Here is a 144,179-nt window from a genome sequence, read left to right as displayed (position 1 = left end):
AGGCATGTGCCTATATTTTGTGAATCATAAGTAAATATTTGGTTGCTTGCTTGCCAGTTCATTTTCTGCAGCTTAGACTAACCCGCACAGACTGAACTGATTCAACCTCAGGCTTTTTTGACTGTCTGTACTTAGCCCCTAGGTACCAGTGTCATGAGCAATTGGAACCAGATGTTACATTATTCAGAGTTTCATGAGATGTAAATCTGACCTCTGTCAGACCTCTCATCTCTGATGAGTGATTTCTGAATAACACTCAGGCTTTTGGATCCTTTGCAGCTACCTAGGTAGGCTGAGGTCTGGCCAGGAACTTGGAAGCCCTGAGAGTGCCAGCTCACCCAGTTCCTTCCTTCTGTTAACTGTCCGGGAAACAGCTAGGTTATGGTAGACAGTGAGGCTAGTCTCTCAGTCAAGGAATCATCATCTATAATGTGACCCCAACAGGGAAAGACAGAGCATGAAAACTGCATATGCAAAGGGGATTATCATTTACCAGTCCCTTCCTCACTCCAAAGCCAAAAGAAGATTAGTGCCCTAACAACCTGTCTTCCCCTCAGTGGGGCACCTGAACTGACGCTATTGTTTGCACTTCATCCCTAGTTAGTTATAAACAGGCCCCAGAACAAGGATAGTTTTGATCAGCCAATGTACATCCAAGTGAAGGTTCATTGGGAGATAAAGCTCATTCGCAGTGGCATAACAAGCAGGGTTTGTGCCCTGGGCAAACCCTGTGGAAGAGCAGGGAGGGGGCACGGTTCCAAGGGGGAAGGGAATGAAGGGGTCTTACCCAAAGTAGTCCATAGCTGCTACTGCCACTGCATGCTCTACTTGCCGTGGCTCTTGCCCTTAAAGCATCAGTAACCTGACGTCTATGCACTGGCCGCTTCTGGAAGAGAAATACAGTAGAACTGCCCTTGCTGCTGGGGCACAGACTTCCCTGGGTGGGGGATGATTTTGTTGCCCTTTCTAAGTGAGTGCCCAGGACTGGTGTCCCTCTTGCCCATCTCATTGGCACTACATTGCAGACAGTGAAGGTCAGTCCTTATTTTATTGTAGAGATTTATCTTTAGCGAGTCTTCCCTATGGTGCTCTGAAAAAAGAGTGCTCTGTGCTGAAACAAAGGGTGCCTCATGGTGCTCTGTGCATGCTAAACTTTAAGTGCTGCAGATGGATTCTGGGGCTGTAGCCATGTGCTTCTATTCTCTGTGAGATTTAAGTACATTGGTTTTATAGGGGATGCTTTCATATGAGGGAGAACCTGGTCATGCATTTAGCTAGTTTCCTTGTTTCTAACCACTTCCAATTTTATCCTAACTCTGATCCTTATCCCTTATTTTAAATTAGTTAAACCCTTTCCCCCTTATTTTCCCATTAAGTTTCTTCCTTTTTAAACTTGGTTAGTCCTTTCCTTTCCTTTCTTAATGTCCAAGGTCATAGGCACTTACTTTTCCACTAGGTGGGAGCACAGTGCTCTGAAAATCAGCTGCAGCAACAAAGAAGCTCAAGGCTTAACCTGATACCCGCTCTGCCCAAAGTTCCTGAAAGGGCCCATTGATTTAAGGAATCACTAAAGAAGGAAGAACAATGGGACTTATACAGACTTGGGGATCAGAAGGTTTTCAAGAGGAGTCTACAAATGTCATGTATTCTCTCATACTAAATTCTTGAAGGACTACAGCAATGTTCATCCTCTTCTTATATATGGCCATTTATCACTGAACTGGTGAAAAATACCACAGTATGTACTCCCTCTTGGCCTTCACACATGTTGTTTTTGCAGTCTCCACTGGTACAACGTATGTATAGGTAATGCACAGTTCCAGCACCTTCTTCCTCACTTTTGGTTCTACCAGTGAGTTGTATCTATTCTGTTCACATTCACTGGCCTGCTTCAGTGGGCTTAGGCACAGAGTAAGACACTTCTCTGAGTTATAACCGTGCAGATTCATATCATAATAGGATTCATAGAATCATAGAAGTAGGGTTGGAAGGGACCTTGTAGATCTTCAAGTCCGAACCCCTGCCCTGGGCAGGAGAGAAAACTGGGCTCAAATGAGTCCAGCCAGGTAGGCATCAAGCCTCCTCTTAAAGACCCCCAGGGTAGGAGTCAGCACCACTTCCCTCGGAAGTTGGTTCCAGCTCCTAGCTGCCTGAAGTAGTTCTTGCGGATGTCTAATCTAAATCTGCTCTCTAATAACTTGTGTCCATTATTCCTTGTTATGCCAGGGGGCGCTAGGGGAAACTGTCTCCCCTAAACCCTTCTGGTCCCCCCTAGTGAGTTTATAGACAGTCACCAGGTCCCCCCTCAGCCTTCTCTTGTGAAGGCTGAACAGGTTTAGGTCCTGCAGTCTTTCAATGTAGGGTCTGCCCTGTAGTCCCCGGATCATTGCGGGTGGCCCTCCTCTGGACCCTTTCAATGTTGTCCACATCCCTCCTGAAATGGGGCGCCCAGAACTGGACACAGTACTCCAGCTGTGGCCTGACCAGTGCCGCGTAGAGGGGGAGGATCACCTCCTTGGCCCTGCTTGAGATGCACCTGTGGATGCACGATAAGGTCCGGTTACCCCGGCCAACCATGACCTCTCATTGTCAGCCCATGTTCATCTTGGAGTCAATAATGTCTCCAAGATCCCTTTCTGCCTCCATGCTCTCAAGAAGGGAGTTTCCCATTCTAGAAGTGCGCTGCTGGTTTCTACTGCCTAAGTGCAGCACCCTGCACTTGTCAGTATTGAAACACATCCTGTTTTTGTTAGCCCACCCCTGTAACCTATCCAGATCTTACTGCAGTCTTTCCCTCCCTACTAGCGTGCTCACCTCACCCCAAATTTTGGTATTATCAGTGAATTTAAATAGGTTGCTTTTCACCCCGTCGTCCAAATCGCTGATGAAGAAATTGAACAGTGCAGGCCCCAGGAACGAGCCCTGGGGGACTCGGCTGCCCACTTCTCCCCAGGTCGAATATGACCCTTCCACCACCACCCTCTGAGTGTGACCCTTCAGCCAGTCTGCAATCCGTCTGACTGTGATTGAAGGAGCCTCAAGAGTCATCTAGCCCAGGGGTTCCTAAAACAGTGATACAAATAACTCTGGGAGTACACAAGTCATCTCTGCAGGGGTTTGTGGGAGAAATTGTGTAATGGCAGATTTAATTTTCATTATAATAACAACTGGCATTTAAGAGGTTAAAATATAAAACGTATGCTGGTAGGGGTATGTGGGCAGCTGGTAAATCTGGAAGGGAGTAATAAGAAAAAGTCTAGGAACCTCTGATATAGCTCAACTCCCTGCCAGATACATGATTTCTTATTTTTAAGTCATCCAAGACAAATGCTTATCCAGCCTCTTCTTAAAAGCCTCTAATGAAGGAGATTCCACAACTTCCCCAGGCAGCTTGTTCTATCTCTCCCTTGCTCTCACAGTGAAGAAGTTTATTCTGAGGTTTAATCTAGATCTGCTTTGCTGCATTTTTAAACCACTGCTACATGTTCTGCTCTCCATGGCAAGGAAGAACCAGGTTTTCCCTATCTTTTTTATGGACACCTTTCATATATTTGAAAACTGCCATCACCTCTTTACATTTTTCTTAATATATGGTGCCTAAAACTAGACACAGTGCCCAGCTGAGGCCTAAACAACACTGAATAGAATATATTATCACGTCCTAGTTTTTGCACATAATATAATGCAACCCCAAATTATGTTTTTCTGTGATAACATTGCATTTCTGATTCTTGTTGAGTGTGTGACTGTTCACAAACCTCAGATGCTTCTTAGCAGCACTACTGCCAGCGTAGCTATTTTTCTGTTATAGCTGCAGCAATTTACATGTCTCTTTACTGAATTTCATTCTGTTGTCTATTGTCCAGTTTTCCAATGTATCCTTTGAGTTTTAATCCTATCCCCAAATTGTGTAAGCTCTCCTGGTTTGGTGTAATTGTCATATTTTTTCAGTTAACTCAGTTCCCTGTGTCAGATCACTAACAAACTTGTTTGGATCCATGACACACCCCTGTGACACCCCATTTGAGACCTCCCATTTGAGACCTCTCATATCAATCCATTTATAGTTACTCTTTGCTTGCAGATATTTAATTATACCACCCAATGGTAACTCTATGGGTAGCCCACATTTATCCAGCTGTCTTATGAGAACAGCCTGCTAGACTGTGTCAAAAGCCTTATAAAAGCCCAGGTGTACCATGCCCATCAAGTCCCGCTTATCCACCAAACTGGTTGGCCGGTACCTTAATTCTATGAGAGGTATTGAGATAGGTTCAGCCATGTGTTATGATGGCCTCTGTCAACTGTGGGACCCTCTGTAGCAGAAAGTATTCTGGGGGGAGGGGGTGTGAATATTGGCAGAGCTCTTTTCCTTCAGAGGTACCTGAATAAGGCCCAGACAGGTGATAAACTGGGCACTACAGTCCAGGAAAAGGGTGAAGTGAGATGTGTTGATTCAGCAGACAGACTTCTCTAGTGGTGCCCTGACCTCAGTTTAAAGCTGACATCTCTCAATCATGAGAAAACACTGTCCACTGCTTTTTGGGTCTAGATCTGTCCTTGGGCTGGTCTGTGAGGAGAAGGCTCTCCTCCCAGGTTGAAGGATGTGTAACTTGCTGTGAGCTTAATAAATTAACCAGGATGGTCTTTCTTGTTTCACTTCATCTAAGTTCTTGTCCTTGCTTACTCCCAGTGTTATGAACATTCAAATGAATGGAGCAGTCTGACATCTCGTTTAAACTGGGTGGCCGTATTAGTGCTGCTTTGATGACTGTGCTACATGCAGTCATAAGCACAACAGAGTTGAAGTTGCTTTAGGCTGTGCTTGGCCAGCTCACCTTTGAAGTCTTACTTTGTGCTGCTGTGTTGCTTTTATTCCCATTGCAGCTGGAGAGACATACAAAGATAAAAGGATTCCAGATTATACAGAGATGGTAAAGAGTGGCACTTGGTGGATTGTGAAAAATATCCAAGCAAAGCAGGTCATAAAATTATGCAGTCCCCTTAGGGGACAAGGTGGATGGTTTCTATTATTCACTAGGTGACCCAGTTTGCAAGAGTTTTAAATATAATAGTGTCACTTTTTTCTGCAGGATGGGTGGAGGGATAAGTGTATTAATTCAAGTTGTTCTTTCAAGATGACAACAGGTCCCTGAAATATTGTTTTGCTTCATATTTTTGAAGAAGTGAACTTATTTATTTTTTATAGATTAGGTGTTAGTTCTTTCTTCAAAGCATTTTCCTCATCATCCTCACTAGGAATTACTGCTGAGCATAAAGAGGAAAGATCCCCCTGTTGTTTCTCTTTGATCACTAAGTCCTTCACACCAGTTAAAACTAATTTTTTCTAAGTGTAAATTTCCCTTTCAAGTTTCCCAATAAGCATCTTAAAAAGCAAAGTAATAAAATGTGGCATAAGACAGAACAACAGAATAAGCATAACCTGCTCGATTAACTTTATGCATGTGTGAAGAGGGGAGCACCTTTTTACTTATCTTTTACTACAGTCTGTGTTGGAAATAAACCGTCTATGTCCAGACAGGATGTGAGCATCCTCCAGTCTCACCAGGCAAGGGACAGACAACATGGTATTAGGTTACTGGAGACAGTTCTATTACGTGACTCCATATGTAAAGAATTATATTTTTTATAGACTTCCAAATAATTTGTGACTCTTCTGCTCATTTTGTATATTAAACTGAAGACAAATGATGACTCATATGAGTGGGTAACAATTTTCTAAATCCTAAAGCCATTTCATATGACCAAAATTATGCTGCTGGGTGATAATAAATTCACCTATTTTTAAGGCATTAAGAAAATGTTTTAGAATGTTCTTATTAAACATACCATGTTTTGAATGGTAAGATTAATATTTGCACACATTCATTACTAGTACATTTAGTTGTTTCAGTTCTAGGCTGCTGCAGTGATTTGATTTTTGTTTACCCAGTCTTCCCAAAATGCAGATGCATACCCTATGCATATAGTAATGATAAAAAAACATTCTAAAAGGCATACAGGCTCTATGACTTACAACATATAGCCTAACATCTCTAATGGATTACACATATCTAATATGTTTTATAATGGAAAACACATCTCTAGTGGTTTACATTAAAGATCATATGATCGACTGGCCTATTTACAAAATTTAAAGCAAAGTGTGACAACTCCCAATCAATCCAAACTTTCTGGAATTTCTTTGTAAGATCTATTTCCGTATTTTAGCTACAGCACAGGTATCTTGCAAGCAAATTCTGTATACTGCTTGAAGTCATTAGCTACTAACAATCTGAAGGTAGCTATTTTAGCAAGTACTCTAGGAACTGTTAAGACAAAGCTATTCATAGAGGACTACAGTTAGATTATCTTCATGCATAACGTTTTTTAAAGAGTGCATTGTATTTTGAACATCAAAATTACTGTCTCATCAGCTTGTGGCAAAGGTGAATTCAGAAAGGGGAAATTGATCACAAAGGCAGGAGAAAGAGGAAAGAAAAAGTAAGAAGTAAATCAATGGTAGGCTAGTGAGGCCATGCCTTATAGCTCTTTGCTTAGGAGGGCACCTCTGGTAATAGATACATACGCTGAATAGAAGAACTGTGTCAGCTTTAATGGGAGCATGATTGAGGCCACAGGCTGAAAGTCATAACTACAAAAATCAAGCATGGCAATAGCATCATTCTCCTAGCTGCACAAACTGTACTATAGGAATTTCTAGAATCCATTTTAAGGGGATCAAAAGTTGTCAGCGTGACTATGTGGCAGCTGATATTTTTCTGCCTCCCTACTCATCCCCAAGTTGACACTTGGGGCAGATGCCCCACACTAATTATGCTGCTGGAAAACCTAACCAACCAAATAACCTTTTCTTAGTTGTGGTACAAACAGCAACATTTTTCTAGCTTCACTTGAAGTTCAAATGTGTGTGAATGTGCATGTGTATATTTGTATGCAACAACTCTGTCTGCAAGACCTGGTTAACAATCTGTTCAGTCTCTTCTAATGGACTTTCACCAAGCTGCTGTGTTTAGACCTAAAGACTGAGCTTATATGCTATTTAAGCTCTCCTTGGTCACTGGCTAGGCTTCCACCATTATCTTTTGAACTGGCCTCGCTTAACATATACTTTGAACACAGGCTTTATCTGGTATCACTTTTCAGAAGTGGTACCCTAATGTCCATCTCTTAGGGCCCCAGTATCAATGCTGACTCCCTAAAACACCCTAGTACTTTCAACACCTTGATTGCAGAGCTCAGCTTTGTGGGTACTCTGGTTTATAATTTAGCCTTTCAGGGATGTGTGATTCTCAAAGCAATGGGGAAAAGGTGTGCAAAAGTATTTCTAAAAACAACTACTCTTTCCTTTTGAAAGCTCAAAATATGCAGCTAAATACATAAGGAACACCTGCTGGCCATTCTCTGTCTCATTTGCCTCACTGCTCTTGAATGTTTTTTGGGATGTGACCATAGTTCCCTCTCCTAGGCTTCCCTTCCCCTAGCACATACTCCTTTTCCTGTTCTAGATGGTCAGAGACAGCTGTGTCAAACAGATCTGGTGCTTTTATAACTTCCCATCACCTTATTAGGTGAGACCTTCCACTCAGCTTCAACCCTATTGTCAGGTGCCCAGTTGCTGATCTACCCACTCATCCAAGCAGAGGGTTTATTTGGATGTGTGTGTAGCTTATTGACCTGGGTGCTGGTGTTTAAACAGAAGATCATCAAGGTTTATTATCAACCTAGTGCCACCCCTGCATTGAACACAGAGGTAAAAAGACAACAAAGGCAGCCCAGGGCAGCCTTAGAATCAAAATGTAGTTTGATATTGATACCTATAGAGGATTCACCCTATTGAATAGAATTTGTAATTCTGCACAGGCTGGTTGATTTTGTTGTCATAGCCCTGAGAAAAAGGGTTACTGTGGATTAGAAGGAGCAGGGAGGGGGCAATTAAACAGAAACAGAACATCTGGAGGAGGAGCATTCACAAGCCTGAAGCATTACTTGCTGTTCTGTTCCTGGGAGTGAAACTACTTGTTTTTATTTTTTTTCACTCTCCTATTCTAGTGACAAATAAAGGCAGAGCATATGAACATGTGAAAATCAAACCAAAGCTATCCCAGTTTCCCCAGTGCTGCTGCTGGATGTGTAGGTGGTGACAGCAGAGGAGATGTGAATAATTGATTTTACAGCCTGTTCCCTAGAGTCAGTCATTTCCATCAGTCAGCAGGTGAGTGAGTGTTTGCTACTTCAAACTGGGTCCAGCACAGAGCATATGACATCTTTGCTCAAGAAGGCTTGCAATGCTCTGAGTCTGTTAATTACAAACAGTCATACAAGGAATTTCTTTTGTGTAGTTCACCTAAGACCAAAACATCTGTGCAGATTGAGCTCTAGTTCACAGTTTGTTTCTAACTGGATTACTATGCTGAAATTCTCCATAGATTTTGCTTCTGCAAACACATTTTCAAATCTGTACCCTTCTGGGTGACGAGCACTATAGATATAACAATTATTACAACAGGCACAATCACTATAGCCCAACAATCTCTCTTGGTTTCATATGTGACAGACCAAACATTCTGGTATCTGTGAATATTGAAATCTGAATTATCCCTGGGTATTAGGTTTATTAAAGGGCCTGCAGAACAAAAAAAAAAAAAAAAAAAAAATCCTACCTTGCATTTGAAATACACTTTCAATTTGTAAAGCACAATGTGAACAATAATACAATCTAATAATTAATAATGAATAGAAGAACTTTGTGATATATAGTAGAGAAGCAAAAGAAAAAAATCAACAACTTCTTGACCCATATGCTCCTTAAGCTTTTTGTAAAACTATCACAGTTTAAATGGAAACTAAATTTTGCTGGACTACAGGGCCTGGTAAAAAAGCATTTCAATCTGGAGATCTGTAAGTTACTACTCTGGGTCCTAGTCTAGTAAAGCATTTGAGTATTTGGACTTGGAGTACTCGTGGCTAATATTAAGTAGGCACTTAACTATTTTCTGGGAAAGGCCAAAGGGACAAATGATCAACTGATGTAAAGCAGCATATCTTTACAGACTTTAACAGAGCTACAGCGATTTGGAGCAGCTAAGGGCCTGTCCTATAGAATTTTAGATTAGTGTCCCTGAGGTGGAAGAGACTATTAAAGTACCATTATTGTTTGTACATTATGGTATAAAGTAACATTACAGGATATGTAATGTTACTTCTGTTTTGAAAAAGGAATCTTAGACACTTTGCAATTTTTTAAAAAAGAGGGTAGAGGCTGCTTTGTCTTAGATTTCTCATCCACAGAGATTAAAGGTTAGTGGCTTTGAAAGGGTTAGTTCCTTTATAGGAGTGTCCCATATAAAAAGCAGAACAGGAAATAAAATATTCTTTACTTCCGAAAATACTGTTGCATTCTATCCTTTCTATTAAATTTGAGGTTCAAAAAGTAACCTTTCTATGGAACTTAGTTGCATTTCTATAGATTCCTAATTATTCCCCCAAACTCTGTGAAATGTATTATTTGTAATATGGAGTAATCCTGTTATTACTCATGTTGTTAAAGGGAAGCATAGACATCCATGTTCAAGCTCTCACAGAAGGATCTTTTCTACCAAGCTAAGGCATCATTCTTGCTATCCTGCTCAGTGAAAATTTAAGTATTTCATTCAATGTGGGACAGCTTCAAGAGGGGTAGGCCCAGTATTTTAGCAATGCCCTTTTAGTAAATGTTTACTAAATATTTATTTATGCAAAATGGAACAGGAAAAACTGAGAAACCCAGTGTTTAGTCTAGAACAGCCTCTACACTGTCCTTTAGGGCACTCTTCTAAGAGATGGGGTCACATCTCCTTAGGTAGAGGTAAGGATTTACTGAAAGATGGTAGGGCTGGGGGTGAGCCATGGCTAGAGCCCCTGGATTGGTGGGGGACACCAGACCTAGCACGGAGCAGGTGCACAAAAGGAGGGGGACGGACGGACCCTTCTGCTACTGCTGCTGCTGTCCCTGAGTGGCCTCTGGGCAGGGGGATCCCCAGAGCTGCTACTGTCCTGCTGCAGTGGCTGGGTGGTGTGCTGGGTTTGACTGGGTTCAGCAGTGGGAGTGAGCAGGTCCTTCCTTCTAGTGTCTGCTCCTTGCTTATCTCTTTCCCACCCTCAGGGATCCTCTACTGACAAGGAGTGAGTGCCAGAAAAAGAGATCTGCATGCTGCTGCCATGGTCCCTGCAGCCTATGCTTGGAGTGGGCAGGAGAAGCTCTGAGGCTCACCCCATGCCTGTGTCAGCTGGGTACAGTGGCAGTGGTGGGTAGGTTTCTCCTTCCAGCACCTGTTCCTGGCCAGTAGGGGACACTTGGAGGGGGTGGGCAGGGAGCAGGTACAAGAATAGGAAAGCTGCCAAGCCTAGTACTTTGCAAAGCCTCAACCTGTGGCTGAAGTGGGGCAGAAGCAGGTCTGAGGCTTCCCTTGTGTTCAGGTCCGTTGGGGACAGAGGCAGTGGCAGCAGATGGGGGGCTGCGACTTCAATATTGTGTCCACTCTAAATCTGTCCCTCTGATAAGGAGAGAACTGAGCTTGGTTCTCCCACATCATGATGAATAATTCCTTCCCCAAGTGTTGGGGAAAGGGGAGATGCCTACTCCGACAGTTTTGTGAATCTAGCTCTTCATTTTCTTTGCTTTTTCTTTAATAGCCTGATGTGAACTATTTCAAACTGAATGTTTCACATCAAACAAATCTGATTTTTGTTTCAGTGAGAAAGCGCAAACGTTTTCAAACTCAGTTATAGCAAAAGGAAATTTTCCATAATCCCTCCCCCATCAATATTTTGGTTTGGCTGCTGAACTGAAAAATCAATTATTTGCAGAGCCTGAGGTGCAAAACTCATAGTTGTACACTTGGGACTCTCAAGTTGCTTTGTAATCACTTCTTTAGAGACCTCTATCTAAAGAATGCTGTTGGGACAGTTATTTTTATATACTCTCTTTAATAAAGACCGATGCAAAAGCTAATTTAACTTAATCATTATAATGTTATCTATTATTCCCCACTCCTGGCTGATTTGCAGGTTCCACACCCAAAGTGTAGGATATTTTTGTTTTCCCAGCTGCTCCAGAAGATATAATCAATTTATTCAGTGTCTGCTTAGTTCTTCTTTAAATGGTGAAATACCATATTTACCTGAATCCAAGAGGATCCTGAATTTAAGATGACCCTCCATCTATACATGGAAAATTTACAGATTTGTTACAGTTTTCCCAACTGCTCTTTGCTGCTTTGATTTCCAATTCACAACTTCCCTGACAGGCTGGAGGAGAAAATTAGCAAAGTAGCAATGAAATTCAGCAGAGTCGCAGATTTAAACATCCCTGAACTTTGGGAAAGTTCAGATCCCAGGTCTGTTCCTGGGGAGAACATTACTAGGAAGTACTGGGTAGCCTTTCTACATTTAAAAAAAATATTCATCACTGGCATTAATAAAGATTTCTATCTGATTTTTCAGGCAAGAAAATATTTTTCCTTCCTTACAATGTGGTGTGCATCTCTGTGTTTTTATCATTGTGTCTTGAAATAATGGAGTCTGGAACTGAAACCAGTGTTCAAAATTCAGACATGTTTTGACAATCTTAAGATGAATAGAGGTAGCATTTATTGAACTGGATTGAGGTGAGTGATTTATTAAGCAGAATGACTATTTACACAAGGTGTGAGAGCAGACTTAAACACATTAGTTCTGTATGTGACCTGTTGGAAGAACTAAGCCATTTCCCTGCTATTTTAGGATTCTTACATGACAGTATATTCTTAAATGTTTCTCCCAGTGCGCTTAAAATGACCGATGTCACAGGACTGTCAGCGTTTATTAGATCTAACTGGTAGAACAATTTTCTTGTATTTAGCTTAAATTTTCCTTTATAACTTGGAAGATGTACCATCTGAAGCTACCCTAAAAAGGTCTCTCCTCTCTTGGTTTTTGTCATGTTTAAATCCCTTCAGAAGCCCAACCAGTGGAGGCCATCCTTGTGATGTGGTGAAACTATATCCTCCCTGCTTGCCTTAGTCATACTTCCAATTAACTGCCATCACTTTTTAGAGCTGTGGTGGTAGGTAGGGTCATCTTAGCTGAAAGAGCATTGTGTAAGCTTGGCACTATGAAGAGATTTGTCAGTACCATAGAGGTTGGCTGGATCAAATATGCATGCTTTAAACATGACAATTTGTGAGCAAATTGAAACCCATTGTAAATTAATAAGCCTTGTGATTTGTGGTCTCATCTGATCAGACGAGCCATCCAATTTGTGCAATTGCAAATGCTTTTACTGCTTAATTCCCAGGCTTCTCCAGTTTGTCAGGTACTTTGATCTTCTGAATCACTGATCAGAGTGTATCATGTTCCTTTCAATCACTAGTTAAATCCATCTTGTTATGGATTTTAGAGTTTAGCTTTTGGAAGCAATTCTGATTAGAGACGGTTAGAAATTTTCCAATGAAACAGGTTTTGTTTTGGAAAATGTCAGTTAGTCAAATGTCAGATCATCATTCATCATTGTGATGACCCACAGGCAGATTTCTGTTTCTGAGACCTGCTCTGTGTACCACAGCAGGGGATTTGGAAAACCTGAGGATCCTGGCTTGACTTGTGTTTATTAGGGTTAGACACTTGCTATTCTGTGTCAGAAGACTTTAGAGGTGGTTTAGGGCTCCCAGAGGTGCCCTCAAGGAGGCAGAGAAGCCCAAGAAGTCTTTTAGGGCATGTCCTGATGAGCATGCACATGTGGTTTGCAATGCCTCAAACCACACATGACACATGTGCACACATTCACCATACTGCTAATTTGCAGCGCAGCAGTTTTTTTATGACACTGGAAGATCCTGGTATAAAAAAAATGGTGCCACCAAAAATGCAGCATGGTACACACGGCAGCAGTCCGTGATGCCAGAAACAGAGCCTGGCCAGCCAGAGTCACACTCTGGCTACTGACCAGGCTCTGAGCAGCTGGCTCAGTGCCAGTACTGCCCTGGAAAGCCCACAGGACTCCAGGTTAGGTAAGACTGCTGGGACCAGCACAGGTGCTTACCCCAGCCTCCCATACTCCATTCAGACCAATTTGCCATGTGCCAGAGCGCACATGCAGGGGCATGCCCAGGGACAAATAACAGTGGCACAGATATATGCCACTGCTGTAAGTCCTGCAGGAAATGCACACCTTCACATAGGTTTTCCCCTTAGAGTCAAGGTAGCTGGCTCTTCCCAGAAATGTAATGGAAATATTTAGATTTTTCCTAAATGAAAAAGATATTTCCATTTTAATGCTTTTTGTAAATGCTAGTTTTCATTCCAAATTGGAAAAAAGAAAATCATTTTGAAACGATGAATAGAGTGAAGAGTGTGCAGTCCATGTTCTGACCCCTTCTGTTCCTGATAGCTGCATATAAATTCTAAATAAGTTGAAGTTTAATCTTAGTTATTAATTTCTGTAGTTAAGGAATTCCTATACTAGAGATTCAAATTAATCTGGGCATACTTTTCTTCTTCAAAATGTTTTAAAAATACAGCCCTTTTGATTTTGGGGATGTAAAGACCTGTAGACTCAAGTCCTTCATTTATCCAGAAACCAGGTACAGAATGGCTAGGTAATTTAGACAGTGCCAATGACTACTCAAGCCATGTGCCTCAACCCTGTTCAGAGGGACTATCTCCAGGGATAAATATGCATTCTTTCACTACATCTATTAAATCTTTGACCTTTCTTGTTATTTGTGACTTGAGCTGGTGGAGCAGGAAGTGGGAATATTTTAATAGATTTAAAATTCTGTCTTCATGAATTATTTTCATCTGAGTGCATGTAATACAGCACTATATAGACACATTATGTTCTCATGGTCTACCTCATTTAAAGAAACATTCATACCAAACACTGTCACAGATTTTAAGTGGCTTATTATTTTTTCTTGTTATTCTGCCTCTGCAGGAACTACATTGAAGAAAATCAGTGGATCAGCAGAATGCTGTTGCTATTGCAGAGCCTTTGTCTGGATCTGTATGGCAGTATAAATATGAACAGTATTTCTCAGAATCCCATCTCTCATTATTTTGGGCCATTTCCTCAGCAGGTTATCACACAATACCATGGACAAGTTGGGTTCACTATTACTTGAATGAAACTGAGAATAAAAGAATATATTCTTCTTTGTGGAAAGAAAACCTGCTGAATCGCAAACAGAGGGAAATCGCCACAAATGTGCCTTGCATCTGCTCATCTAAACAGACCTATTCACTGCTGTATAATATGCTTTCAAGTCCTCTTTTCCCCCCTTTTCTTTTTACGTAAACCATCATAATAAACACATCATTGCTAGATTTTGTTGACCCTCTTCATAACAAATATTTTATAAATATTCATTAACTACACTAGTGAGGTTTCTCAGCTCTTCCATTCCAATATAAATCTTAGTAATTTTAAACAATATTCCTAACTTAACATCCCATGGCCTCATAGAAGTACAATAAAAAGTATAATTCTATTGTACTGCACCCTGAAAAACAGGATGTTATTATTTCACATATGGAAGACGCATCTACCTCCTGCTTTAGGGGGAAGCCAGAAGAGTATCTTTCCCAACTCACGTACCTGAAATTCTCAAAGAGTGGATCAATCTTCACTGGATGATTTGCAACCCTTTGGTCAAAGCAAGGTTACATATTTCATTTTTCTTTTCAGTTAAAGGAATAATAAAGATACAGAAATATGCCTTGGAGGTTGAAGCTGGGGAAGAGAGCTCACAGTCACACATCTTGTACTAATGACCCTCTTTCCCTATTACTCGTTAGTCTTGGCTTTATGCACAAAATGTGTCCATGAGGTATGGTGGTAATTTAGAACATTGTGTAATGGCTCTGTGACTAGAACAAACAAGATATGGAAACAATGACCATATTACTGTAAATGGCTAGAGCTGAGAATGGCATTTCCGTTATATCCTTGAAAATGTTCTCCCTGAAAATGGAGAGTTCTAGTTTTTTTATGTTTTTTTGTCTCAGACCAACACGGCTACCAAGTACACCTCTGAAACATGGAAGATGCTGAATTTTAGCCAATTTTGGATTTTAAACTTCATTGCAGAACAACAAGAAAGGTTTTTTTTACGTCCCTGCCTGCCATCTGACACCTCCAGGGAAGGAATTCTACCTGATCAACACATCAAAGAGCTACTCAACACAGCTCACAAAGACGCCGTCATGGACCCAGAGGGACAGACGTCCATCTTCAGCTCCCTCTGTGCAAAAATGAAGTTTATTTCCTACCTATGGGGACTTTTTACCATCTTGTACCATCTACACTTTTCCCAGAGCCTGACAAAGGGACTTTGATCCCAAAAGCTTGCAGAAAACAACAGTTTTCTTGCCATTTTCCAGTTGGTTTAATAAAAGGTATCATTTTGAAACCAAGAGGTCTAGTTTTTGTATGTCTCCCTGAAAATGGTATTTTAATTAGAACTTGTGAAAAAATATAGTTTTGAAATTTTTAAGTGTCAGTTTCTTCTAATTAAATTTTCTGGGAAAAAATTGTATCATTTGAAATGATCCATTTTAGTTTTTTTTTAATAGAAAATGATTTTGTTAAGCAAATGCAAAATATTCTACTTACTCACTTTGATTGGAAAATCCTTGATATTTTCATTCTGGCTCTAGTTTTAATGTTCCTGCAGTCTGAACGTTGCTGCTTTCCAGAAAAAAAATGAAAGCACCTTAGCCTTTCCAAGTGTATAGTCAGGATTTTAGAAATACTTCAAAAGACAGTGCTTAGTCTTATGTCACATTTTTGTTAATTTTAAATTAGTTACTGGCTGCTTTTATTATTTCTTCAGTTATTTCATTCCCATAAGTTGTTTTCTGTCAAACACACATGTTAAACCTTGGAGGTTTTAAAATTTTTTAAATTAACGGTTTTAATAAATTTATTTACAGAATATATACTCAATTCATTCAGTGTCTGCTTAGTTCTTCTTTAAATGGTGAAATACCATATTTACCTGAATCCAAGAGGACCCTGAATTTAAGATGACCCTCCCATAATTAGATTCTATACATGGAAAATTTATAAATACGTTACAATTTTCCATGTATAGAATCTAATTATTGGAGGGTCATCTTAAATTCATGCCCCCTTTTCAGTACTGCAGCAGGGAAATCAGTGGCAGGGGGTCAAGTGCTGGGGAAGGCAATAGGAAAGAGGGCAGTAGAGGGCCAGAGGTGGAGAGGCAGTGCAGGGCAGGCAGTGGTGCTTGACCTCCTTCCCCTTGCTCCTGATTCCTGCCTCCCTTGAGCCTGCCCCTCTTGTGCCTGTCTCTCCTGCTGCCTCTATCCCCCTTCTCATCTCTCCCCCCGCCCCCATACTGCTCACCCTTACTTTTGGCTGTAGCTGCAGCTGAGGCTCTGGCAGGCTTGGGCCATGTTAAATGGCAGGGGGAAAACCTTGTCTTGGATTTGTGTAAATACAGTAATTGTTACCTTGAAATTAAACCTACTCTTAAGAGGAATGAAAAAATCCTTCTAACCAAACAAATGATATTTGAGTGATCAGACTATAGTAAAAGAAAATAATAATCCAGCACCATAAAATAATAATCCAGTAAAACACACATTTTTTTGCTTATAATCATAGGCATCCTTCCTCATTCAATGAGCTTTAGTTCAAGCACCCCCCTGTCATTTTTGAAGTGTGGGGACTCTGGTACACGAGATACTGCAGTGCTTTAATTAGAATGGCTCTCGGAGCCTCTCTAATTAAAGTGCTGCTCCCTTCACCCTGGAGCACATATAAAGGTGCCCAAAGAAACTTACTGTGCTCACTCCACCTTAATCAAAAGCTCCTTCAGGGGAGGACTAAAAATAAGCCTTCCTTATAAACCAGGAGCTGCAAAACCTGAGACAAGCATTTAAGAGGGAGGACAGCGGTCGTTGCTGGTCCAGGCACAAAAATTCTCTGAATTACTAAGTCTTCTTACAGATGGCACAGGACAAATGCAAATGCTAATATATATTATAAAATCTAGATTGTTTTGTATTCATACACAGTTATACAACTGGTACACTTGTTCCTTTAAGAGAGGTATAGGAAGTGACTTAAAGGTACTGTTTTTTTGTTTTTTGTTTAGGCTGAGCTGAATTTCTGCAAATATAGGAACTCATGTGAAAAACCTTATTAGTAAAAGCCTGTTTCATTTACTCTGTCCTGTGTGGATCTACACTGCTGTGAGAAGTCTAACTTAAGATGATACATAGATTACATGCTTTAGATTCAAGGGCCCATTACATCTTGCCTATATTTTCACTTTCAACCATGGATGCAATTCATTTAGTAGTTGTTGAGTAGAATGTTCCTAGAGTTAGTTGAATATTTATTTTTTCTTATGAAAATGTTTGATGAATGCAAGAACAAGGAAAACAGCCACACATTTGCTTTATCAAAAGGGAACTTAGAAATTTTGAGTTTAAAACTAAAAAAAAGATTTTTGTTGCTGCTAAAAATCTACAGTGAAAGTATTATTGTTGTTATTATTTTTGCAAAATCTTCTGTTTAATCAAAAAGCCATTTTCTTTTGGAAAACTGTTTCAATATAAACGCTTCAACCAGTTCCTGGTGTTACTAAACCCAGGTCTCCTGTGTAGGAGCACATTGTGTTATTGGCAAACTACTCTATTAGCTGCATGCAGCATATTTAGTATCATCTGCTCCAGTTTCCTTTGTAACAGTATGGGCTGGCTGCCTTATAACCAGTGCATTCTTGGATTAGTGGTTATATTTATGAGTATTTTCTTTTTTTTTAACAACTCTACCAAAGAATTTAGCTTTTTGTGGCTTGATCCTAGGTTGTCCACAAATATGAATGCATCTTGGTCTGGTTACATTAGAAAGTTTTGTAATGGTTGTATTTGTAAATACTGAGAGTAATAGTGCTGCTTCCATTTCTTGTCAGTAGCCAAAAAATCCCCTCAGATGAGACAAAAACAATATCTGATGAAATAATATTTCTCACTGATAAATCAGCTTGTGAATGTTATCTAATTATTTCTCAAGATAACCCTTTAAGAGGGAGAAAAAAATGTAATACCAACTCTGTTGCATAGGCAGCTGAAAACTAAGGTACAAAATTAAAGCTAGATTGTGAGTTAGATGATACACCGGTACAGTGCAGCCAGCAGGGATGTTGTCATAATTTCTGTTCGAAAATGATCAGCAGAAAACTGCTGCTCCACCCCAGAAATATGTGTGTAAGTGTGTAAGTGGTATGGCCACGAGGCAGTTGTCTCTCTCAGGTCTGCTTCTCATATGGTACAATTTATGTCCCCTTACCCCCAGGTAAACTAGCTAGGAGTCCTATATATTAGTTGGAGGAGACTGGCTGAAAGGCCACAATGAGTCATTGCCACAGCAAAACTTAGTATGCAAACAACTACAACCCTTATTCTTGTGTTAAAACCCCTTGGTCCTTTATCAATAATTTTCAGTGATTTTCTGTTGAGGTTGGGCTGTTTACAGCCAAGAATGCAAGCTTCTTGGAGCTGAGAGTTGATCAAGCCAGTGATAGCATGATGGTATTCTAGTGGTTAGGGCTCTTTTCTGGATAGGTGGAGTGTTAAGTCCTGATGCTTGCTCCTTGGTCGTCTTAAGTATTGTATATGAACCAGTCACTGGATAAAGAGGTACTGCAGCCCCATTTCAGTGGAGGGGTAGAAAAAGTATCCTTTTAGCTCAGCATATAGCTTGGTGGTTAGAGAATTTTTGTGGGAGTTGGGAGATGAGGTGGAATTCCTTCAGGCTATGAAGATCCCAGAATGCAGGCCACTTATTTCTTGGGTAAATTCTATGACCATGTGGCTACTACATAAACGGTTGGCAACAGATCTTCCTCCTGCTCAGCTCTTTGAAAGAATATTGCTGGTATCTACCTTCAGGAAAATGTCAGGCTCTAGTTACCAAATGGACGGAGGCAGTTTCTTTGTTGCCTTGACTCCAATGCCTTAGCTCTGAGGCAGTGGGTATTCAGACATCCCTGCATGTGTTTCTTATTGGTTAACTCTAGGAGTTCCCTGCTCAGCATGTGATGTTTTTCAATTGCCCTACTTAACTCTTCTTTGCACTGTCTAGGTAACCGAGACATCTAACTTTGGGTTTTAGATTTCACTTTTGGGACTAGAGACTAAAGTGTGCCGCCTCCAGCAGCCAGGAACCACTGGCTCGGCCCCTGCTGTGAGTCCCTCATCACTCAGCCCTCCTGCCTGGGCTCAGCTGCTGCTCACCCCAGCTTCATGTGGGAGTCGAGCTGGAGCTGCCTGCAGTGGGGTCAGGACTACATGTCAGCCCTGCTGGCCCAGGACACTGGCTGCTGGAAGGAGAGCTGCCTGTGCCAGGGGACCACTGGCCACCATCACCCCTGGGTGAGCCCCCTGCCCGCCAGGCTCACCATGGTGTACACACCTGTTGGAGAACCCAGATGCCAGGGTGCTAGCACCTGTCCCTGAGCTCTGCCCCCCTAGGCACCCTCACACCTTGGCTCCTGGTCCCAGGGCAGCAGACACAAAGCACATTTTGTAAATAGTTTGCACAGGAAAGTGGCTGTTTTATTGCTAGTGGGTGGGGTGGGTGGTGGAGGGGCTCTGGTTGTTGGGGAGGGAGTGGGGAGAAGGGCTCTGTTTGATGTGAGGGGAATAAAAACTTCTTGTGAGATGTATCTGCAGTGAGTGTGGTGCTGGGAGTGGGTGCGAGGCAGGGAGGAGGTTAGTGGGTGGTGGTCCAGGCTGGCTACAGCAGGGAGTGCAGAAGAAAGAGGGCAGCTAGTGCCTCTCACACCCAGTGCCCTTGTCCCCACTAGTGTGTGTGCAGCTCTCCTGGGGCACTGGTGCCGTTGCTGCCTCTACAGGTGGTGCCCTCACTGCTAGGCAGCTACCGTGTGCCATGCCTCCACAACCCAGACCTCATAGAAGTGCTCCCTCTTGGCCTCACAGATGTTATGCAGCATGAAGGCTGCGGTGATGACCCAGGGGAGGTCATCAGCGAATTCAAGGTGGGCTGTGAGGCTGTGCCAGTGTCCCTGCAGGTGCCCAAAGGTGCACTCCACCAAGGCACTGGTTTAGCCCAGGCACTGGTTAAAGTGGGCCTGGCATGTGTCCAGGTGGCCAGTATAGGGCTGCATGAGGCAGGGCAGGAGCAGGCAGGTGAGGTCCCCAGTGAGGAGGGCAGGACCACTGTGGCACCTGACTCTAGGTCTAGCATCCCTGGCATGAATCAGCCACTTTGCATCAGGGCTGGCAGGGTGGAGTTTCAGAAGATGCAGGTGTTGTGGGCACTGCCTGCCTGGCTGGCAGTCGTGTGTGAAGACTCTGAGATGGTCCATGACAGCCCGAAGCATGATGGAGTGAAAGCTCTTCCAGCTGTAGTAGGGGTGGTTGCCATGGGGGGACAGGTGGTGAGGATGTGGGTCCTGTCCAGGGCCCTAGTGCACTAGGGGAATCCCAGGGTACTTTGCTATCACTGCCACTGGGGGCTGGGTGGCAGCCACTGGTGGTGGCTGTGCAGGCAGTCATTGCATGTGGGGGACCTGGGTGGGCCTAGCTGGCATTGGTCCAGCCAGTGGTTGGGGTGGTGGGCCAGCATGGTGACCAGCAGGAGCCCAGGATATTGGTGTCACTGCTAGGTGCAGAGGCTGGAGTAGCCATTGCACGAGGAGGCAGAGGCAGCAAGGAGTGAGCTGCTGTGTGCTGCCCCTGTGCTGTGCACACTACTTCTGGCCAAGGAAGTGTCTGGCCAGAAAGCAGAGAGTGGGGCTGGTTATTCAAGAGAGTGGGGCTGGTTTTTCAAGAGAGTGGGGCTGGTTTTTCAGCTGAAGTCAGAGCCTGAGAATTCCCCCAGTGGTGGCAAGGGCCCATTGCAGGGCCACAGGAAGTGGCAGCAGTTTGATGCTAAGATCACTATATCTGCTGCCAAGTCCCTGCGTATGTAGATGCTTGTCTGGGAGCGTTTACTTGCAAGTAGTTTACTTGCAAGTAAACTGATCTCAGATCAAATGCATGTGTAAATACACCCTGTGACCAGTTAAGCAGGCAATTCAAGTGGCTGTTGGAGTAACCTATACTCCTCATTATTTAGTACCCCATCAATCCTTGCGTCAGCTGCAGATTTTACCAGCAAAAATTTTATATCTTATTATTGAACCTATATTTAAAAGTTCTACTCTGTAAAACCAAGTGGAGATCACATTTTATATATGACAATCTGGGCCCCATAATGGTATCTTTTTAAAGGCAGCTATAAAACTTTAAAAAGGCCTTATAACTCTATTACAGTTGATAGCAAAAAGTATACGTGGCAAATCATTTTCATTAGACTTGTACCAATAAACCTGGAAATGGTTTAATCTGTAATATTAAATGTTACTGAAATTTATGACTGGAATCAAATACCCTGATTTATTGAACTAGAAGCCAAGTTATCAATGACAAGGCATGCTCTTCGGTGGACATGTCTACACGTGTGCCCGACTGTGCAGTTGTTACTGTGGAAACGGCTAAAGCCAGCTACTGTGGAGCCAGCACTACTGCTATAGGGCTGGGCTGGAGCACATGCTAAAAAAGCACTAAATGACTGCACAGTAACCACCATTAGTGCACAGTCCTGGCTGCGCATGGGACATTTCCAACTCTCTGGGTCAGTAGCAATGAGCTACTGCACAGTAGTGTCAAAGTCATAGTTTGTGCCGACTGATGCTATGTCGCCAGAGTGATGAGCTATGTTGCTATAGCTCATCACTCTCGCGACACAGCATGTAGTGTTGATGTGCCCAGTATCAGCATAATCTCTGAGCATTTGTATGAGGCACTGTTAGGGACTAACAATAATATGTTGGAACAGGAGCACTTCATAATAAGGCATTTTTAAGCCTTTTAAAAACTTGTCTATTTTCTCTTGTTCTTTTATGAATGTCTTTACTTCTGTAGTTTTTACTTCCTGTTTTAGGTCATTATTTTCTGTAGGCAAATGAGCTCTTTCCTATGGAATCAATGGACATTCACCTACTACCATATAATCCTACAGTTAAGATTTTTATGGGCTAAATATGTCCTAACATGTGTGAACAGACACATTTTGCCTGTTCATTGTAAATCTCTGGTGTACAAACTGGGGGAGCTCTGATACATGAGAAAGAGCTTTCATACCATTGTCACAGGCCAGCTGGGCACTGTGAGTGTATCAATTTTATCACAGGCCAACTGGGCTGTTTGATTCAGTTTTGGATCAAGGAGGCAAAGTTGGGAGAGAAATAAAGGCAAGTTTATTATAGCTTACACACACACAACAGTTAACAGAAAGATAAATGCAATAAGCAGATAATGCAGTATTAAAGAGCTAATAGTAAACAATAACAAAAGATAATACCAACAGATAGATAGATCAATTCTGTCGCAGGCCAACTGGGCACTGCGAGGGTATTAGCCACTAGGCTATTCAAAACAACAGCTAGACAGACATGGGTTAGCAACTTATTGATAGTCCCTCAATGCCAGGTACATGTTAAGTGATTCCAGCGAAGTCAGACATCCCTTGATCAATGCTGTCAGAGGGTTACTGGGGAAGGTCCCTTGATCAGGATCTGATCCTCACTCACACCAGGAGTCTGGGGTCTGGGTGTGGGACAGAAATGACTGTTCTTTTCCCTCCTTCCTGCTGGTTACCTGATGCATGTGCTTTTTATACCTAGTCTTCTGTTGGCCACAAAGCCACTCATAATGTTGCCCTATAGCTATTACCCTTTGGGATTGAAAGGTGTTCTAATTATCATAAAATTATCATAAAATTATCATACCGTACCCAGACTAGGGTTTATCCAATAAGCAAATTATGATTGAGAACCTTTAGGTTTGAAATTGACATTGCTTTGCCTAAGTTCCAACCCCTTTTAGGCTTCATTTGAATATGTTTTCTTGGGATTTGTTTTCTTCGAATGTGTTGGATGTGCCAGGGAGTTAGAACCAGTTTTATCATCAAGGCTGAACCCTGAGCAAAAAACTGTTACGTCTTCTAATCTTACGGCTACAGCTTTGCCTATGGGGCCTAGTCAGTTCCATGAACAGTTAATTCTATCATTTTGGTTAAACTTATGACAGACAAGTTACATTTGCAGTTTACAAACTTACAAACTTAATAATAATAACTAATATTACCTGTTTAGGCAAAATACCAAATGCCTCCAAGAAATACATATTTATTGCTTATTAATTCCTCTGGTTCTGGCTGTTACATACCATAGTAGCTCATTCCTTACCACCCCCCATTTAATATGGGGGAAAAAAGCCCCTTGCTTTACAATTGAGTACAAGGTGGTGGGAGGAGACAGCTGCCGTCGCTTCGGCTCCAGCTTCAGAGTTGGGGTTGGAGCTGGAGCCGCAGCTTGTGCCTACTTCCCATTGCCTCTGCACCTCCTACCAATTCTCCCCCGCAGTTTGAAGGCCCTATTTCCCCTAGTCTTCCCCTTGCACCATGTCTCCCCTTCTCTCCCCTTCTGCTGTATTGCTCCTTACCTTTGCTCCATACCAGCAGGTTCCATCCTCACTGCGGCCTGGAGCATGGAGCACAAAGCATGTGCTCCAGTCCAGCCCTGTAGCAACAGTGCTGGCTCCATGCTGCTGCTATGGGGCAGGCTGGAGTTATGCTCAATGCCTTAGGCTACAGCAGGAACGAGGCCTGCTGGCACGGAGCAAAGATTAAGTGGTGTATGGAAAGGCAGGCATGGGGTAGAGACTTTGGGGTGGAGGGAAGACAGGAGGAAGCAAGAACAGGGATTTGAGTCTGCAGAGGGCAGAAGTGGCATAAAGGGGGTAGAGGGGAGAACAGGGAAAGGGGCACTAGAGGCTGAGGCGGTGGGTGGAAAGCACAATGGGGTGGTAAGTGGAGGGATAGGGGTAGGTGGCAAGGTGTAAGCTTCCTGCCTCTTTTACTGCCTGATCCTACCATCTGCCCCTCCACTGTCTGCCCCTTACTGTCCCCCCACCTCCTTACCATGTGCCCTCCTACTGCTTTCCCCACTGTCTGTCGCCCCCACACTACCATTACTGCCCCTCTTGTCACCTGTTCCCCACACAGGCTGAAGTAGCCATGGAGATGAAATTAAGATGACTTTCCAATAATTAGATTCCATACTTGGACAAATGTAATAATTTAGTCAATTTTTCCATGTATAGAATGTAATTATTGTAGGGGACGGTCATCTTAAATTCAGGGTCACTTTGTATTTATGTAAGTATGATATATTAAAACAGAGGAAAGGAATGGCTTTGTGAGGTTTTATGAAAAATTAAATGTAACCAGTAACCCCTAAAATAACATTTCCAGATGGACTGGAGATGTTAGGATATGGTTCGGCCCAGGATTCGAGGGCAAGTTTGTGAGGAGAGGAAGGTTTAAAAAGCCTAAGACCAATCAAAGTGTTTCTTAGAATTTTCTTTTTATGTGCCAATTCTTTCTAATTTTAGGATAAATATACAGATACATAACTGTTTGTTTATACCTAAGCCTTCTCCGGCAATATTTGAAACAAGCTGCAAACTGATTATAAACAAAAGGGTCTATTATCAGGCTTCAAACTGAGGGAAATGTAAACATTAAATAATTGGATATGTGAAGCTGAACAAATTAAACTGTTAAAGAAAAAATGAGTATTCGAAAGCTTTGCCTGATCTGTGGCAGATAACCACAGGCCAGGACTGGGGACACCTACAGCCTCAAGCAGAAGAGGGGAGGGAATTATTTTGGTGCATTGATTGACCTTTGAGTTAATGTAATCGCTGTGCCCAACTTCTTCAGCCCAGGGTCTGTGGCCCTGACCTCTTCCTTTGCAGAAAGATAGCAGAGGCTTAAGGCACAGCCTAGCTCTTAAAACTTATTTATATTGTGTGTAAAGGCTTTTTTTTTATTTAAAGGCCTAGAAGTTTTAACCTGACAAGTGTTAAACACCTGAAAATAGTGGTGTTAGCCCTGTTAGTCTGAAGTCAGGCAGGAGGGAGGGCAAGAGATTAGAGACTAACTGGTTCAGAGAGGCCTTTGTAGACAACAACCCGCTTCCCCAGATCCTAAGGGTGAACTGCCAGTACCTAGTATTTGCACCACATGTTTGACCCTGCTGCCCAGGTTCCCACGTGCAGTGTGGTTGACTGGGAATAGCCTTCAGTGAATTTCTGGAGTAAAGCTTGAACTTACAATTCAGGGTTTGCAGTGAATGTAACTACAACCTACTAAGTCTAGAGCTAGTCTAAATGTTTTAATGAAACCATTCTGCCTCAGAAATTTTGTCAAAATTGTCACTTAAAAGTTATTGAAACATTGAGGTTGAAAAGCTTTATCCTGTTGTTCATTTTGACTGTAACACAATCTTAAAAACATAGCATTGAAGTACTTTGATAAGGCCATTTTTATTTCAGGTTTTGAAATTTCCACATTTTGTTCTAATTTGGGACAAAAGGAAAAAACTGGCATGGCAATTTCCTATGGAACAGAAATTCTGAATTTTAACCAGCTCTATATGAATCCCAAAAAGTGTTGCAAAAAAACATACAAGCAAATGATCAAATCCCCTGCCCCCTGCCTAAAAAAAAGAAGAAAAAAAAGGATGGGAGAGAAGAGGAGGAAAAAAAGATGCTAACATGGATGTAGTCAACTGTAACCCAGAACCAGTAGAAAAGTGGACTATCTGTTCAAATATATTTCACTCCAGTCTGTAATCTCTTTTGCCACTTATGCCAATTTCTCTCATACTGGGGCCCATTTTCCATCTGTTGTACTTGAGTAACTCGTGTTGTTGTAAGTGGAAGTTATTTGTGTGTATCAAATAGCAGAAAAGACCTTATGTTGTAGTTTTGGCTATTTTTTTCATACTTTCTTCATTGTGTGTGATTATCTGTAGAACTCAAAAACTTTCTCTTTTTTATATTCTCTCTCTCTTTCTCTCTCTCGCTCTCTCTCTCCTTTTAAATTAAATCAGGTTGCAGTGGGTGTAAAACAGAAGCCTGTTCTGGCATACTGTCGGATCTGGGTACTTTTTGATTTTCTTACATTTTGATACATTTCATTTTGTCCTGTTCCTGGCAAAGAGTCCCATATATCCCTGTTTGAATAATGGCTTTTGAACTAATATAAGGCCAGAAGAAACCACGGAAATCTACTGAGCTAAATATCTGCAAATCTCAAACCTTGAAATATTTATTCTTGAATATTTATCCTACCAAAATTAGGCCCCCCAAAATATCAGCTTTTGGCAGTGTATGAGGGAAGTTTTCCTGATTGTATGGACCTTGAATGGCTAAGATTCATGTTATCAGTATAGGAATGGCTAGGCTAATGACTTAAGTTCTGGAAAGATCATTCCCAGAGTGAACCAGATGCCTGTTGATAGCTGAACAGATTGACACTAATTAGATCTAGGACTGCTAATTTTGGCCAAAGATTGAATATGGAGTGTGGCATTTATGGAATAGCTAAATATTTAGGGCTAGATTGTACCTATTCTTAATTTAACTGCTCAGGGGAGCAACAAGGGGCAAGACTTCTCCCTCTTTCCTTTGCAGGATTATATGTGGATTCTCTTGCACAGGTGACTGGAGGAAGTAAGAATAGGCTTTCTCTGGGATCAGGTGGATAAAAGTTAGTAGAGAATAATTAATTCCCTGGCCTAAGCCTTCTTATCTCTTATATGCCAGACAGAAGACAGTGGTTTGTGGTCTTCCTGCTCTATAGAGGGAGAATCTAAACCTTCCTTAATATACTTATTGTTCTATTCAGCATCACTTAGTTGGTAAAAAGGTGCTGTTCAATGTTAGGACACTTTAATCTAACCTGTATTTGGCTTTCCCTGGTTCTAGACCCAGCTGAAACAAATACATATGAAAATTAGGTACACAGTTGTGTTCTCACCCTGTTTGAAAATACAGGCCTTAAAGTTTCACAGCTAGGCTTTGTTGCAAACCTCCCTCAAGATGAAAGAAGGCATTCTGTATTTTTGTTTGAAATGTCTCAGGCAGTTCCTGGTCTTTACTTGGTCTGAATGTTGTCTGCAGCTGCAAACCCTACACACTTTTTTCTTTACAGGAAATAAGGAAATGTTCATTTATGGAAAATGTTGCAGAATCTGATTTGTGTTCAAGGTCAGGTAAATACTTTAAACAAACCTAGTATCCATATGAGTAAGGAAACACAGAACCTACACAGAACACAATGAACCTGCTTAAAGCTTTGTGTGTTTCCCATACTGAAACAGGACATGTCCTTGGCATGGGTCCAGACATGTTTAACCATTTTTTTTCCAACTGATTCACATACCTCTGCATTTCTCAATTTCTTCTAAAGCCTGAAGCAGAGATGCCTAAAACTGTTCAAGATGATGCCTCTTTTGTCTTGCCAGACTAAATTAAGCCATATTTGTTTGTGAAAACAGCTAGGATTTCTCATATAGTTTTCCCAAAAAACAAAGACAAATTTGAATTTATTTATTTACTTATTTATTTTGCTTTCAACAGCTCTTTTTATTTGGCAGAAAAGGTATCAGAAAACTTTCTTGTTTTAAGAAACAAGGTCCACATTTTTGACAGATGTCTCAACTTTTCCATCTAACAAGTAGCTAGTCTATAGATTGACAAGACCCATTACACATTAAACATGTATCAATAATAAACCAAGCACTTTACTTCCTTTGACCTTTTGTATAGTTTTGCTAAGCTTAACAGGTGCCCCACCTCCTGTAATGAAGTGCCCAAAAAGATGTGCATGCAGGTTCGGGAATGACTTTCTCATGTCTTTGTACAGCAGTTTCATATGTTGAAAAGGGCTAACTGAGTGCAACCTAGCTCAGCCTCTAGAGAAGTAATTGCTGGAAGAGCCCATTACTTGCTCCACCACAGTTCAGGTTGCCAATCAGCCAGAGTTAAAGTTATTGAAAGGACAAGACCCTTACTGTTGAGACAAAGCCAGGAGAGGGGAAGGCTTATGGAAGGGGGATTGTGAGTCTCTGTTTGCTAAGGATATGTGTTGAATCAGAGTCTGGAAGTCTGTAGTTCTGTACACAAGACTTGAATGCCAAGTTATGCCAACTGTGAAATTACTATTTTGGAAGGTAATGTTTTGTTTTAAAGCAGGATTTAGAAAAAAAGCAACAACTGAAGTTTTCTAATAAATCAGAATGCTTGGAAGAATATTTTTTTGGTTGTATGCCAATGGTTCAGTTTTAAGAAGCGTTAATCTCCATGTCACAGAGATGTACATTGCTTTTGTAACAAATTGTATCTTGTTTTCAACTTAGTTGAAAAGGCACTGCCTGTGTTTTAGAGGAACAGAATCATGGTTGAGTTGCTGAAGATTGATGTGCTTCTCTAAAATACATGCTTGCAAAATTAATTCTGAGATTAGTTTTACATTTTTTAAAATGAATGCGTCAGTGCTCTTTTAAGGATTAATTTAGTGTTTGTACGTGGGCCAGGTTGAAAGCCCTGGAAACTGAAATCCCAATTTATCCACAAAATTGGTACAGGAAGGAAAACCTTATCCATTTGCCTCCCTAACCTGTCTCTGGAGTATTCCAGTATTCATCTGTGTTTTGGCTTCAATACCAAACAAACAAGCAAACAAAAAACGAGGGCCAAGCAATGATGACTATAAAAGTTTTCATAATATATTTGGCAGTTAGGAACTAAGGCCACCATCTTGGCTGAGGCCCTGATTCAGCAAAACGTCTGTGTAACCTGAAATATGTGCGCTATCCTATGAAGCAGAACGAGAGCCTTTACATGTTTAAGTTCACTGGGTGTGTCAAGGCCATGAATTTAAAGAAAGTCAAGAGCGTCAATTTAAAGCAAAGAGCATAAATTAAAAACAAAAAGACCCAAAAAAATCTCTTTAGATGCTCTAACTTATTCAACTGAAATCAGCAATGTTTTTAAAATATGTCACTTATGGGAGTGAAAAACAACAAAAATCTAACAGCAGAGGGGATGTTACTTGAAAAGCATGCAAGACATTTTGAAGTCTATTGCATTTCAGGGGAAGGGAGCATAGAGAGGGATATCTTATTGCTTTCTTTACACAACTAGAACAAATTAAAATGACCCTGCCATATTTCTGATGGGGAGAGACAAGGACCTGGCTATGAATTTTACCAAGAACAATGTATAAGCTACGTGTATGGAGCTTCTTTATCCTCAACTTAAAGACTCTTGGCTTGGGTTATGGTAGATTCACATTTTTTAAGCAAAAAAGAAACCATTTTAACAAATAAGTGGTGGTTGTATAGCAGGGATGGGCAATTATTTCATCTGAAGGGCCACATAATGAGTTTTGGTGAGCTGTCGTGGGCCACATGGGTAGCTCCAACTCTGGACAGTAGCTCTGCCATGTGGTTGCCATATTAGGACCAGAAGTCCCGTCCCCTAACCCCTGACTTTGCCACCAGAAGTCCTTCCCCTTGCCCCCCCATAAATACTCCTTTTGGAGAGGGGGAGAATGGCCATCTTAGAACCAGGAAAAAAAACATACACTAGAAGCCAAATACCTACTGAAACTTACTTTAATTTTATTACAGAAAATATTTGTCATGATTTGTGTTTTTGTACTGTATACAGCAGAGATTGCATAATAACTCAAAAATAAAGTCTCACTCTTTTATGTTGTGTGTGGGGAGTGTGGCTTGTGGCTGGGGGTTGGGTGTGGCTGATGCTGCTTGGTCCTGCCGCCAGCTGTCCCTGGGTTCTGCCAGGGGAAGATAAATATAAATTTTATAATTTTTTAGGACCCCTGTGGGCCACATAGAATAACTTGGTGGGCCAGATCCAGCTCATGGGCTGGATGTGTTCAAGTCAGTGGGTCCAGATGCTCTCCACCCCAGGGTGTTGAGGGAGCTAGCTGGGGTTATTGCAGGGCCCTTGGCACGGCTTTACGAGCGCTCGTGGTGCTGGGGCCAGGTGCCAGATGACTGGAAGATAGCTAACGTGGTCCCCATCTTCAAAAAAGGGAAGAGAGAGGACCCGGGCAACTATAGGCCCGTCAATCTTACCTCTGTCCTTGGGAAACTCTTTGAGAAGATCCTCAAGGAGCACATCTGTGATGGGCCAGCTTCAGGGATGATGCTCAAGGGCAACCAGCACGGTTTCATTAGGTCATGTCAGACCAACCTGATTGCCTTTTATGATCAGGTCACAAAGGCAATGGATGCAGAAGTTGCCATGGATGTAGTCTTTCTAGACTTCAGCAGGGCCTTTGACACTGTCTCCCACCCCATCCTCATTAAAAAATTAGGCGACTGTGGCATTGATGTCTACACAGTCAGATGGATTGCAGATTGGCTCAAAGGTCGTACTTAGAGGGTGGTGGTGGATGGGTCATATTCGACCTGGGAGGAAGTGGGCAATGGAGTCCCTCAGGGCTCGGTTCTGGGGCCTGCGCTGTTCAATTTCTTCATCAGCAATTTGGATGACGGGGTGAAATGCAACCTGTTTAAATTCGCTGATGATACCAAAATTTGGGGTGAGGTGAGCACGCTAGTAGGGAGAGAAAGACTGCAACAAGACCTGGATAGGTTACAGGAGTGCTCTGACATAAACAGGATGTGTTTCAATACTGACAAGTGCAGGGTGCTGCACTTAGGCAGTAGAAACCAGCAGCACACTTATAGAATGGGAAACTCTGTTCTTGAGAGCACAGAGGCAGAAAGGGATCTTGGAGACGTTATTGTCTCCAAGATGAACATGGGCCGACAATGCGAGGTCACGGTTGGCAGGGCTAACCGGACCTTGTTGTGCATCCACAGGTGCATCTCAAGTAAAGCCAGGGTGGTGATCCTCCCCCTCTATGCGATGCTGGTCAGGCCACAGCTGGAATACTGCATCCAGTTCTGTGCGCCCCACTTCAGGAGGGAAGTGGACAACATTGAAAGGGTCCAGAGGAGGGCCACCCACATGATCCGGGGACTACAGGGCAGACCCTACATTGAAAGACTGCAGGACCCAAACCTGTTCAGCCTTCACAAGAGAAGGCTGAGGGGGGACCTGGTGACTGTCTAATAAACTCACTAGGGGGGACCAGAAGGGTTTAGGGGAGACACTGTTTCCCCTAGTGCCCCCTGGCATGACAAGGAATAATGGACACAAGTTATTAGAGAGCAGATTTAGATTAGACATCCGCAAGAACTACTTCAGGCAGCTAGGAGCTGGAACCAACTTCCTAGGGAAGTGGTGCTGGCTCCTACCCTGGGGATCTTTAAGAAGAGGCTTGATGACTACCTGGCTGGACTCATTCTCCCGCCCAGGCGGGGGTTCGGACTTGAAGATCTACAAGGTCCCTTCCAACCCTACTTCTATGATTCTATGATTCTATGACATGATTCTATGATTTTGCCCACCCCTGTTGTATAGCATATCCTGCCTGCTACAATTGTTTCTCATGACATTTGTTCTTGACCTTGGTTAGCATAAAAGGTGCTCCATTTTCAGCACCTTGGTCAGCGTAACAAGTGCTGTGAAGAAAGGGATCAGGACTCATAGCAGAGCTGATATCTTTTATTAAACCAACAAGATTTTTGCAAAAAAAAATTATTTAATTGCAAACTTTCGGGCGCAAACACCCTTCATCAGACATTGGAGAAAAGATTGTAAAAGTTCTCCTGGGTAGCAATGAAAGTACATATTTCATAGGATTTCAAAGAGGAGTCAAAATATGTTTAGTCTGAAGTCAGACAGGAGCTAGAGATGTATCATATAGGTTCATAGACCTTAAATAAATAAATGCATTGTATTAATATAGATACTAAAATACCAGAGAAGGGAGGGCCAACCTTTTTCTTAGGCACACCACAGGGTAAGCTCTGCAACCTTCCCAAGTGCCACTCCAGTCCCCTGTCCAAGCTCTGCTTTCTGCTCCTTGCAAGATATGTGCTATTAATCTCCTTCCTATTTTCTGCTCTGTGCTCCCTGCCATATTTATTGCTTTGCTTCTTGATCTCTCTGCTGCTGTGTTTCTTGCTGTCTTCCAGATCTTTCATGTGCCACACATGGAGATTATCTATGAAAATTGTGGCACATGTGTTATGGTTGGCCACCCCTGCACTAGATGGAATATACCACATTTACCCAAATACAAGACAACCCTGAATATAAGATCCCTCCCCCACAATAATGAGATTAAATACATGAAAAACTGATAAATTTATTATAATTTTTCATGTATGGATTCTAATTATTGGAAGATCTTAAATCCCGCCCCCCTCACTACTGCAGGCAGTGAGCAAACAAGTGATGAGGGGGGCAGTAATGGGGCATGTGGGGGGAACATAGAGGGGGAATCAGTAGGGGGCACTGGTTGGGCAGTTGGTGAGAGGGAGTAAGGGGGCAGGCAGTGGAGGGAGCAGTGGGGGACAGGTGATAGGGGGCAGGGAGTGTGGTGGGGGGTACGTAATGAGAGGCAGGCAGCTTACTCCCTGCCACCTCCCCCCCACCCACTTACCACCCCATTGTGCTTGGCTCCCTCATCCTCTGGCCACCAATCCCCCTCTTCCTGTCCTCCCACTTCCTCTTTCCACACTGCTTCTGCCTCTTGCAGCCTCAAGTCCCTGCCCCCACTTCCTCCCATCTCTGCCTCCAAATGTCACTACCCCACGCCTACCCTTCCACCCCACTATATCTTTGCTCCATGCTAGCAGGCTCTGTCCCTGCTGCAGCCTGGGGCACTGAACATGAATCCAGTCTACCCCACAGCAGCTGCATGATGTCAGCACTGCTGCTACTGGGTTGGGCTGGAGCACATGCTCTGTGCTCCATGCTCCAGGTTTCCATGAGGATGGAGCTTGCTGGCACACAGCAAAGATAAGGAGCAGTGCAGTGGAGGGGGAAGAGGGGGAGAAATGGTGCAGGTGGGAGACTGGGGCAGTTACTGCTTGAGGATGGGGGGAAGGAGTGGTTGAGGATGTGGGGAAGGAGTGGTGGTGCAGAGCCAGCAGCTGTGGTTTTGGTTCTGACCCCAACCTCAGGTTGGGGCTGGAGCCAATGCCACAGTAGCTGCCTTCCCACTGCTGCCTCATACTTGATTGTAAGGTGAGGGGTTTTTCCCTACCTATATTAGATGGGGGGTGGGACTTGTTTTCTAATCAGCTATATACAGTAAACGGAGGGTGTGAGTCTGGGATGGTTTCAGACTAACATGGTGAAAAGCAAATTATTGTGGTGTTGGTTATGACACTGGCATGACAAATTATTTGTCACTGGTCAGGAGAAAAAGAGGCATTCAGTCTGGTTCAACCCTGTGTCTTATTACAGACTTCCTGTTGGCACCTTGGACAAATCATTAAGGAAGCAGGCACAGAAACAATTGTCTATTGGGTAAAATGGTTCTTTAATGAGTGCCCAGTTGTAACTACCAGGGTGAACTCTCTTCATAGAAAATGAAATTTAAACTACGGTAGCTTACCTCTCTTTGGGCCCTTGTTACACCTTGTGAGCCACATAAATGTTGATGGGTGTTAGGGCTAGCTCAAGTTTAGAGCAGTCATACTTCAGACCAGCAGGGGACTGGAGGACTGAAAGGCGATAATTACTTCTCCCATTTGGGGTACCCTCGCTGCCTTCCAAGGCTCCTTCCCTGCCCCCTGGTCCCCCCACTTCTTTTTTCACTGGGGCTTCCCTTACTCTCCCCCAACTTACTTGTGGCTACCTGCACTGTCTGTCCCAGGGAAGCAGGCAGGGGAGGGTTAATTTTTATTTTTCTCTGCTAGGTGGGATTCCTGGCACAGCTCAGGAGGTGGGTATAACCTCAATGTCAGGCCCCTGCTTAGGTGGTGGGACAGGGGCCTCCTACATATTAAAGGGCCCAAACTGTACCTGGACCTTGTGCTTACTGTTGCTTTGGGTTGCTGCCTGTATGGGGCCAGCACCCACCCAGCCTTGGGCTGGCCCCAGGATGGTTTGGCTTGGGGTGATGGGAATGGTGTATGGCTAGGGGGAGGTAGTGGTGGTTGTGGTAGTGGGGGCAGGTGTGCCCCTTTCACCACCCTCCCCTGCCTGTACCCTTGCACCCTGGGACCCTGCTGGTGACTATGATGTGGGGTCCCCAGATCTTGTGTGGGAGTTCTGGGGCTCCTTGGTTGGGGCTTGTTGTACCCTCTATTGCTCCAGAGTGTCTCGAGGCTTCCATGATCTTTGGGGCCCCCACTACTATCTTTGGAGCACTTGCAAGGGGGGGTGGGGTGCTTCCCCAGGACTGATGGCATGGAGGTGGCCCCAGTTGCTGGATATAGCGTGGGTGGAGAGCCCAGGATCTGAGGCTGCAGGTTTCCCTGTAGCCACTTGGGCATAGCTCTGGCTGCTGAGTTGAGCACCTGGGTTTGCAGAGCTGTGGGAGGGCTGAGTGGGCAGGAAACTGCTAATGTGATCCCCTGGTCCATGCAGGTATGAATTGTTTTTGCTGACAGGCCCTTTACTTTCCCCACTCCCTCTGGAGGAGGAATACAAGGAGCCCTTGCCTTTGCCCCTGCCCTGCTTAGGTTTGGTGTACCCTGGGTCCCTATCAGAGGGATGACTGGCCAGGGAAAGCCCCCTGGACCTGCAGTCTCCCCCATTCTCATTAGATGCCCCCCTGGTTGGAAGCTGCTGGGGTGGTGGAGAGGGGAGAGGAGCTGTGCACTCCCCTTCTGCTTGGGTGAAAGAGGGTGGATTGTTGTGAGGGGATTCAGGTTGTTTCCTCCAGCTGCACTGTGTTGGGGGGTGTGTGTGTGAGGGGTTGGGGTTGGGGGGCTAAAACACAAAGACACACATGAACACGCACAGGAAGGAGGGGGAAGGCAGTCTGTGGCTTACTCGGCTGTGCACAAAATCCTGGGAGAAGGGGAGTGTGGACCACAGGACTCACCGCAGGAGGGTAAACACAGAGCAGCTAGCAGTGCAGTCTGTTGGTTGAGGTCTCTAGTGCAGAGGTATTGTCTGCTCATAGCAGAGGCAGATTAAGATTCATTGGGACCCTGGGCAAACAGAAAATTGGAGGCCCCCCACAGCCCATTATATACATGGAAGTATCAAAAAGCATTAATAAACAGACCTGTTAAATGTTTGCACAGTGCATTAATAAATAAAGCACAACATGCAATGTCAAAATGATCTACTTAATTTTGCACACACAAAATTGAATAAAACAATGACTGTAGAAAAATTACTCAGATGCCTGGGATCACCGTAAATGTATAACATGAAAGATACGAAGTTTTAGTTTAGTGGTCATGTAAACTCTTGTTTGACAATTTTTTTTCCCTGACAAAGATTGTGCGTCTCTGAGAGCTTGCAAATATCAACTATTTCTACAATTATTTAGTTGCTCTAATAAAAGATAGTGCCTCTACCCAATGACTCCAGCTATAGGAGAACATCCCGCCCCCCCGCCACTTGTTTCTCACCTATTGTCTGTCATAATTTGCATTTTCACTGACTGGCATATTGCATATCAGCTTCTGGGATAAGCCATCCTCAAACTGGCCAGGGGGCATACTCCATAGTCCTTGTAAGCTCAGTACCTAGCAAATACAGTCAGACTGGTAAAACCACCACTATAAGCTATATTTTATTAGACCAACTAAAATTGTTGTAAAAGTTTGGTTTTTTGTGCACGCTTTCAGATACAAACTCCCTTGTTCAGGAAAGGAAGCATCTGCAGGTGTTTTGTGCTCTTCCAAAAGAATTTTTCCAACTATTTTAGTTGGTCTAATAAAAGACCACGTACAGTGGTGGTTTTACCATGCTGACAGCATTTGTGTAACCCTTCTGCTGAGCATCTGTCAGCAGCAACAAGGGCCGGGTTCAATTTTGAGCATACTAAATATATTTTACTGTGACTTGAGCTCCCACCCAGTCTACCTGGGAAACACTAAATTGATTACTAGGGTGTTCAATAAAACCAACACCCCTTTTCTTGCAAGTAGTTTTCATAAGCATATCTCACCCCAAAGTTTTTAGTCATCATCCCAGTTCTGTTGGGGTAGGAAACTGCAAGAAAACTCAGAGGAAAGCCAGTCAAACAGCAAAAAAGCCTGACCAGCAACCAGCGCCAACTGTGCCGCATTGGTCAGGATGCAGAGCTGTGAAAGCAACATGTGCCAGGCCCAAAACGTGCCTGGCCCAGACATACAGCAAAAAAATGTACAGCAGGGCTCAGCAACACAGCTGTGCAAGACACTACCACTGTAAAACAATAAAAGGGGGTCTCAGGCTTGTCCTGCACCTTGTCCTGAACATACAACAAAAGAACGCCAGGACTACTTGGCCCTGGCCTGGATATATAGTCTCAGCCACACTGCTAGCCTGAGACCCAACAGCTATGAAACAGTGAAAGGGGGGCTAGGTCTATTTGACTTGGGCCTGCACTAGAACTAGTCCTCGACCACAGTGCTTGGTTGTGGCATAAGCTGCAAAATTAAAAAGGAAGGGTCGGGCCTATTTCACTGGGCCTGGACTGGACAGCAAAAAGCCAACCAGATCTATACACCACTGAGGTCTGTATAAACAACAAGAAGTGTCAGAGCTTCGCCCCGGCCCATAGCTGCCAGCTAACATATGGCTGGGGTTCAGCCCCACACCAGTGGGCTGAAATGCAGCAACTGTAAAAAAGAAAAAAGGGCCCAGGCATATGGCTGCAGCCTGGACATGTAGTCTCAGCTATACCACCCCACTGAGACACTACAGTCCCCAACATAGTGACTGCCAGTTTCCCGTTCCTGGGCAGTCTGCACTAGGGAAGGATACGCTCATGGCAGCCTGCCACTCAAGGCCTCTGTGGCCAAAACAACCAGCAGGACACACAGCTGGGGTTCACTTACACAGCTACGCTGAGCCCAAAAGAAGTTGCAACAGCAATTAAAACATATCAGGCTCTCAGCCCTGGCCCGGAGTGCACCAGCAAAACTATCAGGCTCTAACCTTGTTGAGTTTGCTGCAGGGATTGATGCCCCCTCCTGCAGGGCATCGTCCCACTCAAAACCCAGAAAACAAAAGGGGAAAGGAGAGGGAGAGAATAGAGGTCTCAAGCCCTGAGACAGACTTTCTCTCCTTGTACCTGAGGCTTTCCCTTCACATAGCTTCAGTTTGCTTCATCAGTGAAGAGTAGGGGAGAGAAGCAGGCTTTTTTGGTTCCCAAATCAGCATTCAGCATTCAGGCCATGCAGGCCTTGAGTGGGATGATGCCATGAGTGTGTCCTCCCTTGGTGCAGACTGCTTTACCTCGTTTTCCTTTTTTTACCTATTTATATTTTCACTACACCCTCTCCTCTCACACTTTTAGGCAGCAGGCAGACAGACTCAAGCAAACAGCAGGCAGCCTGCCTGTCCCATGCACAAATCAGGGGGCACATACCCCATCCCATGGCTCCCCTGGTCCGGGGTTCACGGAACATGGACAGGAAGCCTGCCTGCACCCCTGCTCTGCTCTGCTCCCTGCACCACCGTGGCTGGGGCTGGGCAGCGTGGTGGCCCCAGCCTCTGCAGTCCCAGCCCCTCCCTCACCATGAGGGCTTCAATTTGCCCCCACCCCCAAGTCCCCTCTTCCCTTCTACAAACTTACTGCCGTGCAGTAAGTGGGCTGTGCAGTGCTGCTCCCTGCTTTATGCCAGCTGAATGCCTGTGGGTAGCTTGCATATACATATATGCATGCCTAGGGTTACCATAATTCCAGGTCCAAAAACGAGGACACCTGTGGGGGAAGGGGACAGTGACATGCCAGTGCCCTGCCTCTTCCCATTCTGTTGCCCATCACTGACAAGCCACACTCCCTCCCCCAGCCCTGCTGCTGCCCCTCACTGCCAAACAGCAGTACCCTGCCCCCCATCCCTTGTTGGTGTCCCTCACTCCTGACCCACAGCCCTCTGGCGCTGCCAGTGCCCTGCATACCCAACCCATAGTCACCTGTCCTGTCCCTTACTCCAGACCCAGAGCCCCCAGTTCCCCAGCCCTGCCAGTGCCCCTCAGCCTGACCCGCAGGCCCCTGTTTAAATTTGCTGATGATACCAAGATTTGGGATGAGGTGGGCACACTAGTAGGGAAGGACAGATTACAACAGGACCTGGACAGGTTACAGGGGTAGGCTAATGAAAATAGGACTGGATTCAATACTGACAAGTGCAGGGTGCTGCACTTGGGCAGTAGGAATCAGCAGCATACCTATAGGCTGGGGAACTCCCTCCTTGAAAGCACAGTGGCAGAAAGAGATCGTGGAGTCATTGTTGACTCCAAGAGGAACATGGGCCAACAATATGAGGTCATCATCTGTAGGGCTAACCGTACCTTGCCGTGCATCCACAGATGCATCTCAAGCAGGGGCAAGGAGGTGATCCTCCCCCTCTACGCAACACTGGTCAGGCCACGGCTGGAGTACTGTGTCCAGTTCTGGGTGCTGCACTTCAGGAGGGATGTGGACAGCATTGAGAGGGTCCAGAGGAGGGCCACCCGCATGATCCGGGGGCATCAGGGCAGGCCCTAGGAAGAGAGGCTACGGGACCTGAACCAGTTCAGCCTTCACAAGTGAAGGCTGAGGGGGGACCTGGTGACTGTCTATAAACTCATTAGAGGGGATCAGAAGGGTTTGGGAGAGACCTTGTTTCCCCGAGCACCCCCTGGCATAACAAGGAATAACGGCCACAAGTTGTTGGAGAGTAGGTTTAGATTAGACATCTGTAAGAACTACTTCACAGTCAGGGCGGCTAGGATCTGGAACCAACTTCCAAGGGAAGTGGTGCTGGATCCTACCCTGGGGGTCTTTAAGAGGAGGCTGCCTACCTGGCTGGACTCATTTGAGTCCAATTTTTCTCCCGCCCAGGCAGGGGGTCGGACTTGAAGATCTACAAGGTCCCTTCCAACCCTACTTCTATGATTCTATGACCCAGTAAATGGCAGTTCTTATGTTCTTTTACTACACTGGCACCATGCTGCTATTAAGGCTGCCCCCCAAAATAAGGCCTGTTCCCACTCTGCATTCTCCAAACCTGGAACTGAGGTGTTGAAGATATTCTGGTGGGTGACCCATGCCCCAGCAACCAGTATCTAAATAGGATAGCCTAAGAAGTTCTTGAGAGCATATGTGGTGGTTTATCTAGGGCCTTCGTGCCACCTCAGTTCCAGGTTTGGACCATGTGGTGTGGCTTATTGGCAATAGCAAGATGGTGTGAAGCCAATGTGGACATGTTGTTTCTTATCTGCAAAGGAGGGCTAATAGCAATCCTGTACTTCAAAGGTGTGTTGTAAGGGTATACACATGCTCAGAGGCTATTGCAGTAGAAGGCTTATAATTATTGTAGATTGGTTCTGCCTGCTAAATCTTATCTAAATAAATAAATAAATATCACTTTTACTTGTGAATTTAATATTATTTCTACATATTATTATTGCTTGATGATTAACATTGGAACTGGAAAGCAAAATGCAGTATTTTCCTTATGAATGACATGGTTCACTTATTTAAACTGTTTATATTTCAGTTATTAGCCTGAAGTAATCTGGACCAAAGGTTGGTAGGATTAAAATCATCCTGTTAAATCATTTCTTTGCTTTTTCAAAATAATAATTTATGTTCATTTGTACAAATATAAGAAAGTGAACACTAACTGGAAAATTCAGGCCTACTTTTGAATCTTCCTAGACTTTCGAAGAGTTCAAATCTGATATTGGTTTCAATATATTTTTATTAAAGTATAGACTAAAAAATCAGTATAAAGTACTATACCCACTGAAAATGGCCTACAGTAAAAATAAGAATAATAAAAAAGGTACCTATCTAGAGACTGATTACATCCAAATTTGATCTCAAATCTGTCTACTGAATTAAACAATTCACTTATAAACGAAGGTTAATACCTAATAATTTTACAAGAATTTATGAAAGTAGAACTATTTAAAAAGTAGTGAAGTTTTAGTAATAGATGATGCAGAAGAGGCTGAAGTATTCAATGCTTTCTTTTTACCTTAGTCTTCACAGGCAAGGTCAGCTACCAGACTACTGCACCTGGCACCACAGTTTGAGGAGTTGGTGAGCAGCCAACAGTAGCGAAAGGGCAGGTTAGGGACTACTTACAAAAGCTGGATGTGTACAAATCCATGGGGCTGGAAACAGTGCATGCACGAGTGCTGAGGGAGCTGGCCAATGTGACTGCAGAGCCTCTAGCCATTATCTTTGAACACTCATTGTGATCAAGAGAGGTCCCAGATGATTATAGTGCCCCTCTTTAAGAAAGGGAAGAAGAAGGATCTGGGGAACTATAGGCCAGTCAGCCCCACCTCAGTCCCTGGAAAAATCATGGAGCAGGTCCTCAAGGAATCCATTTTAAACACTTGGAACAGAAGATGATTAGGAACAATCAGCATGGATTCACAAAGCACAAGCCTAACAAACCTGATTGCCTCCTGTGATGACTGGCTCTGTAGAAGAGGGAAGAGCAGTGTGTATGATGTACCTTGACTTTAGTAAGTCTTTTGATACAGTTTCTCACTATCATGAGTGAAACTATAGTTTCTCACTATCGTGAGCAAGCTAAGGAAGTATGGTTGGATGAATGAACTGTAAGGTGGATAGAAAACTGGCTGGATTATCAGGCTCAAAGGGTAGTAATCAATGACTCAATGTCTAGTTTGCAGCCAGTATCAAGTGGAGTGCCCCAGGGGTCAGTCTTGTGGCTGGTTTCATTTAATATCATTATCAGCAACCTAGAAGATGGGATGCAGTGCACCCTCAGAAAGTTTGCAGATGGCACCAAGCTGAGGGGAGTAGCAGATATGCTGGAGGGCAAGACTAGAATTCAGAGTGATGTAGACCTGTGGTGCTCAATATTTTTGGCCTGCAGGCTGGGTGGGCAGTGCCTGATCCCTCCATGGGCTGGATCCCATGGGAGCCCCATCCAGTTGCACAGAGGCGGGAGTGGGCATGGCCTGACCTCAGTCCAACCCTGAGTGTGTGAGGGGGTATGGCTTGGCTCTGATTCAGCCCCATGGTGGGGGGAAGGGGCATAGTCCAACCTCGCAGCTAGATGTGGGTAGAGTTCAGCCCCAACCCAGCTGACTGGAGGGAACAGGATATGGCCTGGCTCTGATTTGGTCATATGGGGAAAGTGTTGTGGTCCAACTCCACCCTGCCCCATAGGGGTAGGGGTTTTAGCAATGAGAAGGAGGGGAAGTAGTAACTACCACTGCTTCACAATTGCTAGACTTCCCAACCCCTGGGGAACTCCATGGGCCAGAGGACTACAGGCTCTGTAGTCTGTATTTGAGTTGCAGACTGGAGGTTGAGAACCTCTGACCTTGAGGACTGGATCAAAAGAAACCTCACAAAGTTCAGTAAGGACAGGTGCAAAGTCCCGCACTTAGGATGGAACAATCCCATGCACCAGGACAGGCTGGGGACTGACTGTCTAAGCAGCAACTCTGCAGAAAAGGACCTGGGGGTTACAATGGACAAGCTGAATAGGAACCAACTGTGTGCCCTTGTTGCCAAAAAGGCTAATGGCAAACTGGGCTGCATTAGTAGAAGTGTTGTGATTTATTCCCTTTTATTTATTCCCTTTTATTCAGCACTAGTGAGGCCACATCTGGAGTCCTGTGTCCAGTTTTGGGCCCCCCACTACAGAAAAGACGTGGACAAATTTGAGAGAGTCCATCAGAGGACATCGAAAATGTTGAGGGGGCTGGGGCACGTGACTTCTGAGGAGAGGCTGAGGGAACTGGGTTTCTTTGACCTGGAGAAGAGAAGACTGAGCAGGGTGGATTCAATAGCAGCCTTCAACTACCTGAATTGTGGTTCCAAAGAGGATGGAGCTAGACTGTTCTCAGTGGTAGCAGATGACAAAACAAGGAGCAATGCTCTCAAGACGCACCAGGGGAAGTTCAAGTTAGAGATTAGGAAGAATTTTCTCACTAGCAGGGTAGTAAAATACTGGAACAGGTTACCCAGAGTGGTTGTGGACTCTCCATCCTTCGAGGGTTTTAAGACAGAACCTTAGATAGGATGATCTAGTTGCAGAAGGTCCTGCTTTGAGCAGGGGGTTGGACTACATGACCTCCTGAGGTCCCTTCCAACTCTAAATATCTATGATTTTATGATTTTAAAATTGCAGACCTTATGTTTAAGATTTGAATAAATTGTTATTCACACAGTTTTGTTTTTAAATATTTGAGTTGAAACTGACAGGTTCAGTTAATGATGGCCAACATTTTCCATTACAAAAACCTGTTTTCAGGTATTTACAACTTTCCAAACATTGCCTACAGAGGCTGAAATTTTCTATGCTGAATGTCTGTCTCAGCCTTCCCGCCTGCCTCCCTTACTTCCTTAAATTTTAGCATAAAGGGTACATCTGTTTCCAAGACCAGGATTAGGGAAAAAATGTGAAAAACTCCTGGCAGTCTTTTCTTTAAGAAACTTCATTTCTCCCATGCTTTGGAGTAGGGAGTTGAAATTTGGCAGGATCATATTCTCTGTGCCTTTTTCTGTTCCTGAGAAAATCTGGCCAAATTTGGCTAAATTATAGGCCTTCAAAAATATCATTTTGCATATATGTAATTGAGACTGAAGAGAACTTGGCAGCTAATTCTTTGCAAATTTGTTTTTTTTTTAATGCATCCTTCAGTCCCTAGGCACAGGAGCTTAGCCAGTATCCCCTTCCACTGCTGCATCAGAGATGAATTGGGGGGCATGTAATGAAGAAGGCTGGCATTTGTAGGACACTTGCCTATTGGCTGCAGCTGAAATGTGGGTAGTGAATGAGGCAGGAGATAGCAGGAAAATAAAGGACTATCTTGGTCTCACATGAAGGCAGTGAATGGTGTTTTGGAGAGTTAGTCTTTCTTCCTGATTTTGTCATGGAGTTTCTAAGGGCTGCAGGCAAATCATTTTAAACAAACTTTCCCTAGCTAGCCAATACATTACGTATGAGTATCCTTCATTTTTTGAGGATTTGAGATCTTCGAGACCTGATTTGTAGAAGCTCTGAGCACTGTCGACTGCAATTGAAGCAAATTGGAGTTGTGTTTTGAACTCAAAGTGCTTTATAATGCTAAATATTTTGAAGAATCAGGTCTCTGGGTACCCCACATTAGTGGAAAATTTTGGCCTTACTATTCCTATGCCACATTGCCCTGTATATAAAATGGCAAAAAGCAAACAAACAAACAAACAAAAAACACCTTGCCTCATGAGGGCATTATGAAGTATAAATCCAAAATATAAATTTATGAAACACTCAATGGCAGTGGCTTCAATATAGATTTGGAAGCAGTAGACCTGGCAATGCTCACTGCCTGGTTAGATATCGTGGGATGAAGAATGGTGGATAAAAGCTTTGGACTGCATAACCTTAGAAACAGGTAATGGCCCAAACGGCCCAAAGGTCAAAGACCAGCAGTGACTGAAAGTCATTACTGTCTGACAGCTGCTCATTGGCTTATATAAAATGAGTTGATAACTGTTTTCAGTCCTCTTTCTAGCAGACAGGTGTCCAAGTTATAATTAACTCCAGTTGGCAATGTTGTTGGCTGTATCAACAGGAAGGCTAGGGAATGGAGGAGCCTATCAATTGTGGAGGCTCTGTGCTTTTCCTTTGTGTTCTATCTGTGCTGTAGATAAAACTTTATTTTCCAGGATTTTCAAAACAAATAATTCCTTTCACAAATCATCAGAGTCACTTAAACACTTCTATAAATGAACAACTATGGTATGCTTAAAATGGAATTGAAGCACCAACAGATGGATTGGAGAACACTGGAATTTACAACTAATCTTGAACATTTCTTAAAGTTTTGATGTGACTGAATTAGAAAATAAATTCTGATCTGGGAAGGGAATTGGTATTTAAAAATTTTAAAAATACAGAGAGACCTAGGGACAATTGACAGGTCCTTGTTTCTTAAATAGCATCTTCTTTCCTATCACCCACACAGCTGCTTTTAGTGTCTTAGGTGCTTTCCTAATCTCTAGTTGTTATAACAATACTTCTCACATATGCTAGCTGTGCTAATTATCTTTGCCAGAAGTCCTTGCTTTGAGATGTGAATCCAAGGTAGAGGCAGAAAGCACAAAATAAGGTTTTTTTGTGGTTGTAGCCTAATTGGGTCACAATATGAATAATAAGTACTAATTAATAAACATATCAAAACATATGGCACTGAAGCAAGAATCAAAATGTACAAGTGTAGGGTCTCAGAACAAACAAGGGAAAGGCAACTGGCTTGGAAGAAATTGAGAAAGGTAGAGGAAAGGAAGATATAGGGATCATATACAAGGAGAGGACCATTCCTAGGTTGTGAACAGCAGGGGAAAATTCAGCACGTATGGGATTTGGCCTTGTTTGCTACTATCTGGGAACAGGGAGGGGGGAATTATTGATCCTTATATATCATTGTGTTCTCCTCAATAATTTATCAGCATGGAGCCAAGTGCATTATGGATAATGGACATGCTTTCAATACAGAATCATCAAATAACTGGCAATACTGAACTTCTTTTCAGTTTTAGCTTGCAGAATTTGTTCGCTCCTTTGTTGCTTATCTTCCTACCCCGACTGGAGCTTTCTGATGAGATGACACGGTGCTAATGGGCTTTAAAGTCATCCATAAGATACATAATCATTACATGTAAAGGCAATATTAAGTCATACCTTACATTAGGATATCCCAAAACTCTGGGTAAGTTTGGCTCTTTTCCCAAACTTCATACTAAAGGCTTATATCTACTCAAGCATAAGAAAATCAAACTGGTGAGCCAAGGGCTAATAATAAAGTACGGTGTGGGGAGGAATATTGTATAAAGTGCTGTGGCTTGATCGTCTCTGCAATGTAACTATACTTATTTCCTGAGGGAAAACTAATAATTTTTGTTGCTTTTCTTTAAATAAAACAACAATGGAAAAAGATAAAAAAAAAAGAGCAGGTGATTTATGGAGGGTGGCTTTTCTTGAGAATAATTCCCTTGCTCCCCTTGTTGAAGTGGCTGTAGGTATTACCCCGTTAGGATAATTGTAGCATTTTATCATGTTGGCAGATCCTTTGTAATCATTTTTGTTTCCATTAAGCAACAATAGATGTGCAATGAAACCTTGGCTCAGGACACCTGTTGGCAGCTTCACAGCTGCTACTAAATTGGAATGCAGTGGCACTCATCATTCCAGACAGCATGTCACCTAGAGGGTATTTGGCATTTAAAGTGCTGCTAGCTGCTTGCAAATTCCATGACCAACTAAGGGACTTGACTCTTACAGCACAGCCCTATCTTCATGTTAAGGTGCTTCCTTCACCTGTTGCAATCACAAGCATCAGGTGATTTATGGGACTTTGGCAACACAAAAGACAGAGTCAAAAGCTCAATTTCTGGGGCCTTCAATCTTCCTTTCTTTGAGCAGGAAATAAGAAATAGGGCTAATGCTTTTCGACCTTAAGAACATATTTGGCTTTTATTTATAGCTGTTTTTAATGCCAGACATTATCAATATTTTAAGGTAAGTGGCGACATACCTATTAATTACTGTATTTACTCGAACAGCAATGGTATAAAAGTATTTTCTTAATAAGAGCAAAGAAATCCTCAACTAACTGCCTACTCTATAGGATCTGCATGCTGTTCCTATTGCTGCTTCTTTATAGATTGCTTTCTGTCCCACAGGGGTAAAACTTCAAATTGAATCACTGCAGGTTCACACACATCACATCATTTGTAAATTTATACTGTGCATAAAACTATTTTTTACTAACAGCCCAGAGTGACACTTTTCAGTAGGAGAATGCTGATTAAAATGACATGAATTTATTTTATGTGAAACACCAGAGCAGCTCTGAACTTAGAGTCAAAGCAAAAAGGAAATTAAAGAAACTAAATATGTTTTTATATCCAAGATTGTGTTGTTAATACTACAATGCAATAATTATTGCTTATAAGAGATGAGACTGTAATAATATTTGAGCTGTTAAAATACAATACCTTTTCCCATGGCAGTCTTATGAATATAAACTAGCATTATGTATTCCCTTTTCACGCTTAAATCATATGAGTGCCTCTTAATTGGCTATAAAGACCAGGATGATAGGGCTCCATGGACTAGATCTGGCCATGGGCCATAAAAGTTTTTTCCTAGATGTTTAACATCTTCTAGCGAACAGGAGACTTCCCAAGCAAAAAAAAAACCCAACAGAAACCACCACACTCCAAGGTTAAAATAAACATAGGGCACAGCCAAATAAGCATACACATGCCTATTGTGGTGTCACAGCAAGAAGCACACTAAGAAAGCAAAAATGTTCCCTGCTCTGCATGTTTACAGTGAAGACCCTAAATCCAATAGTGGGGAAATTCCAATATCAAAAAAAAAAAAAAAGTGCAAGAAAAGCAGTACAGGACATGCTCCTAGAGCATTCTCTGAGGCAACCAGAGGCTGAGTCCTCCAGACAGATGCCCTGGTATTTAGCCAGAGCATCTCTATGGTGCCCCTGCTGCCCCAGCATGCTGCCTCAGCTTTCTGAGGAAAATAGGGATGTGGCAAAGGCTGTAATGTGACTCAGACCCAGGTGGTATTCCAGGTAAGTAGGAATGTGGAGGTGCAGGGGCAGTGTGGTTTCTGGAGGGTATGTGAGGGTATGTGGGGAGTGGCAGGGGTATGGGAGGGATATGGGGTTTGTGGGGAGGGTTTGAGGGTGGAGGCTGCCTACCCCCCACCCCTTGCAGGGCACACCCACTGGCACTGGCAGCAACTCTAGCCATGCCACTGGGGCCATGGCCCACTGTAGGCACAGCCCTGTGGTGGTGCAGCGCTGCCTGACCTGGGGTCTGAACATGGCAAATGGGCTGTTCCTCCATTTGGGGTGGTCCTGGGTGAAAGCCTCCCACAAATTGATGTTGATATTGCATTTTTTTTCAAGTCAGCTTTGAAGACATCCTTGAAGCGCTTTCTTTGCACTCCTCTTGAGGCTATGCTTTGACTGAGCTGGGAGAATAAAACAGGAGTAGGACTTCTGGATGGTGTGGCTGGCTGGCCTAATGAAGTTGATGTGAGATGATTATCACCGTGATGCTCATGGTGTTTGCTTGCAAGAAGACACTAACATTGGTACATTTGTCTTCCCACTGGATTTGAAGAACCTTTTGTGGGCAGCATTGATGGTACTTCACCAACAACTTGAGGTGTTTCATGTATGCTCTCCATATCTTGGCTTTGTACAGTAAGGTAGGGAGCATGACTGCTTGATAAACCATGAGCTTGGTTTTAGATCTGATGTTCCGATCTTTGAAGAAATCCAACATAGACTAGGAAGTGCAGCCTTCAGATGCCTGAGGAAATGGATGTTCAATGTCAGCCTTCCATGAGGGATGACTTGTGAAGTATCATAGATTTCATAGACATTAGGGCTGGAAGGGACCTCGGGAGATCATCGAGTCCAGCCCCCTGCCCAAAGGGCAGGAAGTCAGCTGGGGTCATAGGATCCCAGCAAGATAAGCATCCAGTTTACTCTTGAAGGTGTTCAATGTAGGTGCTTGAACCACCTCTGCTGGCAGACTGTTCCAGACCTTGGGGGCTTGGACAGTAAAGAAATTCTTCCTTATGTCCAGCCTGAAACGGTCTTGCAGGAGTTTGTGACCGTTCGACCTCGTCATCCCTTGGGGCGCTCTGGTGAACAGACGTTCCCCCAGATCCTGGTGGTCACCCCTGATAAACTTGTAGGTGGCCATCAGATCACCCCTGAGCCTGCGCTTTTCCAGGCTAAAGAGTCCCATGGCTCTCAGCCTGTCATCGTAAGATCTGTTTTCCTGACCTCTGATCATGCGCGTGGCTCTCCTCTGGACTCGCTCAAGCTTCTCCACATCCTTTTTGAATTGTGGAGCCCAAAACTGGACGCAGTACTCCAGCTGCGGCCTCACTAAGGCTGAGTACAAGGGGAGAATGATGTCCCGGGATTTGCTCGAGAAGCATCTATGGATGCATGCCAGCATTTTGGTCGCTTTACTAGCCGCAGCATCGCATTGCAGGCTCATGTTCATCTTGTGGTCAATGATGACCCCCAAGTCTTTTTCTTCTGTAGTGCTAACCAACGTAGCACTGCCGAGCCTATAAGGGTGCTGCAGGTTTTTCCTCCCAAGGTGGAGAACCTTGCATTTTTCGGTGTTAAACACCATGAGGTTCTCGTCCACCCATTTGCTGAGCTTGTCCAGGTCAGCCTGGATCACCCGCCTATCTTCTGGCATGGATGCTTTGCCCCAAAGTTTGGTGTCATCGGCGAACTTGGCCAGTCCACTCCTGACTCCAATGTCCACATCGTTAATGAAGATGTTGAACAGTATGGGTCCCAGGACAGAGCCTTGAGGGACCCCACTGCACGAGAGTACGAGAAATATTCAACACTCTTAGTCTCACTGTGAATCTGAATTACTGGAGCTGGGAACAGCTCATTAAGAGCTTGTTGATGAAGGATCTTAGTCTTCTGAATGTTGTGTCAGTCCCATTTTCTTGTATGCCTCGGTAAAGACTGATTGCCTGAAAGTCTGCTTCCAAATGAGCACAGACTACAGCATCATTAGAGTACTGGAGCTTGATGACTGAGGTCAGGATGGTCTTGGTTTTGGCTCTGAGTCAGCTGAGATTAAACTGTTTACCATCCATTCGGTAGTTTAGTTTCACTCTGATTAGAAGCTTGTTGGTAGTCAGACGTTGAGATTCCTCGTTGTGGTGAGGAATATTGAGAAAAGTATCGGAATATGATGCAGCCTTGCTTAACTCCTGTCTTAACCTCAAAAGTATCTGAAGGAAACCTCTACAGCTAAGATGGATTAACTCCAAAATCTTTTGCTGTTAAGGATTTTAAGAAAGTCAGCTGCCTGTAGTTTAGGACATCTTAAATCCTGCATAATTTTGGAATTTGGCTTTGTACTTTGAAAAATCTGGGGCAGGGGGCTAACAGCTAAGCTTCCCACAAGTTAAATAACTACTTAGAAATGATACATTTGTACTTACATCAGTAATTTCTGTTGATGCTGACATCTCCCATTGGCCTTGGCTGTCCTATTGCATTTGACAGTGGTGCCACACTTTCAGACAATGTAATGTGAATTCTCAGGGCTTTTAAGAATGCCTATATCTCTTATCTGTCCATTATGTATTTCTAGAGGGGTATGTTAGTGTTATGTAGTACTAATATTGTTGTGGCACAAGAAGGTTGAATCAGTTGAGGACATCATACATTAAAACAGAAAATTATATTGTGAAACTTTGCAGCTTTTCTTGTCCAAGGATGCAGACATTTAAGTGTTACTGGCTCTGACACAGTTGTTATGGAGCTCACAGGCTGAGAGTGCAAGCATTTTAATGTCTATATAAGCTGATACTTGCTGGAGAAAGACCATGGAGGAATCCCATAGCTAAGGCTATAGAGATTCCAATTCATGCATACTAGGGAAGTCCACAGAAACCTCGTAATTTGTGGCTGTTAACACACTAAGATACACATGTACAGTAGCTTTGACATGAGCTTATTGTATGCTCACTCCTAAAATGACATAGCTCTCATTTTTTCAGTGCTAAAAGTCCTATTTTAGGGATCAGGCTCCTGTTGTGTAGGTCTACAATGATGTCATGCTGCAGGTGTTCTGATCTCTACCTGGAATCACACAGGCTTAAAAATTTGGTACTAATATGTTCTAAGGTTATGAAAAATTAAATCACTGATTTTTCTATATGTGATCAGCTGTTTTATTTTTTGCCAAGGCTAGTGTTTTAGTGCAGTGGTGCCCAATCCATCCAGCCCCACAGGCAGGATGAATAGTACAGAGCTGGTTTGCAGGCTGGATCTGGATCCTCACACCACAGGGATGGAATATGATGCTGTGATTTCAGAGCTGTGGCAGCCCCAGTCTTCCTGCTGCGAAATTTCTATCCTTGTGGGCAGCCCCATGGGTCAAGTGATGTGGCTGCATACTCTGGCATACTCAGCCAGCAGGGCACCCCATGGGTCTGGAAGTTTGGTAGCAAAATGAGTTGAGGCAGTTTTATTTAACTACGTTGCCAAGTTTCTGGTCCCTTGGGGAGTCCCAAGGACCAGATATCAGGACTCTGTCACCACTGGTTTAATGATTTCAGTCACCCCTGGTTTAATGCAAATCCATTTTTCCTAATAAGCAAAACCAAAGGAAAAACCAGGGAAAAGTTTCATACATGAAAAACACTTAAATCCTAATTTCTCCTAAATTCTTTGTTCTGCAAGCATACCAGAAAATGCCCCTCCCTCCTATCATCACATAGTACATATGAAATATCTGGTAGGTTTGAATTCTTCTTGGCTAGAGTTGTGAAAGGACTTAAAAGAGGGCTTGAAAGCTGTAACTCTGGAGAGACTAGTCATTGGAACAGCTAAGTGGAGTGATATACCAAATAGGAGTTGGGCTCCTGCAGCATCTCACATGGCATTAGATGAGCATGACTTCTGAAATCCAAGGGAGTTATTAATATTTACAAAGTTGGGGGAGGGGAGAGAGAAAAAAATTAAGTCAGAGTCCAAACCATTCTGAAGAAATACATAAAAAAAAATTTATTGAATATTTTGCTGCTTTAATTTGTTCCTTGTTAGGGGTCTACTTTTCTTTTGCTTTTAGCTGCTTTTGTTAATGGGCACTTACAACTTATGTTGTTAAATACTATAAAAAAAAAATCAATAAAGTTTTTATATAAAAAAGTTTTCTTTCCTTTTGGGCTCAGAATTGCAAAGTACTTACCTCCCCTGATTGCTTTTTAAGTAAGCAGAGTCTGAGGGTGATCAATACCTGTCAAGGTCAAGTCCTCTAAAAAGGAGGCTTTCAAAGAAACAGCATTTGTGGAGAATCTTGGTTGCCTACAGTATTTGTCATATTTAAAGATGAGCAGTGCCAAATAAATGAAAATATCCTTTGATGCAGAAATACCACTAACCTTTGGCTAGACTCAAACAACTAATTTCATGGCCAGACTTAAGACTTCCACAAAGACTTGAATAGCCAACATCCAACTTAACTGTCTGGTAGCCAACTTGTCAGAACAATAAAATAAGCTTTCTGTAAAACATGTACTGGCAAACTGAACTGTGTATTTAATTTTCTAGTTAGATTGTTTTGGTATAACTTACTTTGGCTACCATAGTCTGATAATGTTATATTATATGACTTCATTTTGATGCCAATAACTTTGGCTACCAGTAGTCTGATAATGTTATATTATATGACTAAATTCTGATGCCAATATTTCAAATAATGAAAACAAGTCTTCCATGAACAAGCTATCTTTTGTGTTAAAATAGTCCTTACTGGTGTTAAAAAGATTTAGGTGGGCAATATCCATCATCAGATAAGCCTTTTCATCTGATCAGGTATAAAACAGCAGCTGAAAGCTAAGAGGATTACATTTTCAAAAGCACCAAAGCTTCATGTTGAATAGTCACTTAAATGCTTAGGAGTAGGCTTCTAAGTAACTAAGGATAAGTTTTGAGACAGGAATAGGGCAGATGCAACTAGATCACATTTTCAAAAGTGATCTAAATTTTCAAAATAGCCACAAAAAGGTAAACATTGCAACACTTAATGGTGTGGTACCTGAGGCCTGGGGATTCCTCTAACTGGCAGTCACATACTCCACACACATCCTTGTCATGAATAGGAAGGAAATTAAGCTAGCAAACAGGACATACTGGGTTTGTGCATTTGAAATGCCACCTCTTTCTAGGATCAAGGCACCTCCCTTCAGCCCAGAACAGGGTTCCTTGTTTCAGCTGGGGTTCACAATCCTGAATTCTCTCCTGAAATTGAGTGATTTATATTTGTCATTTTTGAAAGAAGGTTAATGGAAGCAGGGAGTGTCCCCTGTTTGGTCAATAGCTAAACAGTTAGAGCGCTCAGACAGAGCATGGGGGAGAAGGCTTTAATTTCTTTCTCTGCCTAAAGTGATTTAAACCTAATCTCACTCAGCTCCCTGTTGGATGGTCTAACTACTTTAGACTTTAGGTATTATGGGAGGTGGTCTCAATAGGCATCTATACTTGTACTCTGGGGTGAAGTGTGGGGGGGTGCTTTAATAAGAGTGGCTCTAAGAGCTGCTCTAATTAAAGCACCCTCAGCATCATGTGTATTCAGCATCCTGCACTTCAAAATGGCAGTGGGGTGCTTTAACTAAAGCTTGTTTGATGAGCGTTAGTTAAAGATCCCCCCCTGCCATTTTGAAGTGTGGGGATGCTGAATACACATAACATGGAGGCTGCTGGAGCCTGCTCCTGGTATGTTTGTGCTCCTGAGACAGAGATGCCTCCGTTGGTTAGGACATGTAAACTCTATGAGCAATGGCTGATTTCCCCAAGGATATATTCTGTGGTGAGCTGACCAATGACAAATGTCCACTTGGATGATCCAAACTCCATTTTGTTGTTGTCTGGAAGAAAAACCTTCATGAGCTACGCATCCATGACCAATGCTGGGAACTGACTACATTGGACCACTGTGAGTAGAAAGCCACATGAAGCAGGGCATAAATTACATTGAGATGGAGAAGGTCAATGATGAGCTAGAGAAGACACATCAGAGCAAGACAAAATGGTACTTTCCATACCAGTGCAAGCTCAACCAAGGTTGTATGTGCAACCTACTGGAGGGTCTACCTGTCATGCACTGGACTCCTCAGCCAGGCAAGAAGCTCTAGTGGTTTCTGGTAACCTACCAAGGCTGCAACCCCCATCGGTTTCAGACTGCCAATGATGAGCAGACTCTCCAATGACTGCCAATGAATGAGCAGACTTGATTAATTGAATCTGGTCTGATCCATGCTAATTAATATGTGTTGGAGCAGAGGTCCATCATGTGTATAGGTACCCAAATTCTCTTGTTGAGTGGGTTTCACTTTGCATAGAATTCATAAAATACTTATTGTCTAATTTGAGAGACAGAGGGTGTGTCTACATAGTAATTAATGTGCTTTAGGTAATGCACATTAAATCTAATACCTCCATTGTGAGCTACTAGAAAAAGGCACATTAGCTTAATTTAATATGCATTAGCTAAAGAGCACATTTTCTGTGATGCTTTAATGCACATTAAAATAGGCTAATGTGCATTAAAGTATACATGTAGATATGCCCAGAGAAGTCAAAAGTCTTCTCCTGGGCATGTCCAGGATGGTCCCAGTCAGGATGGTGCTGAGCAGTTTGACCATTCATATCTAAACCTGGTTAGATCAACCAAGTAGATAGTCTTCTACCTATTTCCCAGGAAGGCATTCCCAGGATACACCTACCAGATCAGGCTCTGGACAAAATATAGTCAGTGGAGGGTAGGATAGTAGTGACTATGCCTCCATGTTCTCATTTAGTAGTTCAGGTGTTACAGAGAAGGAGCAAGCGGGAGTAATTATGACTTCAGTGGCTCCAATGGGCTGCAGTGTGTGGTAGGGGGCTGGGACTGGCAAACAGCTGATGTCAGTCCCAATCCTCCCACCACATAGTTGATTGTCTTGAACAAGCTACTGTTTGCCAGTCACAGCTTTGGCACTGCACTGGAGTTTCCAGATTGCATCAGCTCTGTGGAACTGCTGGAGTTAACTCAACACATTAGGTAATATGATCTGGAGATGCTCCTTTCTGCTACAATAGCATTTAGCACATTTATTACTGCTTGAATGCCCAGACACTAGGGTTTTAAGTGAAGTTAACATGTGCTAAATATAACATGTGATAAGGCCCTCAGTCTCAGCTTCTCTGATCAAGTGATCTGTCATTTGATGGCCATTGCCATAGAATCTGAACTCAGACAACTGGCTTGCCCTGGGTTGCAGCCAGCTCTTTGTCCAATAGAGCTTCTATTTGAATAGAAGACATTCAGTTTTAATGATTCTCCATTAGTAGCCCTCTGCCAGATGCATGAATTTCCTGGCATATCCTGTGAATTTTAGCTCAAGGATCTAAAGATTAGAGACCAAGAGCAATATTTTAATCAAAATGATGATCAGGAAATGAAATGACTGTTGCAGTTTGCTAAAGTTTCATGCAGAACATTAGTGACATTAAATGTTTCCTCCCCATGCACTTTGCTTTCCTCCTCTTTTAGGCCCTTATCACCTCTTAGACCTGGAAATCTCTTTATTTCTTATCATGCAGTCAGATCCCTCCTTGAGCCACATTTCACTCCATTTTTACACAACACCAACCATGCTGTTGCCCTTAATAAATCAATAACAATTATTAATGGGAGAGGATTGCTATCTAAGGCCACAAGGAACTTACCTTAAAATTATTTAACATTTTTTACTCGTGACTAAATCCCATGGTGCTCTTTTGTGCTGAAAGTGTTACACATTTTTAAATGCAGGGTTTTTTTTTATGTCTCTTTTATATTGTTACCTTCCCTTACCACATTCAAAACACCTCAAATTTAAATGGTTCCCTTTGGAAAATTTTTCTGAGGAAATGGCAGGACTATGTTTTGTACTGTCCCAATGCACAGGTAAATACATATCTAGGCTCTTTTAGTTCAAGTGCATTATTCTTTGGTATCTGTCAAAACAACATAAATTCTGTCAAGAACTTTGGTACATTCTTTAATCAATAAGCCTTTTTTTAAAATGTCATAACCTGTTGCATTGAATCTCATAATGACATGGAGCCTTTACCATTCAATTCCTAATGATGAAGACTTTGCTGGAATGTAACAATGATATTGCAGCATCCTAGATTAAATAACTTGTAAAGTTTCCTTTAACTCATTGGAATACTTAGATTTTTTTTTAGGAATGGATTTCCAGGATTTTATCCCTTTAACTCATGGCACACATTTCCAGTGAAATGCAATGAATCATTATCTTGGTTCATTAAGAAATTCAAGCTTAATTGATGAATCCTCAATATTCAGTTTAATTTGTATTTTATTATAAGTTGTCACCAGCTTGATACAACTGCTTAGTATGCAGCGCTCCTCGCCTCAGAAGAGTCATTGGATGTAGTTTTCAATTGCATTGTGTGAGTCAATGTCAGTGGGAGCTTTTATTATAGATTTCCTATTTCTGTTGCTAAGCTAGTTGGAATGTGAGTGGATGTGTTATAGAAGTATGCCCAACTCCACCCCCCCCCAACCCCAGGTTAATATTGATGCATCAATATAGATAGATAAATGTGGTCTAGATAATATAGACAAGGAAGGAAAGTTGTGAAGGTAATAAAAGGAAACATAGCATTTCTATATCAAAAAGCAATTGTTGGCTTAAAGATGGCATTTAAAGGTGTGGGGTTTTTAAAAGTTTGGGGTTTTTTTGGGAATTGTCTTATAGATATATGTATTATAAGGGTCAAGATGGGCAGCAGGGGTTAATTGATTTCTAAAGAGCTTGTGTCTGTCACAGGCCAGTTGGGCACTGTGAGTCTATCAATTTAGCCACTAGGCTGTTTGGTTCGGGATCGAGGAGGCAGAGTTAGGAGTAAAGCAATGGCAAGTTTATTATAACACACACACACACCAGTTAACAGAAAAAATAAATGTGATAAGCAGATAATGCAATTGTGGCGGGCCAGTAGGGGGTGCTCCTGCGTTAAGCCACCCACCTCACTGCGCCCGACCACCTTCCAGGCTCTGAGTGCCTCCCTAGGGGTGTCTCACGTCTGGCTGACCCCCTTCCTGGAGCACACTCACTAGCTTGGGGGTAACATAAGCTGCCACCACCCTGAGAAGGGACTCTCTCGGCCCTGTGTCCTCAGGGAAACACAGGCCTAATAGTCCTACGGGTACTCGACCCAATACAGGCACTTGGGGCACTTCCCCAAGTCGGGGGCCAAAAAGGAAAGTCCCTTTTAGTCCGCAGACCTAAGGGGCCTCTCAGGCATAATTTATACCCACCGGTCACAAAGGAGAACTTTATTGATTATAGGGGTAGGGTGAAAATAGGGTACAAGATAGAGCAATATCATAGAAATCCCATAGAGCAAACAGTCTGGCTGCGGTAGCCTTTTGATCACGCATCTGAGTTACTGCCAACTAGATATCTAATCAGATCTCGAGTAGCTTACTCACAAGCATCATCCAGAGGCTGTTGGAGATTCCCTCTGGAGGCAGGCCATTCCTCACTCATGAGTTATGGGGGAAAGAGCCAGTTTCAGATGGCAAAGCTCCTCTCTAAGTCTGAGTCCCCTGCATGGCTGCTGCCCCCTCCTCCTGGGCAGTCTTAACTTATATAGCCCCTGTGACCTCATTTACCTGCTCCAATGGAGGCCAGCACCTGTTGGCTGTCAGCCAACCAATTTGAAATATATCACTAGTTGCCAGGCAGACTCTGGCCCACCAGGTAGAAGCCCCTCACCCAGGTAGCTGATACCAGTCATGTAGGCAGAGGGAGAAGGTTTCCCCCCTCCCTCAGGAACGTAGCCAGCTCAGGTTACCTAAAGAGATAAGGTAAAGGTGTGTCTCCTCTGCTGGACCCAACCTAATCAAATTGTCACAGCACAGAGATTTTTGGGGAGAAACAAAGGTGGCTTCCTGCCACAGCAATATTAAAGAACTAATAGTAAATAATAACAACAGATAATAACAAGATAAATAGATCAATCTGTCGCAGGCCAGCTGAGCACTGCGAGGATATCAGCCACTGTCTGTTGAAAACAACAAATATACAGACATGGGCTGGCAATTTATTGGCAGTCCCTCAATGCCAGATACTTGTCAGGTGATTCCAGCAAAGTCAGATGTCCCAGATTGATGCAGTCTGAGGGATTACCAGGGAAGGTCCCTTAATCAGGATCCGATCTTCACTTATACTGGGAGTCGGGAGTCTGGGCTTGGAACAGCAATTACCATCCTGTTCCCTCCTTCCTACTGGTCACCTGATGCATTCACTTTTTATATTTAGTCTTATGCTAATCTGTTGGCTTTAGAGCCATTCATAATTTTGTTCTATAGCTGTTACCCTATGGGATTAAAAGGTGTTAAAAATTATTATAAAAGGTTATTACCTAGACTTGGGTTATTCAATAAGCAAATTACAATGCAGCATCTTCAGGTCTGAAATTAACATTACTCCGCCTAAATCCAACCCCTTTACATCTCTCTGACTATGCTTTTTTGAGATGTGCTTTCCTGGAATGTGCTGGGTGGGCCAGGCAGTTGAATCCAGGTTTTATCGTCATCAAGGCTAAATTCTGAGCAAGAAAGGTCAGCTAATTTCACAGCTATAGCTTTGTCTTTTAGGCCTAATCAGTTCCACAAACAGTTACAAGTTACATTTGCTGGTCACAAAAATACAAGCTTTATACTAGACAAAAATTCCAAATGCCTCTAGGAAGCACATATTTATTGCTTATTAATTTCTTTGGTTCTGGCCATCAAAGTGCCTGAAAGTCACACAGGGTTCCCAGCCTTCAGAAGCTGACAGAGTGTCTAACCCAGGCAGGAAAACAGCAAATCCACACATCCTGAGTCACTGAAAACATCCACACTTTATTTTCATAATAGAGATAGGCCTGGCTTCAGGGCTGTAGTGCCTGCTTGCAAAAAGTCTTAAGCTTTCTGGTTTTGGGGACACAAACCAAATTAGGAGAACACTGGTAAAGTCCCAAATTAGAAGGTGGGCATGAGAGAGGTTTGTGAAAATGGGGTTTTGGCTGACAACACAGGACATGTTGCTGTGTGACCAACCAGCGACAGCCACAGATCAAGAGTCATCAGAAGTCACCAGGAAAAGAAAGAATACAAAAGAAGGAGTTTTAAAAACAGAAGACGAAGCTGGCATCAGCCCCAACCTCCAAGGCTGCTGACTGTGGACATCTAAGCAAAGGACCTCAAGGTAGTGTTTACGTACCGGTCAGACAGACTTCTCACTTTGTGTATATTTTGGGACTGGGAAATATGAGTAATATATACTGTATTTGCTTTGCCTGCATTGCCTTTATTTCCTATCACTGTATATCAATAAACTCACCTATTATCAACTGGCAGGTGTTGTGGTCTGTCTGAGGGTTGTGCCTGCCCAGAGCAAAGGTATAGGGGTTGGGTCAAACCCAGTGCCAACAATAATGATGGTGATTAAACTGTGATTACTATAACTGAGAACAAAGCTTAGAAAGACAAGGTAGTACTGGAGATACAGTAAGAGTTACTGTTAGAATATATTTTGTATTTTCTTAGTTCTTTAAGTCTATTAGAAATATTCTACATGTGCAGTTGTCACAAAAGTAGATCTTTTTAGAAAGAACTAGAAAGAAGAGTGGGATCTTGAAAGAGGAAGAACAGTATGGCCTGAGATTTGAAGACCATCCCAAAAGAGGATGATAGAAGAAAAACAATTGGGGAGAGAGGAGGTGGGAGGGGGTCGGGAAAAACACTAAGAAAAGAAAATTGTAAGAGAAACACAGACAAAGAAACTGGAATCATTGGTAGAATGAAGTGGGGTTAACTAGGAACATGAGGTAGGGCAGATGCAGATAGAGTGAGTGAGTGTGAGGGCCAAGATGACAATAAAGGTTCCATCAGGTCAGACCAACTCAGTGATTTTTATTGTCCTTCCCTTATTGCCTTGTCCCTCCAATACAAATAATGGCACTAACTGGTTAAGATGGATGGGTAAGTGGTCAGTCAGTCAAAAAGCCAGGCCAGACATACGTGACTGGTGCCACCTTAGTGATCAGTCAGTGACTGGGGTCAATCTTGCCGACTGGGGGGTTCCCCTCATGGCAAAACTCACTGACCAGGGGGTTTGGGTTGCCCCACGGCAAAACTCACCAACTGGGAAGTGACCACAGTGCTCCTGGAAGCGCCAGTGGTGCTACATCCAGTGCTCCTACTCACCAGCTGGCTCTTGCAGGGGGAGCACCGGTGCTTCTGACTGCCCCCCCGCCTGTCACCTAAGCGGGGAATGTGGCCTGTCAGAGGGTGCACCAGTGCTCTCAGAGGGTGCATGTGCACCCCCTATGCATTGCCACTGAAGCCAGGGTCACATTAAAGAGATGTAGCAATGTCTGGGGAGGCAGGTGTGGAGGAGGCATAAAAGTGCTTTTTCCATTGTAGCTATCTCTGCTCATTACACCCATGCAAAGGCACTTGTTTTTGGCTAGTGTTAATTGTGTCTACATTAGCAAGGTTTCTAGTCTAGTTATGGGAGCCCAACTATTTTGGTGTATACTAGACTCAAGTTTGAGTTTACCAAAAACTCCACGGCAACACTTTGACAACATACCAAGTGACAACATACTGAACTTATGAAGCATCCTTAGAAGCTTAGAAGTCAAAATTTGTTTCCTTGGATGATGGACCACTTGATCTGAGTCTGGAATCCTTGGAGGGGTTGAATTCCATGCAAAAGCCCCAAACTTTGGTTATCTTTTCACATTTTCTCATTTTCAGTCATCTACTAGTGCTGATGAATGAGCTAATGTGATGCAAGGTAACACATGGACAACTTAAGTTAAAAAGAATATTTCTTTTTACATCTCATATCAATTTCAGCAGTGAGTTTTTGATGCATGGTTCAGGTAGAAGACTGAAGTACAAAGTACAGGAAAACTTGCAACTTTGGCAGGCTGGAGATTATTTTGGAGTTCCTAAACCATTTGAATTATTTACTGGCATCCACAGGCACTTTACATCTTACAGAATGTTAAACTCAGACTCTGATATCTGAAAATAGCTCTTTTAGTGTGGAGCTTGTCTTCCTGGATTCTCACATAAGCTGAATATTTATGGTAGCTGAGCGATAAATGGCGAGATAATGGTGTTTTATATGCAGTGAAATGACAAGGTCAGTTTTAATTAAGCTGAGATCAAGCCCAGTCTGTATTGCACACTTCTGATTAGGTTACTTCAAATTAACATAAGTTTTTGGAGACTTCACTGAAGTCAGTGGTGTTAAACACCAGCTGCGCTGGCAGATAAGCGTGGGATACAAGAAGGAGATAGTATTCACATTGAAATTAGCACTTGGCACAATATAATTCTCTGATTGCAAACTATGTGAAGTTGCCTGTGCTAATTGGTTGATTTTATTTGAAGCAGATGTTGTTAGCTTTCCCACTAATGATCTAGAGAGAAATTTTTTTTTTGAAAGACATGCCATGTTAGGTTCTCTGCAGTATAATAAGCTAATTACAACTTTAAGTACTTGCAGTAATTAGCACAATGTGTATAAAGTGGTCCTGATCTTTTCACCCTGCTGTATTATTGTTAGGGTATCTTGAAAAATAAAAAAGAAAGCTCACTGGATTTAATTTCCCCAATCCTAGCTTCTTGGTTTCCAAGACTTCTGTACTAAAAAGATAACGAACTAGAGACTTTTTATCCTTGTTTTTAAGCACATGGAGAAGACTTATTAAATACTTTCCTACTCTTCCTTCCTTCCCTTGAAAATTTACAGAATTTAATTTCCTTCTTCTAAGACCTATTCCTTTAGGTAAATTCCTCAAAATCTTGTCATCTAATTAACATTAGCGCACTGTTCTGGACAGGAATATTTATTCATTTGATTGTTTATTCTCATATTAGAGATCAAATGCATATTCCTATTTAGTTAGAAACAAAAACAAACAAACAAGGCTTTCTCCTTAACCAATTATCTTCTCAGTATTTTCTACTGGTAGATGCTAGGGCTGTGCGAAGCTTCGGCTGATGATTCAATTTGGAGGAGATTGGTGGCCGAATCTCTGAATCTGAATCGAATCAGGGGACCAGTTTAAAGGTCTGAATCAATTCAAAAGCTGTCCGAATGAAGATTCGGAGAGCTTTCATGCTTTGGGCAGTTCTTGGTGGCTGCAGCAGGGAGCTGCAGCCAACTCCAAGCTGGTAAGTACTAGGGGTTGGGGGAGGGGACCATGGGGGTGACCCCTGCCGGCCCCCCCCACCCACCCCAGCTTCCAGTACTTTAAAAAAAGCCCTGGTGCTCAACGGGTGCTGCCGGGTGGTGGGCGATCCCTGCTGCCTCCCACTGCTCCATGCTGCAGGGAGGGCTCTGCTATGAGCCCCTCAACCCCCCCTTGCTCCCCCAGCTCCCCCATGGGTGCCCTGCCCTGGCCAGCTCTGGCCCTTTAAGAAAAAATCTCAAGAAAAGCCCTGGGACTCACCACTCCTGCAGCAGCCTCAGGGCTTTGGGGGCTTGTGCAGAGCCCCCCCATGTGGTGCAGGGCAGTGGGGATTGCCCCTCCACTGGCAGGAGCAGTGAGTCTGGGGGTTTTTCAGGTTTTTTTTCTTAAAGGGTTAGAGCTGGCCTGGCGGGGCACCTGTGGGGGGGTTGAGGGGGAGGGATAGGGGTGTCAGGGTGTCCTGCAGAGCCCCCCATGCAGCATGGGGCAGTGGGGGGTGGCAGGGATCACCCCCCTCACCCAGCAGCACCTTGTGGCTCAGGGCATTTTTTTTAATGGGTTTGGAGGTGGGGTGGGTGGGGCAGCCATTGCTGGGCTGGGAGAGTGGTTGGGGGATAGGCCTGGCCTAGGTGATTCAGACATTCAGCCGAATTGAATCGGGACAGTGATTTGAATCACCAAATTGAATCACTGTCCTCCAAATTGGCTGAATCCGAATCCAAAGTGAATGCTAGTCACTTCGCACAGGCCTAGTAGTTGCTACAAATTAACATCACTTTTCAAAGCATCTGTATAAGCAGCAGCAATGGATGATTATAAATGTCATTACATTAAACAAAATCAAAAGAATGAAAGAGAAAAGAATGACATGAAAACCAATCTGGAAATATAATTTTGAAAATGCCCACTGCATGTTACCAGGGTTTCAATTACACTTTGACTTGGGGCGGGGGGATGTAAAAAATTGGGCTGCCTATTATGATGTCTGTATAAAATTAGAGACCCCCCCCCCAGGCTATGATTTTCAAATCTTATGGGGAGGGGCGTATCATCTCTTATGGAGGGGGGGCAAAGGAGAGCTCAGCCCTCCCTGGTCTCTGAGCTCCCTTGTAATTTGAACCCTGCATGTTACTGATATAGGCCCTGGCCACACTACCAGAGTTACTTCTATGAAATTATTATGCGGTGCACCTTCAGGTGTGGTCATTGTGCCCCCTGGTGACCATGCTATACCAATTTATCTACCCTGGCTGTCTAATTTGGCTTCCCTCTCCCATGCCTTGATGTTGCAGTTAATATGCTGTTTTAGAAAGCTACCTTCAAATGACTAGAATCCATCCATGGATAGCTTGCTTTTTCGCCCCTCCCCCGCCAAAATCATCTCCAGACTACTTGTCTGACTAGCCTACATGAGAATCAGTCTCTCTCTTTCCCTCTCAGTCTTTGGCTGGGCTTCAGCCCTTGGTTGGTCTTCTGCCTACCTTGCTTTGTTCTATGCCCCTGGCCTGTCTGGGCTCTGACCCCAACCTGGGCTTCAGCCTGGCAAAGGCTTTGGATTACCTACCTCTTTGAAAGACTCCCATATACTTGGGTGCTAATTACCCTGCTCTTCATGTTCTGTACTTTCCCTTAGAGCCACCTTGGTACATATGGACAGTCCTTAGCCTACTAGATGCATTGATTCCCCAGGAGCCTTCTTAGAAGTCCTCAGTGTTTGCCATGCATGCACTCACTCTTTGATCATCAAAGACTTCTCCTTTTCCCAGGCCACGTCCCATCTTTACGGGCTTGTATTTGTCCTTATCTTCCTCAGCTAGGGACAGACATTCAAAAAGCCTGACCCTGTATTGATTCAATCTTTGCAGGTTAGTCTAGCCTGTAACCATACAGGCATCCCCTCTGAACTGAGAAAATGCAGGCATATGCCTGCAGTGGCTTAGGTTAGAAGCTAGGGCTAGAGCAGCCCTCCCTTCCCTTCTACGCTGCTGAGCTGAGGAGGGGCATGGCCAGGTCCCAGCAGGACCTCTGATTAGGGAGGGGTCCCCTCCAGCAAGGGAGCCAGAAGGGATTTACAGAGCATTTAGTTACACAGCATTTATCAGCCCAGCAGTAAAACAAAAGCCTCTCCCATAAGTTCAAGCTCTTCTTAAACAACATTTTCCAAGGAAGGAATGGAGGGACATTACCAGCCGACCTGTTGAATAGCTCCAAAAAGCCAAAAAGTGGACACCGTTCTGTCTGCCTTATACAGACACCTCTCAGCACTAGCTAATATGCTGGTTACAGTCTGTGCTGTGGGAGAGAGGAGAGAGGGATCCTTGCTTGAGCAGCAAGTGGTGGTGGTGGAGGGGGTTGGGGGATGGGGAAGAAGGAAGCTAGGCCTACCCTGCTGTACCTGCAAGTCTCTGCTGGAGCTCTAGCCAGGGAGCAGAAGGGTGGGGCCAGCCCAGCTCTCTGGAGCAGAGAGCCCTACCCAGGGCTGCAGAGCATCTGGGATGCTGGGGGACTCTGGTTTAAGTTAAACCAGGAAGGGGTCTGGGACAGACATAGCATAAACTGGTTGGACCCAAATCAGTTAAGTCTGATACTACATTCAACCAGGTTTATCTCAAACTGGTCTCAGCCATTTTCAAAAATTTATGTGCACTGAGTGTCTGTTCTGTTATAGGTTTAAAACAGTTTTTGATCACTTAAATAGATTCATGTGTAATATCTGTCCCTAGCCCTGGAGGGATTCATCCTTCTCTGCCACAAGTACCAGTCCCCTTCCTGTACTCTAAAGGAGAATTTATATACCAGTCAGCACCTTCATCTTTGGTGAGCTGACTGGGCTTCCTGCTCACCTGGCCCAAGTGTTGCTAATCTCTCTTTTCCCCCCATGGCTACAGCTGGTTGTCTGCAGGCTTGGCTCTGTGGGGGTGAGTCCATAGCTCAGGGCTGGTACCTTCTCCTCCAGAGGTCTCTGCCCCCACCTGCAGCAGGCTGTATGCCCCTTCCTGACTGGGTTTTCTCTCCTGGGACTTCTACTACTTCAGTTGCTGTAGCAAGGCTTTTTTTCTGTTGCAGGTAATCTCCTTTCCCTTTTGGCTGAGAAAGTACTGCTTTTAAAGGGGCCTTACTGATTTTTTTTACCCCGTCCTCTCTTCCCCATAACTGGGTTAGGGTTCAGGTGTTGTCAACTCTCATGATTTTTGGTGTTGTTCTTAAAGTTTACACTTTGGGAGTGTGAAAAACTTAGCTCTTTCTTTTATATATATATATATAAATAATAGATAATAAAGAAAATAATAAATATTTATATTTTATATATTTATAAAAGAAAGAGCTACGCTTTTCACATTCCCGAAGTGCAGACTTTAAGAACAATGCCAAAAATCATGAGAATTGGCAACATTGGGGTTCCCTGTTACAGGAATTTATCATGATTTTTGCTTTCAGTTTGAACAGACCAGAACAGTATCAAACTAATGGTCTGCCTAGCCCAGGATCTCATCTGCAGCAGTGGCTAGTAGTAGATACATTAAAGGGAGAGTATATGTAAAGGGCATGTCTAATGTGATCCATCCCTGTCAGACCCTCCCCGGTAATGAAGGTTTAGGGCTGTTAGGGGTACATTCTGGACTGGTTCATTTTAATGGATCTGTCCTTTATTAATTTGTCTCATCCCTTGTTAAACCTGGTTATATTATCTTCCTCCAATGGGTCACAAGTTAGTTAACATAGCTTTTCTGAACTCTTCTAGAGACTCATTGACACTGCTCAAAACTGTGTATAATCTGACCCTGAAGAAGCTTACATACACAAATAACTTACATACACAAATAACTTACATGAGCAGCTCTATGTGAGAGTTTCCAGTTTGCATTACCCATGTGCTAAATGTTTTCTAGGATCAGAGCTGTACAGAATCCATGGGGCCTTTTGGTCATGGACACCACATTCATCTAATGGATTTGTGCTGTTGAAAGAACAGCGCACCTTACAGTGGAACAATATGTTTTGCATGGTCAACACTGTTGGAACACAACCAGGTACCTGGGGCAAAGTGGAAGCAGTGACTTCTGTTAGCTGCTGCAATAGTGAACGTGAATGTGTGGCTACCATAATAGCTACTTTCTCCCCACTCCAAGTCATCACGTGGGGCAGTTGCCTTTCTTACCCCTGCCTCCCAAGTTATGCTTTTGGGTATATTTGTCCTGCACTTTTAGAAAAATGTTGCTGATTTAAAACTATGGTCTGATTAGCTGGTTAGGATGTTTCTGTGGATGCTGAACCTGAAGAGTGTCTGATTGATACTTATTCACCAGGCAAACAGGAAAAATCCCTAACATATTTTCATTACCACAACTGATCATCACTGGTCAAACAGCCAGAGGGCAAGACCAGGACCAAGCTAAAGATGTAGCAATGTCAGTAAGTGCAATCGTTTACATTAAATAAGTGCAGAAAAAGAGTGTATTTAAGGGGTAAGAAATGTAGGAAATTAAGCCCAAACCTCAACCCTCCTCTCTCTCTCTTTCTCTCTGTCTCTTTCTCGCTTTCTTTCTCTGTTCAGGTCCTCACAATTCAGCTTTCACTTCCAGCAGTCTTGTCTTTGTGGTTTTGGGGCCACTTGAAAGGAAGGCAGCAGTGTTCATCCAGGAAATAGTACCATTAACCTGCCAATAACTTAGCAGTTCTTCTTATGTGGCAGTCCATTCTAGCCTTTTGACCCCAGCTTCTGATGTAAGCTTGTATGCCAAAACTGGATTTCTGTGGGGCTTACTATTTCAGTCATAGCTGAAGTCACATGTGTAGTCACATTTTCTGGTTTGGGAACCCCTGCTTAAGATGGTGCTTCAGAGATAAATTACTACTATACATCACTGTCTAGCTGGGACATAAGTCTACATACAAGTCTGCCTTTAAAATGACAAAAGATACAGGTTAGAAGTAACTGAGTCATTTCAGTGCAAGTTTGTATAGAACCAAGCTCTAGACATGTTTAGGAAAGGGTAGAAGTTATATTAATGCATCCTGTTCAATTTCTTCAGCAGAATACACCACTAAGAAATGCACTGTCTGGAAGGGTGGCAGCTGGCTGGAGAAAATACCTTGACATAAGTGCCACTGAAATTCCAAAACAAGAGAGTTTACCTAGAGAGTTTCACCAGATCAACAAAATCTTTGCATTTAAATCAATTGAATTATATCACTAGAGGTTTATTTGCAGAGATGATTTAAAAAATCTCCCAATCCAGTTTTTTCAACAGACTAAACTCTTGTCTCTGCCAAAAAGTCCTGTGGGCAGAGCTATGCTGGCAGAGGGTGTTAAAAGATCACAGCCTCTTGCCAGCAAAACCACCAGGTTTGATGTAGTTCTGTTGACAGAAAATGGCTTCTACTAGCAAAGCTTCTCTCATCTTGGGAAGCTAGTTTAGCTCTGGCAATGAGGAAAGTTCCCACTGCCAGCAGAGATGCATCCACACATCTTGGCTGTCATAGCGCTGCTGCTGTTTGTAAATCAGGATCAGCCCCCAATGTGACATTGCCTAATTTTAGAGAGGATCAGCTTCTTGCTTTTGTAGCAAAAGGTTATGGAAGTGTACTGAAAAGAGGTAGAGAGAGAGCTTGGAGGCAACAAAGGAAAATGGAAATGTTTACTGCTTTACATAGCCTTCTACCTTCCCTCTGCCTCATCAGCTGTGGTGCTCCAACCACTTTAAATTCACTTCCTCATACAAAAGCAGAGGCAGCAAGTATATAAATATTCCATTTTAGTTTTTAATTCAATTTTATAATTCTATATAAAGGTGGCATTAAGCCAAAAACTGTTGTGTGGAGAAAGGCAATTAAGAATTTAGGAACCTAAGGAAAAAAGTTTGAAAAGCATGTATTTAACAGTACATGAAAACAAAAAATAAATGTCTATTTTCTACTAGGCTTTAACTGTGACCTACTTTTTCTGGAAGACATATTGGGAAATTTCCTTGAAATTTTTTTAAAAATTTAAACTGAAACTTAAAAATAAAGAGCCATTTTTTAAGGCAGCAGTAGGTCCTTCATGTGTATTCATGGGCTATTAATGTATTTGTTAATAAGCTAAAATCAGGCCTCTGCCTCTTGTCACATTCAAAGAAGACACCAAAGTCTTACTTAAAGCTCCCTGGGTGCATCTACATGAGACGCTTTACTGCACAGTAGAGCAGTTTATTGCACAGCAAGCATGTGTATCTACATGCGCGAACACTTCCTCCAAGTAGCAAATTTACTCATGGGTAGTTACTGTGGAGTGCTGCACATGTAGATGCTGACTGGGAGCAAATTTGCCCCCTGTCAGTCCCACCACTAGGGATCCAGACTCAGTTCTGCCCTAGGGCCCCAGGATGGGAGCCTCTCCTGCCTGAGAGCTGGGTTGGCTCTATGCCAGCCCCAGCCCCATACCCTTAAAATCTTGAGGGCATGCTGGGGCCCCAGGGCACATACTGACAGCCTGCAGCCACAGCTGGCCACTGTGTCCTCCAGCACAGGCTACAGGGCAGCTGAAGCAGCCTGCCTGCACCCTAGTACCACTCCCTGGTACTGCAGTGCCACTCAGCTGCCAGGGCCATGCTATCCAGCCCCACACAGTGCTGTAGGCACCTGCCAGGCCTGGCAGCCTCTGGGTCCAGCTGGAGCTAGCTTGTGGCTACAGGGCCAGCTCCATCTGGCTGCAGGCAACCCAAAGCAGCCTGTCCAGACCCTACAGCTGCTGCCTAGCACTGCCTTGATGTTTTGTCCCTGCACTGGGCAGGCAGTTGCACAGGCCCGGCAGCACAGGAACAGCCATGCAGAAGCCCAGTGAGCCATCATGGGAGTCAAGCTGGTGTCCTCTCTCAGCTGGTCACAGGAGAAGACTGTGGACCTGATCATGCTGTGGGGCAAAGCTGATGTACTCAGCCAGCTCATGCTGGGTTGGTGCTCCAAATCCTGCATTGATGAGGGGCTGTCAGGTCATTTGCAGGAGCACAGGCACAACCAGTTGGTGTGTCAGTGTCGTATAATGGTCAAGGCCTTGCACACACTGTGGGTCATGGTTACTGACCACAAACACTGGTCAGGGGTTGCCTGCAAGTCCATGCCCTTTATGCAACAAATGGACAACATACTCATGCCTGGGAACCTGGTCACAGCTGTGCTGTCTACTCCAGCACAGGCAGCCTGCCTGAGCCTCTGCTATGCCCTATGCCCTGAGGGCCCCTCAGGCTGCCAGCAGCCCATCCCACTGAGTTCCCCACTGCCAGCATTATCCAGGAGCTCTGAGAGCCCTGGCTAGAGCCTGCCCCACCAGCTCTGTGGCCTTAGCCCACCCATGAGGCCAGGCTGGCCATGGTAATGCTGGCCACCAGCAGCTCCAACTTCTCCCAGAGAATGCCCCTGCCCAGGCAGCTGGACATTGTGGCCCTCTGACCTAGGACACCACTGGGAGCTGTATGCCCTCAGGTGCTTCCTGTAAAGTGTCATGAGTCACAATGGGGAGCTACTTTTCTGTGTGCACCCACATTCACCCTTTGGTGAGTGGGAGGAGGCAAATCTTTGACTGGGTTCTGCTATTTTTAAACCATGTGTGCTGAATTTTTGTTCTGTTACAGGCATAGACAGCTTTCTGATCAGTTATACCAGTAAAAGTATAATGTCTGTTCCTGGCTCTACGGGACATTTCATTGCACTGTACCAGAAGAGAATGATGTGGTGGGATTCCTCATAAGTGGACACTTTATTTCTCCTGGTTTTACATTTTGGGAGTACATATTACACGTGCCAGTCACAAGAATGGAAGTTATTATAAAATAGACAGGCTGGACAGGACTTTCTAGAATTAATTTGGGCTGAAACATGTCCACTTTGATGGCTGTAATTAGTTTCATAGTTTTATAGTTGGTAGGGTCAGAAGGGACCTGAGCAGATCATGAAGTCCGACCCCCTGCCATAGCAGGAAAGAGAACTGGAGTCAAACAACCCTGGCAAGGTGTCTATCCAACCTCCTTTTAAAGACCCTCAGGGTAGAAGTGAGCACCACTTCCCTTGGAAGTTGGTTCCAGATCCTAGCCGCCCTGACTGTGAAGTAGTGCCTCCTGATATCTAGCCTGAATCTACTCTCCATCAATTTATGGCTGTTATTCCTTGTTACTCCCAGTAGTGCTCAGGGGAACAGGGACTCTCCCATTGCCTGCTGGTCTCCCTTGGCCAGTTTATAAATGTCTACCAGATCTTCTCTCAGCCTTCTCTTGTAAAAGCTGAACGGGTTCAGGTCTTGTAGCCTCTTCTCGTAGGGCCTGCCCTGCTGACCCCTGATCATGTGAGTGACCCTCCTCTGGACCCTCTTAATGTTGTCCACATGCCTCCTGAAGTGCAGCACCCAGAGCTGGACACAGTACTCCAGCTGTGGCCACTGTGGTCACAGTGTCATATAGAGGGGGAGGATCACCTCCTTGAACCTGCTCTTGATGCATCTGTGGATGCATGACAAGGTGCGAGTAGGCTTTCTGACTGTTACTGAATCCCATCTAATTCTCATCCGAAGACCGAGCCCTGGGGGACCCCACTACCCACATCCCTCCAGGTCGAAAATGACCCATCCACCAGCACTCTCTGGGTGTGGCCCTCCAGCCAATTGGCAGCCCATCTGACTGTGTAGGCATCGACACCACAATCTCCTAATTTTTTAAGGAGAATGGCGTGAGAGACAGTGTCGAGACAGAGTCCAGAAAGACTACGTCCACCGCAACACCTGCATCCAAGTATTTGGTGACCTGGTCATAGAAGACTACCAGGTTGGTCTGACAGGACCTGCCTCTAATGAACCCATGCTGGTTGCCCCTAAGCATACACTCCCCTGCTTGCCCCTCACAGATATGCACCTGGATAATTTTCTCAAAGAGCTTCCCCAGGACCAAGGTAAGACTAACAGGCCTTTAATTTCCTGGGTCCTCCTTCCTCCCTTTTTTGAAAATGGAGACCACATTGGCCCTTTTCCAGTCCTCTGGCACCTCACCAGAGCACCATGAGTGTTCGTAAAGCTGTGCCAAGGGTCCTGCAATGACCTCTGCTAATTCCCTCAGCACTCTGGGGTGGAGATCATCTGGACCTGGTGATTTGAACATGTCTAGTCCCACCAGAAGTTCCCTGACTAGGTCTTCACTGACCTGGGCCTGGCAGTGCCTCCCCTGGGACCATCGGGGATCCCAGTAGGGTGGATGACTTGGTCTCTGCTCAGAAAAATAGAGGAAAAGAAATTGTTAAATAGGTTAGCTTTGTTGTCTGGTGAGACCATGAGATTTCCAAGCATGTCCTGCAGAGGCCCCACATTACCCAGAACCTTTGTTTTACCCCCTATGTATTAGGTGTGCATGGATCACAAAACTGGTCTGAAAACTATGAATTGATGCTATTAGTTGAAGTAAGAACAGGTCTATGTACTCTTTTATCCCACTTAAAACACCTGAAGCGAGTGTCCCCAGAGGCATAACATAGAAAAAATGCACCTTGGGCGATCCTTTCCCACAGTTCCCACTTCTCACCCCGCCCATCAATATGTTCTGGTTTGCAGAGCTCAGGAACAATATCAAGGAACAGCTGGGAAGTGTCATAGAGTGCAAGATGATCTGGGAATCATAGTTCTTTAGCATGGAATTAGAGTTTGCGGCTGCCAAGAGGAAATTTTTACTCAATTTTTTTGGTGCCAAAAGCCATGTTCACAGGGCAAAAAAGTGCTGATTTTGTGATCAGATCAATGGGGTCAGTTCTCCCCTCAGCAACAGTGAACTCTCCTATAGTTCTACAAACTTATGATTCCCAGAACTCTTCGCACTTTTATGACATACACTGTCTGTACTGGCTGCTTTTTGCAACCTGAAAGTGCAGGAAGCGCATGATGTGGTCCCACTTCCTTGTCCTGGCATCCTTCCCTTATGTGGTGCCTTGGGCACATGACCTGCTTGCCCACCCCACATTATGTTACTGATGAATGTCCTTCTTACTTTGCTAGGCAGGACATAAGATAAGAGGAATCCAAGCCTTCAGTAACTGGCTACATCAGCCTGATTCACCTGCTACTTACTTTTAGAAAAGGCCCCTCTGTCATTTCACTTAATTCTTGTAGCAGTCCTATACTACCTGAGACAAAGACCACAAAACAGGAGGATTTGCATGTGTTTATATAAAGTATCTTTTCCCTCTCCTTTTTCTCTATTTTCTATTATTATTTTTGAAAGGAGACAGAACTCGTTTTCTAAGGGTTTGAACATGTGGGCTGAGTGGGTATATGTGGGTGTATGTGTATAGCCCTGTAAAGCTAGTCCACTGGGAAGGTGCCTCAAAATAATTCCTAAATTTAGCCCTAGTTCTGTTTTTGGGTCATGTAAGTGTTTCTCTTGGATAGCAAATGTGTCAGAGAAACTGCTAAAACACTGTTTGTTAAATTTCCTCTTTCAGAAAGAATTTGGTATATCCATCTTGGGTAGATTGGGGGGCAGGGGCGGGAGGGCAGAGCCAGAGTAAAAGAAGGAAATGTTCATCTCTATAACAACAGTGAGCTTTAAGGAGAACACTTGAATTAGCATGAAGGTCATAACTGTAAAGTAAAACACAATTTTGTTTCTATGCCTCTTTCAGACTGATCAAATAGATTTTATTGCCATGGGCAAAATCTTTAGTTGGGGATTTAAACTGAAGTTTTAAAGCAAAAAGTCTTCCTTTTGTCTCCTGAATCTGGAGATAAGAAATGATTCTGTGTTCTATGGACCTTATGATTTGATCACCTGATGTTATTAAATTTAGTGAGTCACCATTTGATAACTTAATCCAATATTAATGTTAATTCATTGATTTCGTCCTTAAATTTTAACTGTGATCTTTTTTGACCATTGCATTGAGTAAGTTCCAGTTAGTTTAATAACATTTATGATAGTTTGGGTATTTGATATGTTTATTGAGTTCTACTATCTACTTGTTTATTCTATTAATAGACTTCATAACAATATAGGGAGCTGGTTTCTTTTCAAATAGCAACAGGGACACAAATACTTAGGTTTTAGGTAAAATAGTAGATTTATATGAAATTGTGGGGGTGGGTTTTATAAAGTCAGTCTTTTGTTTCTTATACCATTTGAAGCTACCATGCTGTCTTGAAGTTCCAAATTATTGAATGTATGGCATACATTAAACATCAGATACAATCTTGTCTGAACTATTGCATCCTAGTTGTTTTAAAAGCAGAATCCTGAGTCAGGGCAGGAAATGATGAACATGTTTAGTGTATTCAGAATTAAAGCTCTGGACTAGGACTCAAGAGATCTGAGTTTGGTTCCTGGCTTTGACAAGGGCCTTTTGGACAAGTCACTTATTTCTGTGTGCCTTAGGGCAGTGGTTCTCAGTCTTTTATGTACCAGGACCCATTTGTAAACATCAATGGCCAGTCCCGACCCAGTGTCCCCAGTCCCCAGGTCCCAGCCTCCCAGTGTGTAGGACAAGGTCAGGTGTGTGTGGGGCAGGGTGCTGCCCAAGCAGCTCCTTGCAGGCTGGAACTCTGCCAGCCTACAAGGGAAAAGCCACAATTCCCCATATTTTTCTCCTTTAAAGGAGAACCCATTTTTAAAGTTTGTTGATCCATTTTTACAGTGTGTTCATATATTCTTGTGACTGACTTTTGGGTCATGACCCACAGGTTGAGAAATGCTATTAGGGTATGGACAGATGAATAGTGTAGTATAGAGTAAATAAGGGTGAGCTTTAGTTTCAACCAGTAGTTCTGTACTAATCATAACTCTTTGTGAAAAAGGGGTAAGTTATTTTCTTAACGTACTGTTCATTTATCATGAGGTAAGAACATGCACAAAGACTGTTGTTAGGGAATAGCTACTGCAAAGTAGATCCCTACCTGCCCCATAAAATTTTCATACATCTGTGTCCTCAGTGTCCCACCAGTATTATGGGATGGTATTACTTCCTTTCTCCCACCTTTTATCTGACTTATCTAGCCTCTAAACTCTTCAGGGAAAGGAAGATTTCCTACTTTGTGTTTGTAAAGAATGGTAGTGTTTAGAGTGATGTTGCAGCTGAGATGGTCCAGAAATTATGCAGGAGGCAATGGTTTCTTATGGTGATATGTGTTACTGGATCAACTGCAGTTGATGGAGTTAGACAAGGTTTTCAATGCAAGACCTGAGAAGAATGCCTTGCATTTGAAAGCCTTTCTAGCTCCATTTAAACTATCCAGCTGGCCTGATAAAGGCTATCACCATAAGAAATCCTTGCCTCTCTTTATGTAGAACCTAATATGCTGTGGCCCTGACCTTGGCTGGAACCACTGGGTGTGTCTACAGGAGACATTTACTCTGGACTACACTAATTAGCTCCACAGTAGACATCGCACATCTACATATGCAAGGCTATTAGGCTGGAGTAAACTAATAAACTCTGTAGGAGGGTAGCCTTGTATTTACTCCTGGTGTGGAGTTTTTTTTACCTTGCAGCAGTGCATGTGTAGACAGTGATGGGGCTGGCTGGGGCTTAAGGGTGCTTCAGTGCAGCAGCCAGCCCCTCCACTGCATGTTGAGCCACCCCTGGGCCTGCTGCCAGCCAGGGATGCTCCAACTTGGCTCAATGTGATGTAGACCCAGGCGCACATTCAAACGGTGTGCCTGGGAGCAATAAACTCCAGCATGATAAGTGCTGGAGTTTATTGCTGCATGCTAATAGCATGCAAAGACATGCCCACTGGGTGCTACTGAAATACAGAACAATAGTAGCAACAGCTATAGAGTTAAAAATATAACACATTCACAGGCAAATTCAGCTATGCAGGCACTGAAACTGGAGTCTTTTTTATGCATACAAGTGTTGGGGAGAACAAATAAAACCATCTCTATTCATCTAGCGACAGAGGAATTGCCATGCCACATTGGACTAATGTAATTCTGTTTCTCAGAGGGAACAGGTCTGGATTCATCAAGAGAAATTGAAAGAAGCCCTATAGCGGGCAATTTCTTTCTAATTTATTTATTGAGCACTAATCACTGTAGTACAGTTTCTAGTTCTAGAGAAACTCCATCCACACAATTCCCCCAGCAGGATATGTAGTGACAATACATTTCCACCAAAGAAGTACAAATTAGAAGCATTACCACATCAGAGTGCCCTCATTGGCTAAACATACACTAAGGTCAAGACACTGTTACCTAGCAACTAATGAGAGCTGATTAATCCTTTTGTGGGCGTCACATACACTGCAGTGATGTATGTGATTCTGTGTTAGGTTATACTATTTGTGTAGTGGCAGGAAAAGCAAGTAACAATTACTGGTGAAAGACATTGGTAATGCATAGCAATGGCATCATTAGATGTATAAATAATCACAGTGAATACTGACTTTCCAATTCTAATGTTAACATGGGACTGAGCTTTTAAAAACCAGGTTTCTCATGATGTATGTCTCTTATTATGTAAAATTCAATTAGATGGCATTTGAATGGAAAGAAAATGATTCTCGAAGATGCAAGACAAACTGGTTATTCTAAAAGAAGTGGGATTTTGCTTCACAAAAATTAAGCCTATATGGAAATTAAGCCTGTATGTGGAATGCCTGAACAGACTAAACTTTCCTGAGAAGAATTTCTCTTACTTTTAGGGGCCTCTGAAGAGTAAAGGAGAAATCAGTATTTTATAATGTATCTAGTTGCTGCATGCACCACATGTTTCAGAGCTGCAGTACCTCAGCCTGTCAATGTCTAATGAACTGTGTAGTTCTATATGATTTATCATGCCGGGTGTTCCACCAGAAATGATCGATAATATATTCTATATCATTTCTTTTTACTTCCAAATGTGCACAGCAGGGGGTAGGGACCTTTATTAGATTGCTGAAAAAATAAAAACCTCTTCCATACTTTAACACAGAAGACCTGAGCTGGCTTCATTTTTAGTTTTAAATGGCTATTTAAAGAAAATAAAAATGAATATATTCTGTTAATTTTTAAATAGGAACATTCATAAAATATTATATATTTTCACCTGGTAGAGAGTGACTCCAGAGTGAATATTATTAAATAAGGAATAACCTTAAAGAATCTTTTTACAGTTAAATTTGGACAATAAAAATCCAGAAAAAGCGAACTCCCTGAGATTCTAGGAAGAGGAACTTGGAGAGGGGTTTGGCTGAAACACAACATTGGTACCACATTCTGCTATATCTCATTTCTTCCTCTCTCCACTCCTTAATATGTCCTAAATGAGGCCTTCTGATTTCAGGCTTTAGTATTAGAGTTCTTCTTATGACTCACAAGGACAATGAACTGTAAGATTGTCTCTCTTGAAATTGTAGCAGGCTTGCCTTTTGGAGCTTGGGTTGAGTCCCAGGCTTGAAATCTTGCTGTTTTGATTGGTGGAGCTCATCCCCCAATCAGGAGGCAGCAAGAGGAGTTCAGTCATGCCCCTTTCCTGAGGGGAGGGGGAGAGGAGTTGTCCCCCCCCCCCCATGAACGTGACTGAAGACTGCAACACTCAGGTCTGGAAGACTTCAGGGGCAGAGCCCTGGAGCATATAAAAAGAGCTGTGCACCCAGTATGAGGGGAGCACATCTGGGAGAGAGAAGAGAGAAGAGTGGGGCTTAGGAGAGCTGAGGAGAGCTGCTCAGCAGGGTGCAGCAGTAGCCCAGAAGTGCCCCTGAAGACTTTCAGCAGCGGGGAGTGGCGAATGGCTCCAGCAGCTAGGCTCTCAGTGTGCAGCATGGTGTATGGTGTCCAGACCCTGGGAGCTGTGTGAGGCAGCTCGGGTCTGCAACCTCGGGTGCGTGACCAGAGACACGGTGCACAGGCCAGTGCATGGAGAAGGATCTTTGGAGCGCTTGGGCGGCTCAGGTCCTCAACCCCCGGAATGAGGCTGGGAGCTCGGTGCAGGAGCTGCTGCACGGAGGGTCTGGGAGTGGACCGAGCCTGGTGCTACATGAGGCAGCCCAGGCCTCCAACCCATAGCAAAAGGTTGAGTCCAGGGAGCCAGATGGTGATCGGGCTACTGAGCCAGCCAACAGGGCCAAGCCAGACGCCCAGAAGCCTTGCATAGTGAAGCCCTGTTCCAGACACTCCTCATCCCCGAAGCCCACTGCAGGCGAGAGAGCAGCCTGGCACAGAGGACGAGGACCACCCTCCAGGCCTGGGAGCCATGAGTTGCAGGGAAAAGAGTCCCCCCCTTCTGGTTAGTTAAGAGCTCCTAAAAGGGGAGGTCCCACTGAGAGGGCCCCCCCTAAAGTTACCAGCTTCTTTGTAGGGTTTGGAAAAAGCCCAAGGGCATTGGGGTTTCCCCTCGGGATTGTTTATCTTTGAGGTTCATCTGTTTCAGATCAGATACTTACCTCTGACTTACCTGTATCTGGAGCACTGGTATAAAGTTTTATGTCATTTACCCAGAGGGTATTGTTTATGTTACTGGTTTAGATATCTTTTTATATATATATATATATATATATATATATATACACACACACACATACATTATACATATGTTTATATCCATGTTCCTTTCCCTTGTGATAAGTTAATGTAAATAAATTTGCATATATTTAAGTCCCCTGACCGTCCTGACCTGGTTCCGCAGGGACGGGGGGAAACTGAGCGGTGTGTAGTTCCCACTCCACAGCACACCTGCCAGCTAACAATCCCCTTCAATTGGAGAAGGGGAGTATATACCCAAGTTACCTGGGCTACAAAATGATCAGAGTATTAGTAGTGGCAGAAGTTGTGAGATAGGAGCCAATACTACCTATCATCAAGGGAAAACCACAGGTTAGCATGCTCTATAGTAAGTCTCATCCCTCTCATCCCTCATCCTAGTTCTTTTTTTAACAACTAAAAAAACATATTTCAGGGAACTTTCCTTTTCATTAGGGATTAGGAACACAGGAAATACACATTATCTTTCTACTTCTTGTTATTTTTGTAATCCAGGGTTTCTTCATGTTTATATTTGTATTATACTCACTTCTGAGAAACTTGTTTCTCATGAACTACATTAATGTGACCTCAAGAGCAAGGGGATCAACTGTCCAGAGTTTGAAATAGTTCCCTTTTTAAGTTCCCAGATAAGCATAAAAAGACTAATGTTGGGTGAATAATAAACATTAGTGGCCACTGTGCAATCCCTTTACAGGATCCCTATTTATCAAACTAAGGAAAGAGTATGTTTCTATACTTCAGGAAGACTTCTCTTCCTGAAGTGTACTTAAGTTGTAATTGACCTGCATGGTTTAGGAGAGGGCACTAAAGAATAATCAGGGGCTATATAAAGAAGACTTAACACACAACAGAGATCTATTGTAGTATTGTTTAAACACCACTTAGCTATTCCATCCAGAGGGAAGTGTATATTGAATCAGAAACCAGAAAAAGATAAAAACCATGGCAGAAGAGTCTTTGAATTAGCATGAAGAGAGCACTGGAAGCAAATCCTGCACTCTTCTAGAAACCCACTGGTACTAACTAAATAAAATAAGATTTTTTGTGTGGATTTTTAGATGCCGGTGGTGTTTTTACAAAGAGGAGAACAGAGAAAGGTGAAAGGTGAAGCTGGTCTCCTGAGGCCTTAGCTCAGATGTGTCAAATAATCCTGCCTGTGTTCTGTATTGGGCTGGCAGAGCCACCCTACCTGGCCTGCAGGGCTACTGGCAGGTCAGGGACTTTAGGGATGTGGCTAGGAGCAAGGCCAGAATCCAGGGCTTATGGTGAACTCCCAGTGTCAGAGGGCTAGCTCTCAGGATGCTTGCCATAAGCAGTGGGGAAAAGTATTACCCGGTGGTGGGGGGGGAGGGCTGACCCACATCTGACCCCTGCCCCTCCCTCCTGCAGGGCTGGCACACACTTTTTAAAAATCAAACTGCATGAAATTAAGGCTAGTTTAAAGAAAAATTCTACCAAGGGAAATAATTTCAGGTTTCAAATTTTAACATAACTTATACTGTTGTTTTACATATAGCTTGACATATATTTTGCCGCATTAGTTGGCTTGCACCAGTTGAGCCACAACAGTGTTTCAGCTCAGCTGAGATTTCCCTATATTATGGGGTTTCGAGTTGGATATACTGCCTCCACCTGAGACTGTTGTGATGATGGTTTTACATTAAACAGTCATTGGATAGAAGTGAATATAGTTTAGTGCTGAATAGTCATAGGAGAAAGAACATGTTCAGGTTGGTACCATAACCCTTACATTCACTCTCATTCTCCTTCTGTTTCTGGCCTGAGGAGTCTTTAGTTATTCTATTAAAAATGGGAGAGCTTCAATAGGAGAGACTGAGATCCACCTCTTTTCCCTAAGTGCCGTATTAGTCAGTGTCATGGACACTCTCTGCGGAGGTAGGAGATGTAAAATTGAATCCTCTCAGGTGAAGGAAGGAACTAGGTGACATATCTCACTTCCAGGGTGAATGATCTAATCTTTGTGTTATTAGTAAAAAGGGAGGCACCGCCATCTTGTTGACTGCCAACTTTTGTGTGGATTTTGATTTGTCAGGTGTACAATGGAGACTGCTTCCTGGGCTTTGGATGCTGCAGGCAGATAAGGCCAAGGACATATCCATGAGGACTGCTGCTCAGCACTGTCAAGACTAAGGCTTCTGACAGAGCTCTTTCAATAAGTATTCTGATGAGGACTTTTGCCTGAATCACTTTCATGGGGTGAAGATAAAAAAGATTTGCCTATCTCCAAGAGTCAAGACTGTGCCTCCCTATGTGTGGCTTTTGTGCAAAAGGACAAATGTTCATGGGGGTGCTAAGGAAATCACCAACATTAATTTTTCTTGTGATATAATTTAGAGGTTGAACATGTTTAACGTGCATTAGTTGACTCAGTCTTTTGGTTCCTATGGTAGACTAGTCCCTGCTCCAGGGAGCTTGTTTACACAGCACCCAACACAGTGGAGCCCTAGTCAGTGAAGCCATGATGCACTACTGAAATAGAAGGAATAGTAGTGCTCACTTCTCTCTTGATCATAAAAGGCATATTTATTCTTCCTATTTTTATTGAATATTAGTGATTGATACAGATTCTTCTAAAATGTTTTGGCTTTCTGAGCTCTGTTTTTTTGTATAATATCTGTATTCTGTATTTTCTGGAAAAGAAATCTCAATTTATTGAAGCAATCCAGTTCTTAACACTTTGGGCTTTCTACCATGGCACTAGTTAATCACCTGTTCATAAAAATACCAACCTATGGGTCAGAGGGATAGCATTGAAATGCAGTGTACTTAGGGTAAATAAATTAAAAAGGTCTGCAGGAAAGGTTTTGCTGCAGTTCTTTCTCTGCAGTCTGTCAGAGGATGCATAAACCTGTGACCTCTTTTGTACACAATTACAATGTATCTCCTCTATCTAAAGCCAGATAATTACAAGGTTACATAGTCCCTTGGCAGGCTGAAGAAAAGGTTACTCTCATTTTCTTTTAAAGGCTTTAGAGATATGCTGTGTGTTGGAAAGGTACATAGCTATTTAATACGGTATGAATGGATAGAAGTAATGGTGCACATCACCATCGCTGCTTAGTTCCTAATGACATGACAACCCATAATTTATATTTTAGTTAGCACTATTATTCTTTGTATTTATACAATATGTTTGTGAGTGAGAGAGAGAATGAGAGAGAGAGAGTGAGTGTGTGTGTGTGTCTTGGATATCACGACTGGTGTTGAGCATGTGAATTGTGGGTGGGAAGCATTGATAGCTATTTTGCTGACCTTTTGGTCTTACAGTGTTGGCCATGTGAAATGATAAAATGGATGAGGTCAAGAGAAGTAAATGAGTTCTATACATTCAACTTTTTCTAAGACACAGTTACATTCTCCTTAAAGCATGCATGTCTTCCTTGCTTTAAACAGCACACAGGAGGCACTATTCCTATTTATCTGCAAGGATTAGTTGGAGCCACTGCTCAGTGATTCATATCAGCATTTCCCTGGTGACCCCAAGAAGTTTTGCAGTATTTAAGCTTTAATATTTTTTAATGAAGATTATAAAGACTAGTTGGGAAGATACCCATCTGAATTTGAACCAGTGCAGTGCTGTTGCCCTGAGATTGCCCGGACCATCAAAAGAAATACATCGCTTGGGAGTCCACTAGAATTGTACCAGGGTTTAAATCTGGTCAGTAACTGGGGGGGGGGGGGGGGAGAGGCAGCTGAGGGTGAAGTTACATGTTACACTTAGACCATACTAAGGGCACTTAAAACACAAACATCTGCATGTTAAAATGTGTTAACTCGGGCACAGTGCCTTCTGACCATCTCAACATTATGCCACTTCATGTGAGGGTTAACTCTGGGCTGTGCTGCTTAGTTTGTGTTAGAGCAACTTCAGTCTTCTCCACAGAGATAAAATGACCAATTTGAAGCCCTTCAGCATCCCAGAAGGCACTGCTACCAGCCTCCTTTCCTCCAGAGCAGGGATAGAGCCCAGGTATCCTGGCTCCTAGGTATACACCTCTAGTGGCAAGTCAGAACCATGAAGGCAAGAAATTATATTAATCCTTAATGCAGGGGTGGGCAAAATACAGCCCACATATAGTCTTCCAAGGGATATTATTTGTCCCATGGCAGGTCTCTTGACCCCAGGCCAAGCACAGGAGGAAGCCTGGGCCATGATGCATGTGACTGGTCCCACTGCCCTGGGCATGCAATAGAGCCGGGATGGCATAACAGTCAGACTCCACTTTCTGGAAGCCAGGATGGTGGTGGCTCCTCCAGGCTGCTGCTGCTAGTATTGCTGCTGCTGGACCCAGACCTGCTGCCTGGGCACCTCAGGCTGTCTGCCCCACACCCACCACCCGGGTTGCTCAATGGAGCAGACAGGGTCTCCACAGAGATTGGCCCAGGACCCATGCAGACAGGGCACACTCAGTGTGCTCAGCTGGGCTGATGGGATGAGGCTGCAAATGGGTAGGGAGCAGGACAGGCGAGCAGGGCTGGGGCAGGATCGCAGGATGGTGACAGTGTGGGACTAAAGCCCAGGGCACAGCCACAATCTGCTGCCTGCACATCCCTGCAGTGGCACTGGTTCTGTGGGCAGGGACATGTTGGGAATGGGTTGTAGTTCTGCCCCAGGCCCCAGGAAAGAGTCACAGCGGCAATTTTTATGAGCTCTTGCAGGCTGGGGGGAGAGGGAGGGAGATGGGGAGGGCACTAACCTGGCCCACAGCAGGTCACTAAAACTCCCTGGGGGCTCAGATTGATAGGGTGCCCTTGCAAATCTGACCTCCACTCAAATATTAACCCAGTAACTGGGGACTGAGCTGGCCCTTTTAGACTGAAGGCAAGTAACTATTGCAGAATAACTAGTGAAAAGATCCAGGCAGTATCTTTACACAGGGTTTCAAATCTTGTCAACCTGAGGGCAGCTTCTCTCTCTCCTATCCTGATAGCTTTGGCCTAGGTCATTTTCTCCCTCTCTCTACTCAGACAGTAAAGCTAATAAGGGAGTAATAAAGTGTAATAAGGAAAAGCTGCTGGCTAGTACTTCTATCCTGCACCAGTCTTGGCTATTAAGGTCTGCTGTAGTCTGGCATTGATACTTTTTAGTTATGGTTTATGGCAAAGCTGAGGGGGTGCTCTGTTATGTGAAGTAGTATCCATAATTCCATGTGCCTTTCTGTGTTCTGTAATTCCAGAATTTTCTGGTAACTTTTACTAAAAATTAGGGAGTTATCCACTGCTGAAAAATGATGGTTGGAAAAGGGAAATAAACGAAAACAAAAGTTCAGTGCTTTTCCTGTAGATGTTGCATAGATACTGTCCTGCACTTGACCATTATGCGGTCCAGCCAACATTAAAGAAAGCACTAGTGTCCCGCAGAAAGCAAAATGACCACTAGATGTCAGTGTTACTCTACACAAGTGTATATGGAACATAATTTATCTAGCAGTCAAAATGTTTCTGAAAGGAAACAATTTTAATACATACCTTTTGTGTAAGTTGTTGCCCTCTCTCTTGCTCTCTTTCTTTCTCAGACAAACACACACAGTTATGATTAAATACCTAAAAGTACCTTTAATTGGTTTTTTAACTACATGGAGTTTATAGGATCTGGCCATAAAATTATGCCTGTCATGTTCCTTTTGAATAGGATATGACTTTGTTTAGGTTTACTTAATATCAGATGTTTAAAGGAATGTGGATATTTAATTCCCATTGATTTTAATTGGAAGAAGGAGTCCATATACCTTTAAAAATTAAAGCCTTTTTGCCATGATTAACAAGAGAGAGAGCATGCATAATTGCAATCAAATGCATTCAATCACTTATTTTAATGATTAATGAGATCAACAAATTGTAGGAGGTCATCTCAATTTCAATCTCACACCAAGCCTCTGAGTCCTTTGTACCAAACAGCACAAAGGAAAAACAATCAAGGATGTGAACTCATGTTAAATGGATAACATTGTCACAGACTCCCACACATTGAAACTGTCAGCAATGGTGTGGCTCTTCTTTTCATTGACCATTTAAGGACATTAAACATAAAAGGGGCTTTAGTAAATGTCATCACAATAATGACAAATCCAAACAATATTACTGAGGAGAGTCGATTAGATTTTAACACAAAGGAAGAAAGAAAAAAGCAAGTCTGAGGGGCATGAGGGCCCAGACATAGCACAGCCCAGAATTATGGTTTTAAATGTCAGATGAAAATGAATACAAGGATAATGTACTTATATTTTAAGTCAGGGTACAATAGTTTTTCAGTCACCAGAGGCCGAATTTTCAGTGTCCTTTCCTATGTTCTCATGCAAGCCCCATGGTTGGATAAGCACAGAAACTAGGTACTTAAATACACAGTGACCTGATCTGTATGCACACTAATGTTTGGGAGAATGCACAAAAGCAAGTTTTGAATGTACAAATAAAAGCTAGTGATTCATTCATTAGACGTTATAGTCACTATCTGCCTTATATTTTTGCAGTACCAAAACGTGATATTTCAATAAGGATCAGAAGAAAGATTATGGGAAAACAGAATAATATAATATCATGGGAAAACAGGATAATAAAAGGTATCATTTTGGAACCAAGAGTTCTCAGTTTTTGTATGGGAAAACAGATGCATTCATTGAGGCAATAGACATTCATTGTTACCTAAACATATATCTTTCTTGAAATGTTTGTACAAGAAATATCATGCTGATCCCAGGCACCTCTCTTAGGACTTTGCTTTTACACCTATAGCACTGATCTTGGAAATACGTAGGGAACTGTGCAACATCACTTATGTGAATGAATCCATTTATTTCAATGGGACCACTTATGTAAATAAAATAAGTTATGTTTACAGTTATTTCTAAGATCATTACAATACAGAGTTCAGTAAAAGGAATAAGCTATTTTATGCGGTAAAGCTAACCAACAATTCCCAAAGTTGAAATATTTATTCAAAGCTACTTCTGACTGCTTTTTTTGTGGTATCTTTAATTTCAACTGAAAGTGGACAGGAAAAGTAGTCAAGATATTTTGTGTCATAACTTGATTTTGCTTTAAGTTTTAAGTAAAGGTTTACTTTAATTTTTATCTGACCCACCTGTCCATCTTCTATATGGTGACAATTTTCCACTTCATATAGCCACTTCATAGATGTTTCATTGCTCAACATCATAATGAATCTAAAAGATCTGTTAGAAAAAGCAACTGAGCTTTGTCAGGGGAGGAGATAGTTCCAGTCCTTAGGGATATTCAGATGCTATTGTTCTCTCACACATGTCTACACGGCTTGAATGTTTTGATAAATAGTACACATATCCATTTTATCAAGATCATCTTTTCATCTTTTGAAGGCAGTGTCATATCTGTTTGACATAGAAACCTTTAAATTAAATGTTACATGGCTTCTTTTTATCACCCTGTCATTATTTCACTAGAATCTAGCAGAGAGAGAACTTTGGACAAGTTCAGAATGTTTGCTAAGGGGACTAAATACTTACAGGGTAAATTACTTACATGAAGTGGAAAAGGTCTCATGGTTCCTAAAATATGTAGAATATGAAAGTTATTGCTATCTTTTTATCCCCTTTAGCTCTTTAGCTTTCAATTCATTTTGGGACTATGCTTATCTCTTTTTTTTTCCTGTCTCCACATGAAAGATTGCCAAGGACAAAAAGAGAATAGCATCTGAGCAAAGTGAAGGTGACTCTTGATTACTTGAAATTTCAGGTGAATGGTTTATCTCTTGCAACCCAGCCTCTGAGGACATTAAAAACAATAGCAATGGCTTAACCCTCTAGCTATTGTGTTGCTGATTGGAACACTGCAGACAAGATGAAGGGAGAGAAAAGGCACAATTAGGGTGGACAGATATCAACCTGGATCTCAGGATCATCAAGATGCATCAGATACTCTAAGAATACTGCTTAAAGCAAACATGTAAGTGGAGTCATTTAATTAACTTTTCAGATATATTATGGGCTTCACATGAGTCACAACTTTCCATTTATACAGAAACCTGCATTTGGACCTGCAGTACACTTCACAAAGATACAGCCAGTTTCATAATATGTTTTGACTTTTAGTTGAAAGGTACAAGAAAAAAGACACCTACATTTTCAGAAGCTAGTAAAGGTGAAAATAGCATAGTCCTGGGGCTTGGAAAGCCCAGCTGCTTGCCTGAGCCCTGCTCTCCCACTACCTTGACTGGCCAGCCTATATTTAGCCAGGCAATCCCCCACCCTCCCTGCAGACCTGCAAGACCCCTCCCTGCAGACCTGCCAATACCCCTCAATCCTGCCGGCCCCTTCCCTCACCCCAAGTTACTTACACTGGGGTGCCTCCATGACTCTAAGCAGAATGCAATGGCTGTATGCACCACTCCTGGTCTACATTTAGGCAGCTTAAAGCAAGCTGTCTGAACATAGTTTGGAACAGCCTGCCATCAGAGGTGGTTCAAGCATCTACATTGAACACTTTTAAGAGCAAATTGGATGCTTATCTTGCTGGGATCCTATGACCCCAGCAGACTTCCTGCCTTTTGGGCGGGGGGCTGGACTCGATGATCTTCTGAGGTCCCTTCCAGCCCTAGTGTCTATGAAATCTATGAAATATATAATTAACATTTGTTGCATACCTTATGTGTTTAAGTTGGTAGACTGTATATAAGGGAGCTCTACAATATTGACTGATATAGCAAGGAACCCATGCCCAGAGAAGTAGGGAAGAAGACTAAACATTCTTTATCCTTTGCTGTCCACAAAAGTTCCAAAATCATTGTACAAGAGTTAGCATGAGACATTAGCCTTATTCTACAGCCTGGAAAACTCAGGAATTAGACAACTTTGTTTTTTCCTGTTTTCCATAGCCCAAACAGGAGTGCTATTGGTGAGAATATGTAGCTTGAGTTAGCACTTGCCAAGCCAGTCTGGTTCTCTTCCCCTGGAAGCTCTTGCCCTAAATCCAACATCAGCAGCACATGTAGGAAAAGAATTGAATGCATGCTTTGCCATTGTGCTTCATTTTTAAAAAACTTTTATTGAAGAGAATTCATTTACCTTTATTGCTGAAGACTGAGTGAGGCAGAGAGAGATCTCACAAGAATGAGCATGGTTTTCTAGCTTAGTGCTAGAACACTCACTTGCGAGGTAAGAGACCAGGCTTCCAGGTCCTGCCCCAGGAGCTGTTCATGCATTAGAACCAGTCATAGGATAGGTGGTTGTTGGAGCAGATACAGGATCCCCTTTCCCAAGTAAGCAACTTCACCAACAGGTTGGAGACTCATGTATATGGATGATTTCTCTCTCTAACCCTAGCCCAGTGAATCTTTGCATAATGTACAATGTCAACAGAAGGATTGATAATGTCCCTTTTTCTCCTTCCCCAGAGTTGCCCATAGCTGAGTGGTTAGGATAGTCTCTTAGGAGGATGCAAAGTGTAGGTTTGAAAGCTTCAAGCGTGGAAAGTATTTGTATGCAGGTTTCTAACATCCTTTACTGTGGGGCTGCCTAATTAGCTCTGCAGTAAACATCTCACATCTACACGTGTGGCCCTATTAGGCTGCAGTAAACTAAAAAACTCTGCAGCAGGGTAGTACTTGTAAATACAAATACTAGCCTGCTGCACAATGTTTTACTCTGCAACTATGCATATGTACATGCTGGCACAGCTGGCTGAGGTGTGAGGTTGTTTCGGTGCATGGGCTGCCTGCTGGCTAGACCGGCACTGGTGCACCCTTGTGCCTCAGCCAGCCCTTCCACAGCACATTGAGCTAGGCAGGAGTAGCCATGGGCTGGCAGGCTGACTCTGGGACCCCCTGCCAGCTGGGGTTGCTCCAACCTGGCTCAATATGCTGCTGTCCTGGGTGTACATTCAAACAGTGCATCCAGGAGCAATAAACTCCAGCTTGATAAGCACTACAGTTTATTGCTTTGAATTAATTGCGCATGTAGACATGCCCTCTGAGTGTGATAAGCACTGAGGTATTCTGGTATTACTAGTTCATCTCTTCCAGCACCCTATATCTGATCCTGTGAAGTCATTATCAGGCCTGCCATAAACCATGTCCTGTTCCAACTGACCTAGGCAGGCGAAGGAGGAATGTATTAGGATTCTATTATGCTTCATACTTCTGTGCTGAGGAGGGGTTGGAGCCACAAGACAGAATAAGATGTAGGACTTGGGATACAAATGGAGCAGGATCTGGGTAGAATTAGGGGGTTGTAGGATCTGGGAAGAGGGAGATTGAGGAATGGTGAATTTGGTTGGCCAGAGTAGATCATCATCCTTAATGAGAGGAATGCTTTTAGAATCAAAAACATATTTCAGCTATCAGGCTAGTAACAATGCCTCTTGGGAAGAATATGAGACTCCTGGGAGAAATAGTTATTAGCCTGACTGCATCAACTATTCCTTTTTGAAACCCAGGTCGGTTGTGAAGTTTCTTGTTTGAAGCTGTAATGGCTTGTTACACCTTCAGTGCACTTCAGTCATTAACTCCATGTGCCCTGATACAGAAATGAAAATCTATACATGCCCCTAGTCTCCTTCACCTGTCGTTCCCATCATAATTTTTGTTGTGATAGGTCAGCAGCACCATGCAGATCCAAGGATGATGTGGCAGGATTCCCAATTGTCAGAATGAAGGCCGGTTGTGGAACTTTTCACCCTAGGCCCTTTAAAGCAGTGTTTCTCAACCCATGGGTTGTGACCCAGAAGTGGTTCACAAGAATATATAAAAGGGTTGCGAGCAAAATTTAAATGTGGATTTAAAATGGATTTTCCTTTAAAGGAGAAAAATGTGGGAAACTCTGGCTTTGCCCTTGCAGGCTATCAGACTTCCAGCCTGCAAGGGGCTGCTTGGGGCCCTCCATGCCTCACATAACCCCCATACCCCACACACCTACCCCCTTCCCTACACACTGGAGGGCTGGGGCCTAGGGGTGGGGGGCAGCAGGTTGGGAGTGAGAGGCACTGGGTCAGGCCTGGCCATCAATGTTTACAAATGGGTCCAGATCTGAAAAAGATTGATAATCATTGTTTGAAAGGAGTGAGAATAGTATTGTACATGCAAGATACCCTGGAAATTGTGGTGATGTCTCTTCAGTAGAGACCACAGAGTCAGTGAAATGATGAGTTTTCCAAAGGGATGACATTGTCTAATGTGTAAAGAGTCAGTGTTCAAATGTGAGGTGTGACTGGGTGAAGGGCTGCAGGGGAGATATATCACCACTTATCTTCAGGTCCTCTATTTTATACCTATGCCATTCTATGGCATTTATCTACTATACCAGGGATTTTCAACCTTTTTTAATAAGTGTACCACTGGTGGCCCCTTTTTTTAATAAGTGTACCCTTAGAGGCGGAGGTGGCGAGTGGCTGGACATAGAGCAAGGGCAGTAGGGGTGTGAGCAGCGGAGTGGTGTCTGTGCGGCCCTGCTCCTGTGTGAACAGTGGCATGGGGTGACAGCGCTCCATCCCCACCTGCCCCTGTGTACTCCCTGGGACCTTTCAAAGTACCCCCAGCGGTACATGTACCCCTGGTTGACAACCCCTGTACTATACTCCTAACTTCCCCCGTGGCCTATTCTGCTCAGTTAGTGTCAGAACTTGTGGAGCTGTGGGAGATGAATCTTTAACTAGAGCTGATCTTGAATGGAAAAAATAATTATTCTGGACACTGGTGTGTTGAGGGCTCCTTATTATATCTCCTTGCTTCATAGTTGCTCTGTTTTTGACTTATTGGCTTTGTGGCTCTCCTCTAACCTCAATAGTTTCTGAAAAACCTTTCTTTAAGAGTTTAACTCTCTTCTGGCATTTAATAGGGAGTTTAGCTGCTTACCTTGGGAATGAAAATCCCTCTAGGTGACAGGCTTCCTAGGGATTCTGGCTCATATATGTATGCACAAAGCCTGCTTCAACATGCTGGAAATCCAGCACGTTGGAGATCTGATGCAGTCCGGCAGCCTTCGGCATCATGTGTATCAGCATCACTGCATGCCTCTGCACTGAAAAAATGGTGTTGGTGCACTTTGAAATAAAACATGTTTGATAAGCTTTAATTTAAAGCACCCCATTGCCATTTTTTCAGTGCAGCAACTTTGAAACACATGATGTGCAGGCGCTTCTAATTAGCACGGCTTGTTAATCAAAGCTCTGGGTGCTGCATCCCACAGCATGCGTAAAAATGCCTTGCTTATGTAAGTGATGTTAAAACACCTTTTAAAAATGGGCCCTCTGTCCATTAGGATATGCGACTCTACAATTTATTTTTAGAAATAGCTCCCACTGCATTATATGGGAAAAGCAAAATCAGAGATATTAAAGAGTTGCAGATATTGTATACAAAATAAATGGACTGAAGGACAAAATTGCTCAACAAAGTAGTTAGGATATGATTGACATTTTTGGATCATATTAGCATTGTGTGCTCAGTTATGGTACTTATCTCTTTTTAAAGGCATCAGTATAACTATTTTATGTGTGTTCTTGTTAATTTACTTTAAGTACAGTAAAAAAGCATTTTACTACTTGCACAGTTCCCTGAACAATTGCATTTTCTGTCACAGTTCCTTGGCAAGTAAAACTGCCTTAGCAGTGATTATTGGATAAATTAGCATCATTCACGAACTCATTTTGTACTTTAGAATATCAGTTGTTGTTTGACTAGCCAAACTTCTTCCTTGTTGTTGTTGCTGGATGTGGAGGGGGAAGGGGGAGGGAAAGAGAGAAGATTAGTGAATTTTCATAATAAAAAGGGTGCACACATTTTGACTGTCAATTTTATATATGTTGATAAAACCTGCAGACACAAATCTATTTCTGACTGTGATTTTACTACCATGCCATAACTTCCTACACTGTCTAATGAACAGGCACAAAGGGAATAATAGACTTAATGGTTTAAATCTTATTTAACAAAACTAAAAGTTGGTGACAGTGATTTGTTTGCACAGTTTCTGAAGGAAGGAAAGTATAAAAGGGAGCGAGATACAGTAAATGGCACAAGCCTGATTTTTTAAACTGCACTTTCATTGCTGTGTCTTGGGCCACAGTTTTGGGTTCAGATACTAGCATTTAATGTAGCATTGTTTGTTGACCCATGGTTATCTGTGAACACAAAATTATCCTTGCAGAAATCAAGGCCTCTTTAAAAATTGGCCCAGTGTGTTTTCCAACTGAAAGCCAAACAAAACTTGTGTTCAGAGAAGAAAATGTATGTTATTTTATATCTCTGGTCTGCCTTTGTATCTTGAACATTTCTCTTTAATTTCATTAAAAGATGAAAAGGTCACATTTATATGAAAGATTTAAAGATCATATTTATATGAACCTACTACATATTTAGTGAACCTACTACATTTTCCTTCCTCCAGTCAATTATGATTGGTTAATTCATGAATGAAGTCCAGAGACTGCGTGCCATCAGGGACTGCAAGCAGGAGATAGACTCCTATTGCCAGGCCCTTCTCCCCCAGGAGCCGCAGGGTAGAGCACTGTCTCCCTCCACGACTAAGGAGGACTCGGGGACCTCCCGCTCTGCCCAGTCAGGGGCATGGACCAAGGTGGTCAAGGGCCCGAAGGCCCGCCGCACCAAGGCCCCTGCCCCGCCGGAGCTTAGCAACAGGTTCGCACCTCTTGCAGCCCCAGCAGAGCCCACGCAGTTGCTGGCTCCCGCAGGCAACCCAGGCTCGACTGCAGCTACTGGCCCCGCTCTCCCCAAGACAAAGCGAAAGGTGTTTGTTGTAGGAGACTCCATCCTGCGGGGCACTGAGGGGGCAATCTGCCGCCCCGACCCCTTAGCCCGGGAAGTCTGCTGCTTCCTGGGGGCCCGCATCCGAGACATTGCAGAGAGGATCCCAGAGCTCCTCCAGCCCACAGACCACTATCCCATGCTCCTTATTCATGTGGGCACCAATGACACGGCTCGGAGCACCCCCAGCCAGGTCATGAGGCACTACAGGGAGTTGGGAGCGGGGCTTAGGGGTCTGGGAGCTCAGGTGGTGTTTTCATTGATCCTCCCAGTCTCGGGCTATGGGCTGAGGAGGGAGAGGAGGATCCACGCAGTAAACCAAAGACTGCAGAGCTGGTGTCATCGGGAAGGCTTTGGCTTCCATGACCACAGCCCGCTCTTTGGCGAGAGAGGCAGCGAGCTGCTGGGAAGAGATGGCCTCCACCTCTCTCCCCTGGGGAGGAGGCTCTTCTCAGGCAGGCTGGCTGACCTGCTCCACCGGGCTTTAAACTAAGCCCGCTGGGGGATGGGGGGACTACTGCCACTGCTGGCCCTCTGAGCGACGCTTGCAAAGCCAGCAGACCAAGGCACTTAAGGGAGCCCACCCCTGCCCCAGCCCTGGCACAATCTGTCGGCAAGGCAAGAGCCTCCAAGGGCACACTTGCCTGCCTGTACACTAATGCTAGGAGCCTGGGTAACAAGCAGGAGGAGCTTGTCCTCCTGCTCAGTGCAAAGAATTATGACGTCATTGGGATAACGGAGACCTGGTGGGACTCCACCCATGACTGGACCACGGGTATAGAGGGCTATACCCTGTACAGGAGGGATCGTGTTGACAAAAGGGGCGGGGGTGTAGCTCTCTATGTGAAGGAAAGCTACATGTCCCTGCAGGCTGATGTTGGCGACCGGCATGGACAGCTAGAGATCCTCTGGGTAAAAATTTGTGGCAAAAACAGCACAGGGGACACAATGGTGGGAGTCTACTACAGACCTCCCACTCAAAGTCCTGAGCTTGACCAGGAGTTCACCCGGAAACTGACTGAGGCCGCTTGCTCCAGGACCTTGGTTGTCATGGGTGACTTCAATTACCCGGACATCTCCTGGGAAGATCGCTCAGCAAAATCCGAGAGGTCGCAAAGCTTTCTTTTGTGTGTGGATGACCTCTACCTGACTCAAGAAGTCTATGTGCCAATGAGAGGCAAAGCGCTGCTCGACCTGGTACTGGCTACGGGGGATGACCTAATCGGCGACCTAGTGATCGATGGGAAGCTGGGTGACAGCGACCACGAGCTGATCACCTTCACTATCCGCTGTAAAGCTGACAAGTCAGTCAGCAACACAGAAGTCCTTGACTTCAGAAAAGCTGACTTTGACAAGCTCAAGAGGCTTGTCGGTCAGGCCCTCAGGGACCATGACCCCGGGGAGGAGGGAGTTCAAGAAGAGTGGTTGCTTCTCAAGGAAGCGATCCTCAGTGCACAAGCTAAATCTGTTCCAACACGGAGGAAAGGCAGCAAGAAGGCACAGCAGCCCTCCTGGCTTTCTAGGGACCTAGCAGACCTCCTGCAGCTAAAAAGGAAAGCCTACAAAGGATGGAGGATGGGATTCACCTCCAAGGAGAATTATTCTGCACTGGTCCAGTCCTGCAGGGAGCAAACCAGGAAAGCCAAGGCTACAACTGAACTCCAACTAGCTTCAAGCATCAAGGACAACAAGAAGTCCTTTTTCAGATATGTGGGGAGTCGGAGGAAAAGCAAGGGCAATGTTGGACCCCTGCTAAACCAGATGGGGCAACTGACAACTGACGCCCAGGAAAAAGCCAACCTATTAAATAGGTACTTTGCGTCAGTCTTTCATCAGTCCCATGGGACGCCCATGCCTGCTATGGGACAGGGAGATCCGGGTGATGCGGATCCCCTACCCTCCATAAATGCTGACCTCATGAAGAAACACCTTGAGAAGCTGGATACCTTCAAGTCAGCCGGCCCTGACAATCTGCACCCCAGGGTACTCAAGGAGCTGGCGAGCGTCATAGCCCAGCCCCTGGCACAGATCTTTGAAAACTCCTGGCGCTCTGGTGTAGTGCCCGAAGACTGGAAGAAGGCCAGTGTGGTGCCGATCTTCAAGAAAGGGAGGAGAGTGGATCTGGCTAACTACAGGCCCATCAGCCTGACTTCTATCTTGGGGAAGATCTTAGAAAAGTTTATTAAGGAGGCCGTCCTTGATGGACTGGCCCAGGCTAACATCCTAAGGGATAGCCAACACGGGTTTGTTGCGGGTAGGTCTTGTTTGACCAATCTCATTTCCTTCTATGACCAGGTGACCTATCACCTGGACAAAGGAGAAGAGACTGATGTCATATATCTTGACTTCAAAAAAGCTTTTGATCTGGTATCCCACAATCACCTCTTGGCCAGACTGGCCAGTTGTGGCCTTGGCTCCACCACGATCCGCTGGCTGGGAAACTGGCTCTGTGGTTGGACCCAGAGGGTTGTAATTGATGGCAGTCACTCATCATGGTGCCCTGTGACCAGTGGGGTCCCTCAAGGCTCTGTCCTGGGACCCATCCTGTTCAACATCTTCATTAATGATGTGGACATTGGAGTCAGGAGTGGACTGGCCAAGTTCGCCGATGACACCAAACTTTGGGGTAAAGCATCCACGCCAGAAGATAGGCGGGTGATCCAGGCTGACCTGGACAAGCTCAGCAAATGGGTGGACGAGAACCTGATGGTGTTTAACACCAAAAAATGCAAGGTTCTCCACCTTGGGAGGAAAAACCTGCAGCTTTCTTATAGGCTCAGCAGTGCTACATTCGATAGCACTACAGAGGAAAGAGACTTGGGGGTCATCATTGACCACAAGATGAAAATGAGCCTCCAATGCGATGCTGCGGCTAGTAAAGCAACCAAAACGCTGGATTGCATCCATAGATGCTTCTCGAGCAAATCCTGGGACGTCATTCTCCCCTTGTACTCGGCCTTGGTGAGGCCGCAGCTGAAATACTGCATCCAGTTTTGGGCTCCACAATTCAAAAAGGATGTGGAGAAGCTTGATAGAGTCCAGAGGAGAGCCACGCGCATGATCAGAGGTCAGGAAAGCAGATCTTACGATGACAGGCTGAGAGCCATGGGACTCTTTAGCCTGGAAAAGCGCAGGCTCAGGGGTGATCTGATGGCCACCTATAAGTTTATCAGGGGTGACCACCAGGATCTGGGGGAATGTTTGTTCACCAGAGCACCCCAAGGGATGATGAGGTCGAACGGTCACAAACTCCTGCAGGACCGTTTCAGGCTGGACATAAGGAAGAATTTCTTTACTGTCCGAGCCCCCAAGGTCTGGAACAGTCTGCCAACGGAGGTTGTTCAAGCGCCGACATTGAACACCTTCAAGAGTAAATTGGATGCTTATCTTGCTGGGATCCTATGACCCCAGCTGACTTCCTGCCCTTTGGGCAGGGGGCTGGAGTCGATGATCTCCCAAGGTCCCTTCCAGCCCTAATGTCTATGAAATCTATGAAATCTATGAAAATGTGTCCATTAAAGTGTAATGCTTAGTTATTACAAATTTGTAAAGCTCAGACCTCAAATAGCATAAATGGACATTATTTGCAGTGGAGTTTTGCTAGTTTAAATTAGGTGAGAGTAATATCCTACATACCTACGCTAGATCACTTAACAAGTTGTATGTAATTAGTTGAAAACTAATTATAATCTACTTCTGCAATATGTAACCAAACACATACTACTATACTATGGCAGACATCCTTACCAGAGGTTTTCCTGGAGCAGTAGATCTTGGTGTAAGAGCCTGATCATTAAATAGCAACAGCAGTACAATATTTATGGTGTACAAAGGAAGCCAGGAAGAAGCTTTATATTCCACTGTGTAATATATTAGAGTGCCTGACTTAGTTGTTGGTGCTTTTATATCACAATGCCTTTCATGGATTAGTGGTTTAGGGCTAGAGGTAAACAATCCAGGAAGCCAGCAAAAGGAAATGTGACTCAGGAGCTTGGTTTGGAGAGAGTGCTTCTCTGGGAGGGAAGTCCTGTTTTCATGTTAGTCAGGTTAAAGGCCAGAGATAATCCTGGCAGCATAGACAGGGATACAGGGGTTGCTTCCTTCTTGGGGGAGTGCCATGACCACTGGACTGTATATAATAATCACACACCCTCTTGTTTGATGTCTTTTTGTCTTCATGCCTGTTGTGCTCATGGCTCAGTGGGCCAGCTTAAAGAGAAAGGGGTAGATCTTGGTAGGAAGGGCCCACCCTATCTAGTTTATATTTTGTTAAAGCATCTTCCTAGGGAGTGGGAGATATGGGTTTCAGTTACTTCAGGGTGAAGGTCCCAGGACTTTGACTTCCTGGGCAAGATATCTTAACACTAGGCTATTGGGCAAAATGCAGCTATGTTGCCTCTAGCTATATTTTGGAATCAGATGCATGAGTGTTAGTGTCAAACAGTTGCTGTCCATGCATAGGGATTTGGGGTCTTAGGCAGTTTGGGTGCATCTACACACGATGCTATATTGCTGTAGCAATGCACTGTGGCGACATAGCATCATGGGGGGCCTACATGTGACCAGCAGCTATGCTGCCATGATGACAGACTTCCCTGGTATAGTGCACCTCTATGGCAAAGTAGTTGCTAAAGATAACCATGCCCTGCACGTATGGTGCAGTACAGGCTGTTACTGTGTCATGATTTAGTACTTCCAAAAGGAAGTGCTAAATCACGGTGCAGTAACAATATCACCACAGTGGTATGTATAGACATGTCCTTTATGTACCTCCTACCATACATTTGGATTATACAAGATCTTAGATAGGCATTAGATGCTTAGGTGGTTGATCTGGGTCACTTCTGAGCATGCAAGTCTAGGCACTTAAGGATCTTTTCAGGCCAAAATGGGCACACCTAATAAATCTAGGTACCTAAGTGTTTGGTATCCACTGAGCAGGGGTAATTTGGATCACTCTTTGTGACTTTGATGTCTAAATGCTGCCCAAGCCCAGATTAAGTACTTACAAGGTCAATTTGGATTTGGCCTTTATTTGCCTTAAGTGGACTTAGGCAGAATTTAGTTCAGACATGCATGGACATTTGTTTCCCCAGGAACAACTAGATGCAGTGCACCTTGTGCCATGTGCACTCTGGTGTGTGGCAAGTTACCCCAGATGGGTTAGGGGAGGCTGGAGCCAGCACTGGGCTGGCCCCACAAGCCTTATCTGAGGTTCTGGAGGCCTCCTGGAGCTGTAGCACTGGCAATCCTGCTGCGTAGAGCCTGGTTGGCAGTGAAGCGGGGCTTCGGTTGGCCAGGCGTCCATTTTGGGTGACACACACTGTTACTGCATGCGCTGTTCCACATTTTTTCCCCATGGGTTCCATGGTATATCCAGGGGTCAAAAAACCCCTCCACACTGCTCCCTTGCAGTGTGGAGAACAAGGGAACATACTACGTGGCCGCACCCATCTGGATGCGGCCCTTGTGAACCTGATCCTTATTGACTAGTTGACCACTCTTAAACTTGGTTAAGTATGTATTAGAATAGCTCTTTGTCATTTATTAATAACCATTTGTAAATGGAACCTTAACATAAAGTGTGACTGAGATCTTTCTATTTCAGTCTAAAAACAGCTCTGCATAACAACTCCACATGAATCATCCAAAGCAGCAGCACTCCTCAACCTTAATTATAGCATTCATCACCCGCCAATGTGGGTGATGAGTTCTGTGTTTTTAGTAAAGCCGAGCAACAGTTATTTTATGATTTTAATGTCCTGCAGCCCGGAAAGTGGCAGCAGCTTCACAGTTGACCTATGACCATTATCTGTACATGTAAAAAAAAAGGAAAAGCTTGTGTCCTGATTTCAGAACAGCTTTAAATTGACACTGTTTAAAAGCAGTATGTTTGTTGGGTTGGATTCTGACCAGTTAATTTACATATTTTATCCATCTATTTAAATATTGGCCTATTCAACTCCCAAATTCCCTCAAGTCACTTCCTATAGTCCTACACATGTATTTTTTTGCCTGGTGATTTCTTTCAGTTTTCTTTTTAAGATGGAGAAGTCCAAACACTATCGAAATCATTACATGCCATTACAAACAGAATAATCACTTAGGTGATTACTAACTGAAGAATGATGGTTGATGGACAGGCCTCATTTACTGTAAAGCAAAAGCAAAAGGTGTTTTCACTTAAGTTAGCTTAGCACTGCCGGCTTAGCTTGCTATTAAGTGATTTATTGAGGATTCAGTTATCTAGATAACTGTTTAAAAAACACATTTTGTTAACAAACACATTTTACTTAGTTTTAGCAGGTCAGAGTATACCCTAGGCAGGACGCTAGAAAAAACACCCTTTGTCTTGCAAGATAGATGATCAGGTCAAAATGGGGATTTAAATTGGGATGTAGGCAGAATGTAGCCCCCTAAATCCAGAATTACAACCTTGAATACTCCTAAATTAGAGTTGCTTAAACTCCCTATGAGGTGTTTAAAATTTTCAGACACTTGGAGCATGTCCAGATGAGCATGGATATGCAGTATATGGTATTGCAGGCCTGTCTGTGGCACCACACACTGCACATGGAGGTGTTCTCCAGCTTCTACTTTGCAGTGCAGGGTTTTTTTTGACCAATGGAAATTCCAGGGTCAAAAAACCCCACATCAAAAAAAAAAAAAAAAAAAAAGAAGCAGGGCAGCACATGTGGCAACAACATGTGCCACGTAAAACTGGAGCCTGGCCAGCTGGAGTCATTCTCCAGCTGCTGACCAGGTTTCCTGCTGGCCAGGATTCCATGGCTGCAGCTCCCAGAGACCCCCAGGACCCCAGGTAAGACTGCTGGGGCCAGCAAAGTTGCTGGCCACAACATCACTTAGCCCACCTGGTGTAACTTGCTGTCTGCCAAGGTGTGCCGCTGCTACTTGTCCCTGGGGAAATGCATGTTCCTTCTTGTCTAGACGTGCCCCTGAACTTCTACTTCTGTGAACGTCCAGAAATATCATCAGTTTGATACTACCGAGGAACTAACACCTGACTGGGATATAGAAACTGGCCATTCCTCCAGCTGTATCAGTAAACACAGAAGATTTTGGTTTAGTAGGTCTTCTCAGATCATGTCTTAATGGAGTGAGATCTGCACAAAATGCAGTAGCAACAACTGTTTTACTCTAAAACTCAGGGAGGAGGAAAGGTGCAACACACTCCCACCCCCATGTTTTATACGCAACAGCTCAGTGGTTAGAGTACTAGAGGAGAACACTGCAGCATTGGAGAGGGGTAGGATTTAAGATACTTTTCTGTCCTCGGTGTTTCCTGATTGGCTGGTTCTAGGCAGCTAGCCACACAGTGGGCTGGGGTTTCTATGCATCCCATTCTAAGAATCCTAACCCCCTCCCCACCCCACCCCACCCCATGCATTGTAGGTGCTGAACACAGTTCTGGATTACACTTCAGGGCTAGCGATCTAGAAAGCTCAGCAAGGCTCAGTGTTGAATCCCACGATGGAGCTAGCCACTAGTTAATAAATGAGAAGATGAGCTATTCTAATTGAATATGAATCATTAAATTCACACCAAGAAACAAGCAGAATGCTCCAGCAGAGAATACTGAAAATGAGGTTGTTTAAGGCACTCTCAGTAGGTGCCTAGGATGCGTATTCAGTTACTCCTTCTAAATGGAAACAGCGATGTGTAGCTAACAAAAGTTTTGCACCCTGTGCAACCTCCCTGAAGACCTTTGTGGTGGTAGTGGTGAGGGAGATGGTGAGTACTGGAGGGCAGGGGAGGGTATCCAATCTTACCTGCCCTGGGGGTCTCAAAAACACTAGCTACTGTTGTGTTGCTGCCTTTCCTCCCCTGGCTCTAGCTGCTATAGTCCCACACCTGGTTGTTACCACCAGGGCAGGGGGCAGCAACTGGTCAACTGCTACTGCTGTGAGGTTGCTGCTGCTGCTCCTGCTCCTGCTGGGGTGAAGATTCTTTGGAGCGGCCCAACTTGGTGCCCAACTTGCCTACCTGGGAAAAGGGGACCACACTGGATATCAGAGGAAGTACAGGCACAGAGAAGCAGTGTTTACCCAGTCCTAGAAGCAGCACAGGAGGAAAGAATGAAAGAGAAATAACAAGAAAGGGTGAAGTCATCTAGAAAAAGAGACAAGAATGGGGAAAGCCAAGAAACGTAATTAACTATACAAAGTGTACAGCAGTCAGGTATCAGATTTAGTATTTGTGCTATCTGGCAAAACACATATTCATACAATGCCTAGAATTTGGGTTTAATTGTACATGTTCTGTATTTTATATTAACTTGAGAGTTGAGCTCCTTTTACTTTTTAGCTGCTAAAGGGCCATCCTAGAATGAAGATTGCTTTCCTTATATACTAAAAGAAAAGAAAAACCTCCACAAAACAAAACCTGCATGCTCCTTTGGCAGTGTTAAAAGTCCCTCAGTGGTTTGAACCTCTTTGTGACTGGGGCTGATAACATGCTTAAGGAATAAATAATCTACTTTCACATCAAAGTACCAGTAGTCTTTAAATTTGAATGATCATGTATTTGTGCGAATATCACACATCAGGCGCAGTGCTCTGGTTAAAAACAACAGAAGTAATTAATTGTAAATTACAGGGTGATAGTAGTTCTTGTCAAGAACTGGGCTGAATTCTTTTACTTTTAACAGCTCTCCATACCACAGTGCCATCTTCTGAGATAGAGCAGGGGGAAGTTTGCAGATGATTAGAGGAGTCAAAAAGTGATATTTCTAGAAGATCCTGTTGTTTTTCACAGCCACTTATCACTATTTGGGCGGGGGTACACTCTTGTTACCTACAACTACAGAGGTTGCTTTCAGCTCAGTCCTTGTGCTACCTGTATCTTGAAAATTTTCTTGCGCTATTGCTCTTGCTGTCTCTTATTTACACAGCTGTATTCTCCTCCCTTGACTACCTCAGTGTTTAATTCCTACTGGTTTTCCTTCTTCAAACCCCTACTTCCCTTTCCGTTTATTACAATATAAATGAAGGGTCACCCCCTCCTCTGCTGTCCTAGGGCTATGTTTTTGGGTTTCTTCATAGATTTGACTCTTTTGTTCCCTCCAGGCATCCTCTAGCCTGTATATAAAAACAAATTATTATTTAATTTGCAATAGGTTTCTTCAGCTCCTGCCATTTGGACTCCACTATTCCAGTCTAGGTATAAAGAAAACATGCTTAAGAAGAGTTCAGACTTTCACATAGGAAGACATTCCTAGGCCTTTTTCTATGATGAAGCTGTTTTTGTATTTATATCTGCTATTTGACTAGTATTTGGCTTTGATATTTTAAATCTTTTTCTCCTTGTTATCACAGTATCCAGGCTATGACATTCAGTGGAAATTTAAGCATGCTGTGGGGTCCTGGTGAGAAATGAGCTGGCTTCTCTTTGACCACAACATACCAAAAATAGTACTGTATTTTCTCATGTGCCACATCCTCAAATAGACAGGGACCTGGTTTTTGGGAAAGCAGAACGAAAGGGGACAAAACAATTTTTCCAGAGTTATGGCTGCTTTCAGCAGGAATAGAGCCTAATCTTGAAATTCATTCACCCCTTCTTTCCTACTCAGGCAAAAGCTCCTTTTTTAACCCTTTTACAGCTGAACTGTCAGCAGCTCTCGGCTGCTCAGTGAAAAGCTGAAACAATAGCTGTTGCTGAAGACTAGACTCCAGCAACTGGATGTGCTGTTCTAGGATTTTAAAAAGAGCTAAAATCAGTCAATAGGGCTGTGAAATAGGAGGAGATAGACCAGGAGTGGCTAAATTGCACATTCTTTAGCAAAATTGCTGAAGAACAGATAGCTTGATTAGTGGAACATCAAGACCATTAAAAAGGCAACACGATCATCAACAGCTTTGAAGTGAAGAACAATTAGCAGGAATCAAGTAGATTATAACGATCCAAGAAGTCAATTGATTGACTTCTGCCTAAATAGAAATGTTGCTGATGCTATTCTGGGCAGAAAAATCAGCTTCCCCACTTGAGATGTACATTCCAGTTTTGGAAGGCTATTTTTGAGGAAAAAGGTGTGCAGGGGGAATTGCAAGAGAGTTTGCTTGGAAACTCTCACATTCCTTCACTGTATGATTGCTGAGAGGAAAGAGGTTAGCAGGGAAAAGGGAACCCTTCAGGATCAAGGGACAGCAAACAATCCAGTCACAGAGGAGTTTGCTAGGGAAGGCCCGCTTGGAAAGACAGGCAGGAAGTGAGAGGCAGATGATTAGAAGACCCAGGGATATGGATGGAGGGTGTCACAATCCCAGAGCCAGTGCTACTTCCAGCTTTTCCTCTGCTTGCACCTTTGAGGTGTCTGTCCAGGCAAGACCATATGCAGTTGAGGCTTCCACCCAGGTCCTGGTTTGGTGCTATGCACACTGCAGTTTACAGGTTCCTTCCAGTGTCAGCCAGGTGGGGAGTGCCTACAATGTAGGTGGTACCTTCTGGGGGTCCCTCATGGATCCCTCTATCCCTGACAGGATGGAGTCATCAACCAGTACCACCTGTCACTTCCTGTTCACGGTAGTGTTCTTAGTCTTCCCCACCTTGGGGATTCCTGGCCAGGCCTCTTCTACCGGTAGAAGACTCTTCCTCCTCTGTCAGTAGTGCTCCATATCTGTTCTCCAGGCAGACCACTGCAGGTGAGGTTGACAACTTCTTGCTCTCAGAGGTTACAAGCTTCCCACTTTCACCTTCCTGGGAGTCCATGCCCCCTTCCTTTTCTAGCACTACCTCTGGCAGTGCTTCTTCTACAGTCCTAGAGGTTTCCTCCAGCATAGAATCAATGAAGACCTCATGGCGGAGGACGCTACCTCCTCCTGTAGTGATCTTGCCTACTTCAGGCCAGGAGTAGAGTACTTGTTTTGGGAGTTGAGAATCAGGCAACTGTACATAATATCTGGTCCAGTGAAGTTGGTGCTTGAGGATAACCAATTCAATGTTGGTAACATTGGCTTCAGCAATGATGCTGGTGTTTGTGTGGTGATCTTCCCATTTGATGTGGAGGATTTTCTGGAGGCATCATGGATGATACCTCTCCAGGATCTTGAGATTATGATGGTAAGCTACCCATATTTCACATCCTGTAGCAGGACCGGGTCCTGGGGTGGCCGTGGGGGCCCCAGGTGGCCTCACAGTTCATGTCCCACTTTAGTTCCTTGGGGTACCCGCCCTTTTCTTCTCTCCTGCCACACCTTGATGGAATCAAAGCTGCCCTAGGGTCCCAGAGTGAGCCCTAACTTGTTTTGGCCAGAGGACCCCTCCTGTACTCTCTACTGAGTCTTACCCTTTAAGCAGTAAGTCAGTGCCCCAGGGCACCAGTTCCCTTAAGGGCTGTTCATGACCTCCTTCCATCCTTGTAGTGATGCCCATGCCTTGCAGATATGATTTGAATTTTGTCCACTGTGTTGGTGGCCCCAACTATCAACTAACTAATCCACCTAGCCTGCCAAGCCTCTCAAGCCCCTGAGCCTGGCAAAGATCTCTTTTTTGCATGCCCCTGGCCCTAGTCTGGGTTCCACCCATCCTGGGCCTCAGTTCTTTTCCAGGCATTAGCCCCTTTTGACTTAAGCCTGCTCCGGCTTCCACCTTCCTCTGGCCTTAGCCTCCCAAGCATGGGCTTAGACTTCCATTTTCTGGATACTTGGATCTAGGGTGACCACCTTTTCCAAATTGGAAGGCAGGACAGATGCCCAACTCCCCCAACCCCTGCGGCATGGTTGGAGCAGAGCCAAGTGGAGCCTGTGGGGGGCAGGGAAGGATGCAGGCTGCTCACTGTGGGACTCTGGGCTCCCTGTCCTGCTGCCCACCCCTTGGAGCCAGCCATGCTGCAATGACAAGCTGCCCCCTGCCCACCCAGCAGCAGTGAGGGCCACAACTCTGAATCACTGCCACCACTGCTGCCAGGTGGGCTGGGGGTGCCTCACCATGCTCCCAGGGAAAGAAGAGCAGGGTGAGGAGCTGCAAGCCCGCACCTACTCCTGCACACAGATCTGGAGGGGCAGGTGTCCCACCATGCTCCCCTCCCCAGGAGTACATACAGCAGTAGGGATCTGTCCCTTTCCCTGCCTCCTGGACAATACACCTATGGCTCCATCCTGCTCCTTAATTGGACCCTGTAGCTGCACATTCCTGCCCTGGGCCCCTGGCCTCATGCACTGCCCCAGCAGGGAAATGCCTCCAGTCCCAGCTGCCAACCCTGCACCACTCCCTTTCTTACTGTGGGGGCTTCAATCTGCACCCCCCCAACTTACCTGCAGGCAGCTGGAGGACCTGCTTTCCACCACTGCCTGGGGATGTATTGCTACATCCTGCTCTCCCCAGCTCCTTGACAGCCTGCAAGGGGAAACCCACTAGTTCCCAGTTTTCTGCGTGAACAGAAAACCTAGATTCCTATATATGATACTGGGAATATGGGACAAATGCTGTCCCAGAGGTATTCAGCTTGGATTGGGACTTGATCTTTCAATTTTGGGACTGTCCAGCACAATTAGGGATGGGTGGTCACCCTACTTGGATCCCATACACCTGCTGTAGCCCTACTCCTGTCCTCAGCCTTGTGGGTTCTTGACCACAGTCCAGGCTGCTTCTGTTCTTGACCACAGGCCAGGATGCTTCTCTTACTCTGGCCTTAGCCCTCCTAGTTTTGGCCTGGTACATCACAGAAGACTTAGCCCTCTGGGTCTCTAACCCCTGGCTAATGTACCTGCGTCTGAATGCCCTGCCAGGCACCCCTGTGTAGCCTCCACACTTCCCCTGTAGCCCCAAGCAAGTCCTCTGGTTTCCATCTTAAACACAACCTAAACACAAGCAAGTTGCTTTGGAAACTACAAGTCTTTCCCACACCTAGTTATAACTTCCCTGCAAACTATAAGTCCTCCTTAGCTCTTTGCCTGCAGTTCTCAGGGACAGCTTGGGTGCTGATCTGGCCCTCTTCTATACCCATCTTGCTTAGGATTTCCTTTCTCTGCTGCCTGCTGGCTTTATGTACTTTCAAAATTACACCTTTCCTATCAGGTGGCTCTTCAGCCACCCACAAGGGTTTACATTTTGACTTGATAAGCCAACTACCCTCCTCTGCAGTGACTAAGCTCAGCTGCTTGCAGCTTCTCTTCCTGGAATGCCTAAATGTCTGCCCCTTAGCTGCTTACCATAGGGCAACTAGCTTCATGACAGGATCTCCCCAAGTGATAGCTCCTATGTTATTGTTACTGGTCTGCCTGCTTTCTGGCAGGTAGCTCCCTAACAGATAGCCTGCTATCTTACTTCCTAGCTGTCAGCCTCCACACAGCCAGCTTAGCCTGCTGCAGCATCCCTTAAACCAACAGGAGATTTTGGTTCCTTGTTACACATCCAAAAAAGAGAGTGGGAATGATGGATCTTGTGGGGATGATGGATCATTATAGACCTGGATCTTGGTATCTTTTTAGAATAAAGACATGCCAAACCAATTTCCAAGAGGAGGCATTTGTATGCCAGATCCTGTGCTGGATCTCCTCATCAATGTTCAGTTTCTGAGAGGTGTGACAAGTGGGGTAAGTGACTACCTCCAGGGTTTTTCCCTTAGTAGTAATTTGGGGAGGGAGGTCACATTCATGGCCCAGGGCAGGCTAATAGTTTTTTAGTTTTTTTGATGTTGAGAGAGAGACCCAAAATTTGGTAGGCTTCTCCAAAGAGATCGGGTGCTGTCTGAAGATTTTCCTCAGGGTGTGCAAGGATGGTGCAGTCATCAGTGTACTAAAGGTATGGTTGTTTTTAGTACTTTGGTCTTTGACTGAAAACATCCCAGCTTTTGGCTGTTTTTGGTATTTCAAAGCAAGCAGGATGTTTGTAATGGATCTGACAAAATGGCAATCTGTTCAGCAGGCATGAGTTCCTCACGTGGCTCGTGTGATATGGACATCCATTTGATCAAGGCTTCTTCTAGCTCCTTCCCCATGTGAGGTGAGCAGAGAGGATCCTGCATAGGATGGCTCAGTCATGGTAGTAGCTGATAAGTTGCACCCCTGTCTCAATCCAGGTGCAAGATGACCATCAGGCTACTACTGTCTGCATGAAGCTTTGTGCCTGGAGACTTTTGGATTCACTAGTTCTGTCTACATCACCACTGGTTCATCCCTGTTGGGCTTTTGGAGGTTGGTACAGGAGAGTGTGTTGTTTCTTGTGGTAGAAGCCTGTATATGACTTTGTTTAATGTGAGGAAGTTGGTGGATGGAAACAGGAACTACATGATCTTGACAATGTGGAGATCTGAGCCCAGTGGCAAGGGGGAACCCTAGAACCACCCAAGAATCTGTGCTGTCTGTCTGATGTGTGTGTGCACATAATATATCATTTAGATCAAAATTCTATGAAAAACATAATCAGCAGGTTAGTATTGGTCAGCGCTACCATGTGAGGCAGTGTAGCCCAGAGAGCTAAGACTCAGCATATCTGGATTTTATTTCCAGAACCATTGTCTGTTTTGCAAGTCATTTAATCCTTTGTCTGTCATACCTACTTAGACTAAAACTCTGGGCACAGTTCTGCAAGAGTAGATTCTGACTTTCCATTTATTTTAATTGTTTTTGCTTTGTCTTTTTTTGGGGAGCTTCTTACATGCTGCCACACTTCTCACCGAGTCTCTCTTTAAATACTGCAAGGAAAATGAACTAATATTTTGTAGATAGTTCAATATAGCTTGATCCAGTGCCACTTGATGTCAGTAGGATTTATCCATTAACTTCAGTGAAGTCTTGATCATGCCTGTAGTAATTGTTCTCCATGCTCATCCTTTTCTGGTCATTTAGACTGGTGACAAATTGCTGATTGAGCTATTATAGCCTTTCCTCTTTAAAATATTACATTGTTTTCCTGCATCTCATGAATATATTCACTCTAGTTTAACAAATTTACATAAAGACTATTGTTTAGAAAAGATGTCACAACAGCTTCAAATATCTTCCATTATACTCTTTGTTGCTCTGCTGTTTCCCTCTCCATCTATATTTTATTATTAAGAGGTCTGCTTTTACTTTTATTATTTGAAGTCTGTCAAAACAATGCATTAAATAATTCTGAATCATCATTATTCAATACTATGTCTGGTTTTTTTTCCATCTGAGATGGGCCAAGACTGAAATGTGCAATTTTCTGAGTACATGCAATCATGAAATACTTATGCAGCCTCCTGACCTACCTGGTTCCCCTGACCTACCTTATTTATTATTAGTAGTCATTCAAAGCATATCTTGAAAATGGTTTCTGGGGGTGAATAGGAATTTGCTTTCAGGAATGTTTTTTTTAGCTGTTTCAGAACTATTTGCAACAGCATGTGTGAAGTTTCACTTTTTAAGGGGAGAAGGGGGACAAATTGTAGAAGGTGTGAACTTCATTTATATTGCAGACTGCAACTACTCCAGTGCTCAGTTACACACAATATTTGGGAGTAAGGTGAGGCTGGACACCAGAGAATTTGATAGTGGGGGCTTCAGGGCACATGGAGCTGCACTAACTCTTTAGGATGTTATTCTGCAGTCTGTGAGAGGAGTACTTCGTTCATAGACACCTCGCGACTGTCTACCACAGGAAGACGTTGATTATAGTGGCCAGAATACTGATGTGTCAGAGTTTGCTAGTTTGACTTAACCTTTTTGAGAAACGTTTCCTCCTAAATCTGAGGCAAGATTTTCTAGTTTCTTTGAAGGAAAGCTCAACATGCCCAAAGATCATTATATAGAAATTTGTAACGTATTTGGGAGAGACTGCTACACACTGGTGAGTACACTGCAATCAGGAGAAAAAATGTTCTGTTTGGTATGTTGTGTATATGAAGGTACATATATATGGTCAGCACCATCACTGTTTGCTGTGCTGATTATGAATACAGAGATTAATTTAATGAATATTCAAGAACTGAGAAATGATGCTTGTTGGATTGTCCCTCTGAAGACTACCATGGTAGCTGCCCAAGAAAGCCTGTTCTCTGGAGAAAGGTGTTTCCCATCTGTTCTTCAGCACTGACTAGTCACATTCTTTCCCTTGGCAGAAGGCACTGAAATATATTCTTGGAATCAATGTCAAATTTTAGTAAGAGTAACTATGGAAAAGGTGTTTATAGTAGAAGTGTTGCTATACAGTAATAGAAATGGGTGTTAATAAATTAATAGAACTGGGTATTAGTTAATTCACTACTATCTGTTTGTGAACCCACTTGACCAGGGAGAGCACGTAGTACAGGGGTTTTTAGCCCATGGTCTTCAGATTGCATCTGACTTCTTGAGTCATTTTATCTGGCCTGTGAAGCTAGGGTCTTTGGCAATTTTTTTTTGTGGTGTTGGGCTTCACTTGGGCAGTGTAAAGAAGTGGCAGTAACAACATTGCAGGGGAAAAGTAGTGTTGGCAGCTGGATGGTTCTACCTCTGGTGGCAGTGGAATCAGCCTGGGTTGGAAGCTGCCCGAGTTCGAGCTAAACTCTGTTAAAATGGCCCCCAGCTATGAAATGTTGCTGACCTCTGCATTCATATAACAATACTACTTTGAGATTGTAGCCAGTTTTATTTTACAGTTAAGATACTGAAGCATTGTTTATGCAGTTTTGGGGCATCCAAACCACCCAAAGACATTCTACTTTACTTTGCATGATGTCTGGATTTTTGTGAACCCACTTAGATAAGTTATAAAGTTTCACCCCATGTGAGTTAACTTGTCTTGTTTAATACCTGATACAGTTTTGCTGTCTGTGGTTCAGTTTGTCCTTTCTGTCTATGTTCAGAAGCTGTTCAATGGTGTTCAAAGGGCATCTAAACTGCTTATATTGTGAGGTTCTTGATGAGATGAATACCGAACTAGCTTCCCTTTGACAATACAGACCTTCATGACTGTACAGGAAAAGTCAGATGCTTCTCTGATTCTTGCTGTGTATGTCAGGACCTTTTGGCAGATACACATTAAAAATCTGGGGCCATATCCTCTTCCATCCTTTGGGTGTCTAAAGACACTTAGACAACTAAGCATGGAATTCTATTTCCCTGTGTATATATAAGTGGCAGTTTTCTAGCCATTAGCCTAACCATTTTTTGGCTTTCACTTTGTATGGCAGCTGCATAAATGTGTGTATGGAGACTGAGCGTATGCATTATGACTATAAACTGGTTAGGCATGTATGTGGCTATATGCATGCATACCTGAGCATATCACAGAAAAATGGAGGTCATTTCCACTTTTTAGCCCCAGTGGGAGGTGCTCACCAGGAAGCTAGAAACTCAGGCTCTCAGTCCTTAGTTCATAAGGGGTTTGAAGCTTCTTCTCTTTGACTTTCTAGCTACTGGTCAGGCAACATCCAGAGGGCTCTCTGGTATTTCTTTTGAAGCTGAGCTACTATCCCTTGCATTTAATAGTCATTGGCTAAAATGGGTGGAGGGTGGTCCAATCAAGAAGCCTTTGCTCCACTGGAAGCAAAGCTCAAGGCTTGAACCCAGGGTCTCCTCTCATTCAGAACAAGATCCATCTCACTGAACTGTGCACCCTCAGCTTTGCTCATTTTCTCATGGCCCCAAATACTAATGTGTCTTGGCTGCCCTCAGTTGTCATTTAGGTGTACAAAGGGACATATAATTCCATCCTAAGCATAGTTCTATTCCACCTTGTCCAAGCCCCTGAAAATCCATTAATGCATCTACTTTTGTAATATACTGTGATCTTATGCTTAAGATTGAGCCACATAAAAACAGTAAAGAAGAGAAGGAATTGCCTGCAGTTGGTATTAACAATGTTTTGGGGACCTGCCCAGGGTGGATTGGCACCTAAGAATGCATAAATGCCTAACAGATAAGGGGGTCGTGGTGTTCTACTTGATGTGATCTGTGATTTTTATAGTAGTATCCACGCCATTTCTAACCAGAGTATTAGGGCTGCAGTGTCATTACAAATATGTTCCGAGCAGAATTCAACCTGCAGTAACTATTGTTTCGGTAGACGGTCGAATATCAAGATGTGCCAAAAACCAGCTATGCTTGAATCAACAAAATATATATTTCATTTTTCAGCTGTTTGTAATAATGCTTGTAATATTTTCTTCAACCTTAAAAGTGGAAACTTTTATTTCATGCCTTGTGAAACCACCATCTTCTATACCATCTCCTGCTATTTCTAATCTGTCTATATCTGAAAAAAAAATATGATAAACTTTTGAAGCATGACTTACACTGCTTAGGAGGCTACAGTACAATGAATTCCTGCTCATCATCCCCTGTAATGCCTTTCTTTATTAACCTAGCACTAAGAGGAAATTTTAACTCCTCATACAGGTTAATAGGAATTTCAAGAAGAAAAATATATAGTGGTGTGCTGAGTCTCAGGAAAATCACTGCAAAAACTCTGTAAGCTATATGGCTGGCTAGACAACAGGCTTTCCACTTTGCAAGAAAATGGAGGTATTCATTGCCATTTGCCTCATGTTGGAACTTATATCTGACATTTTTGCAGGGAAAATAATGAGATAGAGACCTCTGTGCACCTGTCAGTCTCTTTGTCCCAGTGAATGGTACATTTTTTGTAGCAAATGACATCTCATCCAACAAGATGGTTTGAAGGTAAAGATTGGTGCTTAGGGAGCTGGAATGTAGGAAACTTAGGTTCATATCTCTGTTCTGACTGTATCATGACTTGAGCCTCCCACATGATCTGGTACCTGATCTGCCTGAGCCTGGGCCCTCTGCATCACCAAAGAGTGCCACAGCCATGGGAAACAATAGTTTTCACTCTTTTGGCTTTTTTGTGAGGGCTGATTCTGAAGGCATATGTTTACATCCCTATCTACAACCTCAATGATTTCAGTTTCCATACTGACACCCTTTCTAATCCTTTAACTTCATATTTCCTTGCTTTAATTTCATATCAAGATTAACCCTTTCAGTCACCAAAATGGCCACTTATAGATCCAGTTGGCTTTCTGATCTCTTATTAGTTGTCTTCCTATTATATGACCAGTTCCAATCCTCATCTTCTTCAACACTAGCCATTTGCTGCTTGCTATTCTCTTACCTGGTGCTTTTGTGACCTTATGACCATTAATGTCCTATATATGGCCAGATTAACCCTTTAGTGGTCTCTTGGCAAACAAACTCATGGGCCCCCAGCTGAAGATGAAATGTTTCTACTTCTTTTCCACTTAATAATTACAATTTGTAAAATAAGCACAACTGGGCCCCTTCTTCATGTAGGGCTCTAGGCATGTGCCTAGTTTGCCTCTGCATTAATCCGACCCTAGTCTGATAACTTCTCCCATCCTCTCAGCTGCATTTTTCCTTCTCTGTCCTCTATAGGCTAAGCTGTCCATTCTGGTCATTGAATTCTATTCCCTCTGCTCTCCTTCATCCCCCTCTCCCACTGTAGAGTCCATTCCACTTACTACCAGCTATGGCTCACCATGTATATCCATTTCCACTGCTGGGCACCTCTGGAACATATTCCATCACCTCACCGTGTTCCAGTTATCATTTTCTTTCCTTTACTGAATAATAGAACTACAATGCCCACACACTCCCACCACCTTTTCTTTTTTCCTACAAGCCTCTTTCCTTATCTTTTTACAGGAACTGAAATTTCTATTGTCTTTTCCTCACTTTTCTTCTTAATTTCACATTCTCACTAGGCTATGTCCTTTTAAAATACAAGTATGTTATGGTTTCCTTCACCCTGAAAATCTTCTATTGGCTCTAATGATCTTCAGCATTGTGAGCAGTTTACTTTTTCCATACATTGTAAGGCTTTCTGTATCTTTTTACTGCAGGCTGTTTATTTCTTACTGTAATCACCACGTTTTGTTTTTTCTATGCTCCCAGCATACCTTGTGATGATAGTGCAAACAGTCAGGTAAATTCAACCCATTTGAAACCTAACAATAATAGCTCCTAATGCAAAAATTCCAGGGATCCAGGCTAAGGGAAGAGCCTGTGGGAAAGGGCATCTAGATGCAGAAGCCACTTGGAAGGATGCCAAGGATGCCTAGACATCTTCTGGAACAATACATAGATCCTAAATTGATAATGAGTTTGACTGTTTTTATATATCCTAAACAGATTAATTCGTTTATGGGATGACCTGTTGTGTCTTCCAGCTGGCTCCTTCTCTGACAGAGGCTGTAATAGGTCCCCCTTCATTGGAACACTTTTATACTGTTGTTTGAGTTAGGGATAAAGCAATGCCTTTGCTTTTTGTGATAAAGACAAACTGCAAGTTGTGTAGCTATCTACTTCACACAAATAGAAACACAGAACAAACGACCTACAGTTGTGCAGCACAAACATTTGCATTTGTGCCAATGGCTGCCTATACATGTGCTCATTTGTGTTCTAATTAGAACACTTCAGAGCAGACTTGATTGATTCTATTTCAATTGGAACACTCCAGTATCACTCACTGTCATGCTTTAGCTAAACCTTGCATGCTTTAGCACAGGGGTGCTTTAGCTAAACCTCATTGAATGAGCTTTAGCTAAAGTGTCCTGCAGCTATTTTGAAATGCACAGGGGCTTGATACACATGATAATGAACTGTTTTAATTATGAATGGCTGTCCAGGAACAGTTCTAATTAAAACACTCCCTCTTCCATGCTGGACCACATGTATAAGCAGCTAGAGAGTTTAATGGGAGCATTTTATCTGTATAATGAACAACAGGTTTAAGCAACATTAGTTTATTTAGAAGAAGGAAACTATTTATGTTTGCATGCATATAGTATTTTTTTGGATGGTGCTATTTGCATTTGCAAAATGTGTTTATACCCTTGCTTCCATGGTTCAATGAGAGGTAAGAAATCATTGCAGTTTCACAATCAGTGATCTGTTTTAAGTAGCTTTTATGTATCTACTAAGATTTCCACACAGGATTAAATTTTTATTGTCAAACCTGCCCTAGTAGCCTGAGAGACTGGACTTTAGCTCAGGCAAAAATTTATTCAGAAATCTGTATGTTGAGAAAAACCTGTAGTGAAACTGAAGTCTATTTAAATCCATCAACATAATTCATGGAGATTAGAGATAGAAATTTTTTTTTTAGATATTGTAATGTTGTGAATTATTATGCCTTTGAACATAAAGAAGACTAGAAACTCACCATTAAGCTGTCTGAGATGATTCTTAGTCATTGCTGTCTGACTGCAGAAACTTGAGAGACACATAGATAAGGAATGGAATTTTCACTCTGGTTTCTAAATGTACCATATAATTCATTCTTTGCAAGCTTCTTCACACCAGGACATTCTTGCTCACAGGTCACTTTCTTTGGTTTCTGATTTGTGGAAGTATTTATAAAACATAGAATTGTGCAGAAGCAATCCAGGTTGGCAAAATATTCATGGAGAAAATTGTGGTAAAACTTCTCCACTCTTATAAATTTATGCATTTTCTGGATAGAATTCAAACTAGTAGCCCAAACTCTGGCTTATTAGTAGTCTATATTAAATGAAAGAACAGGGACTGGATTTCTAGTCTTAGAGTCAGACTGACCCTTTTTTGAGTAAAATACTCATTTTTGATATTTCCCAGAAACAGTGGTGGTTGTTACTAATAAGGTGAAAACCTCACACTGTTAAAATTAGTGGCAAAATTCTCATGGACTTCTATGGGACCAGAATTTCCCACACAAGTTACTAAGAGTTTTAAATGAAACCATTCATGTGAGTAAGGTGAGCAAAGCTTAAGCCTAATTGACAAAAAGGCCTTGGATATCTAAAAGGGAACTCACATGGAAATTAGGCACCTTTTTAAAACCTCTGTTAGAAGTCTGTTAGATATAGGAAATATCTAGGTTCTTATGGTCTATGGGGTGCTTATACATGTGCTCGGAGTGGACATTTTAATTGAAGCAGTTCCCAGAGTGCAGCTCTAATTAAAATGCTGCAGCTTCATGTATATTAAGCCCCCACACATTTAAAAATGGCTGCGGGATGTTGTCCAGGGAAAGTATAAGAAATGGACCCAGAAGGGTCAAGGAGGGACCCTGGGGGACAGCACACCCCAGGAGAAACACAACAAAAGGAAAAACAAACAAAAATGCCCTACCTGCTGCAGGAACTGTAGCAGGACTGGAAGCGGTGATGGGACCCACCTGGCTTGTTAGCCACGTTCTTTTTAAAGTGCTGGAGAGAGGAGGGAGGAGAGCCGGCACAGAGGGATAAGAAGGGCGACCAGTGAGGCGGAAGAGGAGGAGAGGCTGGGAAGGAGCATGGAGGAAGTAGCCCCAGGACCCATCGTAGAAGAGGGAGTGGGCAAGAACGCTTCTCACAGGGCAGGAGATTGCCATGGGAAGCTTCAAGATAAAGACGCCGTTGCCAGACCAAGGAAGAAGGAGGTGGCCAGGCTGCATATTCCCATAAAGCCACAGGAAGAGGTTATAGAGGGATCCAGGTGATAGGTGCCCGGATGGCAGGGTTGGGGCATGCATGGCAGCAGTGCCACGTGAAGGCCAGCTGTGCAGCCACAATCCACTGGCAGCTGGCCCAAAGGTGCAGGAGGCTTTGCTACAGTGCCTATGTCCAGGTGGTCATACAGTCCCCATCCAGGGATAACAAAGGGAAAAACAGGGAACAACAAAGGGAAAAACAGGGTGGGAGTGTCATGTGGGTCAGAAGGTGAAAACATGAAAATAAGTGTGGCTGAGGGAGACACCGAGCAGAACCCCCTGGGCCACACCCACTGGTCCTCAAAGGCATCCAAGGAGCCGGTGGATAGCTCCCAGTGGTGCTCTGCCCAGAAATGTGCATGGACAAGTGAGAGTGCATGGACAAGGAATGCAGCCCTGCAGTTACTGGGCACCTTCCTGGCCAGAGCCTCCTTCCTGGTCAAGTACAGGGCCCACCTCAGAAGCTCCTGAGAGGAAGTAACTCTGAGCTGCTCACCTGGGCAGCTTTTATCTTGCTGGGGCCAGCACAGGTGCTGGCTCCAGTTTCAAACTCCCCTTGGCTGCAGATCTGGGAGGAGCTGGGCAAAGTCATTTTGCAGAAGTGGTACAATTTGTCTCACACCGAAGTGCATGTTCAGGCACATGTCCTGAGACACAAATTTGTGCCATTGCTATTTGAGCTGCTGCAAGTGCACATACCTGCATGTGCAGACGTGCTCTCAGGGGCTTGTACACATGATTCTGCAGCGATTGTAAAGTGTTCTAATTAGAACACTCTGCTCTGATGCATTCTAATTAGAACACATCAGAGCATATGTATAGGCACCCAAGAGATGGCCAGTTTTTCACAGTAATGATCTGTTGGTGCTGTGACTTCTGATTCTACCCATGTCCATGTAGGCCAGGGGTCAGCAAGGTTTTTAGGCAGAGTGCCAAAAACACCCACAACCTCAACTTGTAAGATTCTGGCGTGCCGGGGTGGACAGTGGAGGAGCCAAGAGGCGCCAACTCCTTGTTGTGGCAGCACCGCTCTAGTCTGTTCTCTCCTGTCCAACCTGAGGCACATGTGCCAGGCAAAATGTCTTTGCATGGCATGCTCTGGCACTCATGCCAGAGATTGTCTACCCCTGATCTAAGCAGTGTAAGGATCTCAGCTCCCATCTCATACCTGAGCACTATTAGGATCCTCAGACTGGGCTTTCCTATGTTTATCTTCCCATGTTACTTTTCAAGAAATAATTTAAAATTCAGTGGACCAGAGGGAAGAAACAAGAGGAAGCATGATTCTCTAGCATCTAGGGGGGAGGGCAGTCTTCTCAGGGGTAGCAATCTGTTTGAATATTTCTGCATTTTACTTTAAACAAACTTTTGGATTAACTACATAAACCAATGGTGTTCAAGCTTTTTGCCAATAGGGTGGATGGGCAGCGCCCAGTCTGTCCAAAGGCTGGCTCTGGCTTGTGGTCCTCATCTAGCATCCAGCTGGGGGTGCAGTAAGGCCCCACCTGGATGTATGGTGGGTGGTTGGGGGTCAGCCTGACTCTGATCCAGCTGCACAGGGCAAGGAGGCTTGGCCTGCCCATAACAGCTACAGGGGGGTTAAGGGATGTGGCCTGGCCCAGCTCCAACCTGGAAGCTCAGGGGGAAGGGGGCATGGAACAGTCCCAGTCCAGCCTTGCAGGGGGAGGGGGCAGGGCCTGGTCCTAAACTGGCCATGTGGAGCATGGCCTGGCTATAGTCTACCCACAGGGCTTGGGAATATGGCAGTGGGGAAGTGGGGGAAGTACTAATTGTCCCTGTTCCCTCGCTGCTAAGTTTCCCAACTCATGGAAGCCCCAAGGGCCAGAAGCAATGTCTCTGCAGGCCAGATTTGGCCCATGGGCCAGAGGTTGAACATGCCTGACATAAGCAATCCTTAGACCAAGGATTATAAGCTAATGCTTATCCATCCCAGCTGTATTGCATTATCATTTTCTAATAAGTTTTGCTTGGTGTTTTTCCTTCTCCCTGGTTCAGTGAATCATCTTTATTGTGTAGTTTCAAACTGAGTGTTAGGGAGCACTTGTAGCCATCGACTGTTTTTGTTTGATAGCTAGATAGTTAGATCTTTGGCTTCTTTAGGTAGCTAGCTGAAGTGTCTGAATGCTTCAAACAGCATACATATTGGCATTAATAGACTATTTAATCTGTGTAACTGAACTTTTTTGTCAATAATAACATTTTACATTTTCCAATTCGATATATTTAATAAACATTCTCCAATTTGATATGTTTAATAAACACTTGATGTTTATTAAATTTAATATAATCATTGAAAATTAGGGTTGGAAGGGACCTCAGGAGGTCATCTAGTTCAACCCCCAGGTCAAAGCAAAACCATCCACAACTATATCATTCCAGCAAAGGCTTTGTCTAGCTGGGTCTTTAAAAGTTCTATGGATGGACATTGTACAGCCTTTCTATAGCCTGTTCCAGTGCTTTATGGCCCTTCTAGTGAGAAAGCTTTCCTAATATCTGACCTAAACTTCCCTTGCTGCAACTTGAGATCATTGCTCCTTGTTCTGTCATCTGCCTCCACTAAGAACAGTTTAGCTCCAGCTGCTTTGTATCTTACCATTCAGGTAGTTGAAGGCTGTTATTAAATTTTCCCTCAGTCTTCTCTTCTGCAGACTAAATAAGCCCAGTTCCCATATTCTTTCCTCAGAAATCATATGTCCCAGGCCTCTAACCATTTTTGTTGCCCTCTACTGGACTCTCTCCAACTTGTCTATATCCTTTCTGTAGTGAGGGGCCCAAAACTGGACATAGTACTCCAGATGTGGCCTTACTGATGCTGAACAGAAGGGAATAATCACTTCCCTTGATGTGCTGGCAATGGTCCTACTAATGCAGCCCAGTACGCTGTTAGCCTTCTTGGTAACAAGGGTACACTGTTGGCTCATATTCAGCTTACTGTTCACTGTAACCCCAGGTCCTTTTCTGCAGAGCTGCTGCTTAGCCAGTCAGTCCCCAGCCTGTATTGGTGATTGGACCTTGTGTGGGACCTAAGTGTAGGACCTTGCACTTTTCCTTATTGAACTTTATGAGATTCCTTTTAGTCTGATCTCCGCTTCATTGAGGTCTCTCTGAATCTCAGCCCTAACCTCCAGCTTATCTATTACTCCGCCCAGCTTGGTGTCATCTTCAAAGTTGCTGAGGATGCATTGCGTCCCAACTTCTGGATTGTTAATGAGGATATTGAACAAAACCAGTCCCAGGACTGACCCCTGGGGCACTCCACTCGATATTGGCTGCCAGCTAGACTTCAAGCCATTGATTACTACCCTTGGAGCCCAGTGATCCAACCACTTTTCTATTCACTTTATTTTTCAAACTGTACTTCCATAGCTTGCTTGTGAGAATGCTGTGGGAGACTGTCTCAAAAGCATTGCTAAAATGAAGGTATATCAGGTCCACTTCTCTCCCTGCATCCACACAGCCAGTCACCTCATCATAGAAAGCAATCAGGTTAGTCGGGCATGACTTACCCTTGGTGAATCCATGCTGACCATCCCTAATCACCTTCTTCTCCTTCAAGTGCTTAGAAATGGATTCCTTGAGAACCTGCTCCATGATTTTATGAATAAATTTGTCCAAAGACACTTAAGGCTATGGGTTCCTAGTGCCTAAATGTGTGTTGGGGCCACTGGTGCATTTTAATTAGATGCCTCAGTGTCTTGTGTATTCAGTCTAATTAAGATGCCTCAGTGTCTTGTATATTCAGTGTCCCATGTTTCAAAATTGCCATGGGGGAGCCATTTTGAAATGTGAGACACTAAATACACGAGATGCTTCAACATGCTGGAGCATTCTAATTAGGCTAATTAGAATGCTGGAGTGTTCTAATTAGTGTTCAATTAATTGAGTCTGCTACATTGTGTTCTATTCAGAATGCATAGGAGCACTTGTATAGATACCTATTATGTCTTTAAAGTGTGGACCTGCATTGAGGGGTGCAAGGAGATGCATGGTTGAGGTGACAATTTCAGGAAGCACTGAATATTAGCACCACTGCAGTGGATCATGGGTGCTGTACCACCCGCTGACAGGTTAAGTTGTTTGTAGGGCCAAGTTGTGTTTGTTCTTTTCCATTCCTTTTTATTCTCCATGTCAGGACTTGATCTTGTGAGCTTCATAAAGGAGTGGGCATGTTGCTCAATGTAGGCAACTGACAAAATGATCAGCACTCAGTGGTAGGACTGTCTTCCTATGTGTTTATATAGTGACCAGCACTATCTATGAATGGTAGAGATACTACATTGTAACACTATGATCTTAAACCTAATGTGTAAGATCACCAATTAACTTCAAAGTTTTAATTTCAGGCTCTAAAATAATTAATGATGTTTGCTCACTTTCCTTTGATAAAGAAATAATCCTGACATTGTCATTGCTTTCATTTCTACTCAGAAGGCCAGACCATGTCAGTCCTTATATCTATGGCTATTATTCTGCCAAATTCTGCACCTCAGAAGAATTTTGTGAATTTCCAAGTAAATTCCACATCTGAGGCAAGGACATGTTACAGTGAATGAAGCACACCTCTGACAGAATTTAAAAAAGCAACAACAATACTAGTGACTACCTGCTTCAAAAATCAGAAAGTTAGCAATAGTCTCTAGAGAAAGATTAGTAGAGAAGAAGCCAAGTGTTGAAAAGTGCTGAATTGCACAATTATCACTTGGCCATCACCATCATATTTGCAGGCATATATTTTATAAAAGTTTTATACATATGTGTATGTGCCAATACATGTGTTTACAAATATACCCTTGACCTAATCTAGGGTACTGTAGATTTCTACATTTCCTCTGTATCTATTTCTTCTTAACTGAGAAGGTTTTAAAAGTTAACTTTTGAAAATAAAGTTACTCCTTCCAGACAAAGGGCTTTTTAAAACTTTTCTTAAGAGACTTGACAGTTAGTAACAGAGATCTATTTATCAGCATTATTTTTAATGCTTCAAAGTGAGATCAGAAATATTTTCCTTTCCCAATAAAGCTTCCTGAATATTATAAAATATAATGTGTGTATATACACTGTGGATAGATGATAAAGCATTCCAAAAGTGAAAAAGGAATAGAGGGAACATGCAAATTTGCAGTACACTACATAAGGCCAAGGGTGTATTTGTAAGCAGATATATGGACAGCTCTAGACATGTTTAATGTATATCTATATACACTTGAAAAATGTGATAGATATGGCAAGGTGATAATGTGACAATTTTGTTTCATATGCACTTAGGCCTCCTAAATCACCTAGGACCTAGGAAAAATTTTACTCCCAAATATATGATCATTAGCATGGTAGGAAGTAGGCCTGTGTGAAGTGGCTAGTATTTGCTTCAGATTCAGATTCGGTCAGTTCGGAAGACAATGATTTGACTTGGTGATTTGAATCACTGTCCCGATTTGATTTGGCTGAATCTGATTCAGAGACTCAGCTGCTGCTGAATCTCCAAATTTATGAATCAGCCAGGCCAGGCCCATCCCCTGCCCCTCTCCCAGCCCAGCAATGGCTGCCTCAGCTCCCGGCACTCGAAAAAAAAATAGCTCCGGCTCAGTGGGTGCTGTGGGTGAGGGGTCATCCCTGCTGGCCCCTACTGTATGGGGGGCTTTGCATGAACCCCCAACTGCCTCCTCTCACTCCCACAGGCCCCCCCTCCCCCCCCGCATGGGTGCCTCGCCTGGGTCAGCTCTGGTCCTTTAAGACCAAAAAAAATCTGAAAAAAACCCTGGACTCACTGCTCCTGCTGGGCAGGGCAGAAGTGATCCCCGCTGCCCTCCACTGCCCTGCACCACATGGAGCTTTGAATTGATTCGGACCTTTAGATTGCTCCTTTGATTTGATTCGGATTCAGAGATTCGGTCACCGAATTGGGCCAAATCTCCTTTGAATTGAATCACCAACTGAAGCTTCACACAGCCCTAGTAGGAAGGTTTTACTGACACAAACTTGGGAATGCTCACAAATGGTAAAGCCTTGAGGGAATGATACAGGTCATCTACATGAACCTGATAAACTCTCTGTAAAAAAGCATGCCCATGATTAACAGCATATATTTTCTTTAAAGATACTGGATAAATTTAGAGTTTCCATAATAATTTTTAGTTCCTTAAGAATCATGACTATAACTGTACTGGCCATGGAAATACGGGAAATACTGAATTCAATTTCCCTTTGTGCATTTAAATGGCAGTTTTTCAGTCACATAAGTGGCATTTTTGCCCCTGACACACAGATTATGATTCTATTACTTCTGCAGTGTAGGAACATGTACATACACAGACCGAGCATTGGCACTGTCTGGGTACAGGTGCAGTTATGTGTGTGCATATCTAAGTTAGCATATAGAGACACAATGGAGGGAGGGAACAGAGGGTGGGGGTGCAGGAGGAAGGTCTTCCAGTATTTCAGCCCCAATACATGAGATCTCACCTAGGATGGCAGAGATGAGTTTAGGCCTACTTCACCTAGAGGGGTTCTGAATCTGCATCTCTGACATCCCAGTACAGCATGTGAAACAAACCCTGGAGCCAAAGTTCTGCCACTCTCCAGGGTTATCAGTCTGGGTTTGTCAAAAAGAGAGGAAATCTTCCTTTAGGAGGAAAAAGAATGTGTGATGCATTGATTGCTTTGTGATCACGCTTGCCAGAGACCATCAGTAAGGCAAAATGGGAAAAAGGTTTTATTACAGGAAAGATAAATCACACTGGCCAAAACAACTTTAATTGGAGAGACAGGTAAGAGAAAAATAAAAGGTAAAAAATACAAGATCTTATTCTGGTTCTTTATGTAGAAACAGCTCCAGGCTAATCCCTTGTAACCAGCATTTTCCCTGCAGATGGTTTTTCTTAGCTATTATCCTGCCAGCTCACAGACCCCCGACCCCAGGTTGCCTTCACTGAGCCCCAGATGGATTCACCAAGTTCAGGAGCATCCAGTCTTTTTTACCAGCTCAGAAGCTGAGGCCAGAAAACATCTTCTTCTCTAGGGATTTCTTGAACCTCTCACTGTTCCAAGGCACAAACTTTTATACTTCCCAAATCTCAGATAAGTTTTCCCTCTCTGCCAGGTGGGGTGTGACTGAAGAGGTGTTTGCTTCCTTGTGACACTCCTCCTTCTGGACAAAAGTTTTTGGGCCAGTTTGCTTGGTCATTGTTTCACTCCATACAAGGAGCAAACACAACCTGTGCCTGGGAATGGCTATTGTTTCTTGAACACCCATCTCTCTGGCCTAGATATATACCAACTAGATCTCACTTGCTTGTGTGCTAAATATCTTCATTGATTATCTTCCATGTATAACATGACATTACAAAAGTATGTTTATATCCAATATTTTAATACAGATATAAAAATGACAAAATTGACCACAACTTCCCACTAGCTACTGGTAAAAGACTAAACACCACAGGGGTAAATCTTATCTGGGAGAATATCCATGCAGACCCCACGGTGAACCCCAAAGGAGTTGGTTTTGGGGTGAATCTGGGATAGTGTGCCAACCACAATGCCACAGTTTAGGCATTGCCCAGGCCTCTCTCCAGCACTCCTATCTAGTGCCCTTTGCTTTTAAAGGTCACGATCAAAAATGGCTGGAGAGAGTACTGCAGTGGGAAAATTTCTATATTTGCATATGTAATTATGTCACAATTTTAGCCTGTAATATTTTGAGAACTTCTAATCATAGACCAGCAATCTTGTCCTTTCTAAAGCTGTAAATGTATGTTGCATGTGTTGTGGAAGAAAGCCTTTTGTCCCAGGATCCTACAGACATACAAGTCCACTGTCCAAGTTCCTCTGAAGTACACAGGATAAAATGCACTAACACATTTTCCCAGGAAATAGCTACGTGCACCTGTATGGTTTTTATCATTTGCTTCTCTGGAAACAGGAACTGGGCACTACTTTGTACTGTAATGTAAGAAAAAAACCTGCTGGACCTCAAAATATCAATACAATTTTGGATAAATGCTACTGATTTTTCCAAATGACCATTTCATGAAAGGATAATCTTTTGCAAATAAAGGAATGATTAAAACGAAAGTTTGGGATGTGAACCCAATTTGTGAGTAAAACAGTAACTGAAGGCTGGAGAAGACTGACACTGAATACAGAACTAGAACAGAATGCAGGTGCATCTCAGAGCGGAGGATCTATATAACATCTCCTGTTTTGTCAAAGTTGTCTGTTAAATTGAAGTACTTTTCTTTACAACTCAAGTAGAAAACTTAGGTGGGGCTGGTAGTGGCTGTATGAAAGTGGAGATGCCTGAGAACCATTTATCTGCATTTGTGAAGAAATCATTTATTTTTACTGTAGCTATGTTGCCCTGATCCATACTTGTACAACAGTAGCTCCAGGAAGCTGGGAAGATGGACTTCCAAGAGACCAAGGAAACCACGCTGTTCAGGAGTCTCCGTGGGAGTATAATCAACGAGAAGGGGAAACGTTCTCCAAATCCGCAAGTTAGATTCAAATGTGTACTACATCACTATTGAGATAATGCATTTGTTAGCATCTTGAGTATAAGGAGATCCTTCAATATAGGGTTAGCTAGAACTTGATAAATGACTCTTAAGTAGTGGGGTTCCAGGAAATTCTGAAAGGCTTCACGTAATAATCAAGGACATTTCCTGCAGGGGGCATATGGAACTTTTGTCTAATGGAAAATATACAGGGGAACGTATCTATCATGTGTTAAAGGATGTTCCAAGGAAAAGGGAAAAAGCATAAATGTTCCAATGTCCTGTGAGACTTGGATCATTAGGAGTAATGTCTCAGTACAAAACCTGGAACAGCTGGAAATTTAGTGACAGTACTGGGGCCTACTCAGGTCTTTCTTTGTTTCTAATGAAACAATAGCAAAGATTTGAAGAAGTGCGGAAATAGCTGTGTTTCCTGGGGGACTCCTTTTTCTATGTTATGTACTTCAGAACCAAAAGTCAATGCTTTTAGGCAAAACTTTACCTTTCATATATATGGGTAAAACAGGAGTTGCTACTGGACAAAGAAAGCAAGAGCCTTCTCTATAGAGACAATTTTCTATGGACTAAAATGGCTGGTATTCCATAAGTATGGAAAGCTGCTGTCTGGACAAAAATGAGATTTTTGAACTTTGAGTTACCTTAGCTTGATGATAATTTGCTTTATTTGTGTGTGCGTGTGTGCGTGCGTGTGTGTATATCTGTCCTAGGTCCAAGTGCCTTTTCAGTGATAAAATATACACAGTAAAGGCCAAATCCTGCAGCAGACAGTACATGGGCAGACTGCTCTATTCTAATAACACTGTGTACCTGGTACTATACTGATGCTATTCACCCAGCATGATAGGAATTCAGTGATTAATCATACTTTTTAATTATCAGTTCACTCCTTCCTAAACTCATGAGAAAAGCTATGGCTCACAAAAGTTGAAAAATATGGCAGCTGAAGGGAAAAAGTAAGCCCTCAAACTGAGGAAAAATTCTGCTTACATTTCTCTTTTGGAAACAGGTTGACCCTTCCTGCAAGCCCATGGAGAGAGAAAAGGCAAAGGCATGAGACGCTTCTTGTGTAGGGGGTAGCAAAATGGTAGAGCAATGTTTCTGAGGCCACAATTCCATCTTCTTCATATGTGTGGAAAGAGCCATCCAGGGCAGTAGAAATGTGTCAGAACAGCAGGGTAAGTATTCTTTTTATGGTTGGAGCTGGTACAAAATCCCAGCTGGGCTTTCCTGGACAAAAGGGGAAATTTAGACTGTTTTTGCTCTCTTATCATGCAGTCCCTTTTACTACAGACTTATTGCAAAGCTGCAAGTGAGCCCCACTATATTTGGGAGGGGATTTGGGATGAGCAAAGGAAGCAGCAGCAGTAAGGGATGGAAACTGATATTTAGGGAAATAGAATCATAGAAAGTTAGGTTTGGAAAGGACCTCAGGAGATCTAGTCCAACCACCTGCTCAAAGCAGGACCATCACCAACGAGATTATCTCAGCCAAAGCTTTGTCTAGCCAGGTTTTCAAAATCTTCAAGGATGGAGCTTCCACCACCTCTCTCGGTAACCTGTTCCAGTGTTTTTCTCTGAGTGAGAAAATTCTTCCTAATATCTAACCTAAACTTCCTTTGGTGCAACTTGAGACTGTTACTCCTTAGACTGTTCTCAGTGGCAGCAGTTGACAGAACATCTTGATCCTCTTTTGAACCCCCGTTCATGTAGTTGAAAGCTGCTATTAAGTCCCCTCTCAGTTTCTTCTTCCTTAGACTAAATAAGCCCAGTTCCCTTAGTCTTTCCTTGTAAGTCATGTACCCCAGCCCCCAAATCATTTTTGTTGCCCTCTACTGGACTATCTCCAAATTGTCCACATCCTTTCTGTAGTGGGGGACCCAAAACGACACAGGATTCCAGATGGCCTCACCAGCGCTGAACAGAGCTGAACAGAAGGGAATAATCACTTCTCTTGACCTACTGGCACCTACCAATGCATCCCAGTATGCTGTTAGCCTTCTTTGCAACAAAGGCACCCTGCTGGCTCATATTCAGCTTATTGTCCACTGTAACCTCCTGATCCTTTTCTGCAAAGCTGCAGCCCAGCTAGTCCGCCCTCAGGCTGTACTGGTGTATGGGATTGTTCCATCCTAACTGCAGGACTTTGCACTTGTCCCATCTACTGGTAGCCTTTCTAACTACCCTTCCCTTAGTGAAGTTTGAAATGTCAGGCTGCCCTGGAGGACATGAAAGTTTGTCCATGCTGTACCCAGGAGATGTGACAGTCAGACTTCCTGAGTAATTTATGTCTGTTCAAGGTCTTTCTGTAAATTGGCCTTCTATCCTATATGGTAGAAGGAGCAAGTTTGACAGTTACTATGGGTTTTTTTTAAACAGCATTCCTTGTCAGCAATCAGGCCTCTACAGATTAGTTTCTGATCCTACTAAGGAGTATGTCAAATATGCTGTTATTTTATGAGTGCCTTTCCTTCCCCTTCTCCTCCCTGATTCTAAATGTTTTTGTGTAGTATGAAGTTCCTGATGAGAGTGCTAATACACCCATAAATTGTAGTGATGGTAGTATAGTATCGATGTTTGCCCTGCAAGAGAAAGTGATAATTCTGGTTGAAATTTATTGTGGATCATCCATGATACAACTTGAAAATTATCATTAGTTATTATTTAGAGGCATAGGCAATGGGAGAAAATATTATTTGGGGGGGTGAGTAAATATTATCGGGGTGGGGGCTGACCCCTGCCCCCTTCTTCCGCAGGGCTGTTGTGGGGCGGAAGTGCACTAGTGCTGTATGTGACAGTGGAAGAGCTGTGCCAGGTGCTGTGGGATGGCGGTGCTGCGATGCTGCTGCTGTTGCCGGGTGCTGTGAAATTAGTTTGGGTGGGGGGCAGGGGGACAGCTAAACCCCATTATCCCTGGCCTTCTGCAGGCTACATTTAGATGGTGACAGTGCCTAGCAGCTGGCAGTTAGGGTGCTAGACTAGAACTCACAGGACCTCAATTTATTCCTTTGGGACTTTCTGCAAATCATTAAGATGTAGATCTAAAATGGTAGTGAGGTCCTTAAAAATTAGGTTCCATAACACTTTGCTTTTTTATGTCAGGCTGTTGGAGTAGAATTGAGAACCATGTGGCAGGTGCCTTGGCTCTTCTATGCAGAGGGAGACTGGTACCTTATAAAAGGATCCAAATAGCAGGCATGTAGTACAGTTGCTATATTAAATAGTCACTGGAAAAAAAAAAACCTTCTTAGACGATGAACCCAAACTCAGGCCTCACTTTTCCAGGTTAATGCTTTAGTGACTAGCCTACAGAATCAGAGTCATTTTGTGCTCTCTCTCTTATTGGCTTAATGACTTCTGATTTTTTTTTTCTGCCAATGGCACAGCTTCAACAGCAGGAGTGGAGAGTGTTGTTCCAGAAAAATAGCCCATAGCCTGTGAAGTAAGAGGAGCCATTACACAGGCAGAAGCAGGAACCCCAGTTCTCCCATTTCCTGGGCAAGTGGTCTAACAACTAGGCTTTCATAGAAAAAGTGATTTCCTCTCTAGAAGGTGTCTTTAAAAATAAAATTCCAGAAATGAGTCCTGCTTAATTCTCTGAAATGATGTGAACAGGTGCCAGCTCCAGGAGAGCTTTTCAGGTAAGCAAGGATGCTTCTTTGTAGCTCTGTATAAGGTACCCGAAGGGAAAATTTTAAGAGTTGATCATCAGTGTCCCTTGCTAACTAACTGTAGGCATTTGTGTTTTGACTATAGCAACTTTTGGTGGTTCCTGGCTTATGTGCTGGCTGTTCTAAGGGACCTAACTCTTCTCACCTAGTGCCTAACACAAGAGCTTTGATTCCAATGTGGTGGTCAGTTACCTCAAAGATCCTTTCCAGAATCTGGCCTTTAGTCTTTCTGGGCCTCTGCTTTGTATATCTAAAATGAGGAGAGCAGCATTTCTTGCAGGATAAGCACATTAAAAAATGTGGGATGCTTGACTATGATAGTAAGGGAGCTACAAAACTACCTTCATGGGCAAGAAGGACTAAAACTTGGGACACATTTGTGCGAAGCGTTTTATAATAATACAGGAAATGATGATGCCAAACCAGCAAGAACCCTAACTTTACAAGATGTAATATGAGGGCAAGACTTGTACTTCCTGGACCCAATCCTATTCCTGGAGAAATCAAGAAAAGGTTAACATTGACTTCAGTGAATGCAAGTAGGGGTAGATTTAATTTCCAGGCTGGAGACGGATCATGCTAGACATTTTTGTGTAATGTGTTCATGTAAAATAGAAAAAAAAAGATATGAATATATAAATAAATAACATCTTATTGAACTGAGCTTATCTTAGAAGCAGTTTGGTTCAAACAATTCTTCCATTCCATGCTGTGTGCTTATGATGAGAGGTGAAACACACAGTTTTGTGCCACGTTAGATAATTTATGGCCTTTCTCTAGGGCAAATACTTTTTTTTTTTTTAAATCTAAGCATAGATGTATTCTACCATTAGCCAATCTTAGGCAGCAGTGCTACTTACCAGCAGGAGCACTGATGCTGTTTTCATGCTTGACTGGGAAACGTTTGTAGCTTAAATTTCATCTTATTTGCAGCTATCTGAGATAGCTGTGTTCCCTTACTGAACAGTCATGGAGGTTATTGATTTCACCTCAAGTCTAACAGGAACATTTGTTGAGTGGGGAGAGTATAGGGACTGTCTGGAATGGTTCAAGAAAATCACTTGTGAGACATAAGGAAACTAATTAAATCTTGAGATAGGAAAAGGACTTAAATGATAAAAGATGGTGGTAAATTACTTAGGTAACAAATAGTTGTCTTGAAAATTGAAGTACAAATTAGTTTATCTAATTTTGCGCCAAACCTAAGCCGTTCCATTAATATGATTTCCATCTTGTGATAATATTTCATGACTAATCAGGAGCTTGCTGAGATGTATTAACTACAGCTGGAAATTATGGTGATGTTGAGCCTTTCCCCCCCAGATAAGTTAATGACAGTGTTTTTCAGAAAAGGACTGTTAAAAAGTCCTACTTCCTTTTATGCTTGCAATTGTGTAAACTCTGCACCTGTACATATGAATCCTATAGTTGGTGAATAGGAAACTAGTTATAATATACACCCTTTAACAATGTATTGGAAGCACATAGATTCTAGGATCCAGTAATTATGAAATTGTGAGAGAGAGAGTGTGCGCACGCTACTGGCTTGTCCTGGGTAAGCAATTCTTTAAAGTCTCTCAGTGTTATTCTACTAGCCTTCTGTATGTCTTTTCAGTTTGATTATATAGGTAGGGTGACAAGCACTGAACCTGCTGACTTCATCACCAGAAGCAAACTTCCTACAGCCCAAAACACACCGAATGGATCCAGCCATGACAAGCAATGCAAAACCTGCCAACAAATCTCCAGTACCCACACAATTCCTACACTCCACAACAGAACCATCAACTTTCCTGGATCTTACAGCTGCACCTCCAGAAATGTTATAAATCTCACCAAATGCCCTGATGGAAAAAACGTAATAGAGACCAAACAACAACTACACACCAGAATGCACGCTGGAAATCTATTAAAGACAAGAACACCCAGTTACCAGTGGGGGCACTTTTCTTACAAGAAAATCACTCTCTCTCTAATCTCTCAGTCCTGATCCTCAAAGGGAATTTACAGAACACTTTTCACAGACGAACCTATGAACTTCATTCACTTCAACAACCTCTTAGATGCAAAACCTCATGGACTTAATATAAACCTCAGAACTGGAGTTATGACACACTATAACCTGCCTGACATCTGACTCCCCAGGAACCTCTTCACTATTCATGCCCCTTCTCTCCCCCACCCATCCTCATCCTCTGATGTCTCTCATCCTCTGATGCCTCAATTTACATTTTCACCGACTGGCTTTCTTGCATATCAGCCCATATTCTGGCTTCTTTACTATTCATTCTATCCAGGCAGAGCACACATACCAACTGCAGATGTTTCCTCAGCCTAAGTGTTTTTAAACCCGAAAGCTCGCCAAGATATATTTCTCCAAGTATTCAGTTGGTCTCATAAAAGATATCATATTGACCCAAAGAACCTTGTCTGTCTTGTGTGTGTTAAGGCAGAGTGGGATGAATGCAGCAGGGGTGGTATCCTGTAATAGGGGGCCTTCCTGGTGCTGGTTAGATCTCAGCCTGCTTGCCTGTTTCTGGGCCAACCGCCCTCCCCTCTTTCATCTGCTATGCCTTGATGGAAAACTGATTCTGATGTTACCCAGGTGGAAGGTTGCCCATTTAGGCCCCTGATGTCTAGGGGTGATATCCATTCCACAGCTCTGTACCTCCTCTAATACTGTAGCTCATGCCTTGCACATTGAATCCTTCACCCTCTCCAGCTGTGGTCCCCTCTCTGGGACCTTGGCTCCCCCTTAGGCCCTGGTCCCAGCTTCAGGCCACCTGGAATACTGAACCTTTTGCTCTCGATGGAAAATTTATTCAAATGTTACTCAGGCAGAAGACTGCCCATTTAGGTCCCTGATGTCTAGGGGTGACATCTGTTCCAGAGCTCTGTACCTGCTCTACACCGCAGTCCATGCCTCACATATGGCATCCCAGGCAGCTAAGCTCACCTGGAGCATCACAACTCCACCTCACAACTAGTAAGCCTCAGGCCTCTCAAAGATCTTACAGATCTGGGCTTTCCCCAGCCAGGACTGTGCATGTGTGTGGTGGTTGGAGGTTTTCAGGTGTCTCCTACCTGTCTTTCACCAGGGAGGTTAGCAGTCCTGGTATTTCCTGGGGCTTCTGTGCCACTGGCAGTCCCACCAGGCCTACCTACCCTGGCAAAGTGCAGTTTTAGGTCATGGCCAGGACCCAGGCCTTCCTCCTTCCCCATAGCCCCAGCCCATACCTCCAAATTTGTCCTGGTGGGGCATTAAATGGTTGTAAAAGCAAATTTAAAAAAGCAAATAGGTGTAGAATGAGGACACTGGCACTCATTCTGCAGGTGGAGCTTGGGAAACCCCAGCAGTGGGAGGTTCACCTTCAGGAACACCAGGTGCTCCACCAAACCAGGATCCAAGGAGGTGTGGTGGGGTGTTACAACATCCCCAGCAATGCTGAACACCCTCTTGCTTGGAACACTGGTCGGTGGACAGGACCAGTTCCTGAGCAACTGTGGCCAGATCCTGTCATACTTGGCTGCAGGTTGCCCAATAGGTCAAGGGGTCACAGTGCAACAGCTCCACATCCTTGGTGAGGTAGGTAGCCATTGAGGCCTCTGTGCTACCTGCTGGATGTGGGGCTGGTGCCTCTGGACCCCACCATTGAAGCTTTGCCGTTGGCTCACATTGGCAGCATCTATGGTGGAGGAGATTGGCTGGTGCTTGGAGTGCTGGCATGGGACAGAAGATCTCCCTCTTCCATGTCAACCTGCCTCTGCCCATCTGCCTCCCTGACTGTTCACCAGCACCTCCATGTAGTGATCAAGGGTTTTGCTGCTGCAGATGCTCCCCTTCACTCTCAGGTCGCACATGCCCACTAGCACATGGACTGTATTGGACCACAATGAATCCAGCCGTTTTCTGATGCCCTTCTTTAGCCTACACCTCTGGTGAAAGTGACTTGTTCCAGGGGATCAATGATCCTGGCTGGGGCTTCTCCATTTGATTCTTAAGCTCCTCACTATGGGGATCACCTGGCTAAGGAGGGCATGGCCAGTGCTGAGGCTCTCAGCAGCCTTGAGAACCATCAAGATCTGGCAGACAGCATCCCACTCTGTTTTGTTAAGGGGGCCACTGATCCCAGTCTCCCCAAGCACAGCCATCTCATGGATAGCCTTCTGTTGCTCAACCAGTCTTTCGAGCATCAGGTATGTAGAGTTCCACTGAGTCATTGGCAACATGTAGGGGGGTGCCCGTGGGTGCCTGCGCACCCCTGAGTTTGGTGGTGCACCCCTGCAAAAAGCACCGCTGCTGCTGCTGGGGTTGGTTGTTGCTCGACACCTCCTCCCCTTGCCACCAACACCACAGGCAGTGTCTGCAGGCAGTCTCTGATCACCAGTGGCCACAGAGTTGGCTTCTGTTGGTGGTTGCTGACTGCTGGTCAGTGCTCACCACCCCCTTCCCTGCTGCCAACACTGCCCTGGCCGTCTGTCAGAGCTCCCTGCTTAGCCTGCCCCCACCACCGACAGTGCTGCTGCCATGCCCCTGCTGCCTGCAGGTGGTCATCATTACCACCCAGCCTCCAGGGGCACATGATATTCATACAGCAAGTATCCACATCCTGCATGGTTTTTTGCTGCAGGATGCTCAGCTCTCCTTGTTTGTCCCACAGCATCTTGCCCCCTTTGATGCTCCAGTGGAAGTAGCCCACCACCTTCCTGCATTCTGAAATAAGCTGGCTGGTCCTGGTAGTGGTGGTGCCATCGCTGGAAGCCCTGTTGCCCTCCAGGGTGTCCCTGACTGAGCTGCAGCTTGTGTGCCACACAGCAGATACCAACAAAGTTGGCACCATGGACTGCCTTGACCATATTGGCTCCATTGTCGGTGACCATGAACCCATGGGTGAGCTTGTCCTGCCCAATGAGCCACCCCTGCATCATGTGGTTCATGGCCACCATGATTTCCCTTCCCATCACCTCCACTTGAAGGAGAGCTCACCGATGGCCTGACTGATCACACCAGTGCCTTGTGAGGGAGAAGTAGGCATGATCTCCACCTCAGCTGCTCCAAATATCCGAGGTGAAGTATAAGGCTACCTGCAGACCTGCCTTGCACAGCTTTTCCCTCAAGTTCTCCCTGCATGCCTCATACAAGGAGGGCACCTCCATTCTGCTAAAGGTGGTGAGTGCAGGCATTTGATAGGATGGGGCCACAAGCACCATGAGCCGCCTGAACCTTGGATGCTCAACAAAGCAGAAGGGCCTGCCATCCAGAGCAAGCATCTCCCCAATGTTCCGGGTGATCTCGCTTGCCCTTGCAACGCGCCCCCCTTTGTCTGTGGCTTTCCCCCACTGCTTCAGTGGAGCTTGCCTCTGCTTCATGGGGATGAGAGCTTTGGAGAGAGGGAGACTTCCCTTTGGGCATGCTCCCACTGGGGCCAGGAGGAGCAAGGGCAAAGGGGTGCTGCCACCTAAGATGCAGCACCATCACCATGGTGGTGAAGTGTTTCACATCCTTGTCCCAGATGATCTGCCTTCAGCAGTGCTGGCAGGTAGCATACCTGGGATCATCTGACGACTCAGAATGATTCCACACTGCACTCCCTCTCTCCCTTCACTTCTAGGTTGAAAGTGAGGATTCTGCCTTATCCCCCTCCTCAGCAGGCAGAGGCACAATATCAGGGGAAGCTGAGCCACATGCCCCCATAAGTACCTTCCAGAGATACGGAGGCCTAGGGGAACTCTGCGGGGTGTGGAGCACAAACTCAGATTCCCCCTGCTTCCCAGAATTTTCCTGGCTATGGCAATGAACTCCCCTGGTTTCAGATCCAGCTCCTCCTGTGGCACTGGGAGGCTCATGCTGGGGGCTCAAATTGGGGTGAAGGAGACTGCCATGCTGGTGCTGGAGGGTATTTCTGGTGTTAGTGGAAGTGGTGCAGGTGCAGGGACAAGTACTGCTCCCACTGGCAAAAGACTCATCGCTGCCAGGAAAGAGGATGCATCTATGTTTGGGCGTGTGGGGGGAACTTGCAGGTCTCCCTCTACCTCCTCTAGCCCCTCTCCCTTCTCTGCCAGAAGACCAGGAACCTACCTTTCCAGCATGCTTCATAATGTTTGCTGTGCTGGAAAATGTGTGTAATATGTCTTGTATGCATTTAATATATGTGTGTGTAGTATTTTTTTCTATCTGCTTACTAGATAGAAGAGACTAGATAGAGAGAGAGTGAAGAGGCTGATTAGGAAGCCAGCTGCTGTAGCCAGTACCTTTCACACACTATTGCTTCCAGACAGACAGCTCACAAAAGACACAGAAAGGCTTCACACAGAGCTTTATATGCTGTTTCTACATCCCTCCTCCAGAGCATTGTTATTGGAAGGGAACTCAAGGAAGGATCACAGTCACTGGCCAGCTACAAATGTCAATATCAGAGCAGTCTTTCCCCTCCTCCTCCCCCTTCCCAGTTTCTGTTTCCCCATAAGAGTGCCTTTTCTGAATCGATTGGGATGCTTCAAATCAATGCAGAGCTTCTTATGGATCTCCCGATTTGATGATTTGGCTACTGAATCTTCCCTGAATCGAATCAGTGACCGAAGTGTCGCACACCCCTACTAAATATATGCATGTCAACTTATTGATTTGTAGAAGTGATAAATATTTTTGAACAGTAACAAAAAATAAGAACACAATTTTATTTTTTGAAGATATTATAAAGTTTGTTCAATTTTTTCCAGTTGAGAAATATTTCATCACATTTACACTAAAATTGTGATTTAAAATGTTATTAAATAGTATTGAAATCATCATTGCATTTCTTTGTTTAAACCCTCCCCCACATTTTTCAGTCAATCTAACTGCTGAGACCCATGAAAAACATTTGATCATTTTTTTTTGACAAAACGTTGCTAAAAATGGTGTCTATTTTGAAATATGCTCTGAAAGAAACCATCAAAAGATCAAGAGTTTTTGGAGGCTTAAAAATATTTGGTTAATTCTACACATTGGCTGCTATAGCACCACTCTAACTTTGCCACTTTATTTGTGACTCTTTATATTCAGGACATGTCATAAGGCTGCCTGACAACTGGTTCCTGAAACAGGATCTATACTCCTAACTCACCAATGGTCACCACTCTGGAGTTGGGCAAAATAAGAGATTCAAGGACATCTTGAAAGGCAATCTAAAGAAATGTGATATTAACATTAGCACCTAGCAGACTTGAGCACTGGTGTCATGGGCTAAGTACAGGCATTCAGGAGGTTAAATTGCATTGAAAATGGCTGCCTAATTAAAATTTTGTTCATCTGGTGCTCACCTTGGACTTACAGACCTGGTCTCAGTGACCAAGAATCAGTCTAAACTGGTAACTGTACAGAAGTTCCATGCATACAAACCATTCTAAAAAAAATTGCAGAACCCAGTTTAAGATAAATCTGGATCTATGTAGTATCAAACTTATTCGATCTAGGGCAAATTGGTGTATGGAACTTACATACATTTTTCTTCCAGAGGGCTGTGAAAACCCAGTCACTGGCTGCAGCCCCAAGGCTGCTATTTGCACCCTTTCCCCAACACACAAGGCTTTTTTTTTTTTTTTACCTTCCCTAGCCAAGCTAATCCTTTCAATTCCCATCCCTCAAGCTGCTCCAGGTGCAGTCACTATCATCAGCATTCCACTGCCAGAGCTGAGCAAATAAGTCCCGGCGTGGGAAGGGACAGTAGGGAATCAGGGTATAGGTTTTCTGCAGGGGTTGGGGGACTAGAAGTAGCCACTGATCCCCAAGCCCCTGCATAGACTCTGCCAGACACTCCTGGACTGCAGCAAAACCCTGTGGGTTGCGCCTCCTCCCTGCCCATGGGTCATACTCGACCCCCTACCACACCCACAGGTCATAACTGCCCTCCCAGACCCCCCACCCAACTCCAGCCTGCTGGACTCCCAGCCCCCTGCTAACCCTCCCATCCTGACTATCTGATATTGGGCAGCCGTTTTGAACCAATTTAACTTTTCCTAATGCCCCCAAATGCCTGTACCTAGCCATGAAGTAAGACAAGGCATCAACCATTCCAAATCAGCTTGCTTCACTATGAAGGCAGATAGATGAGAAAGACAAAAGGAAAGAACTACAACCTTATATCTCTAGGATCCACTCCTGCCTCCTTGAACCATTTATCATGTCTGCAGTTGAACATGCAGATCTCAGATTGGCCTCTTCAATCATTTCTGGACTCACTGATGACTTTCCCCATCTAATGGGCAACTGTCATTCTTGTGTTGAGGGACTTCTGACAATGATATTCAGGAAGAACTAGCTGCCAGTCATTCTGCCAGTTGACTGGGTCATCCTGATTAGAATATTTGAAGGGGACATAAGAACTCATTATTTTACTCCCTTGATTTTCCCTAATCATTTTCTGTTATTCCACATTTAGGCAACTCAGGAACACAAATAGCCATCTTCCACAGTGATTTTAGGTTGTGAGTTGTTCTGTAATGATCCTTGAACTATAGCATGCTGCTGAAAGGAGGTATATAGTGCTGGCTATTTATATATATCAGAAAAAAAATACTTTTTTCCTGCATGGGTGGAAGATGTAACAAGGTGGTTATGTGCTTCTGGGGCATTAGTAATGCCTCCAAACCTCCCCTTACAGCCTGATTCCAAGCCTCCAATACAAACAGCAACATAAACATAGGCCCCTGGGCTATAACATAGTTAACAATAGAAACAGCTCTCTGCCCTTTTAAGGGGGAAATCTTTACCCCTAGTATAGCGTGCCTTCCTGCCACAGTACCTTGTGAGCTCCCAGGGGTCACTACTTCTGTAGGCAGCAAAGCAAACAGTCTAACATCCATGGGTAGCTCTCCTTAGCAGAGACTCCTTCCCCTGGCAGCTGCCAGGAAGATATGCCTCTGCTAGCCTCAGTCTCAGTGCCCTGCCTACATCCCATCAGCTGACCACTTGCAGGTGTCTCCTATATGCCTCATTTGCCCTGGCAACTGACAACTGCTGTACCCTGTCTGCCTTGTAGTGCTCCCTGGTTGGGCTGCCTTTATTTTAAAGTAACAGGGAGCCTTGGGCCCTCTGTTATACTCCCTCCAAATTTTTCCCTTCCTCCTGCCCCTCCTCACTGTTAAACCCTGCTCTCACTGAGCACATGGGAGTGAGGAGCAAATTTGAAAACACTGATTTTGAAATTAAACATAGCTGTAGTCATTTGCATATAGTACCCAGATAATTAGCTCATTCAGAACTGATGCGTGTTACCTTTGTTAAAACAGCTGCAAGTTTTAGCACAGGTACTCCAAAGATATACTATAATACCTTCTAGGCACTTCTACATGAGATGCTTTATTGTGCAGTGGATTAATCTACTGCACAGTAAAGCATCACCATCTACATGTGTGGGATATTTACTGTGCATTAAATTAGTCTATTGCGCAGTTGGCTACAGCATGTGGATATAGATAATAAATTTACTGCACAGTAGTGCATATATAGACAGCTGACCAGGAGCAAATTGCTCCTGGTCAGCCTAGGCAGCGGGGGCTGGAGGAACTGTTCCATGCCCCAGGCAGCTGCCTGTCTCCAAGCCCCATGCCCCAATTTGCTGTTCGGGAGAAGGGGCTGGGAAGCAGGCAGCTGCCTGGGGCAGAGGACAGTTTTCCAGTCCCCACCCCAGTCTGATGATCAGTGCACAGGGCTGGGAGGCAGCTACCCCAGAGGCCTGAACCTGGTGCCTCCTGCCAGCCTGGGGCTGTCACCCAGAGGAGCCTGTAGCTGTAGTGGGGCAGAGCAGGGCAAGAGAAGTCCTGCACTGAACTGCTCCCATCTGAAGCAAATTTTGCTTGGATGTGTGCACATGTAGATGTGCTCCCAGGGAAAGCTGCATCTTATTTTACTGTGCACCCACTTATATACAGTATAAACCATGCATGATATTAGTCAAAAACAGAAAAGCTCATGATTTATCATATAGTTCACTGGGGTGGGCATCACCAGAGTCAACAGTGTTTCAAGCCATGGTGACCCCACAGTTCAGCATTTCTCAGTATGTGTGTGTACTCCAGATACCCACCACAAAGGAACCAGGTGCTAATTTCCCCCTCATTCATCACTGGAACTGGGTGTCCTTGTCATGGGTCATGGGGTGCTCCAAACATTTATATGCAGATTAGGCATAGGGCAACCTGGTTTGGCTCCACCTCATGGAGAGCAGGGGCACATTAATCATATGTGATAAGCTTAGAGTAGGGGCAACAGAGGGATTCTGGGTGAACTTTTTGGGGAATCATTTGGTGATGTTTGCCAGGCATTTAAGGCTGGCAAAGAAACAGGAATAACTGGAAACAGGAAAGAAAGGAACAGCTCAGCTGTGTGAGTGAAGAGGAAATCAAAATGTATGCAATGTCATGGATCACCATGACTTTAAAGAGTTGATGGTGAAGGGGACTGTGCTTAATGAAGATTATCATATATCTTATTTAGATGGGCTGTCCTAATTTTCTTTGTGGTAGGTTCATATTTACTTGAATGAGTTTTGCAGTGTGTATGGTATACAGAATCATGCAACCATGACCAACCACAAGAAGATACAAGAGCCATTGAGAATTAGAGACATCATGCTGCCTGTGGACCTGCTCCCAGGTGACACTTGCTAGGCTGTATGGGAGTGCATCTTCCACAAAGATCTGAGCAAAGGCCACAGAGACTTGAACTGGCTGGTAGCCCACTGAGACCTTCCAGTGAGGGCTTGGAAACACAGAGTAGGACAGCCAGGGAGACCCAGCTCCCCAAGGGTAACCTGCCAAAGAGCCATCAAGATGATCTACCACTTTGTATGGCTCTGCTCCTATTCCAAGAAGGTGTGGAAAAAGGTAAAGTGGCTCTGCAAAGCAGTGACAGGTGTTGGGCAGCTGACCAGAGAAGCGGCACTGTACGGGCACCTGATTGAACACCAGGGGATCCTGTTGATTCACTTCAATCATTTCATATCCTGTGTCAGAAGCACCCTGTGGAAATCTAGGAACCTCTTGATGTACAGACACATGAACCTAGAGGTGGTAGACTGTGTTAAAATGGCCCTAAGCAAACTCCTGCCCTACTACCAGAAATCAGTAGAAGAGGTCTGTGAGGATGCAACCAAGTCCACCTGGCAGAGAGACACTTGCCACAGGATCTTCCAAGACCCCCCACAGTGGGGAAATGGACAGCAGCTGTGAAGAGGATGATGAGACAACCAGATCAGAAGACAGCGACGAGGACAGCAGCAGTGACAGCAGCAGCAGCAGATCTTCCAGTGGGAGTGACAGTGACAACGGATGAATTGAGACTTTAAACCCCATAACTGGGCTTTGGACTAAGGGACTCTGTTTCAGGGTAGGAAGGCTGGCAGGTGGTTGCGCTGAAGTGTGGGCCCATGGGTGCATGTTTTGCAATGAGTTTATGGGTTTTGCAGTGGGTGTGAAGGAATGTGATGAAAGGTGACTAGAAGGTGTAGATAGATATATATAACTTTTATGTACATATATTTTTCAAAAAAAAAAAAAGGTCATATTTACCTGGCAGCAGAGATACCATGACAATAGTGTTTCCCAGGTGGTTTTACTGACTTGGCAGGGGAGATATCCTTTGTTTCATCCTTGAATGACTCAGTGTAGTTAGAGGGTGAATGCTTAGATTACTACCTTCTCATTAGAAATCATAGTGATAGATGCTACCTCTGACACAGGTAGACTCCAATTAGTTTGAAATTTGGCTTTACAATATACTGCAGAACAATGATTTCCCAGCTGGTGCATGGACTCGATAACCCACTTGCAGGAGTCCTGTGTGTTATATGTGTCTATTTTCTGATTTGTTTAAAAAACTGCAGTAATCATTTTATACATATTAATGGTATTAGTCTGTGGTCCCAAAGTGAATACTAAGGTTATAATTCAATTTCAGGGTTCTGTTGCTCTTCATAAACCATGAGAATGAAGAAGGGCTCTTTCAATTGAATTTCTGTCTTTTATTTAGTCAAAGACCGTGTAATTGATCTGTACTGCATACTGTACTTTATGAAATGGTCTTTGCTTCCAGTTCTATTATAATCTTGGTGATGCTTTGGTTTTATTTTTTGCTTAGTTATTTTGGTGTATTTTTCTTTCTTCATTACAAGTGCTTATTTAAGGACCTATTTAGTAATAGGGAGAGAAGCAATTGTCCTTTCCTAGTAATGTATTTTAATTACTTATTGCTTGTTGTATGAATAAAGTTTGTAACAATTCTCTTTTTCTCTTTTTTCATATTTAGACTGCACCCTTTAGTTCTGTATAGGGCTGTTTGTTGCAGCATGTGCATAGAACAACTTGTAGTAAAACATGAACAGATATCCTTGATATCTGGTGGCAGTTTTGGTGTGGTTTTCCTGGTACATGAACACAGAGCTTATGTTATGGCTATTAGGTGCCTACAAGCTGAAATTCTGAGTAGAAGGGAGCTGTTCCTTGCCAGGGGATTAGACTACCTAGAGCTGAGAGGATATTCACTAGTAAGTCTCAGGCAGAGCTTGTAAGTAGGAAGTAAGAATGATTTTGATGATAATAGTGCATATGTATAAACAAAAAGGGATTTTTTAAAATTTTGGTTTATATTTAGGTGTTTAAAGGTACGTGTAGATGCCTTGTAATGTTTTTCAAAAACACTTATATGGCTAACTTCCACTGATTTTGGTGTATGCAAGCACCTAAATCTTTAAACATCTGTTCTCTGGGCACTTTTGAAAATGATACTCCATGTAACTATGTAAGTTGTGATATTTGAGAGACAAAAAATAGTCCCCAAATTCAGGTTTCCCACTCCTTCCCCTAATGCCTGTAATGTTGATCATGGTTGGAAATAGGATGCTAGGTTATATGGTTCATTTGTCTGATCCAGCATGGCTGTTTCTATGTTCCCAAGACACAATTGTGTACATACTGCTGGAAAGACACCCCCCCCCACAAAAATGCATTTGTTTAACCTTTGAATAATCATTGTACTTTTTGTGCATTGCATCACTACATAGCATTTGTGGTAAATAGACTGCAAAGGGGTATGGGTGAGCAGATCTAGGATTTTGCAAAAGAGGGTGTGGGAGCAATGACCAAGGCTGCAGAGCTGGTGGGCACCCCTACTTTCAGGTCTCCCTCTCCACAGCAGGGGCAGAGTATGCCTCAAGAGCAGTAGCCAGGGATTATTTAAGTCCCCTTATCAGATAATAATCTTGTCCCCTGCTCTTGGTGTCCTCTCCTTCCCCCACTGTGCTCAGCAGTACCTCCCTTTCCTTCTTCTCACCTCCCATGCTTGCTGCCGTCAGGGTCCTCACTCTCCCCTGGCTGCCCTGGGGGTGGGGAGGAGCTCCATAGCTTCTCTTGCCCCACTGCAACCAGGCTGTGTAGGAAGCTAGGATCGGCAGTGGGAGTAACAGGTGAGGGAGGGGAGGGGAGATACCACTGAGCATGGAGTGGAAAGATGAGGGGGATTTCTTATCTGCTTTGGGGATTTAAAACAGGTCCCTAGCTGCTCCCCCACTGTGGTCAGAAAGGTGGGTGCGACTATGCTACTGAATCCCATCTAGGTCTGCCCCTGGGATATTTAGAATCATTTTCACACCTTCTGTAATAATATTGATTCACAGTTAATTCATACAATTATTGTACAACAGTTTTTAAAACAAATAGCAGTGATGCCAGACCCTTGAGAAACAGCTTATTTCAGAGAAGAGCGCTCATGGCACATGTACATTTTAAATAATAATAAAGAAAGTATCTCTGGATGCACACCCTCTTTGAGTAAGCAGAAGTTCAATGCTAACAAGAGTGTTTCTTCTATGATCAGCTTTGATCTTCCAGCTATCAACAGTTCAATGAATAAAATTGTAATTCTTTCCTCATTTCTGTTCTGAGGAACAAAACTTTTGCATCATTTCCCGTTTTAAGTTCCACATGCTGCTATTCCTTGTAGTCATTAATCTTCATTTAGTGTGCTGTATAAAGAAATTAATCTTCCAGTAGTCTATATTTTAAATACAGCATAATACCTTAATAGCCATCTATGTTTGTTGGGCCTGCACCACTACTGTTGACTTAGAAATGCTGCTAAGTTCTGTACTTCGTTTTCATAACAATGAGAGGGTGGTGATCAATTTATTTTCTTGTCAGATAGGCTCTTTCATGGTTTGTATTTTATGGGGTTGACTATTTTAATAAAATCAATTTAATTAACTATCAAGATTTGACAGAACACTTTCAGGCAGTCATTCATTTCGAAAGACCAATAATTTCAATCAAAGACAACATGCCAGCTATTCTAATGAGATATTTCAATGTTAGCAAGATTTCATGTTAATAATCAAAACTAGATATCTTAGGTTTCTATTAAATTATGATTACCAACCAACTATTATTTCATTAATACTGTGATAGAATGACACAATTTATTCACAAAAACATCAGTGTTTAAAATAGGTCCTAAAGAGTTCATACCAAAGCAAGCTGCATGGGGAAAGAACCAGGTAAGTAATCCTCTCCTTAACTTGTCATTCAGTATTGCAGAGCTTTATCAGTCTATTATTGCACGAAGAGATGCAGCATACTTGATTATGTCTCCTTTGATGCTTTGGGGGTGTGTGAATTCTGTATGACCAATGCTAAACAAAATAAATGGGGGTAGGTTCAGCTTGTTAGAGTTGACTTTGCAGTACTGTGATATCACTCCATATTATTATAGTGGGAGGCCAAAAATCAGCAGGAGCTATTACAATATAGGATGATTAAAGTACTGCTCAGTTTCCAATAAGATTTTAAATTCAGAGTGAAGGAGGGGGGCATGGTGAGAAAGAGACACGGAGAGAGAATGAGAGAGAAAGAAAGGCTTACGCTTCAGCAGCCTTCATGATAAAATAGTAGTAATTAGTTTCAGCAAAATCCCATAATAGTTTTTTTCACTTTGAAGGAAGCCAAATGGTAGACAGATAAAACAAATTACTTTATTCAGGGTAATTAGCAGGCTATTACAAGGTTCTGCTTATGTTCCCTCATGACTGCAAAGATCATACTTGGTTTTTCCAAGAACTTTATATTCCTGAAAATCTCATCCATTTTAAGCTCATCATTATATCTCTTCAAACACAGCCAATACTATAGTCAAGAACCTGGTGAACCCATGATTGTTTCTGGGAAATTTAATGATACTATAGGTATATTTTCTTGATTTTTTTTTTTAATCTTCATCTATTTTGTCCTATGCTGAAAATCACCAGCCTTGTTGATTTGCATATTTTGCAATCAGAGAAAACAAGACAAAACAGAACAATACAAATCAAAACTGTGTGTTTATGTTCAGCTGTTTAGGATGATTACCTAATATGGTGAATCAAAGACTTCAGCTTGGTTATTCTGAATAGCCAAAAAAGAGTCAGTGTTTCTCCATTTTATCATACCTTGTATTTTTCCTACACCCCGTTTTAGTGTAAAGTAGGAGAAAAGAGTGTGACGGAAAGGGATTTTTCTACTAAAACAAAATCAAAATTTGAAAACATTCATTTAAAATCTTTTGGTTTGTGAATGAACACACTAACAAAAAAGTCTGAGGATATAAACTTTCTTTAAATTAGGGGTATTAACTACATCCAGTCTCGCAGACTGGATGAGCAGTGCACAGTGAGTCTGCTGGCTGGATTGAGCCCACAGACCAGCCCTACCAGTGCACAGGGCTGGTTCAGCAAGTGCACAGCGTGGACTAGCCCTGTGTGCTGCATGCAGTGTGTGCCCTGGCTGCAGCCACAAGCACTGTGGATCAGATATGGGGGGCTAATTTGTGGGTCTGATCTCAACCAGTTCTGGATTTAGCACACAGGGCCAGTCCTGCGCATTTTCTACATGTTGTTTGCACCCTAGATGAACCCCATGTGCATAGTGGGTCCAGCCCCATGCGCTGCATGCAGTGTGCATTAGCTCCATGTCCCACATGATAGGCTGGCACATGTGGTGTACGTGGCTGGTCTGGGACCCATAGGTAGCACCATGGCCTAGATGATGTGGCTCTATGGGCTAGATCCAGTCTGTGGGCCATGTCTTTGACACCCCTGAACTAAATAATGGTTCATGCACACACATTGCTGGTTTAGGTTAATTTCAATATATATTCGCATGATAAAGGAATCACTTAATTCACCAGCAGTGGAAGATGCAACATACCCAAATGAGAGGCAGCAAATCTTTCAGATGAAGAATTCTGTACACAGTTACTAGGCTGAGTTTCATACAGGAAAATGTAACTTGGAATTGGGCTGGGATGAAGAGACTGGGGTATTATCCTTATGGAAACCACCTACAATAGCACAGCACTGTATATCATCTATGAGATATGTCTACATGTACATATCATTATACATCTTCATGTACATATCTCTCTGGGTGCATCCACATGTACATACTTACTGTGTAGTAATTTAGGTTACTGCACAGTAACTGAAAATTACTGAGTAGTACGGGTAGTAGTTACACCTGAATAGTTACTGTGCAGTAATGCACATGTAGATGTGTTACTGCACAGTATCACTGTGTATGTGGACTGACTTGGGACTAATTTTACTCCCAAGTTGGTCCACACACAGCATTACTGCACTGTAACACCTGCACATGTAGATACTGGCTTAAAAACCATTTACTACGCAGTAAATGCATGAGTGGACACGCTCACTGAATCTAAGGAGGCAATAGTAGCAGCAGTGCAGAAGGAAGAGTGCTAACTTGGGTCTAGTGTGCAAATTCTTAGGTAGTGGAAATTGTTCTTAAGAAAAGGATTGCTAATTGACTTTTGTAGTGAAATAAGCTTCTTTGAAGAATATTAATTTTGTTTTGGAGTTCTCGTATGCAACCATTAGCAAGGTCCATTTATTTAATAACATTCCAGTCTTCAATACCATACTCACTCTTTTAGTGAATCATTGATCCAAAAGCAGAAAGTAGGCTTAGAGGAAATGCATGTGCTATAATTATCCATCTAACTTTCACATGTCATCTTTCAGTGAAGTAGAATTTATTATTGATTTTGTGGGGAAAATGTTATTACAGTAGTGTCATCAGTTAATTGCACATGAGAGAATGTGGTAGTGTAATGTAGAAAATTGTGTTACTATTGTCTCTAACAAGATTACTGTTTAGTTATGATATTTGCCATGATCCAGTGTATCTCTGTATATGCGTGCACGTATATGCATGTATGTAGAAAATGACTTAAGTAGAAAATGCAAAAACTAATTGTCATTGTGTTAGGGAAAAACTGACTTAACAGCACATGAGAAGCACTTCCTTTATGCTGTCCCCGAGGAAGGTGTAGTATGTGGCTAACAGGATGGCTAGCCACACTGGCCAATTAAGTAATTGGCAGAGTCTCTCACTCAACATTTTGGGGTGGTTAGGTAGCAGGGAGCAGCACTACTGTTATGATGTTCCATGTAGGGAAGTCTTCCAGTACAGAGGCTAGCCACAATCTGACCCTCGGGCCAATTGTAGACTTGAAGAATTTTCAAAACAGCAAAGTGGGAAGAATTTCCCTGAGAAAGGCATGTATCTCCCTCTGCCATTCTCTGATATGTGTATCATAAAAAGGTGAGGGCTAGGATACACATTTTGTGAAGGAGATAGGATTAGCCAGCCATGGGTAAAGTGTGGTCAGTGCCCAGGACAGACTTCCCTTTTCTGAGGGAGGAGCATGCTTTAAAGGTGAAGCCTGGCCCAGTTTTAGACTTCTGATCAAACTTTGGGTTTGTGGAGCAGTAGGGTTGTAATTTGTTTTAGACAAGAGCTTGGGTTAAAACACACGTGAAGCTATTGGAATTGCTGGAAAATGTGGATTCATTAACTTTGCTGACACAAAGGAAGGGTTCTGATGAAAACCTGCTTGCCTAGAGCCTTTGACTTTTAATATATGTTGGAGCTGTAATAAAGAGAAAGTCCATTACATTATGGATTTCTCAACTAGCTAGTTGGAGAAAGATACAGAAATGAGAGTTAAAATGGTTCTTGACTGAGCCCAAACTCTGCTAAGAAAGATATTTTAGAGTACTAGCCTGCTAATCATCATTTAACTGCAACCTGAGGACTGTAGCTCTTGTAAGGTCTGCAGTGATTGCCAAGAACAACATTTTATAAAAATAGAATCATAGGCTTATTTAAGCAGAAAAAAGCAATAGTATTTGGACCTCTCTAAATTAGCAACCAAATAATGACTAGCTTATCACCATTAAAATCAATTATTTGATGCTGGAGATATTTGACTTTTGTTTCAAGATACATTGCATAAAAGCTGTTGAGAATGCTAAACCTTTATTCTCTATCATTTCTCCTTTTTTGCAGTCTCCTACTTTCTTTATTATGCATATCTGCCTTTTCTTATTTTATTACTGCAACACTTCTCTTAATGTGTTATATTGGTGAATACTGTCTAATCTTGTAGCTTTGACAAATTATAAACTTGCATAATTCCACTGGGAATCCTGTGAAACATGAAGTGCTCAGGAACATATACAATCTGAAAGACATTTACCTTTTGTGCTTTTATTGTCTGTCTTTCAGGAAAATAAATTAAAACAAAATTAATCCAAAAAGCTGTATGCCGAATAGATTTCAATTCGACACTTGCAAGGTTTTCTACTTGCTTATCTGATAGGCATCTTATGGAGGTTTCAGTTATGAAACCAAAAGGGTGGCATCCTGAAAATTCCTGGGAATCCTGGATGGAGATAAAGCTCTCAGGGCTTCTATACTCCCAGTTTCCACAGAGTATGGAGCAGAGACCAATAACACGGTGGATGCAGGTAGTTTGTAGGCTGCAGAGTCAGGGAAGTTTAGTCCTCTATTTCGTTTGGTAAAACAAGATATATTAAAAATGTTCAAAAACTTTTTTTTTCAGAATTAGCACTGGAAATTTCAAAATGAACCCAGTTGTGAAATACTGAGCTTCCCCGGATTTTCTGAGCAGTTCAAGAACCTTTGAACTATAACAATCGGTGGACCATAGATCTGAGTACCAAGCTACCATAACTATGAGCAGAAGTCTTGCATCTGAGTACAGGCCAATTATAAGGGCTTAACCCTTTCAAAGTAAATCTTTTCAAAATAAAGCTGAAAATTTCTAAAGTACATTTATATTGTCAAAGAAGTGAAGACTTATGTTCCAAACAGATTCAATGTAGGCAGCAATATAACAAGCATCCTGCCAATGCAGTGTGAACAACCCATATTTTATGCCTTGATTTTGACCCATAGGATTGAGATTAAAATTCAGCCTCCATGAGCTATTAAATGGTGGTTCACTTGTGAAAAATGACTGCAGAAATGGTGGCATAGACTTCCGTGCTTATTGTTTCTCAATAAATACAGATAACATCTTTTTGCTTTACAAGTAAATAATGATGTTTCTATCATTCAGAAACTGCAGACTCTCTGAAAACTGGTTCAGACTAGCACATTTTCAACA

This window comes from Crocodylus siamensis, chromosome 1, assembly GCF_052110815.1.
Source record: "Crocodylus siamensis isolate JL-2025a chromosome 1, ASM5211081v1, whole genome shotgun sequence".
NCBI lineage: Eukaryota > Metazoa > Chordata > Crocodylia > Crocodylidae > Crocodylus > Crocodylus siamensis.
This window is presented reverse-complemented; position numbering follows the sequence as displayed.